This window comes from Anopheles moucheti, chromosome 3 (genome assembly GCF_943734755.1).
Source record: "Anopheles moucheti chromosome 3, idAnoMoucSN_F20_07, whole genome shotgun sequence".
NCBI lineage: Eukaryota > Metazoa > Arthropoda > Insecta > Diptera > Culicidae > Anopheles > Anopheles moucheti.
The window spans coordinates 18,671,190-18,815,368 of record NC_069141.1 but is presented as its reverse complement, the minus strand read 5'-3'; the positions used below and the strand labels follow the sequence as shown (position 1 = coordinate 18,815,368).

Sequence of the window (144,179 nt, the reverse complement as noted above, 5' to 3'; positions counted from 1 at the left end):
TTGGCCGCCATTTTGCGTGCCATATTGTCCGCCATCTTGTCCGCCATCTTGGTCGCCATCTTGTCCGCCATCTTGGCCGCCATCTTGGCCGCCATCTTGTCCGCCATCTTGTCCGCCATCTTGTCCGCCATCTTGTGTCCGCCATCTTGGCCGCCATCTTGTCCGCCATCTTGTCCGCCATCTTGTGTCCGCCATCTTGTCCGCCATCTTGTCAGCCATCTTTGTCCGCCATCTTGTCCGCCATCTTGTCCACCATCTTGGCCGCCATCTTGTCCGCCGTCTTGTCAGCCATCTTGGCCGCCATCTTGTCCGCCATCTTGGTCGCCATCTTGTCCGCCATCTTGGCCGCCATCTTGTCCGCCATCTTGTCCGCCATCTTGGCCGCCATCTTGTCCGCCATCTTGTCCGCCATCTTGGCCGCCATCTTGTCACCATCTTGGCCGCCATCTTGGCCGCCATCTTGTCACCATCTTGGCCGCCATCTTGTCCGCCATCTTGGCCGCCATCTTGTCCGCCATCATGCCGCCATCTTGGCCGCCATCTTGGCCGCCATCTTGGCCGCCATCTTGTCCGCCATCTTGGCCGCCATCTTGTCCGCCATCTTAGCCGCCATCTTGTCCGCCATCTTGGCCGCCATCTTGGCCGCCATCTTGTCCGCCATCTTTTGTCCGCCATCTTGTCCGCCATCTTGTCCGCCATCTTGTCCGCCATCGTGGCCACCATCTTGGCCGCCATCTTGTCCGCCATCTTGGCCGCCATCTTGTCCGCCATCTTAGTCGCCATCTTGTCCGCCATCTTGGCCGCCATCTTGGCCGCCATCTTGTCCGCCATCTTTTGTCCGCCATCTTGTCCGCCATCTTGTCCGCCATCTTGTCCGCCATCTTGTCCGCCATCTTGTTCGCCATCTTGTCCGCCATCTTGTCCGCCATCTTGTCCGCCATCTTGGCCGCCATCTTGTCCGCCATCTTTTGTCCGCCATCTTGTCCGCCATCTTGTCCGCCATCTTGTGTCCGCCATTTTGTCCACCATCTTGTCCGCCATTTTGTCCGCCATCTTGTCCGCCATCTTGTGTCCGCCATCTTGTCCACCATCTTGGCCGCCATCTTGGCCGCCATCTTGTCCGCCATCTTGGTCGCCATTTTGTCCACCATCTTGCCCGCCATCTTGCCCGCCATCTTGTCCGCCATCTTGGTCGCCATTTTGTCCACCATCTTGCCCGCCATCTTGCCCGCCATCTTGTCCGCCATCTTGCCCGCCATCTTGGCCGCCATCTTGTGTCCGCCATCTTGTCCGCCATCTTGTCCACCATCTTGTCCGCCATCTTGTCCGCCATCTTGTGTCCACCATCCACCATCCACCATCTTGTCCGCCATCTTGTCCGCCATCTTGTCCGCCATCTTGTCCGCCATCTTGTCCGCCATCTCTTCCACCATCTTGGCCGCCATCTTGTGTTCGCCATCTTGGCCGCCATCTTGGCCGCCATCTTGGCCGCCATCTTGTCCGCCATCTTGGCCGCCATCTTGTCCGCCATCTTGGCCGCCATCTTGTCCGCCATCATGCCGCCATCTTGGCCGCCATCTTGGCCGCCATCTTGTCCGCCATCTTGTCCGCCATCTTGGTCGCCATCTTGGCCGCCATCTTGGCCGCCATCTTGGCCGCCATCTTGTCCACCATCTTGTCCGCCATCTTGTCCGCCATCTTGTCCACCATCTTGTCCGCCATCTTGGCCGCCATCTTGTCACCATCTTGTCCGCCATCTAGGCCGCCATCTTGGCCGCCATCTTGTCCGCCATCTTGTCCACCATCTTGTGTCCGCCATCTTGGCCGCCATTTTGCGCGCCATCTTGGCCGCCATCTTGGCACCATCTTGTCCTCCATCTTGTCCGCCATCTTGGCCGCCATCTTGTCACCATCTTGTCCGCCATCTTGGCCGCCATCTTGTCCGCCATCTTTTGTCCGCCATCTTGTCCGCCATCTTGTCCGCCATCTTGTCCGCCATCGTGGCCACCATCTTGGTCGCCATCTTGTCCGCCATCTTGGCCGCCATCTTGTCCGCCATCTTAGCCGCCATCTTGTCCGCCATCTTGGCCGCCATCTTGGCCGCCATCTTGTTCGCCATCTTTTGTCCGCCATCTTGTCCGCCATCTTGTCCGCCATCTTGTCCGCCATCTTGTCCGCCATCTTGTTCGCCATCTTGTCCGCCATCTTGTCCGCCATCTTGTCCGCCATCTTGGCCGCCATCTTGTCCGCCATCTTGTCCGCCATCTTTTGTCCGCCATCTTGTCCGCCATCTTGTCCGCCATCTTGTCCGCCATCGTGGCCACCATCTTGGCCGCCATCTTGTCCGCCATCTTGGCCGCCATCTTGTCCGCCATCTTAGCCGCCATCTTGTCCGCCATCTTGGCCGCCATCTTGGCCGCCATCTTGTCCGCCATCTTTTGTCCGCCATCTTGTCCGCCATCTTGTCCGCCATCTTGTCCGCCATCTTGTCCGCCATCTTGTTCGCCATCTTGTCCGCCATCTTGTCCGCCATCTTGTCCGCCATCTTGGCCGCCATCTTGTCCGCCATCTTTTGTCCGCCATCTTGTCCGCCATCTTGTCCGCCATCTTGTGTCCGCCATTTTGTCCACCATCTTGTCCGCCATTTTGTCCGCCATCTTGTCCGCCATCTTGTGTCCGCCATCTTGTCCACCATCTTGGCCGCCATCTTGGCCGCCATCTTGTCCGCCATCTTGGTCGCCATTTTGTCCACCATCTTGCCCGCCATCTTGCCCGCCATCTTGTCCGCCATCTTGGTCGCCATTTTGTCCACCATCTTGCCCGCCATCTTGCCCGCCATCTTGTCCGCCATCTTGCCCGCCATCTTGGCCGCCATCTTGTGTCCGCCATCTTGTCCGCCATCTTGTCCACCATCTTGTCCGCCATCTTGTCCGCCATCTTGTGTCCACCATCCACCATCCACCATCTTGTCCGCCATCTTGTCCGCCATCTTGTCCGCCATCTTGTCCGCCATCTTGTCCGCCATCTCTTCCACCATCTTGGCCGCCATCTTGTGTTCGCCATCTTGGCCGCCATCTTGGCCGCCATCTTGGCCGCCATCTTGTCCGCCATCTTGGCCGCCATCTTGTCCGCCATCTTGGCCGCCATCTTGTCCGCCATCATGCCGCCATCTTGGCCGCCATCTTGGCCGCCATCTTGTCCGCCATCTTGTCCGCCATCTTGGTCGCCATCTTGGCCGCCATCTTGGCCGCCATCTTGGCCGCCATCTTGTCCACCATCTTGTCCGCCATCTTGTCCGCCATCTTGTCCACCATCTTGTCCGCCATCTTGGCCGCCATCTTGTCACCATCTTGTCCGCCATCTAGGCCGCCATCTTGGCCGCCATCTTGTCCGCCATCTTGTCCACCATCTTGTGTCCGCCATCTTGGCCGCCATTTTGCGCGCCATCTTGGCCGCCATCTTGGCACCATCTTGTCCTCCATCTTGTCCGCCATCTTGGCCGCCATCTTGTCACCATCTTGTCCGCCATCTTGGCCGCCATCTTGTCCGCCATCTTTTGTCCGCCATCTTGTCCGCCATCTTGTCCGCCATCTTGTCCGCCATCGTGGCCACCATCTTGGCCGCCATCTTGTCCGCCATCTTGGCCGCCATCTTGTCCGCCATCTTAGCCGCCATCTTGTCCGCCATCTTGGCCGCCATCTTGGCCGCCATCTTGTCCGCCATCTTTTGTCCGCCATCTTGTCCGCCATCTTGTCCGCCATCTTGTCCGCCATCTTGTCCGCCATCTTGTTCGCCATCTTGTCCGCCATCTTGTCCGCCATCTTGTCCGCCATCTTGGCCGCCATCTTGTCCGCCATCTTTTGTCCGCCATCTTGTCCGCCATCTTGTCCGCCATCTTGTGTCCGCCATCTTGGCCGCCATCTTTGTCCACCATCTTGGCCGTCATCTGGTCCGCCATCTTGGCCGCCATCTTGTCCGCCATCTTGTCCACCATCTTGTGTCCGCCATCTTGGCCGCCATTTTGCGCGCCATCTTGGCCGCCATCTTGGCCGCCATCTTGTCCGCCATATTGTCCGCCATCGTGGCCGCCATCTTGTCCGCCATCTTGGCCACCATCTTGGCCGCCATCTTGTCCGCCATTTTGGCCTCCATCTTGGAGGGGAAGGGGAGAGGGGGATGGAAGATGTCACCTCCTGAAGTACATGCTCTCCTGGTATCGGAAATCTGAAAACAGCTGGTTTGTATGAAAAGTTAGTGTATAAACATTGCATACCTTACGGCGCATTGCTTTGCAAGTTGATTGCATACCTTACGGCGCATTGCATTGCAAGTTGATTGCATACCTTCCGGCGCAATACCAGGAGCTACCTCTTCCGTGGATGCTCTCCTGGTACTATACATTCGGAAACTGGTAGTTTTCGAAGAAATTTTTCACGACCAACGGGGAAGTTAGTGTTTAAACATTGCATAACTTTCGGCGGTTTTGAGCAAAATTGCTGCAAAATTTTAGTCGACCAACGGGAAAGTTATTGTTTAAATATTGCATACTTTTCGGCGGTTTTCGACCAAAATTGCTGTACAAGGTGCTACTACTTCCGTGGATGCTTTCCTGGTATCGGATATCGGAAAACAGCTGGTTTTGTATGGAGTTTCGTACCAGCCGACGGAAAGTTTGAGCGAGATGAAGGATGCTTTCCGTTTTATTGATCTTACTTATTAGCGTTCGTTCTCTCGTTTTTGATAGTATGCAGTAGCAATTGTGATGGGCAAATTTGTCCCAAGCTGCAGATGTCACTTCTTGAAAAACATGCTCTCCTGGTATCGGAAATCTAAAAAAAATTGTGTGCGCGGCAACGGTATAGTGGTTTTCATAGTTGCCCAGCTGATTTGGTCGTTGGCAAATTTGTCAGCATTTTGTCAACTCTAGTGGCACATATTAATGTGAATTTCGATCGTTCGCTTGATTTTCGCGTATTAAGTTTGAGGCTCCAAGTTTAGATCGGTTGTCCGTGCGTCAAGAAATCCAAGAATTTCTGGGCCGATCTCTTCGCTCATTGTGAAGACACTTGCGATCATTTCGTCACATTTACATCAGTATGAAAAAGACTACGTGCTCCTCATCCACAATTTGATAGTCAGTAGCCAATTATAGGGATACAACACCACAGAGCACTCACTAATTTTTCTCAAACAAACTGAGTTTTTAATGCAAAAAAACGAGACCGCTTTCAGCACGCACGACAATGTTTTAGCAAGACTACTATGATAGGTTCTTCACTGAATATATCGTTTTTATATCAATGCATACTTGATTTCTTTAAGTATCTTTTTTCATGTTCTTTTTTTAATTTAGATCAACGATTTCGCGGCGATGATCATAAACCGTATGGATTTAGAATTGGAAATTTTGAAACAATTTCAGTCTAACAACGATGCAAATGTTACCGAGATTACAACAATGTAGTTTGAACATTATTCTACAAGGGGATATGATGAAGTGTTTGGACAGTCTGGGATGGGTGGACATAAGCTGGACCTACAATCCAGCTTCGTTAAGTAAAAATCAAGAAAAACATAAATGGTATTCCAAGAACCATGAGGTTGTAATATCAAACGGAAAGTTCAAGAAATAGAATTCATGAATAGGTTGAAGTAAAAGGGAATATAAGGGTTCACGGGGCGGCCAGATGGTGTATTGGTAGCGCAGCCGGTCTGCACAAGACAGGACCACGGAAAAATTTCATTTGGACTACCAAACCTCCGTACGCAGCACTGACTATCCTACGGGTATATAAAGTAAGAAAAAAACTAGAAATGGTAGGCTTAAGCATCCTAAAGATGTCGTGCTGATAAAGAAGAAGGAGTTTGAATACACTGCATACTTCTCTTGCGTAGCCGTGTAACCGGGCCAATATAGCTAATGAAATAGAAACAAATGTTTTATATAACCAAGAATATATAAAATCCAAGGATATTTTCAATCAGATAGTTTCCTTTTTAATTAAATTTTGTGCTAAAAATTAACTCTGCTGCTAAATTTCCAAAAATCGCACAATCGGCACAAATTGTTTGGGGCCCCCAACATTTATTTCTGACTCCCCTTGGCAACCTATAAATAAAATAAAAAAAAGGAAAAAAAATGTCCTTAAAAGAATAATTCATTTATGAAACACTAAATACAAATGAACTACTTCTACAGATTTTAAATAATCTTGTACTAAAATAAGTTATAAGTACACCGTGAAACGATAGCGATATTTAAACATTTCCAAGATGACGAAACACTGACATGGACGATCCACATAAAACAAAAGACCGTCTTTGTAGACGTTGTTATCAACTACATCTTCGCTAGCACTAACAACAGCAATTACAAAAACAACAACAACGCACAGGCCCAAGGAAATGTTTTGCAAAATTTGTAATACTGGCTCATAATACGGGAAAGAGACGTTATAACAATAACAATAATAAATAACATAAACAGTTAGTTTAAGGGTTCAAATTTGTCGAATTTCATAAATTTTCTCGTCAAATTAATATGAATGATGTTTCAGCTTTTGTATTAAATCAACTCTCATCCATTCAATTTCCAATCCCTCAATCCGTGTATAATACTAAATATTTCAGCGCACATTATTCAAATTTCTGCTATGAAGGGTACTCAATCGAAATGCTTTTGAAGAAAAACGAGCTGCTATGCAACGTTGATCCATTTCCTAACACTTCTCAAATGCCATTTCAAAGGCCACAACCCTTCAGAGCGACCGACTGCACCATAGCAGTGCACTCTGGCATTGCTCGCCCATTCGCCGAAAAAAAAATAGCATTAAACAAAAACACCAATCGCTACAATCCTTGTACAGTCACTCTTACATCTTCCCGGTTACACATTTCGTTACACGAAAGAAATGTGCAAGTGCAACGATCCCACCGTTCCCGGCCCCGATTTCGTGCGATCGGCCAACGTGCCCCGCACACCGCCTAATCATAACAACATCCACCGCCCGCGCTGTGCCCACCGCCCACCGTGGTGAACCCGTCCTGGTGTGGCCACCCTTTATGCGCGCAAAAGAGTGCAAACGCGTGCTGCAGATGCACCGTGGGGAACGGGTGAAACAACGCGGACCAAACACGTTTGCCCCATGCTGCGTACTGCCGCTCCTGCCGGGGTTGAACTTGAAAGCGAAAGTGAATTTTTATTATTTGTTGCATGCAGCTGCACCAACGGGCGGCGGTTCGTGCCAGGCGTTTTAGTTTTGGTACGGATTGGGTTGTTTTGTTGTGCTTTCTTTCTTTACGTTCGCCTGCTCCGTTTGCTTCTCTCTTCATTACCATCACAGACGCTGGTTTGCCTATTGCACTTCAATGCACCTGAATTTCCTAGCGGTTTTCGCACGGTGCATGTCCGAAAATTTGGCCGGAAAGGACATGGAAATCGAAACGACAAGCCACTGCAAACTGCAACATTTGTGTTCGTTTATTTTTCTTTCCCTGCCTCTTTGCCACCATTGGCCATCAGCCATCAGCCTTATCTACAAACGCCACGTGATTCCCCTTCCAATCGTTCCTTCGTTTGTTGCCTCTCTGCGGGAAGGCACAAAAATGGATTGCGGATGCAACGAAGCCTTGTCATGTTTGCATTTCTGTTGTGGCTGATTTGTGGCTTTGCTTTGCATTTCCTTAACGATGATTTCTGGCCTTCATGCAGAAACAATTAGGCACCGCGAAACGCGTGCAAAACTAATTAGCTTTCGTTGAAGGAAACGGGCTTCGGATGGACCGATTGATTTGTGCACAGTTTGGTGGTAGTTTGATGGAACAGTAATTTGCCTCCATTTTGCTTACGCTTGATATTATATGCATTTATTGTGTGTATGGTTCATATGTCGATATATGCCGTGATTAGTTGTAAGTACATTTGCTCACTCTGTTACATTAAAGTTCCTGCGCTTCTGGGTATGCGAGTACCGTTTAGTGGCCGATGGTGTATGCTTTGCTTCGTACAGCTGTAGCGATTTCAAAGCCATTGTAACTGATTTGTTTTATTGACATCCACAGCAGATTTGAGGGATAAGCTATTGGTGCATCTGTTTCGGTTCAGCACGTAAGCTAGATTGTAATGCAGCGTAAGCTATTATCCTTTCCTATGCTATGATTGACGTGACAGTTGTTAATGTGTAGACATTGATATAATAACTTGGGATCTGATGTATAATTATTTCCTTACCACTCTAGTGTTAGAAAACATAATAAGTATAGTAATGGGAGATTTTTTCTCACTTACAGTAACATTGAGTAAACTGTTGCATACAGAATTTTCAAGTTGAAGTTTGAATGCTTTAATCGTTTGTTGATTCTTTGCAAGTCGAAATAGGATACGTTGGAGCAGATTTGGAATTCAACTTTTCGATCATCTGCAGCACGAAATTCATCGTGAAAAAAAAAAAACATTCTCACATTTATACATACGCCATGTCCATAAGCTTTGAAAATATACCAATTGAGATTTTTTTTTTCAATAGTATTGTATTAACTTTGGATAAACTCGACATGTTTACTTCTTCATATTCCTATTCAAAGACTCGAACACATTGTAGAATTGCAAAGAATCGAAACATGGTTAAAACTTCATTACTCTATCACGAAAAGAATCCTGTAGTGTTGTTGTATTCATTCTTAACGATCCAATATTCAACGATAAAGTTATTTTCATTTGCTCGATATTATTTATCAACAACATTTATATTTCATTCTTGATGTTTAGCTGTCTAAATGTGGACACATTTCGGAAGAAGTAAATCTTTGGAACTATTTGTTGATAAAATGAATAAAATATCAACTAACACAGGACTACCTAGTTTTGGCACAAGCAAATAACATTGAAACAACGCTATCGAGGCTTCAACAGACGTTGGTAATTGTGTTGATATAGCAATCTCTCAGCCAAATTACACGCTTCACTGTTCGTACGTGCAGCTATCAACACTCGCCACCGTCTATATTATAACTTAATCCTTTGATGGCCACACTTTCGACAATGTTTCACATTTTCGTAGATAACTTCCTCACCGCGTACAGACTCCGTGCCATCAGCAACTCCACCCACTCCAGTAGATGCCAGCTCATCAAGCACCCGCTCCTCAATCGTCTCGAGACACAGTGAATCCGGCTCGGGACAGATCTGTTCGCATCGTTCCACGAAATTCTCCTCGAACCGTAGTGCGTCACGCAGTATCGCTTCATCGTCGATCGATGCAACCGGACAGGGCAGGACCGTGTCGAAATCGATACAGTGTCCCGACTCGTCCGCAATACAGTAGCGAAACGGTGGCACCAGCAATCGTGCCCGTCGCCAATCGTCGTCCGGGTCGGTAAGGTTCAGCTCGGATACGGTGGAAACCTGCCGTCGAAGCTGGCGCGCACGGGGCAGATCGTTCTGGGACAGCACACGCTTCGGCGGTGGTGGACGCGGCGGACAGAGCATCTCGAAGCCACGGTTGTAGAAGGCGCACCGAATCGCGGGTTCCGATTGGCGCTTTTCCGGATACACGTTGGGCCGGGTGAGTGAGAATAGGTGGGAATTATCCGAACAGCGTCGCTTACTGCGCGGAAAGTTCTCCGTGGGTCGGTTCTCGTCAATGCTGTCCAGATGGGAATCGCAGGAGATTTTTGGAGTGTGCCCGAGGGGAGGCGGGGTGGAAGGCTGAGTAGGTATCGGGGAGGACAGTGAGGGCTGGCTGGTGAGGGAGTCGCTGGAGTAGCACGGTTCCGAACGGGTGATGGCTTCCTCACGTTCTAGTAACCAGCCGGTGTTAGTGGCGTTAGCATGGGCACGAATAATGCCGGTGTCCACACTTTGTGACCGACCCCGGCACGGCCCTACTACAGGCAGTATCGGGAGCGGTTCTATGAAGTGTGGTTCCAGCTTCGACGGTGCTTGAGGAGAAGCAGAACGGTGGCGTTGATGGTGGAAGGTGCTGTCGTTCGGTGCGTTCTCTGACCGTGAATTAATGAAACAAAATTTATTAAGGGAACTTCCTCAACGATTCTTAACTTGCACAATATTAGAATTATTTATATAATTTTAGTATTTAAATTAATTTAAACCACTCGTTGTTATACGCACCTTGGTCCGAAAGCTCCATCTGCTCACAAGCTGCTCGAATGGCATAAGAGAACGAAATCATTAACAGTTCGAGCAATCGTGGTTGAAAATGCGCAAGCTCCAGCACCAAAAGCCTTCACCCGAGCGAGCTTTGGTTTAGGGGTGTACGGGAGCTTTCGGTAACATAAAAGCACACAGCATAAAGGCAGTCGTTTCGCATGCAATTACACCCTCACACAGCTACACACCGGGAACAAGCAAGCACGGGGAAAGCGACGGAAAAAGGAATTGAGAAAAGCCTACACTACCTTCCCTTCGTACCTTCCCAGACCTCCTCCAAGTCTTCGTTGATGGCCCCCGATTCGAGGCCGTTGCGCACCTCGCCCGGACCGAACCCGTGCACCACCAGGTCCATGCGCGAGTCGAGCGAGAACTGCTTGCCGGACATAAGGATGCCCCGGACGCGACGCCTCATAGCCGGTGAGTCCTGGTTCTGGAAGCAAAAGGGTCGAAACCACTTCGGTCCGGTCACTACGACCAGGCTGCGTGCCGCGCGATACTTACCGAGATGCGTATGCCGGCGTACACCTTGGCGAGGAACTCGTCCGCATCGAAGATGGCCGCGAACGAACCGTTCACGATCTTCGGTGACATCGGCGAGTTGGCGAGCAGAAGGCTCGATCCGAACGCTTCGTTCTTTTCGCGCGTATCTAAACGCAGAAGAGGGAAGACCGGTCAAACACGGTGTGGGCGGTATGGTGGACAATGGTATGGATGAGGTCGGGTGATGCGGGTCAATGAAACTATGGGTTGTGAGCCTGGCCAGCGCAATGGAGTAGCAGCGCTGCTACAGTCAAATGGGTGTATCGCTTTGCTCACTAGACAGCACGAGTTCGGCTAGCAATACGATGCGAAATGATCGCGAAAATGAACGGCCGATACTCACCCTTCAGCGGCACACGTGTCCGATCGACCATCTGCACGTTCAGCTCGTTGAGCAGATCGGTTGTCACGGTGCGAATTTCGTTCCAATCTGCGAGAATATCGTCGTTCGAGGTGTAGGTAGAGGTGACGGTAAACCGAATCACATAGCGACCCTTCAGCGACGCGGGAACCGCGTGCAGATGGCCGCGATGGTTGAGCCGCTTCAGCAGTTTCTCCGTCAGCTCGTTTTCACCCTTGATCCGGAACACCACCATGCCGAGATGGCGGGTGGCCGGAATCTCGAAACGATGGTCGGCCAACACGAGCGCTTCAAACTTCTGCGCCAACCGGACGCCCTCGCGAATGTGCTTCTGAAGTCCCCGCGTGCCGAAGCTACGTAGTACGAACCAGAGCTTCAACGCGCGGAACCGCTTGCTAAGCGGTATCTGCCAATGCTGTCGGAGGCACCAATACAGGGTCAAACGTCACCTCACCAAACACAAGAAGCGGCAACACTCACCATATAATCGATCGCGAGGCCCGAGTTTTCGTGCTGCAGATACAACGGTGCCACGTTGAAGGTGCGATGCAGGGCACCACTATTCTTGACCCTATCACAGAGCAGAGATGAGAAATCCATTATTCAGTCTGTTTATCAGACGACGTTTAGTTTCGAGGTTCGAGTGAACGGACACCTACCACATCGCGGTGCAGTCAAAGTGCACCATTAACCACTTGGAGGGATTAAACGCGATGGAGTCCGCTTTCTCGATGCCCTTCAGCCACACCCGAAACTCCGGACAGATAAACGCACTGCCGGCGTAGGCAGCGTCCACGTGTAGCCAGATGTTGTGGCACGCGCAGATCTCCCCTATCTCGGCCAGATGGTCGAAGGCGCAGGCCCCCGTTGTGCCGAGGGTGGCGCAAACCTATCAAGACGGTAGAGAGGAACGTTTAGTCAAATAAATGGGGAGTGAGTGTTATTTTGGGGGGATTCAGTGTAAAGTACATTTAATTTTTTTTTAATTTAGTGTTAATTTTTTTTTAATTTAATATATTTTTGATCTGATGATTAATTGATTGATTGATTAATCAATCAATTGATCAATTGATAATAATTAATTTGATGAATAAAATCTTTATCAAATCGGAGTGAGTGTTATTTTTGGAGGAATTCAGTGTAAAGTGATTTGAATTTTTTTTTATTTAATGTTAATTTTTTTTTATTTAATAGGTTTTTAATATTAAATTAAATCTTATTAAATATGTTATTTTATCAAACAATTATTTAATTAAGTGAATTATTTAAGTGTTTTAAAATAACACCTTAAATCTTTCCTCTTCACCAAAGCACATTGAGCACGGTTCACTGTCGTAAACTTTTAATATCTCATAATTGAACATAATTCGTAATGTATCGATTGTAAATCTTACAAAAAAGTGCAAAACAATAAATATTTTGAAAGATGAAGCATTTAGTAAATAACAAATTATTCAAAAGGACAATAAAAATTACTGGCATTCTTCCTAAAATCCAAATATTTCCTATTTCTTTTCGGGTAATTAAACCAGAAATCAACAAGTTCGTTTGTCGGATGTTTTTCTTTTCCACCGAAAACCATCGGGCGACAGTCGCAATCCACACGCCACAGCTGGTAATTTGAGCGTTACGAAGAATGGATCGGTTTCATTCAAACCGCTCCAGAACGAGTCGGCGGCGACCAATGAAACTCAACCAGTGCCAGAACTAAACTACCCTTCGTGACCGAGTTCCGTCTTGGCTAATGAGATCCCCGAGGACACACAGCCAACAAACTTGCTAAGCTGATTTGTCACTGTTGGTTGGCTACTACGGCCGAAAGGTTCTCAGTACGGTCGGTCGATACAGTCCACCGAAGGGCAGTCCGATCCCCACCCCCCAGCTCATACTCACCCAGAACGGTATCAGGCCCTGCTTGATGTCTTCCTCGATTGCATCGCGCAAAGCATCCCCGCGGAGGCTGAGTTGATCGTCCGACTCGATGAATCGCATCCGGACTAAGCCGATTAGGGCCGCCTTCTCCACGCTGGAGTGTGCCTGATCGGAGCAGTACGCCACCAGGCGAGCGTTGATTTCCGCATCCTGCAGCCCGGGCGTGTGCTCGTGGAAGCGTCTAATGGCCACCGTCCGGCCGGCCAACAGGCACACGAGCGTTGCCTCACTGGCCGTCGTTTGAATCACACCTCCGCCCATGCTGGTGCCGGGTAGGTGCAGAAACATATCCGGCAACCCAATCATCTTCCCGAGCCAATTCATCACAATCGATTCCAGCTCGGTACAGGCCGGAGACGATGCCTGCAGAAAAAGCGGGGTCGTAAGAAACAAACTATAAATTTACAACACGATTGCCCTCAACACGGGCCGCGTACCCATGTAAATCCGAGACAGTTAATGGCATCGGCCAGCATATCGCCGAGCAGCGAAGGGAATGAGTTTAGCGCTGGAAAGTATGCGTGCATGTGCGGACTCTGCCAGTGCGTTACGCCCGGCATGATAACGCGCTCGATGTCCGCGAAGATGTTCTCCCATCGCTCACCGTCGAGCGGGGCCGACTCCGGTATTAGGTTTCGCATATACCCCGGCTGGACGTCCGGTAGGACACGCCGTTCCCGAATGTTCTGCAGATAGTCCGCAATGTAGTCTACCATCTCCTTGCCTGCAATACAAACACCCACACGCACACGCATAGAAAAAGGGGTGTCGAAGCAAATGGTTTCATTATTGAAGGTCATAAATTGAACGAGAATGTAAGAGTGACAGGTCGGTATGGGAGAAAAAAGGGGGAAGGGGAGGGTTCCAAATTGATTCAAATTGACGATTTGTACGATTTGCATCGGCTTAAGCTTATCGCCTTGGATCTCGGATCTGTATGAAGCGATTGGAGTCTGTTTTATTGTTGGGGCTATCCGACGAAATGCACCTAAAAAGAATCGATTTGTATGCCCGAGACTTCTTTGGATTTTATGTCTGTCATTCTTACTATTGATTCAATCACGACTATCGTCACTGAATTTATTGAACCTTTTTCTGGGAGCGTTCTCGTTCAACAAAAGATCCATTTATTCAAACTATGATAAGAAAATCAAATTTTCTTAAAGGCTAAAGATAGATAAATTTGTCCAACAAGAATAAATGTAACAAACATCCGAATCTTTTTTACGTTTTACATAAGGTTGCGCAACAATTGTTCTGACTAGCTATATCAGCAGTGTAACTAACATAAAAATCACTGCTTCATGTTTGAAGTAAGCCGTTCATTGTTGCAGGAACAACTAAACCGATTGCGATTCACAGAGAGTTCCTAAACACACCATAATCTATCTAAAAGGGGTACTCAGGTGTTGGTCAGTTCTGCGTTTTTTTTTTTCCATTCCATTCCGGACGCTCGCTATTTCTCTCGCACTCCTCACCGCTGTCACAATTAATTACACTTCCATTACCCGATTACGTACCTCGCTGGCGATACTCGTCAAAATCCATCTCCAGTGCAATGCTATTCCGCGCAGATTTGATGAATAAATACCTGTTTACCTGTTTACCAACAGTTTCGCACCTCTGCAGCACCAGCAGGTGTACTACTTCACTTCAATTAGAAGCACTGGGCAGCGAACGGCATACAGCAATATGGTTTTCCTTCCGTTCGCACAGGTGAAAACTGTCACACCACAAATACAACGATTCCCTCGGGAACGTTCGATCTAGCACTGGCAGCACAGGAATGCGTAATGAAGCTGAAACCAAAAACTTTAAAGCAACGCACGAGTTACACTGGTCGAGTGCGAATGGGATTTGCTACCTTTCACAAGAACCTAAAATTTTCACAGCAACATACACTACGCTCACGGTGAAATAGTCGTAAAAGAATGCGCTCTAGGGTGATGTTAAGAATGTAACTGTATGCATGAACGCCTAGCGACTTAGTTGGGCTTCCTTCCTGTCTTGCTGCGAAGACGTTTGTTTCCTTGCTTCTTTTGCTCGGTTTGTTGACAGTTTGAACGCAACTGAAGCGCTTATAGCCGTTGACAAATCATACAATGTTTGCCATAAACTATAATTAATATTGAAATCTAGCAATCTGGGTGAACTGACAATAAAAGTATTGAAAAAATATACCTTGTCAAAATTAGTTTTTTTTTTCTACTAAACATAAGAATGAAATATACATTATCCTCTTGACCACAAATGAATCGAATCATGCAATAATTCATATTGATCGTCAGTATTATAAGATAATTCAAAAGGAGAGATATCGTTCTTGAATTTTTCTACTCTTGAACCTCCTCCTCATAAATGAAGATAACATAGAGTTAATTTATTCATGGCGCTAAATGCCATCAAAACTTCTATCCCTAGCTAGTTGGCAAGAGAAGTAATTTGATGCAGCTTGCAAATAGCTAACAAACCACATTAAGATTCCATGTTCTGCGAGACGAACTACAACCCAAGCCGGTTCTTCTTGACCGTTTAATGAGTACTGCTGTATTTTAATTGCTTAGCTTTGTATTTAAATTCCTTCTTGGCTGGAGATTCCAACAAAATGCTTGTTGAAATAACGTAGTAATCAACCCGAACGGTATGCTACTGTGGGTCATAAAACACCATGTCATTTGCATAAAGCATATAGCAAACATGCGAGATAAAATAATGCTTAGCAGGAGCTCTCGCGAGCAAATTAAGCTAAAATCATTCATACTTTGTTAGAATAAAAAATAAAAATGCTTGCGCAACACTAAACAAATCACTTTGCACCATTCGTCTCGTCAGTACTGTGGTGGACACTATTGAGGTTGATATCGCGAAAGAAACATAAAACACATCGCAGCAATCGGTTAAAGTGTCTCGGAGTCTAAAAATAGCACTGTCAGATTTTATCACCCACTGGATTAAGCATCGTTTGTTTAATTTCTGCGCAACGGTGGATTGGGTTTTCCGAAAACCAGTTGCCACCGTCAGAAGGTCGTTCTATAAATGGTAACTGGTTGATCACTGAGCCGAAACCGGTTTAAACGTCGATAGGCTCCAGTGTATCTCCCCATTTGATCACCGTTCAACACACCGCTCACATTAGGAAAAGAAATGCGCACGGAAGCTTGCAGTCACACTTGCACGCTAGTCACTAACTAAACGAAACTGATAGCATTCTTATCAGCCGCAGGTCTTTATATAGTCTCCAGCGGGAGAAAATTTTCGATCCCCGTTTTCCGCAGCCTCCGTACAAAGGACCGCTTCCCGCGCAATCTTTATTTCTTACGGTACCAATCAACAATTGTCCTTGGGAGAAATCCTCCGCCGTGATGGTTGTATAAATGGTACGCTATTTGTCCGAAAGACACTCTGGACAAGAGAAAAAAAAACGTGTCTGAATGGAAGGACAAGTCATGCGTACTAGCACGAAACACTCTTCGCATGTCCTTACATGCACTTTCTGCGCTCCTGCATGGGTTTGTGATAGTCGTCACACCGAACCATTTCCGTGCGGTAAGTTCGTCTTTTAATGATGCGTTAAAATCTTTCATGATGGGATTATGTCAGATGGAGTTAAGGGATGAGCAATGTGCATTTTAAGCTGTTTTTGTTAGAATGTAAGAGAATGGATGTTTATGGTATGAATGAACTGAGTGTGTATGCAATTGCTTCCGTTTGTGTTCAGTATTAGAGATCCTTTAATTAATTGCTTGAGTAATTCTGTCACACAACAATAAAATCAATTCAAAGGGCCTGTTCTTTCACATAAACAAACATTTGATTATATATAATTTGATTAGTTTTATTAAGTAGTTTGTATTTGGAAACAATTAATCTAGCTTTTAAATATTTTTTTGTTTCGTTAGAACGGCCTGGCCGTATCGACTTATTTTACCACGTAGCAGGATAGTCAGTCCTTGCTACGGGGGATTGGTCCGGATGGGATTTTGGTCCGGCCCGTTCGTGTGAAGACCGGATCCGCTACCATCATGCCACCGGGCCGCCCAAGCTTTTAAATAATAAACAATATAAAAATCATTTTTAAATTTTTAAATTTAAATTAAAAATTAAATTTTTATTAATTTTATTATAAAATAATAAATTTAATGTATTTTTATTATTATCATTATTATTATTATTTATTATTTATTACAATTAGAGGTTCAAAATTTGTTTTCCTTGATATTCAACTAAAAGCGGAGCGGAAACCATGCAATAAATAATTCATAATAGAAAAAATAGTTTTACACGACTATAACTAGTGTAAAAGTTATTAAGTTCAATGTGGATATTCCGAATGGAGTTTTTTCTGTGATTGACTTGCATGTTTATTTATCGTTTGTAAAGCAAAAGCAATGATTGGATTTAGCTATGGTTGTTAATTATTAATTTCATCTTTCAACACTACACTCCCAAATATTGCTCTCCATTCGTGCAATAGAGCATTCATGTTACTCGAGTTTACCGTATCAATTACACACTTACAGCCAAGAATCTGACCTACATCTGAAGCTAATAATAAAATGTTTTATTCTTTCTCCAACCGGCGGTATTTATCAGATAAAAAAAACACCCTCTGTCAACGGGTCGATCAATGAGCGAGGTCCAAGTCAAACAAAAGCATTAATTATGTGTGTTTTGGCTGTTTTGGTTCTCGCAATCTGACGCAAACACTTCCCAACGCTTGTCGACGCCATCGCCTTAGATCCTTGCTCGTGTTGCCGGGCAATCGGTATCCTTGCACCTACTCACCGGCAGGCAATCAATACGCAAAAGGGACAGAAAGTTCAACCCCAATTCAGCGGCCAAAGACCTACTTTTGCGTTCATTCAACTGTTGTGTCGCATTTTTCTTTTGCTCCTTCGATGGGCTTTACTTTCGTTTTTCTTCTCACGAGCGGGGGCAATCACATTCTTTTGGGCTACTCCCCCTAAAGCTTGCCTCATAACAACACACACGGTTCTCCAACAGTTTGTTAGAAAGCCACCAAAGAAGGATAAAAAAATGTCAACATGCTGCAGAGAATTCCCCACGAGGTCCTACCGGGCACGTTTTCTTGGTGGTTGAAAATCTCTTCATTTCTCGGTTCGGTTTTATTTGACCACCATCCCCCCGACCGATATTGAGGACAATATCCTTCAATTAGCATAACCCGACACGCAAACCACACAGGCCGCACACGAAATCATACGTGCAACACATACAAGCGAACAGGCTTGAGGTCCTGACGGTTAGGATGTGCAAAGGGGGGGTGGTCCGACGTGCACCGGCGTAGTAAAGAAAAACTATAATTTTCTCCGATTTTCACTCTCGCTTTCGTTTACGCTGCGACCGTAATGTGGAGCGCAGGGCAAGAACCAGGAACCCTCTCTCCCCCCCCCCCCCACAACCTCCATCATAAAACTCGAAACCACCCTGGCACCCCACCCCAACAAGAATCTCATACATCATGTGAGTGACCGTTGGGACCAAGCCCAAGTGAGTGGTCCGGATGGGAAATTCACCTGTCCATCAGCAACGGCAGCGTTTCGCCGAATTGTAGCCGCTGCGATGCGTCAACCCGGTCGCTCTCACATTCCAATTCCGCATGCCGATGGTACGCGCGCACGTCCGCCATTGTGACAAGTGTCGTGGGTAGCCGGTAGCCATTGCACCATCGCTCAAGCAAAATGGAGTGATGGTTGCGAAATTCTCTCACCGGGCCGATCGTCATCCGATCGTTTCGCTACTGCCACGGGGGGTAGGTGCGTGAGATCCGGCCGAGTTCTTTGCCGCTTTCCCATTCTCTCTCCCTTCGCCGAGGGTGAGCTCGCTCAAAGCTTTACGTAAACAAATCCGGCCGATCGTTCTTGGTGAGTGGTCGGGCGCGAACGTTCGTTGAACCCGAGCTCAGGTCGATCCACGGCAGCACGGGACTGGATCACGTTATAGCGGTAAATTCAAGTTATTTCGCCCGTCCGCCGTGTGCCGCTGTTCGGGCCGTCCTTCACCGGTGCCCTTCCCGCCCGATGTAACCCGATCGTCACGTACACCTTTCGCATCCTCCCTGGTTCTTCATCACGACTGCCTCGATACTCGTTTTTCAAGTTCTTGCATCTTCATCGCCATTATTCCAATGCCTGTTGCCTTCTGTTTTGTCCGGATCTCCCATTTCGTTCTCTGTTGGAAGAACTTTTTGTCCTCCATTCTTCTTTCCGCGCACCCCTACTCACACCGTCCCTCTCCCGCCCTTCCCAAGCACTATCGTTCGATGATCTTTGGCTTCATTTTTCCGACGCGCAGCAGCTACATCTTGGTGTGCGTGCGAGATTTGTTTGCTTTCATTTGGACTCGTCGCGTTCTGGGGCTCGCTGAGCTTTCCGCGCGCGATTTTGACATAAGCATGACGCACGCGGTTGCACCTTCGCTCGCGAAACACACAAATCAAGTAGCATCAGCTTGAGTGGGAACACGTTTGGACTTGTTTCAGGAAACGTTCTTTCGGTGCTTGAAACTGTAAGCTTAAAAAACATTCGCACTTTATTGAAAAATCATTGATAATACGTTAATAAGAGGGGAGTTTTCATGGCAACTATGGCAACATTGTTGATGCAAATTAAATCATCGCGAAAGAGAATTTAATGGAAAAGATTGTTGCTGGTTTTCACCATCAATCTGCTGATAAAACGCAAACCGCAATCTTCGCTCCTTGTTTGGATATTGAAAAAGGGAAGGAAAACAGTTATCTTGCAACAGCTCCACGCGTTCGGGCCCTACACGCTGCATCCATTGCATCCATGCACCGCATGCACGGTGTGCAAGCAACGTGTACGGGTATCGTACAGTTCAATAACCCCTGAACGCGCTAAAGATCGCTTTCATTCTCTACCTCAACATCACACCGATCAGATGATGCCTTTCCACGTTCGTTTGCGTTCGGTTCGTTCCGCCGGGGTTTCTTTGCTCTGCTGCATACCACTTGTGTTGTTGGTTCTTCTACGGTCAAGGTATTATCCAGTTTGTTGTTGTTTTCTTCTAAAGAGCATTATTTTTTCCTTTTATTTATCGGTTTTGTTTCTTCAGTCGATCAATCTCCTTCCCGCGTAGGGTGGCTCGGTGACAACAACCTCCGAAACCGTTAAGTCGGAGATAAATATTTGCCTTTTCGGAGTGAGCTGCGTGGCCGGTGCGTGCGCCCGTCTTGCACTGCTGCTAATCGATTGAATGCTGCTTTGTGCCAAAAATAGCTACCATTTTGTATACGACCAGGTGAGAATAAAGATGAAGCAGCTCGAAAGTGGAAAGCAACAAGCAAAAAAATAAAACTGCTAATAGAATGACTAGAGACGGCTAAAGCTTAGGCAATGGCTAAAACTCGTCGACTCGGCTGGAGATGATAATCATGGCGACGACACACGACGATTAGAAATAAGAGAGGAATGTGCCAATGTTTAAGCAGTTGGGAAGCTTTAACCAAACTCTCCGCACACACACCCACACACACACACACACACACACACACATGCTCGCGTCGGCCGTACACAGCCTTCAAGAAAACCATTTCCTCATTCCGATTCGCTCGTGTCGTTCGTAGCCGGGATAGAGAAGTGTGTGAATTTAATGCTTGCTTTTTTATACCTTTTTTGCGTACATTTGCTGTCTTTCCTTTCCCATTTGCTCTCCATTAAGCCGGTCCACTTGCAGACAAAACATTCTGCCCCCAAGCGCAAGAAGTTTTAACTTCTCGCACGTTCTCTTTCATCCCCCTGTGCGGCAACCATGTTTCAACCCTTGTTCCACAATTAACCGCCCCTTCTCGCCGGCTTCCCCCGGCAGAAGATTCTGATTTGTTCTTTCCGCCACTCTCCCTGATTGCGCCCACCGGTTTACGACCGGTTTCATCCCTTTTGCGCTGTGCACGGAACGCAAGAACGCTTCCATCCACTGGCCAACGACCATCACACACGCTTTGCAATCCTCCCTTTACTTCTCCTTCTTCTTCCGCTCCACCCCAACCAACCCCCCTTTTTCCGGGTATCGTTTCCCGCACGAACCGGCAGCGACCCACTCGCGACCGAATCTGGAGGAATGAACTCTGTGGCTCGGGTTCAAGCTCGCTGGACACACGGTGGACACACCGGGGCCCGCTGGAGTCACCGGACCCTGTACGTCTTTGTGTGCGTATTTTATTTTGCTACGGCCTTTCCAACCCCTTCCACACTCCTCCTCTTCCTCGCTTCAACCCCGGTGCGGACCGGTGGGTGGCACTCACATCGATGAGGAGGGCGATGATGCAAGAGAATGCCAAGATCGCTCGCTGAGAGTCGGTCGAGGCTGAGAGTTCCTTTAGCGTCTCCAGCACCTGGGGAGAGTGGATCAGGATTCTTGCGTTTTTCTTCCCAGCTAAAGTCACAAAGGGATTCAGGCTTCGATACCGTCGGTTTCGTCACCTGCCGCTACCTCCCGGAGGTCGTTGGGTGTTCGCTTGAGTGAAGCGAAAGACTCCACAGAAAGACCCAAAGCAATGAACCCCTTGTGCCCATAGTGGGGACGAGTTTCTCCTGCCTGCCTTTTTTTTTGTTTTGTTTTTATTATTGTGGTTGTGTTTTGTTTTCTTCTGGTGCTGCTCGTTCGTTCTCTCCCTTTTGCGGTCGCGGGCGAAGAACATCTCACCCCCAACCGGTTGGTCACCTTTTTTATCCCTCGCCCGATCACCACGACCACTGCTCACCCTAACCAAGACCGCCCATCGGATCCGGCCAGAACGATTCCTCTTGCGTTGCCTCGTGCGCGGTCCTCGGATGGGACTCTCTTTTCCGCGTTTTTGGTGCCACCTTTTCAGTAATCATCCGAGCGCTCATTGTCGAGGTCACATACCTACCGCTGCTGGCTTGCTGGCGTGCTGTCTCCGTGGAACCATCACCCGTTCGGGGGGTTTGGGTACACGATCGATCGCGAATTAAAGCGCAACCGATCGCGCACAGGACGATCGCGAGCTTTTGTTTTGATCGTGCACCGTCAGCCCTTCTGTGTTTGTGTGATCGTTCGTGTTTGTGCGTTGCTTGATCTATTTATTTAGATAGTTTTGTGCTTTGCACAGCGTGAATTGTACATGCAAATCTTTGTCGTTTTATTTATTGTATAACGTACAGTGAATTTTATGTACTTGTTTTACAGTGACAGTGACCACTTCTTCAAACGGTATTTCTGAATCTTGTAATACATTAGCGATCATTGTTTGTGCAGTTCCAGCGTCCCTCAACTGACCTTGCCGTTTGCGGTGTACATCTGCAAAATCACGGCAGGGAAGAATTTATATGACGCATAGTGTCCTAAAAAATCATGTGTATTGCTTGCTGTACTTGAATGATTCTGTATCTTGCTGTATCAAAGTGTTTCGAAAAATTCCAGTGAATACTTTACACAAAGTAATTTATCATATACCCGAGTGCATTAAACCAACCCGCTATCCCATCTAAATACAGTGGTTTCGATTTTAAAGCAAAATTATTTCACACCTCGCTTGCATGCGCAGGGGATGAAAATGATTCAAGTGGTTATAAAAATCCGTTACAAAAGGTGTAAATACTTCAAGCATTAGCACTGTGGCAGGAGCAACATATACAGGCATTGTGCAACGACCAGCATATCCGCGCTTCGCTAGAAGCGTTGCTTGACGGCAAATTTCAAACAGCTTGTGAAAAGTGCGTAAGTGAAAACAGCACGAAAAAAAAAACCAGAAGATATTGATGAATTGCGGAGCAACGGGAAATTGTAAATTAAACGTGTAGTGTAAGTGTTCGACCAGCTCGAATCCATTACAGATTGTGCGTGTTTGTGCAGGGGAAGTCAACTCGGTTTGCTGCTGAGAAAGGTTTACGGAGAAAGAAATAGAAAAAAACGTTAGAGTCCAGGGGTGCATCCCTGATCTTACAGTTCTGCATCGTGCCATCACTCTCTGGAGGTTTTTGGATACATTAAAATGCCCAGCACTATCAGAGGTGAGTAATCGTTTTGTTCCGTTGTCGAAAACAACAAATCCCTTCAGCGATATTTCATCAATAAACTGAAAATAATATGGGTCTGGCCGTATTATTTAAATAAACCATTAGTAGTACGATGCATCTTTAATCAAAATAAACATTTAATAGAATCTCAATACAATAAAATGCTAGATTATGTAAAAAAACAAAATCACTTTCTTGTAAGTTTTCCACTTTCACGGCTAAGAAAGTGAAATGTGGCGTTGGAACACGGTAGGAGAAATGCATTAGGTTCAAATACTCCCGTTATGCTTACCTTTCAGTTCCATTTTGTCTTTTTTGTTTGCATTCTGCTTGTTACTTTGATTTTTTTCCTTTTGTCCGTTAGTTTTCTGTTGTAATTTTTTTGTATCGACACTATGAGGGATACTGCTTCAAATTTGTATTAAAATATGCATCATACTTAATGTTAAAAGCTTAACTTACACTAATATAGTTCATTATATTTATGTTCGTATTTTTTAATAAACATTTTACATCAAATGAATGCAATTTGAGAAATATAGCTTATTTTAACGAAATTTTTCAATGCATTATTGAATTGTACAATTAATCTACAAATTGTGCCATTTTGCATTAAAATTGCTTTATTCATCGTACTTACCGTGCAACAAAACTCAAAATAGTCTATATGATTGTTTGACTGTTTTTTTTCAACAATTTGGATGATGTAGCTGCCATTTTAACTAGTTGTAAATTATGTGAGCTAATGACGTTTAAAAAAAAATAAATAGGAGGTAAAGAAAGATTAGGGTATGGCCAGAAACCATGATTGCTAGTTCTAATAGATGCAGGATGCTTCAAGCATGTGTAAAAAATTCGTACTTCAGGATCTCTACCTCATTGCAGGCTGAGCAGGGCTAGGATAATTAAGACATCTTTTGCAATACCTGGCTTTTTGGAATCTCAGCGTTCATCGACAAGAATAATGAAGATCTCATGATCGAGGACAGTTGGCAGTTTTTGACGTTTTTCCAAATCCATCTCCAATTTTTTTCGGAAAGAACATCCTGAGCCACCCTTGCATATGGAAACATTAAAAAAAAACACACACAAAACATAAACGATGTTGGTTTTTTTATTGAGGCTGGTTGAAATTTTTAGAAAAACTTCAAGAATAAGTAAAGAAAAGTATCTTTTCTATTCTGAGAGTAAGCTGAGAACCAAAATAAACTGCTATTCCTTGGTAACATATGGTAACATAAGGTTAATGAACCTCTTTCCAGAATTCAATTTTTTTATTCAAAAACCCCTACTATATAGTCACACATTTCAGAACCCTTCTTGTCTTACTGAAAGTTCTTAAAGATTCTTCCGTAAAATTAATTCACATCAACGACACTTTTTCCACCAAAAGTTCAAAGATAATGTTCCCCGACAGCAAATGCAAAGTTCACTGGAACGTTAAAACTCTTCCCTTTCATCACTCAAGTCTCGGCGATGATCAGCCGCGCTGGAAACGTTGGAAAAGTATCAAATTAGCGTCATTGATATCATCTCACCGAGTGTATCCTCCAGTAACCGAACACCGCAAAAGGGCATCGATCTTCCTTCGCGAATAATTTCAGCTTCGGCGGTCCTACAACTGATCGTGAAAAGTTTCTAGCTGGGCGAAGCTCGCGATCATCTAAATCTAACGTTTAGCCGGGAGTTCGGAGAGCGTATAAGAAAAAGACAACAATACTCACATCATCTTCTTTGTCCGCGGTACCTCACGCACTTTTTCGAACTTGGAGTTAGATTAGGCGCGCAGAACCAGGGCGAAGCATCGCCATGCGTTTGCTCGTTGGTTTTCTTTTCGGTTTTTGGGACTCTCCTATTTCGGTTGGCCTCACGCACTTTTTAATAGCGAGCTGGCAAGCATTTTTTTTTTGTATGCGAACTGGCAACATTGTGCGTGAGATTCATTCGGAGGTATCGCTCTCCGGCTATTCTGCGTCTTGTTCCGCAAGTGATTCGAGATTCTCTTTTGTGCGTTCGCTTGTTCGCCCATTTGGCAATCCATCTACGCACTTTTTTCCGCTCGCGAATAGACAACTCCTTTACGCCGCGACCACACCGGTTTCGCATTAGGTAGTTCTAATGCTGCTTCCTCTCAACCGCCCGGTGTTCGATGTTACGCGCGATCACTGGCAGCATTAGCGATAAAGGCTGGAACACGATTGAAGAACCACACTCCGGTAAGCAAGGGCACAGTGCTGCGTCACTATTTTCGCACCGTGTTTCCTCGCGTATACCCGCAAGAACCCTCAACGCGAACGTGCAAAACTGCGTACGGTGCGTGCAAAGCCGCGTCTTCGATCATTGGCCCCGCTGGCGGTTCTGGAGCAAAAAGCCAATGAACTTTTCGTGCTGGCTGGGCTAGCGTGGTTAGTGTGGTTTGGCTCGCTGACATCATGTGGCTTGTGTTGGTGATGGCCGTTGCCTGTATCTTTTTCGAAGCGCTTTAAGAATTTCGAACAGCCGTAGATGAAGCTCTATTATTGGTGATTTTGGAGGGAGTTGTCGAACCATTTCCCAGCCCATCCTCTTCAAGCATCATGGGAAGTGACTTTCTTAGCAATGTTCTCCAGCTTTTTTTCTATTTCCACTTCTCTAGTGTTGGAGGAATGGTATTCAGTGAATGTAATTTGTCATCTCGGCTAGGTAACGCTAATTTTCTGAGCGGTGACACATACGACACTACGTTCGTAGCGTTCAGTGAACCGAAGCAATGATGAATGAGCAGATGAGCAATATGATTGAGTTTTCTATAGCAAGCAAATTAATTTTTGAATAGTTTGAAGTCTTTTCATTGTTAAATGTTTACTTATCGTTAATCGTATGACGCATAAATCTTTCGAAATATCTTTATATGTAACTATCTCCAGACGTTCATTTTACGTCTTATTTGATTAAGATGTAAAATTGGACACCAAGAAATGCTGTTACAATCTAGACACCAAGAAATTTTGTTCTGTATTTCATATATTATCTTTAAAAGAATTAAAGATTTGCTGGGGTCTCACACGAACGAACCGGACCAAAATCCCATCCGGACCAATAACCCAATAACCAATAATAGTTTGTACCAAAATCGCTGGTGAATTAACAAAGCCAAACATCTTTATCCAAGAAACTTAAAACAGAAGGGGAAACTGCACACTCAAAACTCAAGTGCCTCTCATATCTATCTCCCTATGTTATATTCCGTGCATCTTAATGTGTAAAATTTTCAACAACACAGTTGAATTTTTAAGTTCTGTAGCATCAAAAAAGTTTCCGAGTTCGAGGCAATATAATTTGGTGGATTCAAAAAACGGTTTGATGAATACATTTTACCAAATGTCACATTACCCTCAAGATAGTTTGACAATAAGCACAAACTTTTTAACGTTGTGAAGCATCCGAACGCATGCGCCGGGTTTCATTTTCCACACAGGACATCTTTGACGTTCGAGACGTGTAGCAGGGTTCAATTATGTAGACTACACAATTTTGAAATAAAGTTCTTTTCCGCAATCCTCAATGAGGGTTAAACAATGTGATTTTAGTCTTTATAAAAGTAATTTAGACTTTTTGATGAGTAAACGAAAAAAATATTTAGCAAAACCACCTGGCCGTTCTTGAAGAAATAAAAAACAAGAAAATATATTTGTTATGAAGCATAGGAATTGTAGTCACTGATCGCTAGAGCATAAAAAACAATTCAATAGCATATTTTATTGTTTATAAAAAAACTCGTATCACGATACAACCCTGACAATTGTACATATTTGTACACAAACATTGGTTAAACCGTTTCTCTCTCAAAAACCTCATCGCCCTTACGTTATTACCCCACCAGTTCCTAACAAATCAAGCTTTCTCTCTTTCTCTGCGCTAGAACGTCTTGGTTCTCTTTGACATTTTGAGAAATGCTATGAGTAGTGCTATAGAAAATACAAACAATTCCATCGGCACACGCAACATCGCACCGAAGGGTCGGAAAAATTTCAGTGATCAGTTTGATGGAAGTAGACTAAAACTGTTTAATCAATTAGAAACATTGACCGGGAGCTGTGCAGGTGTGTTGATAAGTGCGTGTAGAAAAATGTCGCTGAAAAGCGTTTTCCCAAATTCCGATGGTGCTGTGATGTGAAACGCCATCAAGAAAAAGGACATCGCGAGGCGACCGGGTGCAGTGACGATGAGTACGTATTAATGGAGCGTTTCTCTCATCTTCTACCAAGAGCGTTGCGAAAACGCATTCAAATCAGCCTCCCAACTGCAAGAGTGAAGTGCATCGAGTGCAGCTCAGCACTGCGAGCGTGAAAAAGCGCAGTTTCAGTACAGTGCAAAGGCAAAGCCCAAAACGGCAACTTGCGACTTTTGTAATACACCGAGCAATACACCGATACACCCGTATCGCCGTTTAACGCTAGCAATTATGAATCGAGCTATAGCGAGGAAGTTGTTCGGTTTCGTACGCGTCCTCGTTCGATCCTGATAAGTCTGAAATATTGGTGGTTTATATTTACCAGCGGTTCAAAGTCGCTCCACTCGCAAAAGCGACAGTAATGGGGGACATCCTAGACGAGATGTCTATCCGATGTGCGCCGCTGTATTAGTTGCCGATGTGCGTGCATGTTTGGTCTGTGCGTTTCGATGTGACTGTGCCATATATTTGTGTGTTACTATTTAATAAACCATAAATCCACCCGGCAGTAGGTTTTCCCCCGAAGGAAATTCCCATGAGGCACTCGCAAAGCGAAGAAGAAAAAGTGTGTGGAAAAGGTTGGGGCACACAGGGAAACTACTTGAATCGAGCAGCGCACCGTGGACACACGCTGCCGTAAGCGAGCAGTTGGTTTGTGCCGTGGATAAATTCCAGCAGTTTGCATTGGGGCAGCATAAATCGAGCGTGAGTGTGTGTGCGACGCGTTGCATTCATAGCGAAACGCTGGAGTAGTCGCTGATAAAAACAAAGCGATAAACAACAAACCGCGCTGGTTTGGTCTTTGCTTCACTCTCTTGCTCTGCTCTCTCTCTCTCTCTCTCTCTCTCGCCCGCTCGTGCATCGTGCCGAGTCCGTGTGGCTCGCCATCTTGGAAAAGGCTCTTCGTACGTGTGCCGTCATCGTTGCACGCGTGTTGGTGTAAAGGGGCAGTACGCATGGGGTGGGTGGGAAAACCGACCGCGGGTGGAAAAGGATAAAATCGATCGGTGACGTTCTAACCGCGAGTTCGTGTGTGCGGTATGCGCGACCGGAAGTAAATAGTGCCCATTTCCGGTGGTTCGGAGTGGAAAAAACAAGGAAACCGTGTTAAGAAAAGCAAAGCTGAACTGTAAAATTAAAACACGAATAAAAATAAATTGAAAAGGGCTGCCAGTTTACTAGTCCGTTTGGATAAATTGATACTCCCGGCGGAGGATGAACTGTAACAGTGTGTGTGGTGTATTTCTTGGAGATAGGAAAATTGCTACGTGCGTTTAGGAAAAGGGAGGAAGGAGCTAACAGGAGCAGTAGTACGCACACGCGAGCGGCAATGACGACGAGCAAAACAGCTGTGTTTGTGTTGGGATCGATTTTTCCTACCAGTGCACTTCCACTTCTGCCGGTTTGAGTAACGAAAAATAAAAAAAAAATACCACCCCATTACACACCAAAACCGGGACGAGCCCACGCGTCCTCAGGCGCATCGCACGCACACTATACCGCGCAGGACCATCACGCACACACACTCATACACCCTCCGTCAAACCCTCAAACATTCCAATCGCTCTGTTGGGAAAAAAGGTGAAAATGCCGCATACCTGCGCTGGGCGGCTGTTGGGAAAGCGAGTGTAAAACATAAATCTCCTGATACTTGGCGAACTCCAAGGCAGAAGGAAAACCCCGAAGGCTCCCATCAGGCCCGAAAGGACCGACGACCAGCGAAAGGATTGGAATGGAAAATGCTCGAGCAGAACGTGCGTAAGAAGAACACAACACAAAGTTAAGCTCACACAGTCACTCTCTGGCACGCCGTAGGGCTCGCGTGAACTCTCGCTCTCCGGTTTTGGGTTTCCCATGCAAAAAAGTGCATCCGCAGCAGGTGCAGCAACTGTCCACACTGTGAAGGAAAACTCTTCCCGAACGGTGCAACGATGTGCTACTGCGTGAATCTTTACTAAAGATTGCTAAACGTTACCAATTAGCGTGATTGCAGCCGACTGCGAAGAAAGATATGAAGAATGTGAAGTGAAAATTCATCTTTGGTCTTTGGAGTGCGGAAAAACGAGCGATTCATCAGCGCGGTGGTTTTCAACGAACCTCGTACGTGTGTCGTACACTGGTGGAATGAAGGGAAAAGTGTTGTGAGATTGCAATCGAAAAGTTACCAATTTTTGCTGAGGCGCTGTGTGATTGTGTGCGTTCTGCGTTCGAGAGTGCATTCGAGATGAAAAATTAATGCTCGAATAAATCTCCACCCAGCGGTTGTCGAAAGCTCGAAGCAGATCTGAAAGAGGTGCTAAAGGGACGAGACGCATTTTCCCCCCATTAGGTCTGGAAGGATAGCATTAAAGGTGTTCCAACGACGATCGATAGCGTTAGTTTCAGCTCGGAACTCCCAGAGGTAGCTCCCCTTTAGGAAAAAAAAGGATTCTTCATTTCTCTTCTACCTGCAGTTACCCCCTCCGGTTCGCAGATGAACCCTTGTCAAGTTTTGTAATACAGGTCGTTTTGAGTAGGGCGAATGAAACGTTAATCAGCATTTGATACAAATTGTGTTCAGTAGTGTTAGACGGGAGACGGAAAATTGGAAATTAATCGCTAAAACAGATATTAAACACGATAGGAGTAACAGCAAGGTGAAGTCCTTTTACACATTCCAATAGGGAATCCGATATGTGAGAGAACTCCCTTTGTAGACGATAAGATAGATAGAACAATTTTTCTCTAGTACAAAACCTATCCCTCGTTTTTTAGCAATTAATTAATGTTAACTTTTGATTCCACTCTATTGGATATATAAAACATATAGCAACTATAGTTACCAGCAGACATACAGGCTCAGTAGAAGCGATAGAACAGTTACCATGTTTTACCTTGCGTTACGGTCGTTATTCGTACACTAGATGTAATTAGCAACTTTGCAGTAAGGATAGGCAGCGAACAGCGTCCGACAACAGAACGTAAGATATAGATAAGGATGCGTAGGGAAGGAATTCGAATGGTGCTAAATATTGTGCAACAACAGTGATCGAAACCACTTACGTCGACCGTGTATGTACAACACTTCTAAAACACCCTGAAACCAAATACATAACCTCCACACACACGCACTAGACACAGGACACCGCCCCACAAACAGTAGGCAAAGTGGCGTCTTCAGGTGGCGGTGAGCTGTCAACGTCATCGTCGGCAATACTGCTCACGACGTTGCGTGCCGTGGCGGCGGTGGACGGTGGCGCCGGAACGTCATCGTTGCGGGCCGTGCCGGAGGGCTCGGCCGTGCGCACCGTACCGTCATCGATAGTGCTGGATCCGAGCACGCCCGTATTGATTCTGACCGAGGCGGAAGTGCCCTGTCCACAACTGGCGGCACGTTCTCAGCCACAGCTGGGCGGTGTGGCAGCGACGGGCCCGGCAACGGGGACACGCAACGCAAGAGATATTACGTCGTCCAGCGTCATGACAGGTGAGAGGTTGGCAGATAAGCGTATCGCGTGTTGAGATGTTGTTTTCCCCGGACCATTTCTTTCGGAAACCCGAAAGAAATATCTTCAGGTGTATAGCAGTTCTCACACACAGTGACAAGGAGATAAGCATTGTGAAAAATATGTTCACGACCAAGGCGACGTCTTGACATTTCCAAAAACTACATTCACTTGTTGTTTATCTAAAGGAAATTTTGATGTTGTGATTTGTAAGCTATTCCTTTACACAGCTTATCACAATTGAAGTCTGTATGTATTCACTCTTTTTGACCAAATATCGTTACCTAAAATAAAAAAAACTCAATATTTGAGATTTTCAATATTAAAAAGAATTATTGTTATTAGTAAAATAAGCGATTGTAGTTTAATTGTAAAATGATATTGATTATATTTTTCAGTATAACACCTGCCAAACGCTTATCTTATGATCCTCCAATTGAATGAACCAAAATGACTCCGTAACAATGTTGATTTTGTAGCCATTTTTTCGCCATAAAATAGCCCTGTTTTTACGCTCGTACGGTGCATTACATCCTGTTTAAATGCAAAGTGATTTTTTCGAACAAATGTACAAACTGTTCAAGCACTGCAACAAGCGATAAAGTAAAGTGAGCATAAACTTTTGCGGACTTTCGTATGCGTATGGATGTATAGCGACAAGAAACTCGTTTGCAATATCTTTATGGCAATAAAAACTGCTGACCACTCATTTCTTACACCAACGATCGATTGTGATGTCTTTCACTTTGCAGCACGCAGAATATTGTTCCATCCTTTCTTTTTCATCCCCTGATGTCATCGCGTTCGAATTACCTAGCCCCCCCCGAAAACAAAACCTCCGCGTGCTTAAGAGAAAGGAGATACCCGAAAGCTGTAGCGCTTGTCGTGTATATTTTTATTTGCCATGTAAATAACGCCATTTCGTTACCATTCACTCACTTGCTCCCTATCCCTTCGATCGAGTATTTGCATGCGTGTGAAGTGTTGTGGCAGAAAAATGGCCCCTAAATTCCGAAGATGATTGTGGAATGCTTTTTCGTTGCGCGGTGCGCACCACACGCGGTGACCTAAAGCCGTCGCCAATGACGGGTCAAAACAGATTGATCTTTGACGTTGATGGTGACTGGGATGAGAATATATGTCGCACCAAAAACCCATCACTCTGCGCACAAATCGACACCAGATGTCAAACGCAACCCAGCGCTGTTCCACCGGGTGGTGGTTGGACCTACCTATTGTTCTGGCATGCGGTCACAAATGCATGGCGCTACTATCGATACCATTCGTTAGGCCGATGGTGGTTTGAAGGGTTTAAGATCGGGGGCCTAGACCGGGTACCTGTCTTGAAATGTTACGGCACGCACGTGATGTGATTCCCAGATAGGGCGGCCGCCTAATGCCTCCTGGTCATCCCTGTGTGAAGGGTTTGGAGTGGTTTAATATTTTTCACACGTCCTTCGCGGTTTGAAGAAATAGCTCGGTGGTCAACACTTCATCAGATCGTAGAAAATAAATAGTCCAAGCAGTGCATAATTTACCAAGAAACCGTGTGTGTTCAAACAAACATGTGTGTTTCGTATGTCCTAAGAAATTATCTAATAATCATATCATTATTGTTTTCTAGATCTATTTTTGTTACATCCTTATGGCTTAAATGTTAATTCATCGACCTATGACAAGGATGTCTTAACGAATGGAAGGCAAATTTCATTTAAAAATTGAGTGAAAGGGTGTGAATGATAAGACACATGGAGTAATGCTATATTGTCATAATAAAACTATGTTAAATAGCTCTCGATAATAAAGCAAACAAAATAACCTGCCTTACTGGTTTCTTTGTGACTACTGCGTATAGTTTCACATTTCTATTTACTTAATTTAACATAGCTTTGCAGCTGTTTACAAAACAAAGAAGCTGTTAACATTCTTTTATAAAGTTAAGTTGTATTAAGGTACTTTTCACTTATTGTCGTGTCTTGGACGTGGAGTAACAGGTTTATGTTAGCTATTTCTTCTTATGCTTTAGTTTGATTTATTTTAATTGTAACAAAGAGGAGAACATTTTAATATACCTTTAATATTAATAATACGCTGTTGAAGTTTACAGCTCGTAAATGTTGTAATAAACAACAGTGCATGGTATATGAGTTGAAAGCTCTAGGACCTTTTGAAATCGATTGGTCCGATTCCATTCATTCAGATAAATTTGTAAGGTTTAAAATATTGCACCATAGTTGATGCATAATTCTTACGTTTATAGTAAAAATCATAAAATTCATCTTCCCGAGATCTGGTTTTAATTAATTTAATTAACAATCACCAATAAAAATGCATAAAAGTCTTGGTGGTTTTACTGTATGCAACCACTCTCCGGTTTTGTTAAGACTTTCCTCTTTGTTAATGCTTTCTATTTGCTCGTGTGAACCCCCATGTACAGTGTATCCAATGGATTCGCAGCATACTTTTAACATTTTATCCACCATCGCTTATCCATTTTTATTTTATTAATTGTAAACTCATTACCATCAATGTAAAACAGCGGTTAATAACCAATCCGAGCGTATTTTGTTTCTCCTCATCTTTATAACCACAATCTGTGCCCAGCATCATTACGAGCAGGATGTAACGGCTGTATGCAACCATCCTGCAGATTGCAGATCTTCCAACTGCAGCGGGCCAGTTCCGCAAGGCGTAACCGTACAGAGCCGGAACCTGATTCCATTTCCCTTGCTCGTTTCGCCCGAACGGTTCCACCCTCCGGGGCGATGAGCTCCGGAAAGGCGAAAACCGGATCGGGAAGGGGATGCTTTCCGGGTTGCGGACAAAAAGGACCGGCATTCTTAACTGTATTATTTGTATTGCGGTTCTACTGGTTTCGAACGTTGCTTGGCTCGCTGGCTAATGGACTGTGTGCGGATCGTACGGTCGGGCGGATAAGGATGTGTGGTGTTTTTTTTTTCTTCCTTCAGCCACTTCTTGGGCCTTCCCGTGTAGAATCAGCACCCCCGGGGCAGCATGTTGCATTGCAATGTACGTACCATTACCATACTAGGCGCTAGCGTTGTTGAGCGTGGCCAAGATTGTCTAAGTTTGCTGCATCGAGTCCAATATCCGAAGTGTCATCGTGGTTAGCGGATCGAAGCAATTCCGGCCCTAACTAACGGGATAATCACGACGGACCGGGAATATCCTTTCCATACTGATGAGTGAACGCGACATAGTTGGAGCGATAAATGTTTCCCCGTTGTTCTTATCATAACTTTGCTCATTGTCATTATTTTGTCTTGATTTTAGCTTTCAACATGGTAGTCATTTTAATCTTAAAATGTGAATTTTATTGTTATTATATTTTATGCAATTAAAGTGCTGTTGTGGCGGTAACATTATTCATTACCGTCACATTCCTTAATCTCCATAGCGAAAGACTTTGGTAAAGCACATGCTACCATACAAAACACAGACACATACATACTCATAAGGCAACACGCTAATTTCGTTCCGAAAACATAGTCATTAACCCAATAAAAGGAAAGTACCCACCGGTACAATGCTGCAAATAGCTTTTAAATGACCTTCCGTTGCCTATGGATAACTGCAAAAGGGTTAGCAGTCGTTCGTCTACTAGCCTTATGTTCGTGCTGTAAAAGCTCCCTTTCGCCAAGTATTTTCTTCCCATCCCCTGCGCAATCGATGCATTTATCAGTGCCCACCCCGGGACCTGGCATATGCGAGCGGAGCGGATTCGATGCTCATCCAACCGACAAACAAACGAGCCAAACGAAGCGAACGGGATTTTTTTCCCAGATCCACTTTGTCACCGCCTGCCCACCCTCGTACTTCCTCGTGAGTGTGTGTGTGTGTGTGTGTCTGTCCTTTCCATCGGAAATCGATTTTTACCTCCACATCCATACGAGCACGATGCAGGAATGTTCTTGAAGCAGCTTGAACGGCTAATCGATGCTGGGAGAAGTGGCCACAGCGAAGCTCGATAAGGAAAGGAATTCATATGCTTTTTCTACGCTGTGTGGCTAGGCAAAATGGTGGTTGGAAGCTGCAAGCTACATATTCTAATCGCTCTTCCACTGAGCATTAAATCATCGCGAAGGAACCACACGCGAGGGTATTTATCATGCAAGCGAAACAGTGAAAAAAAACCCATCCCACGAAGCATAGCAAACAAACGAGCATGTTTTCAAGCTCTTTTTTCTTCCTATCAAAGCAGTTCTAAGAATGCATTGCGCGGAGTGGCTCTGCTTTCCCGATAGATGAAAGGAACAGAATCTTAGTGGCAGTGCAATTCACAATGCATTCACCATCGGCCTCCAGCGGGCAGCGTGTGTGGTGGAAATTGTGATAGGAAGAAAAACAGAATTGTTGGATGAAAGCAACAACAAGAGCATCATGAAAAAAAAGGCCTCGGATTGGGGTAGATTAAAAAGCTCGCACCATACACGGCAACCTCCTGCCGGTGTGTGAAACATAAAACGGGAACATGGGCCCGGCGACATTGGCGTCATTCGGAAGGGAAGAGCGAACACCGGCGCGCGAACGGAGCGCAAAGAATAATGCGAAGAAATGATCGAAGCAAAACACAGCCCCAACAAAACCCCAACTAAATATCCAGCAGAATAACGGATCTTTCCAGATACAAATAATACTGTTAGCTTGATTTTCTCCTTCCTCCCGAGCGTCCGCCAACGTTGTTTTGCGCGTCGCTTCGATCCCGTTTGAATCTCTTTCTTTTCCGCGCGTTCTCTCGGTCCACCCCCTTTTGCTCCCCGCCAGCGTCACACACTTTTCTTTAATTCTTTTTTCACCGCCCGTCCACCCCATCCCGCACGCGGCTTTTTCCTGTCGCATGATCACACTTGACTTCAGGTTGATGTTGGTCGTTAAGAATTTTAACTTCGCCCGTGTGCAGTGTGTTGTGTCTGTTGCTCGGACTCGCCATGTTGTTGCGTTCTGTGTTGCTTTCGATGTTGCCTGCGTTTGCACTGAGGCATGCAGCATGCGCATCTGTTTATCACCACTTTCGACATAGTGGCAGGTTGTTTTTTTTCCTCCTTTCGTTTCACGCAGGGGAGGTTTGTCGCTTGTGCCATGAAAGTATTGATTTTTGTTTCGTGCATTTTAACGTTTCGGGCTCTAACGGACAGTACGAGTACCGACCGGATTTGAATGTGATAAAGTTTTAATGTACATTTTATTTGATCGTTTTTGTCAACAAACAAAAAATGCGATCAATATATTTAAAAATAAATGAATTAATATAAATTACTAAGCTCCAAAGGAACATACCCCGTTGCCGTGTTCATTAAATCATATAAGTAAACAAAATGGTCGTTTGATAAGTAATTAACTTTTCTGCCTTTATGGTGTACGTTTCAACATTTTAGGTTGGCAAAGATTTTTGAAAAGAGGCCTATAGATATTACAAAGCCGAATTGTTGTTCAGTGTTTCTAATAATATATTCATGTATTTGAATATATACATATTTGAATATTTCGAGCGTACAAGTGCAAATCTCCCCTTATTCCTGTACAAGAACAGCAGGATAGTTTTTCAACAAAAGCATTAATTTTTCTTCACTGTACCTAACACAAATATCAAAAAAATATTCATCAAATTACAATGTTTTTCTCTTCTTTTCATTACAGGTAAGCAGAACAAATTCAACAAAATATTAAATCTTCCTCGTATCGGAAATATACAGTAAGTACCAAATATTGCATTCGTAATAAGACAATCTTAAATCTTCTTTAATACATATTTTATCACACCAGATTCGTATGCTACTCACAATACATGACTCATTCGTGTTTCAACTTCCCCCCCAAAAAAGAAAAACTCGCAGTAAAGTTAAACATACAAGTGACACGATGCTTTACAGCTGGATTATGAGCTTTCCATTCGCATTTACACGGGGCCACATTCCGGGACCGTGCTTTGGCCGGATGACCCGGATGTGAACCTTAATGCTCGTGACCTAAAGAGCCCGAACATGGCGGTCGCTTGAAAGTGTGAAGCCGCACGTCACTAAATGTGCCATAAATCATAATCATAACGGTCGGATCGGAGGTGTAATGCAATGTGTGTTAATCGGTTGATCGGTGATACTTTATGCTTCTGTAGCTGCCGCTTTCTGTCGACTGGATCGTAGACAAACGATACCTTTTGTTATGTACTGTAGCTCTTCTTTCATGAAACTATTTTGCGTAACAGTGTAAGTAGTGTTAAAAATGGTGGAAACAGCTAGCCCAACCTGCGTTCTGGATATGCGCCACATGCGCTCTTTAACGTCGGCACTACAGTCATGCAGCATGCACGAGTGTTCGCTCGTGAGTTTATGGTTTATTGATTTATGCAAATGCTTTAATTAAAGTTCGTCGTATGCTGTACGCGAGCACACTTTTCAGAACATGCCGTACAAGTCGATTTGGTGCTTTATAAGATTGAATTTGCATGGTTGCCGATCGCGCCACAGGAATGTGTTAAAAATTCGTGACATTAAACTGTCCCAAGGTAACATGAGTTACAACGTTTTCTTTCCGCTCTCTTGTCGAGCGATTGGCTTGATCTTGTTTTCAATGTTCAAGCTTTGACAGTTTGTTTGGATGCCGCCCGGGAACAGATAAATGGTAAATGTTACATTCGGAATTAATTTGCAACATGCATCTATTAAATTCACGACATAATACAACCATTGATAGTGGCTATTTTTGAAAACATATTGAAAATGGGAATATTTTTAACTTCAACAGCTATTGGGTTTCATTCCATTTTAATGCGTAATCGCAGCAAATATCAACCAACTGCATCACAGCGTCCACTGCATTAGCAGGACATCCACTTATCTAACATCCACGAAAGGTCATTTGGGTTCATCCCAGCTTTTTAGCATCCACCATCCACCGCGTATGATGCAATGTGGGCCAAAATAGCAAAAGATGCAACCGCAAAAAAAAATCGGTATCCCACATTCGTGCTCAAAACCTGTTCCTCGCAGCACATTGAGGAAGTGTGGAAAATATGGAAAATTCGGTGCATAATTTCGTAACCACATGCGTCGGCAATCGGTCGACGGCATACTGATGAAGAAGCAACACCAACGAAAAAAAAACCATCTTTCACCATTAGCCAATTTCCAGAGAGTATCAACTACATAAATAGCAACAGGCTCATCAACACCTTTCAATCCATTCGGATCGCAGATTCACCACTTCCCGTAGCATTAGGCACAATCAGGATGGCACGAAGAGTGGGAGAGAACACCTCGCGAGAAAAAAAGGCTCCGACGCATTTCATAATCGCATCTGAATTGATCTTTTTTGAGGTTCCTCGCTGTGTTTTCTATCACCGCGCGATGCTGTCTGCACCGTAAAGGCCGAAAATGGTCCGGATACCAATCCGCCTCCGTGGAGAGGCGTGGCATAGCCGAAAAGCCCGGTGCATAGCCGGAGCCGGCAGCCAAGAGATGATGAATCGCACACGTCACGAGGTCGTTGCCCTCCGAGTGCTCGTTTCTAGCGCATGTTTTACCGGCAGATGAGATCACCCGAAACCTCAGCGAGCTGAGCGCAACGGGAAAGAAACAAAGAAAGTATGGGATCTATCCCGAAACCCAAGCACAGACTAGACCAAGCGGAAAGGATCGATCGAATCGTAAGAAGGCATTCGGAGTGGCGCGGGGCCATTGCAGAAGGGAGCGTACAGTAACGCACCGAAGCATTAAAGGTAGAGAACAAGCATACCGAAGAACGGACGAGACGGAACGGTTCGATCTGCTGTCATGATGGTCGGGAACTCCAGAAGGCTCCAGACTGGCTGCGATCTTTTGGAACTTTCCTTGTCTTGCATGATCTTCGGGTTCGGTGCTGCTTGTTTTGACGAGCTTAAGTGCAATGGGAGAATGCAACAAGCGGGGTTGAAAATCCTACAACCAAGCAGCTTACAAAAGATGTGATTATATATGGTTCGAGCGAAAGGAATGAATAGTACTCTAACTCAATTATTAAAATAAATTGAGTGTTGAAGCCATTTGGTGGTATTTTAGAATAATTAAGAAATTTTACTTTTGAAATCATAAAAAATCTAGTAAATTAAGTTTTACGAAAACTTTTAATAAATAACGCTAGACTGATCGCAAACCTTTCCAGAATTTTAAATTAAAAAAAAGTTTAACGGCAAATCTGAACGTCATATGCAATCGTAATTAAAGTTTGTGTACAAAGCCATCTAAACATTGCAGCCAAACGCCTCCCCCATCCGCTCATAAACCGCAACAGATAAACATTCCCACTGCAGAATGTTTCTCCTTATTGTACTTTAATTGCATGGACAATCCATCATCTATGGTCTGCCGCTGGCCAGCCAACAGCGAACAAAAAAGACAATAGTCCACCCCAGCCCAGCAACGTAATGAAAGAAAACCGCGTCTCCTCGTGTCTCGTCGGTGTACGCCGATTTACCTAGAACCAAATTCGTGATCACAAGAAGGACGCCAAGAAGGTACGCGTTGCAATCGCACCGACCGTGAACGGAGGTGGCCTTTTGCATAAATCAACCGTGGTAGCCGAGAACGCAATAGAACAACATTAGACCGCTGTTTTTGTGTAAATAATCATAAATCAATAAACGCTCATTGAGTTTCCCGAAGATGCCGTGCCGTGCTATGCTGCGACGAACCGGCGGAAGATCGTACAGTGGTTTGCAGATTGTTCTTCCCCGGCTAGCGGCTCATTCTCGGCACAACAGCGTGATTTCGTACGGTGATAAACCAGCTAATGGAAGGAAACAATTGAAGCTTTCTGATGGCAAAAAGACCGGAGTGAAGCGAACGGGGCCCGGGCAAGGGAAACCCATCGATCCGCCCTGATCGATAACTCTTTGCCGTGATCTTTGCGCGTCAAATCACGATGAGGCGGACTTATGTGCAGACTGCATCGAAGCGCCCATCGATGCACAAGGATGCAACGTTGCGCGAGCCTTACCTAGCTGATGGATTGTACCTTTTTGTTCTGCTCCTCCATTAGGTGCATCTAGCGAGTGGGGCAGAAAAAAAAGAACGAATCAACGAAACAAAACAAAGATCCAAATGCGCCATTAAGACAAACACCAAATCGAATAAAACACAACAACAAAGGGCCACATTATGCGATATGCACTACCTGAAGGTGCGAATGGTCCATTCTTTGGATCGTACGTCATAGCTGTGAATGAATGGTACTGTGGCTCGACTGTGTGTCGATAGATGGTCAAGGGTTTTTGCTCAAGAAAGTGCTGTTTGCCCGACTGTCATCCACAATGCCGTGTCCGTGTTCATGGTCACGGTACTGTACAATTCGATGTGCTAAAGTGCATTTCTTGTTTAAAAGAAGTATGTTACGCACGATTTTTTTTAAATTGTACATTGAATAGCATGCAAGGGGGGAATCATTTGTTATTCTTATTTAATTTTACCATAGCTATGCTTTCGAGATAGTTTAAATGATAATATGAGTTTAGAACAAATGTCCAAAAACAGCTGTAGTTCGATTGATTTTGTTTTTCATTTTTCAAAAATTTGTTAAAGCTAAACTTATTGATTGTATTAGAAGTTTATTATGATGAATTGAGACTTAACTCTTATAGATTTTTTATTTAATCCAGACGATATGGAGTAAACGGTTACTATAAACCTGTCTACTTTTCACCTGTAATCCATTTCCTTGTCTCCCATAAAACATTTTAGATCCAGACAAGTGCTGATGGTGGTTCCCTTGCGGTTTCTTACGAATTGGATACCTTCCAAAGCACAAGCAATTCGTCGAGTCAACCACTCTGAATGATTTCTAACTTTAATAATAGCAGAGAATATCCCACTATCGTGTGAAGTACTACACTTGTCACTAGTCCGATATGTCGGTTATTTGTATTTTAATAAGTTTTAAAATGATTGGCCGAACACTTGACCTAATATTTAGCCTAAGTCATGTCATTAAAAGAACACCGGACAACCCAGTTAAAAAATTCCGGCTAGGTCGTCCGCAAGGACAGAGGAATCGGGAAATTGAGATGGAATTATGACGATGGCGCATCCGGTCAAGGGAAGTGTAAATAACTTAGTAAGATGCAGTCATGTTTCAAAGTTCCAATTCTATTTCGAACGAATGTAACACCGTCAGCTTTACTTTCTCTTCATACGAACAAAATGCAGTTCTCCTCGTACATTACCACAGAAACCACTTCAAGAAACCGTGCCAAAGAAGGTACGGCGCTCAAATAATCGTCCCCGCCTCCACACTTCAATCTTGTTCAATCGATTATCGAACCAATATGGAAAGCAGGCTAAACCTTCCCTCCGATTATCCAACGGCGGATGGCCAACTTTCTACCGGAATTTGTTTTTATTATATCATAGAATATTTAATTACTAGCGTGCTAACGCACCGACCGCTAGCGCAGCTAGTGAACACGGCTGCCTTCTGCGTTCCGCCTGTGCATGAGCTGCGGTGCAGCAGTGAGTACACAGCCGGCACTTTATGCGGTTGTTGTTGCCTACCTGATTGACTACCAGCAGGAGATATCTACCAAACCAGAAGCAGCTTCCATTAGCTCGATAAAAACAAAATTACGCACTGACAACCGTCTTTCAGTGGACATTTGTCAGCTGGAGGCAACTGGTGGCTGGTGGCTTAATGGATGTCAGGTTACACTGACGCTTGGATAATCAGAAATTACTTTAGCAGGACTGCACACAGATAAGCGCTGACACGGGTCAGAGAAGGCCAACGGCTGAAGAGGTGTTTGACTTATCTTTATAAACCTTTCGCACCGGTTTTTGCGCCGACGGACGAATACATTACGAGCCCCGGCTACGTTGGGTCCGGGGCGGACGCTTGAAAATGTGGGTCATAATTCCTCCGATCGTTTGATTGATTGCTGATCATGTTCTTTTAATTAATTAATCGGTGATCACTACTTTGACTACTGTTTTTGGAAACTTGTTTATGGCTGCTCCTAGAAATATGAGACGATTGTGAGTAATATTTTATTTAATTATAAACACATAAAACACGGTCACAACACGACCCGGAATAAGGTGTTTTCTTACTGTGTGGAGACAGAAATGTGTTCCAACAAATGCGCATTGATAAATCAAACTAGCATAAAAAATATATAAAAATATATTTAAACATTTTAGCATACATTGAACAGTCAACTAAAGGCGACATATTATTCATTAAACTTGTAAATATGGTCGATAAACTTCCCCCCCGCAAGTAGCAAGTAGTAATTGCTGTTTTACTTAATCTGCTGGACAGTGCATCGATCATTCAGCCACCTCGCTTGTTCTAAAGGCCATAGATCAAATCTGTACTCTTCTGCACAACTTCACACTCCTTTCCTCCACACTGCGTTTGCCCCCACAGACAACACGATGCACCGTTTGGATGCAAGTGTGAATGCACTTGCAGTTACGCAATCTTTGTTTACATGTGCAAACGCAAACTCTATTACCATGTTTGTACAACAGCAAACAACACTCGCACCAATCTCGCGGCGCTCTTGCGCTTGTGCTGGTGTTTGTCTGGGAGTAGCTGCAAGCCACCCGCAGAAGATGCACCCAACTCCACCATACACATGATGTGCAGTATGGACGGTGCAGTAAGACGTATCGGACCCGTACTCCCATCGCTCCCATCCTCCCTCTCGCCATTCAGAACCCGTTCCGCGAAATGAAACGAAATGAAACAAATCGAACGGATGATGCACACCCTGCACTCCAGCCGGAGTCGATGCTTTTGTTATGGTTTTATTGCATTATTCTCTTATCAGTGTTGCTGGAAAGGGGGGATTCTATTTCTGCACGCACCGGCACGGAGTGGCGCGGTTTCGCACTATTTGCGTGAGAAATGTAAACCCCAAGGTACGGTACATCACCGAGCATGGGCAGGAAAGGGCGCGAGAGCACTTGAAACACGATCCCTTTTACCGCATCTCCGGGGGTACGGGGTGGGTGAACGATAAATAACAGTACGAGTTCATTCCTCTCGTCACCGTTGGATGGGTTTGTGTGCGCGCGCGCTAAACGGTGCTGGAGATGCTGGAAGGTGCAACTGCACACGGGTCTTGTGCAATTGCAAACAAGAAAGCATAATCTTTCCCCGAGGGGAGAAGAAAAAAAAACATTACGGCGCGGTAATAAAATTTCCATTTACAGGCAATAAACTAATAACACAAATATGGTTTGCTTGTTTGTGCTGTGATCGCTCACCGCGTAAAGTAAACAGCCATTACAAAGGTTGTTAAAGAGATAATTTCAGCCAGCATAGAGGAGTCGGAGAGTTCTAACAAACTCAGATCTTATTGCAAGCATACTTTTGCATAACATGATCAAATTATTTCTAACTTTATGAACATCTTTTCAACATGTAGCTCGTTACGTGTATAGTTTTATCATATTCTTTCTACTTATTCTTTTCATTAAAATCCCATACTCGGTACACCATTGCCTGCTTAATCGCTTCTTTATTTACCCAGTGGGTGGCGTTTTCCCCCCGCGTATGTTTACGATACGATCTTCCACCTGGTAAACCTTGACAGGACGGCTAATTTCGGTCCCCCCCTAAGTACGCCGTGTGTTTCGCGAATGCAAGTGCCACCAGCTAGCAGCATGATAAATTCTACCACCATGCAGCGTGTGGTTTCTTTCCTTGATCGCGCCATTTTTCAACTGGCCCAGAAAGTTGGTTTTCGCACTAGCAAAATGGTTCGCCTTTTTGCACGGCGCCTGGCCTTGGCGATCGGATTCTTGACCAGCTTGCCAAGCCCATGGCGATGCTTCGGCAGCGTTTGCGTTCTCTCTGATTTCTAGAATTTCCACTCCACTCCGTATGGCACCAGCTAGCACCAGCTAGCAGACCAAAACGGGGTGAACCTGGTTGACCTTCGACCGCTGCTCAAGAAGCTGTTGCTGGGGAAATGTCGTGGTTCCGAAGTTGCAGTTTGCAGGTTGCACCAATGAAAATACACCGATTTGGACGAAACTGTGTGTCAGGTCTAGCAACGTCCAGAAAGACCGGAGCTTAGATTTCTTGGTCGCTCACCTAGAACGTATTGAGTTTCAAACGGTGATTTATCGTGTGCAGAAAAAAAAACGTTCTAAACGGCGACTTCCAGTTTCTAACAGCCCACCTGCTAGCTGGCCCTTCTCCCCGACGGGGAGCTATCTTTGGATAATTTCAGGTGTAATTATTCTAATAAAGCGCTGATTAGCTAATGTCGCTTCGAGGGGGAAGTGAGGTTGTCAGGTTTTTTGACGAGGGGTGGTGCCGATAGTGTGGCCGTCCTTGTCGCGTTTGATAGATCGATGAACTTCGAGCGTGTCGAGGCCACCGTCGTCTGCGTACTAAGAACGGAAAGCTATCACACACAAAAAAAAACGCACACTCCAACGGCAATGGACCACCCCTTATGCGGTACGATCACATCACGATCGGTACAAAGTTCCACCACCAAAACCGCGTCTAAGGCAAAGGTGGTGGTTCATTTGCTTGCTCCCTCCCTCTTTCTAAGTATCAAGCTCCGTACATGGGTGGAGTGGACTGAAAAAAAAACACTAATGTATAAAGGGCGTCTTTGGAGCATAGTGCTGCACACTGCAGTCGATCCAATCTCCAAAACCTACCGGATATCTATCGAACGTAAAGCATTGAGCGATGACGGTAATAACAACTTTTGATAACTGGTTGAGATGTTTACTGTTGGAATTTTTGCAACCAAGGTTAGAGAAACTTACTAAAGAACTAGGCAAAGATTTACTTGAAAATAGTTTATTAACACCTAACCAATATAATTTAAAAGATTCACATATTTACAGTTTCTTCAGTAAGTTAAATACTGAATAAAACTCAAAAACCTGTAATTCACATATGTGCGATGTACGATGCCGTCTCGGTGCCGTCCATACCCATCACCTTGTGTCTTCTGTCTTATGATTGATGGTACAAAGGTACGGAAACCATCCATCTTCCCCGAGGGGTTCGTAAAGTGAAGATGCGACGACATTTAACCCGTTCCGAAATGAACAGGAATCCTCCGGGCAAAATCTTACCACTTTGGGCTGGTATCGATGCTTTTGCACAGTGAGGAGAAAAAAAAACGGCCAAAGATCGAACGTTATGAAACCAATCGAATTGGATGCGACGGTGAATGTTCGATTTGCCGATAGAGGAGAGAGAAAACCACCAACAAATGGCACAGGTTTTTGGACATTAGCCGATCCAATCACAGTCACAACAAACCAGTGCCGGAAGGCAAACAATATGAGGTATTTAAAGTAATTTGTTGAATGTATGTACAATTTGCATACAGCGAGTGCTTCACTTATTGGTTGTGCCCAGAAAAGGAAATTTGCACGAATAGTTTGCTGCGTTCCGCACAAGGCATGCATGTGATTGATTTGCTTAATTTGCTTTTCTTTGTATTCGCTTTTTTTCTTCAACACCACAGCAAACAGTTATTACCATTAAAGATGAATTTCATTATGTACCTATTTCGGTTGGCTTCACACATTGTAGAATGTCTAATGATGTTCGAATTCCGCAGTGGTTTACTCGGTGAGAAACCATGTGAAACTTTTTGCGTTTAATGATGATCCTCAGTCGAACATAATCCATACTGAAACAGGCACTTGTATCTGATAGCATCCTGGGACCAACGTAACCCTTTCAGATTGTTTGAAGCCGTAGTGGAAAATCTGAGTCTGAGATCCTTTGAGAAAAGAACCCTTTCGCCTCATGGTTCACTGCAATCGATAAGTTTGTTTGGTTCCTCTTGATGAATGAGTACACATGCTTCTTCCATTGCTGAATACGACGATCGAATGCTCGCACAGGAAACAGCTCGGGACTCCTACAGCTTTCTCGGTCGATTTCACAACTGACGAACGGTGCACTTCCATCGTGCCACCGTTTCCGTCGATTGCGCGTTGGCGGATGTGGATAAATCGCAAAACGTTTCAAGCACTGTACCAAACCAAACCTAACGGTGCAGTCAATGCAATGGAAGGCGTATAACGCAACCCAACCTTGCCCGTGGTTCACTTCCTCACGAAGGTGCATCCTCCCGAAGGATAACCGCTGGACGAGCGAGAGAGGAAAAAAAATCCCTTCCAAGAAGAATCTTACCGTTCGTCCAAGACTTACCGTACGGGTAGAACGTTTTTGTTACTCCTCTCTATTCAATGAATCGAGAACCTCGTCGGCTGTTGCGCAACCTGCAAACCAGCATGAATAGCAATCGTCAAGAACCGAAGCGCGAAGTGTTGTAATGCGATAGCGCAACATTGCCTCGGTGCACCCACACAGCTGTTCTTTTGCTCGGCATCTGGATCCCTTGGCCCCTGAGGGCTGCAAGGTAATTTGCAGGGTTTGTGTGCTTTTTTTTGCCTCTCTCACCTCACTATTTCGTAACACTTCTTCTTTCGTCCGTTCTTCGGTGTTTCCAGGCATCCGTTTTGTCACAAGCCACACTGCTTGATGGGATGCAAGAAAGTTAAACGGTGTCTAGACGAAGGAAAAACAGATTCCGTTCGTTGGCAGCAATTGTAACCGTTAGAAATTGGCGAAATTGTTTGGGAGGACACATCGGCAGAAGAAGCAAATACATTGCGAGAGGTAAAAAACACTCCAACCACATGCCTAATGATCGACAAATGGCACACGCTTTCGGCAGATGGGCCGTTTAGCGTATATTTTTTTGTTGATTTCAGCTTACTGTTAAGATTTCAGGTTTTTATTTCCATGTTGTTGATAATAAGCATGATTTTCGGTTGGTTGCAAGTTATGTGTTGACGATTAAAATACTGGCTTCGCCTAGAATCGCATTAAGCTTTTAATTTCAGTAATATAGTATGCATTCCAGAGCATCTTGAGCAGTTGAGTTAAATTTAATTGATATTTTTAGCATTTTTTATCAACATCATCAGTTACCAGTTATCATTTTTTATTTATTTATTAAAATTATTGGACATTGTCGAGTTACGATCTCAGGCGGACCTATTTTTTCCTTTACTACTGTCAATTTTGATCATCTGGGGTGATCATACTTAAATGAGATCACAGAAGGTGGTTAATGTTATGATGTCCTTCACTAGAATTAAAAATTGTCGTTAGATTCATTAAAACAGATTTTATAGGGTGGATGAGAGCCTCCAACGTAAAATTATTAGATCCTTGATACCATGTGGAAGAATGATCCTCGTTCAGGGAGCTCGCTTTACAAGTATCTAGGGAGACATCAGGAGATATCGCTTTAAATAATTTCCCACGATCGTCCACAACCCCCAAGCACTTCCTGAATTACTGAAATTGGTGCATAAAGTAGCAGAAATTCTATGAATTTCACTCGTATTCATGAGAATGTATAAGCATTTGATAAAAAAATCACTCATGAAAACACCTGTTTAACCAATTTACTTACTTTCTCATAATAGTTAGAATAGGTAGGTATAACAGGTAATAGGTAATCAGTATTATAGATAATAACAGAATCACACTCTTACCTCAATCCATTCTAATCAGATACTCAGTTCCCATACGGAGATAAGGACTTCGTAATGATTTTGGACTGAGCAGTCGGGCTTTTCACGAGTTTTACTGTATTGAGCTCTTCGACATTACTGAGGCTGTTTTCGAAAATCAATCATTCATCTTCTGGTCTGGCACTAATCAGTTGCGATATTAAAGGTCTTTAAACTCAAACCTGGTATGATGTGAAGTAGTGAATTATTTGTGAAACTATGTGTTTGGTCTTATCATTGGTTGCGTGGTTTATTTTACTGCCCCTTTATTCTAATTTACCAAGCTTCCCTAATTTCTTCTGGGGTCTTGAAGATTAGTCAGTCTATTATTCCCAAATGAAATTAGCATAATTCCGCCCAAAAAACCCTTTACTGAGCGCACTCATTTTATAATAAAATAATCAATACAAACAAAACCAATGGATGAGCCACTGGAAATAAATCAACATACAACCCAGCCCATCGACGATCGTCCATTGATCATCACCATCTCACATCATCCGCGTTGCTCGTTTGGGATACGCTGGTGATAATTGTCGGCTTAACGGTACTCTGTGCCCCATTCGACGGCAGCCAAACATAAGCCTGCTGGGATCAAATGCGAACGCTAATAACCCGTACGGTTGTTCTGCAATTAGAAGCTTCGAAACCATTTTCCATGCTGCACAACTCCGTACAAGGGGTGTACGGGGAGGAAACGCTCGGACCGCGAAGGGGTGGCAACAGTACACGCGAGGAAGTGTTGCGGTTGTAGGGTAATCGATTTAATTGTCTGCAGCATGATCCATTTTCCGCAAGGAAAAACAGTTGCAGAAGCGGCACTAGGCGTCATCTTTCGTGTACCGTCGTACAATGGCCGGGAGTAGTTTTGAAGATTTGATGTATAACTTGTTCGTGTGCATTATTGGAACTGCTTTCTAATTGAGTGCTGTTTTTTCCGTTTCTTTATTTGCAGGTGAGTGGTGTTTTTCGACGGCGTGTGTTCGTAATTTGTTTGAAAGCTGTTTGGTTCGGTAAGAAGTTATTACGATTCATTCGCGTGTGTTTTTCTTTCCCCCGAAATGCAAACAGAAAAACAAGAACCTTTGCTTGATTGAACCACATCGATTAAATATCGATCACTTCCGTCTTCAAAGCGTAAATAAAAGGGTTTTGGGTGTTAAAATGCGCTCATTTTGTTCACACCTGTTACATGGGGTAATGGTCCAAACAATTACCATTCACGCACTCCTGAATGACCGTTTAGTGGAAAACGTTTCATCATTTCTATGATTGTTGCATAAATTTCTTCTAGAACTATTTGTAAAGTACCGAGCTATCGCCATTTACCGTACCAGCGTAGCTTGACCCAAATCTGAATTTAAACTCCCGAAACTCTGTATGTTCATAAAGCCATTAAAACATTACTACCGTACATAAAATGTGCACTAGATCCCCGCAGGTCGTTGGTTGATAAATGGAACTTATGCAACGATATGCAGAACGGTGATGTTGTGTCGTGTAAAGTTTCTAAAAGTGTGAAAGATTGAATATCCCGTTAAATGCGAGACGGTGTGTTTCACTCGCTAACGCACCGCCCTAGCAGAAGAACAACGAATTGAGAAAAAGAAAGCATGTACGAGGAAAGCGATACATTACGCTGGTGCCGCGTAACGTCGCACTTCTTAACGGTTCCCGCACGGCGACAAACAATCGAACAACAATGCGTCTGCGAGCAGCGGTGAGAAATCGCCGGCTACCGTTTTGTGTGAGGCCACACTACATCGTTGGCCAAAAACTTCTACCGTTCCCGGTCGGAGACGCACAAGCGAAGCAAGAAGAAGCTGGCGCGAAAGAAGAAATGGGTCAACCGGCCTCAGTTTCGGCCAGTTTGGGTAGAAACGAATCTTCCGTGGGATTCGGCTGGCCGGGACCGGGGCACATCAAACCGTGAGCGGAATCGGTAATGAGGCGACACGGTGGACACACTCGGTACCATACACGCCGGTTTCGGCATGCACATTCCCGCGAAATGCAATGCAGTTCGGGTCCCGGCTCATTGAAATGCAATCGGTGGCCCTTCCGATAGGCTTACGGTGTGATGATGATAATATTTGAAATTTCTCTGTCGCATTGCTGGTTCCAGCTGGGATTCGAGGGAACGCGATGGAGGGTAGAGAATGGGGGAAGGGTGAAGGAGATTTTATTAACAACTTTATTTGTAGCTCAATTAAAGATGGAGAATGGAGTGAAGGAATTTCAATCGATTTGCGGACAGAAAACGTACCATTGTTTTGAAAATGGAGAAATGTTTAAGCTTGGCAGGCACTGTGGGCGACTCATACTAGTTTTCAATTATTTCTGAAACATTTAAAGAATTGTTATCATGTCCAGATGGAAATGTGCATTAAACCTATAAAAACGTCCTAATCAAATAATCATTTTTTTTTAAATTATGTATTTCGTACTAATTTAGAAATACTTAATTGTATTACAATAATTTCAGATAATGCGTAATGTCATCCTCGATTTGACAGCTTTTAGATAATTTCTATAAATATGAACAAATTACTTTTAATGAAACTACCACAAAACATAATTGGGCATTATTTATGTTTAATATGTATTTAAAAAAATAGTTACAGTGTTAATAATGGTACAACTTTTATTAAAAATTATGGAAGCAACTGGGAACTGGGTAATTCTATAACAAAAACCGCCATCATTGTACAAGGGATGATTTTTTCCCGGTTCGCAAGTTCGCTTATCTTCATGACAGCAAAGCTCACACAAAACAATACCGTATCATGCGTCAATTACAAACCATACGGTACTCTGCGGCCACTCCCGCCAAACATAAGCTACAATACATGCACACGTGGCCTTAGCCTCCCGGTGTGGTTGGTGTGTTTTTTTTTTGTTGTTGCTGTTTTCGCTCACTCCCCACAAAGTAATGTGTAGTGGATTTATGCTCCATGCGAGGAGAAAAAAAAGAAACTGTTGTGTGTGCACAGTAGTACGTGGATAGGTAGCTGGGACGTACCGAGCATTAAACACAACGAAGAACAATCTCATAACCATAATCATGATCATAATCGTGCAGTGGAGAAGTGTTGTTGTTTTGTGCTTATGCGTGGGGAGCTATTTCTTCGGGGGAGGAGAAAAACTAGATGCAATTTCTATAGAATTTCTTGGTGGAAAAAAAACACACACACAACTATAATTGTGTCGTTGTACACAACTAACTAGAAGCTTGATATAATCATACGAAACATAGTCGGGTGTTTAGGTACGCTAGAGGGAGGGCAACAAAGAGAAACGAGCTCGAAGACGAACCAGCCAACAGTTATATGCTACACGATGCGAATGAATCACAGCACCATGTGCAGCACAGACTACAGGCATTGATTTATTCTCCAGCCGGGATCGAGTGCATATCACATTAATGCCCAAATGAGGAATGAGCTGTGCTCGACTCCCCACCATTCTTCACCCTCCAAAGCGAACACTCCTTTTCGCAACTAGATGCAAGCCTGAGCAGAATGTAGAACGCTTCGAAAGCCATAAAAACGTGGATGGATCTTGATATTGCTACCGCGGAATCGAGTCGATCGAGTCGAATTGCACTAGCTGCATCCGAAATGGGGAAGCAACGGAAAGCAGCAGCTGGATTAATATAAGAAATTGTCTAGTTTTTTGGCTTCGGGGTTGTGACGCGGGTGCATCAATGTGGGGGGGGAGGGCATAAAGAAAAAGATCAAGAAAATCCCCATCATTAGTGGCATTCGTGCACACGTGCACCAACACTAGCGTACTGCCACGTGCAGCAACGTATCGACAGTGGTAGTGTGCGGGAATACACAATGCACCGTACTGGGGCGTACTGGGTTCGCCCAGCAGCATAAAGCGAGAGCTTAGCAGCACTAAAACGTTCTGCTAGAAGGGGTGGGGAAGGAAAAGCAAAGGGTGAAGAATGAGGGGATGAGGGATAGAATAGATCCGTTAGAAAAACTCTGATCTAGCCGCTCTACGGCTAAGAAAACGCAAAGGAAAAAGCAACCCCCAAGAAGCAAACATCTCATTGAGGAGCGAAATTGCATGCAAGAGAGAGCGACTCTACAAGCGGTGTAGTGTTTTTTTTTTAAAGCAGCAACATAAATCTCTCACTCTACCGGTACTAAAATTGGTAGCAAAAACATTGAGGGCTTTTGAACATGGCGCGAGAGCTTAAAACCTTCTCTCGGCACTATGTTGCTGGCAAACGGGCGTCTAGGCGCGAAATAGTAAAACCTCCCCCCGGTCATCAAATAACTCCCTAAACACTAACATAGAGCAGCATACAGTGCTCTAACAGAGTGAGGAAACGAGGGAGAAAGAGAGAAAGCGCATAAAACGTTTGCTTGCTGAGAGAATGCACTTTTCGTAGCATAAAACTGCGCCCGCAGAGAGTGAAGAGCGACGAAAGAGATTCAAAAAACGTGCAGCTCTCGTAGCAAACAAAAGTAAAGAAGAAAAAAACCATACCAACTGTGTATGCTGCTGTTGCGTACCGTTGTTCGACGGTTGTTGGCGATGTGTAGGGGTGCGGTGCCGATAGGGATAGGGTGGCAGCGAAGGGAGAGATGTTGCACGCGAGTAACGGGTGTTACGTGCTAAACCGGGGGGGGGAGCCCAACCGGCCGGTGTGAATGGAGTAAGGCGGAGAGAGCACGCGAGCAAGGGAAACCTCTGCTTCTCCATCGGTGCGTACCACTAGGAATCCGACCGGATGGAATAAGGGGATGGTTGCGCGGTGTGGCGGATAGACCCGACGGAACGGAGAAAAACCGCCGAAGAGAGCGCGCGCGCTTGGTAGGCTGGCCTGGCTTGGTTGGGTTTGTTGCATGGTGGTGGAAATATTATGTTTTGTATTTTCTCTATGGACCAGTCTTCAGCCGTACCTCGTATCGAACGCATCGAGCGGTTTCGATCGATCGTGGCCGCCGTTCGTCGTCATCGTTTTTTTCGCCGTCACCGCCGTCTTCGTCGTCATCATCGTCATAGCCGCCCCGTTTCGTTACGTCACCGCCGTTTGTGCGCCCGTTCTGGCGAGTTTAGTGCATGCATTTCGTATGGTTTTCGACGGCGACGGCAAGAACCATTCCTGCTATAAGGAGGTTCGTTCCTTGTGACCTAGTGCGAGTTTCGCGGGAACGCGATACCTTTTTTCTCCCAGCCGTAGTGGTGGTGTAAGAAGTAAGAATTAGCATTACAACCCTTTTTGAACCTGAAGTTCCCGACGGGTGGATGGGTTTGGTGGATGGGATTTTCCTTGAAGGATTACCAGTGACAAACCAAAGCATGTGTTTATGTTTATTTGTTTTGAATTGTGTTCATGTGCTTTACTACTGAAAAGTATGTGAAACGTGGATAAAAAAGTGGTTAATAGGCAAAGAAGAATATTAAAGCGATCGAAATGGATACAACATTTTATTGTGATGTAAACATTAACAAAATTAATATTAATTTCTGCAAAAAAAAACAAGAAAAGTTGATTGAACAAAAAGCAAACTAAGACAAAGCAACACCTTATTTAAATAGCTGATTGAATGAAAACAACAAAGATAAAAAAATACAAGTAACAAGCAGTACAAAGAAGTGATAAATTGATGCATCTTAATAATAACCGGTTGAAGGGTAGCCAAGCAACCAACAAACAGAAGAAAAAAAATATGATCGAAAGATAACCAGCAACAAGTAAAAGAAAGTGTGGTGCAAACAAAGTCGAATGAAAGATATTACCAACAACAACAAAAAAAACCATCAGAAGTGCGAAGACAAACGAATGGAAAATACAGTGCGTGAACAGCAGCAACTGTGAAGCATTGTCGCCGATTGTCGCGAGTAAAACACACAAGACGCACACAAAGTTATGATGCCAAATTAAAACGCAAACCACGAAACAAAACCCAAGAAAGGAAGTTATATGAAACAAAGCAGAAAATACAACCAAAAATTAACACAAACTCACAAAACTCCCTCTGCAGAAGGGGAGTTGTGGCTGTGGAAGTTTCCGTGTAGTGCGTTACTCTCCGATTGCATCCGTTTACCCGGGACGGGGCACAAGATTTGGATACGAAACCCAGCGAAAAAACTAGCCAAATTCGTCGCCAGCCACCAGCAGATCACGATCTATCGTGGCGTACGGTGAATTCATCGTCGCGTCATTGCGTTTTCTCGCCGTGGCACGATCGTTCGAGCCGCGGCACACGATGATTGTCATTCACTCGCTGCCTCGCTGCTCGATGACGATCAAACACCGCGCTGATGATCATGGGCGCTGTGTCGGTGTTGCCCCTCGTTGGTGATCGGTCGGTGAAAAGTGAAGTGAAAGAAGCATTAAAAAATTTCACCTTACATAACGTCACATTAAGTTAACACATCGAATCGCACCCACCACCGCCCGTGGTTCCGCACGTTCCGCACTGTTTTTGGGGGGCCACGTCTCGTCGCTGCCGAGCGGGGCCCGTTCGGAACCGGACTGGACAATCCTGCCCGCCATCTCCGCGCCCGGTTTGCTTCCCCTTTCGTTTCGCGCCCCTTCCGAAACGGGGAGGCGTCTGCACGCGTCTGCCTCGCGATGTGTGTCCCCTTGCCCGTTATATGTGAGCGCGTGTGCGTGTGTGTGTCGGTGGGACCCCCGTGCGTAGGAATTGCACCCGATAGTCTATTGATACGAAATTAACATAATAACAGCGAAAATGTGATTTGAAATTTGAATCGAGAAGCTTTATACCATACCATTGCTGTTATTGTTCCGTTTCGGTCCGGAAACACAACCAACGCAAGATGATTACGCATACGCAATATGAGGTGTATCATACCCGCGCGAGTGACCGAATGCGTGAGTGGTGGTGGTGGTGGTGTGTGGCGTTTATGGCCTGTCTGTAGAGGAGCGTGGAGTGTGGAGTGCGTTTGATAATGATCGTTTTTTTGGTGCCATCTTGCTGCTATAAGACAATCTAAATAAAAACGCATATTCCCGGAAATGACCGAGTGTCCAACGATGGCAAATGTCACCTTTAGCAGGGAAGAGGTTTTGCGTGGATTGGGTGCGCTTTTCCCTCCATCCCGTGTGTGTCGTGATTTATGTACTAGCGAGCTAGGACCAGCTCAGGGAAAATGTCATGTGAAGAAAGTGATACGCGGGTCCATCTTTAAAAGGTGTAGCGAAATGGATGCTTGATTAGTTGCCGTTTCTTATGCAGATTCTCAGCGAAAGGATTTCCAATTCCATAAGTGCCGTGTGTGTGTGTCAGTGTGTTGTATTTTTTTGAACTGAACAATGTGTAAGCCTGTGGATGCTTTATCATTTGATTGACCAATAATGTATTAAATTTCTGAGTTGGCATAATCTGGTATAATAGATGCATGATTTATGACGGCTAACTCTTACATCATTTTATGAAACAATTGTATTGGATGATCACACAGAAACGACATTTGAACGATTTTTCTTTCTGTAAGAGCAATTTAATTTTCATCAAAAGAGGAAATGATTTTCATGATGTTGAAAATGTTACCCTTTGTTAAAATTATTAAAATCTTTTAAGACGGTAAATTTTTTTTAGTAAAAGAACTGAGAAATAATAACGAAGTCGGGAAGTCAATCAATATCTTCTTTCTCACCAACAAATATAACTTTGATCACAGTCGGTAATTCTTGTTCTTGTCTAATCAGATCTAATGTTTAGAGAGTTAGCAGAATCAAAAATGTATTGATGTTCTTGAGTAAATGTTTCCCAGATATTCAACAGGCATTATTCTTTTCTTTAAAACCTTTGAATATTCCTTAGACTGCATAGACTTGCTAGGTGATGTCGATAATGCACAGGTGTTCTGGGGGAGCTCAGGTTTTCTGTAGGTTTTCTGGTGTTCTGGAGGTGCTCGGGTGATGTCGGGGTGTTTTGGAATTGGAGAGTGGAACTTGAAATCCTCGGAAACAAGCCCAGACACTTTTTACTGACCGGGTTAACCGATTCGTCGTATTAAAATTTGAGAAAAGGAAGACATGAAGAAAGATACTATTTCTCATCAACTTTCTCATTCTAAAATTGACGGAAATTTTGGATCTCATTTTCCAGATGTACCCCATTGTAAAACATATATAGTGGAGTAGTATTTTAGTATTTTTATTTTAAGATCATGAACCCTATATATTAAGCAAAACTTAAATGTTTCAAAACTCAGCAAAGACATCTGAACATTATTAGCAGAAAGAAGTTCATAAAGATTCTTTATGTTTTTGTATTCAAACCTCTTATGTCTTATCCTACTGCACTAAGATGGCTCCATCGCTGCAACGTGATTGATTGAATTCATTCCGCACGCTCCACCGATTTCACGGTGGCCTCATTTCGCACATAATCCCCATTTGGGTAGGAAGCATAATTCGATCAGAAGAGAAAAAATTGCATTACCCACAGCTCTAGCTTCTCTAACCTTTCCCAGCAGGAAGTCATTCCTGCCGCTGTGATCCACAGCGGGCTAATGAATGCGAACACTGAGTGGTTGCGAACCATCGCTTCCTTCTAATAGCGAAACGTGGCCGAGCGCCCTGTGCCGAATTATTTTGCAATGACCTTTTCTGTGCAGCGTCCATTTCCGTCCGATGACGTTCAATGCTCGGTGGAAAAGCCACCCCACAGACCGGGAATGCACCACCGCGCGGGAAAGCATAAATGAATTAAGAAGTCGCTCCATCTTTCAGCTGCTTTCCCGCATGTGTTTTGGCTAAGCGTGTGAGTTTGCGTGAGGTTTTTCTTTACCCAGCGCTTTCTTAAGGCTTTTTACTCCCCACTTTTTTCCATCGCTTCCCCAAAGCAAGCGAAGGAAAAACGGTACTTTTGCCCACTTCTACGCGTAGCCATGGTGTAGGTGGCGGTGGGAGTGAATTTCCCGAAATAATAGCCTTACGCATTGGGATCAGCTGGGGATGGGTCGGATTAGGATCGGATGAAGATGGAGCGCGTGGTAGCAACCGACATGAAAACTGCCCATCATCATCTCCCGGGAAGAAACTTCACCCCCGCATCCACCAATGGGGCTGATTGAGTCAGCGGGATTGGGGTGCGGGATGAAAACCGAAAATGTAGGCCAATTAAGGCCAGCCTGCCGCCAAAAACGGCATCCTAACGGCATTCGTGAGCAATTGCTTCTCGCTTCTCGATGGGATGGAATCGGGGGTGGAAACTGCACGGCCACCCTGCTACTAGATTCGCCACTGCCACTGCCAGTGATGGGATAGAGCGGCCGCTTCTTTGGCCGATGGGCGATGGATAATGGATGATCACATCGGACGGAACGCGTTGATAGCAGAACATCCTCCTATGCAATGGGAGATGGAGTATTTCTGATACAACCATGATACGCCGCTCTATTGCGATACCGTTTTTTCCATTTCGAGAGTGTTTGACAAGACACAGAAAGTGCAAGAAGGAACATATAGTCAGCAACAGAATCGTGTCCTACGATCTATCTAAAGAATGATAACAGTCGGGAAATAAAAACAAAAAAGAATCATCAATCATAACGTCTTATCATACAAAAGATTTGATTAATCAGTTAAAGAACATGGAATGAATGATAATTTTGATAATTTTGCTGAGCGAAATTAGTGTTTTATGCGTCCCTTACTAATCTGATTAATTTTGAATCATTTTTTTGTTTCAACAATACAGAAAATCTGTGTTATTATTGTTTTGAAATTCATTACATAATTCGACAACATTAGCATTGGTTAAACTGTTTTATTGGGGTTTTTTAGGTTTACCAAAAAAGGGCCTTTTTTCAAACGGAATTTTGCTTCTGGGCAACTTTTCATTCCACCCGGTAGCACACTTCGATTTGATCACGCAAACAATAAAGGGAAATGCATTTCACGTTTTGTTTTGTTCGTCCCTTCCTTTTACGCTCGTTCACTCGCCTCTCTTTCGTCCCCCGTGCACCACCCCATGGAGGTCTGCCAAACGAACGAATGTACAGCCTTACGACGACGATCACATTCGATGCGTACGATGTGGAGCTCCTCGTCGACTTTGGAGTGTAATAGAAATGGGGGGATTTTACTGGGGGTGAAGAGAAAATGGAAGGCTGGCCCGGTGATATAACACACATAACTTTGCCACCCGTCGCGCACTATAGGCTGCCCCCCTCCCCACTCTCTCACACCCCACATGCTGGCCAAGCAGCTGTAGGAAAGAAAGAAAAACTTATCTTAACGACGAACGCTGGCCCCAAAGTGCTTCGCTGGTGCATGCGTTCCTCCAGCCCGTGGATGTTTATGTGTGGCCCCAGCGGAGCGTGACTTCACGGCTTACGGTACTGCTCATCATCGAATCATGATCATCGGAGGCCATTTCCATCTGCTTTTCTCGCAGCTCCCGCAGAACTCGGAAGCTTCCCGTTTCGGTACCGGGGAAGATGTTCTACCGAGTGCATGTTTCCAAGCATCATGCCGAGTCAAATGTACAATGCACTGTACGGGGAGTACTGGGCAGATGTTAGAAAATATTTGGACCCTAATGGGATGGTACATGGTACTACGTGGGTTTGTTCGCATTCTCGCATCCCTGTACCGTATAGCTACGAAAAAAGATGTACGTTCTACTAGTTTTTCTTCGCATCAAGTGCCCATGATGAGACTTACATGTCTGTCTTCCAAAACATCGTCCGATAGTCATCGTTTTGCATGCTCCAGCAGGACCAACACATTTTTCCCCTTACGACATCCACGTACGAAAATCCTATTATAACTTTTACACGACACCAAGTGTCCCAGTCAGCTCGTGTTTAGTATCAAATTTGACCAGATTTTATACCGACTCACCAGCTCCACAATGGTGGTGACTATGGCTGACGATGTTGTGGCGTGGAAGATGATGTTTTATCTAACTCCTTGCTAACGCTACACTGCACCGAAGCCTGTGCACGGTTTGGTGTTGTCTACGTTCTATAAATACGGGATAAAACGATGCATTCGCTGGAAATCTACACCGAAAATGCAACTGGTGGGGAGACATGGACTGAGTGTAGTGTAATGCCGCAGGGCAGAAACATATCAGAACAGGAACACATTCATTCCCGGACGACGAGAGACCTCCAGTGGAGTCCACGAATGGGAATGTTATTTTGGGCAGCTGGCGAGACATGGCTGGCGTTCAGTGCATTGAAAGGTGGTTGTTTCTAAATTTAAGACATTTTTGATAGATGGCAGCAAGAAGAAGTCAATAAGAACTGGGAAACAGAATCAAGAATGGTTTTCTTTTTAAAACATTCCTGAAAGGTTGATTTTTTGAAGGATTCTTAAACAATTACGACTGCGACGGGAGTTTGTAAATAAAGTACATCAAGTGAAAACTACTTATCCTGAGATCTTTATGATTTTAGTATTTTTTTAAAATGATGTATATGTTCAAATAGAACTAAAGGATTATATTTTCTCACAGATTAGCAGTCAATGAAAAATCTGCATTAGCAATCAATGAAAAAACTTTCCAATTCTCTGATTCTTAGCCGAAGAATGTTTATTATAATTCCGTTCCTCAAGTACTTCCATTCGGAACTAACTCTCGGGGCTTCCGTAAGCAAATTGCACAACGGGACCGAACCATATGTCGAGCTAAACGATGCATCTTCGCCAAACCTACTGACACACAGAGGCGCTTGCTCGATTGCCCGTGTGTTGGTAAAGCGTTGAATGCACATGAAATCGATGCGTTGCTTCCCAGCACCGCGGGAACTGCACCAGTACACGTCCGCACAGCCAGCTCAAAAAAACCGCAACTCACTGCACCGAGACGATGTCGTTGCCCTGCTGCACTCTCTTTATTGTGCGGCCGGTGAGAGATTTCTCTCCCTCACTCTCTCTCACTAAAGTTGTGGTTTTGCTCAACATATCCCACGAATGCATCCCCATCACACTCGGCGTTGATGAGGTAATAATCTCCCCGAAATGGATACCATGCTGCTGCTGTTCGAGTGCATACTCACAGTGCTATGCTCACATCTTCATGGAAAATTAAAGCAAAAGCACCTCTATAGAAAAACAAACTCTCTTTCTAGCCACTATCGATATGTTTGAAGCAATCTTCCTTCCAACATAAGAGGCACACGTACAGAATAATAAAACGAATCTCTCTCCTGGTGCATCCTTATGCACCGTTGTGCGAGATTCCTTTGCATGTTTCGGGTCCATTTTTGTCATTCCATCTCTGTCTCTTAAACCTGTCCTATGCGGCTGTTTCCCATTTCCTTTGCGTCGCACGGGTTTGGCGAGGAACGATGGTTGTGTGGTATTATATCATCACCCTCCATCCAACGCCGTCCTTGCGCTTTCCCTCATGGCGTCTGTGCGCGTGTGGTTGTATGCATTTTTGCATTGCACTTTTCTCTCACTCTCTTGTGTCGTTTTGCCTCCTTGTTTGCCGGTGTGCACCGTTGGCCGTACACCCGATGCAACATATGTGCGTGCACATTTTCATTTACTGTGTCAGTGGTATGTTGTTTTGATTTCGGTATTCGGCTCGGGGATGCACCAGCCCGGGGGAGGGGGAGGGAGTTCGAGGGATGCAATTGCGTGCGCCGATGTGCAGTGCACGGGGGGTTTGCGTATACGCACACGGCATGAAAATGTTGGCCATCGTTGGGCTAGGTTGTGTATCGTGCATCCCAAGCAGGATGTGCAATTGCTTATTGATTAGAATGCATTACAGTTAGACGGATGCGTTACGATTAAACAAAACGGCAACCATTGCACAACTGCTAATGGTCATTTGAATGCAATTCGATGCTGGTAATTAATTGAATTTTATTTCCAAATTATATTAAAAATGTATCTGTTTGCGCGGTTTGCCGTATTTGCATGCAATCCACACACAAAAAAAACGATCACTTTCGCAACAGAAACTCTCTCAAACCGCTCACCATTGGTCAGATGTACTAAAAATAAAATCAACCCCGTTGTATAGAGGAGAGAAATCCTCGCTGCTTTGCATTTTCCTGCACCGTACACCGAACGGAGTTTTGTTCTGAAAGTGATTTTGCTTCTTTACAGCGCATATGTGTTGTATTGCTATATGTTTATTCTTGTTCGTTCGATGCACTTCATTACGCTTTATTGCGATTGCGACGAGGGCACTGAAAGCGAAAGTCTGACCACTTCGGGTACCTCAAAAAATACAGAGCGGATTAGTTTATATTTATGTAACGTTGCATTATTCGTGCAGGAGATGCACGAACTGAACGGTCACCAATGTGTCTGATGGTACTCGTTGGCTAGCGTATTAAACACAAGACGAAATTGCACCGCAGTACGTCACTGAACTCGTTCCCGGCAACGGTGTACCGTTTTTCTAGACGTCCCTTCGGGCTGACCATAACATGCAGCACCGATTGCAATTCCACCGCAGAAATGGATGCAGTCGTCTGATTGCGTTTTTGCTCCACTGTCCCAGTGACCTCACGCGAAACGGGCCTCAATCATCTTGCCATCTGCATGCCGGGAGGCTAAAATTAGTATCATCATCTTCATGTGGCGTTGCTGGTCCATCTTTACGGAAAAGCAATAGCTTCTTCTATCACCATTCCAATTTAACTGGAAATAAACCCTGCTGAAATTCCAGTACACGGTACATTTTTCTACATAGGGCAAGGTGTATCCCGTACTATATATTGTGAGGGAGAGTGTATTAAATATTTTCTTTCCACGTTAAGTGAATTTCTATTCTTTCTGGAAGTGTATTTCCATTCACAAACAACACCATTGGTTCATGAAATCATGTGCTGATTTGCCCACAAATATCAAAATGCTTTGCGTTCAATCTTACAAATATCACCATCGACGACTCTTCGTCTATCGCTCTGGAATCCAATCCTCCAAACTTCCCATTTCCCCCCAGAAAGGAGCGGTTTGAGTGCTCACGTTTTCTCATAGCCGCTAGTGCATTAGGGGTTCCGTTTGTCATATAAAAAGGGAAAACAAAAGGGCAAGAAAATGCCTTCCCCCATGCAAGTCGCACTATATCGGACGAATATCCCGGAGGAACTTCTAAATCAAATCTACCCTTGTTGCCCCATCCATTCACACTACTCCCATATCCTGAACTGCCCCGTAGGTAGGGTGTCGAATAGGGTTTGAAGCAATAGCAGACCATCGTTTGAGCAAAGTAGGCAGCTCCTCAAGCCAAATAACGATAAACATGAAACCCACCATTAGATCTCCCGAACTAGTGAATGGAGCCGGAAGTCAAATAACACAAACTACCCGCCATCACTCCGAAAAACCACACTAGACACGCGTTTGCGTGATGAATGAATTACGATTTTTCGTGAACGCTACTACGCTCTGTGACGAACGAACGCCACGAGGGGGGTGTTTCTTGTTTGTCGGTGGGATTGACTGGTGGAAGTAAAAGAAAACTGCATTTCTTAAAGTGTGGTTAAAATCCTGCTAGAAGAAAGTGTTCTTACGTTTCCTGTAAAAGTCTGAAATGTTTTATGTTAATGTTCGGGAGTGTACTATATTGCCTTTGAGAATTTTGCAAACGATAATAAAAATATTCTGAAGAGTTCTTAAACCTTTCTTGCCATATGTAACATCATTGTCTTTAATTTATCGGAGATTTTTACGTACAAACCAGTCCATATCAATTCTACACGCAAAACCACTCGTTGACGACGCCTTCTCCAGCTGAAAACTATCCTCTTTAAAAAGCCTTTCCAATATCCTTATATTTCCCCAACAACAATGCTCGCCGTGCTTATGAGTATGTGTATGTATTTGTGTGGGACAAAAGACCGCCAAAACGGCTCGCCTGCTTGGCTCCATGCTGTCCGGCTTCAAAGAATCTCTTTCCACCCGCGCTCAAGTTTCGTCTTCCACTTGCAAACAACGCAACGCCGCCTCTTTAATGGGCGCTCTCACACACGGAAGGGATGGGGAAAACTGCAATGGAAAAATGTCTAGTTTTCCTCCAGCACGGGCAGATCCATTTGGCCTCCCCCTCCCAATAATCGATTCATTTTTATGTACTATCTTTCCTTTCACAAGCACACATACAGAGAGGAATCCACATGAGTTTCCTTTTGCCGAGGCTCGACACATGCAGCTCTGTCGTTTGTTCGTTGGCTTTTTGTGTTTGCTAGCTTGGCGGAATAATTCTCGGGAGGAGGTCTCCACTGGGGAGAGTGCACGTACAGGAGACGGAAAACATGCTGTACACGCTGGTGAGAATGTAGCTGCAGCTCGGATCCTCGTTCGAAGCCTCCAGCAAACAAAGTGCCTGCAGGCAGTAAAGAAAAAGCGCATGAACGGGCGGAAAACTTCCTACTACACCGATAACCGGCGACAGTGTCGCCTTCCTGCGTTGTCGATAAGAATGCATGTGTATGTGGTGGTGTGTGAGCGAGACAAAACAAAGGCAGGAAATGCAAGTCGCTCCAAATGGCACCGTTCCGTTTAAGGTTTTGCGCTCTCGATACTATCGTGCTGACGCTGTATCCAACCTCAACAGAAGAACTTTTTCACGTCGTTTTCCTGCACCGAGAACAAGATTTCGTGTGGCGTTCCGGTTCGCTCCGGGGCTCATTCACGTCTTGTCGAACATATTTAAGAGCAAAACTTCTCCGTTAAGGGAACGCTAACGGTGGATAAGAAAGTTAGGGATGGAGGAATTGATAGAATATGATATCTTGCCTCCCGCTAATGCTGCCACCAAGGGAACAACAGCAATGAAAGAAAATTGCATTAGACCGCAAGGCGGAAATACATGCGACATCGATGGCCGGGCTGTCGGTTGATGGAAAATTATATCTGTCCCGCTGCGATGAGTGGTAGAGATTTTTCCCTCGTTCCAAACGCTTTTCCTTGTGCTTGCTTTTGTCCGATTTTCATTCGAGAAAATACTGAGAGAAAAATTTAATGCTTTCGGATAAAACTATCACTATTGTATGTAAACATTACCATTACACGTCATCATAAATCATGAAACAAGGTATTTTTAAGAATTTTTATGGATGCATTATTCGATTCCAGGATGATGCCTGAATATTCTGCGTAAAATGAGTATGTTTTCAAAAGTTAAATTCTTGGAAACCATACTGTCAGCTTTAATTTTTTTTTTTTGACAATTTCTAGAATTTTTGAAGACTTCTGATAAGATATTCAAATCTTCACCCACAAATGGTCCCCATGGACCAAACATTAATGGAATTGAATTTTTAAATTGATATTCAGGTTTCTTGTAAACTGTAAAGCGACTCAACGAGGTGTTCTTTGCAGTATTCGCTAGTTCTCTAAGTTTTCTCTAATTTTCAAAGAAAAAGAGCGTGCTCGAATAACAATTATATTGAAACTATTTAAATTTGTTACAATCTCTGGCTTTGGTGCAAAATTACTATCTTCTTTTAAGGCTTTCAATGGTTCCTTGTTGAAACACTTGACTTCTTTTGCTCTTAACGTTTTCCAGGAAAAAAATCATTCAAAATTTTTTCTACTGTAGCGAATTCTGATATAAATATGTTATGCCATTTATTTAATGAACTCACTGAATTAAATGTGTAACTCTTATCTACTTTATGTACCAAAGTGTGGATCATATAATATTTACACCGTTTATTAAATACGAAGTTAATCACCGTGCCGCCGTATATCAGCCACTGACTACCGGATTCAAGTGATATCAATCTTACGGCGCTATGGAAATCCTTTCGCTGACCAATTACCTCCATTTCGCACCGCGTTTCGTCCTGTCGCACCCATCCGCCTCCGATTGGTGGTCGTCTTCATTACGTGCAGTGAAATAATTTATCACTCACCCCAAAAGCCGTTTTATTTTCCCGCTCATTCAGATAAACACCGTTCGCGAGTGTACAGGGGGCTGTGTCGTGTAAATGCCGTCGCTGGGAATGCAGCACCACCCGTGGACCGCCAGTGAATCCAAGTGCATCGGCGTGCGGTGGAGTGTGGTGATAAAGTAACACTACAGTGTTGCAGGGTTCGCTGCTAAATGTGATGAAACCTCCGGGCATTCGCTAGTTTGCACTTTTCTACCACCAGTGTTTTGTGTTCTTCGACCAAAAAAAAGGCAAAATAAATCATCAACAATCGTTTCGCAGTGTGTTTGTGTGTGTGTGCTTGTGCTTATGTGGTTTCCTTGCAAAGTGTGATTCTGTACGAGATCCCCGATTAAAACACGCATAGAAAAGCATCCAAATCATAACCTAACCGATCAAAGTGATCTATTGCTACGCGTGTGTGTGTGTTTATCTGAAGGAGAAAAAGAGAGAGAGAAGAGAGAAGGAGAAAGAGAGAAAAATCGAAAAAAAAAAGTTTATGTTCCGTTTTAGTCTGTACAATAGTGTTCGTGTGCGTGGCACGATCAGTCGCGTTGCATAATTCCGCCCGAAAACAGACCTATCATAATAGCAACCTTTCATTTGCTAATGAAGTGAAAGAGCACCGAAAAAAGCGGACGCAGGCGAGCGACTGCCCAACCATCAGCAACAATAACAACAACAGCAAAACGCGTTTTCGTTTGGATTCAGACTGCCAAACCGGCCACCATCGGAGGGTACCGAAATTCGTGAAAGTCCGTCAAGCCCCGGTTGAATCTTTGGGGCCGCGCGGTTGTGTGGAAGCTTGCGATTTACGTAAGAAAGCTTTCTTCGAGTGGACCAACGTTGTTTCCTTTTCGGACGGAGGAGATTTTTTCTTCGTGTTTTGAGATTCGAGATCATTCGAGGAAAAAGAAAACCACCAAGATTTGGAATAAAAACACATCGTTCAACAAGGAAATAAAACCCTGTTTGGAGATAAGAAATACATCTACGCATATTGCGCATCTTAAAGGCTAAGGCACATCACCGGGCTTAGCTGACATTTGGCGGCCGTTGGTGGATGATAAATCAAGCCCACCATCACCAGTTTTATCGTAGAGCCTGAACTGAAAAATATGCAGCTTTAATATTCGTTTTCCGGAGCTAAGACATCTTCCCGTGTAGCTCTAAAACACGAACCCTAACATTCGCGTGCCTTTCTGTAAAGAGACTGATGGACAGCGGAGTCGCGACGGCATCGAGATAGCATCCGCGTCAAAAGTTTCTGCCGACGTTCCAAAATGGCGTTCGATGGGTCGCTGAGGGAGTCGGGAAATTTCTGACCACTGTCTTACGGACCAACCCTTTCAGAGGTGCCTAATATTAGTGCCACGGGACAAAAGGAAAGAATTTACGGGAAACAAGTACCAGAGACTCCAGAGCAGAGAGAACAGAGAGTTTCAGATTCTGTGTGGTGAACGAAAGACTGTTAGCGAATCAGTGATCGTGTCGGATGTGTTATTGACAAACCGGAATCTTTTATAAACTCACGCCAGAACCTGGACCCGAGGCATCGCGTAGTGCCGCGTACGGGACACGCGGACCAATGTTTACACCGAGGATGTTTGAAATGTGGAGCAATGTTACGTCCAAGCTGGAAGCGCACATACCCATGCAAACGAATGTGCAAGCGTCCTCCGTACAGAACTCGTCTAGCGGATCGATAAAAGGTGAGAAAGGATCAAGTGATCTCTATGTATGTTCTGTTTACCGATGCTTTCCAATCAAATAATTATCTTTGCCATAAATAATGCTTGTGCTGTAATTATCCACCTTAACATTTTGAACGACTCGTGTGCTAATAAGAGTTAGCAATTGTATTTGCTCATCTTCCCATCTGGGGCTTTACCTTGCCACAGCAGCATTGAAGTCTCCATATCAGAATCCACATTTAAAGGCAATTGAAGGCGCCCAGCATCTCGACATCTTCTTGAACTGCTAGCATTCCGATCGCGATGGGAAAGTCAGCAAAGAACAGCAAAAACAGGGTTGTGCGGCCTTATAAATAAATGCCCTCCCCCCAGACACACACAACTTCGAGTCATCGTGACGCGGATTCGATGTAATGAAATAATTGAAATCAAAAGTAGCTAACGGATTCTCGCCACAGAATCCCCATTGCGTCATTGTGCGGACCGAAAAAAAGCCCCGAGTGTGCGTGAACAGTCGCGGGCTTGATCTCGCCTTCAACCGTATAACATCAGCTGCAAGTTTGTGATCTTCCTATTCTGTTTTACCTACTGCGACCTTCCCGTACGATCACTCTTTTCTCTTTCTTTTTATTTAAATCTTTCTTGCTTTCTTCTTCTTTTTCGCTTTCTCTCTCGCTCTCTTTTATCTTTCTCTCATTCTTCCGCTTCGTTATCTCGCGCGGAACAAAACGCGAAATGCTAACGGAGCCAGTCCCGTTCCCGGTCGGACACGGATTTGATGCAGACAAGCGTACCGCGCGAGCTTTTCCTTTGCACCGTTACGTTACCTCTAAAACAGGGAACCAAAGGGGTGGAATGGCGATGATGATGATGATGATGATGAAGCAGAGTAACGACAACAGAAAAACCGCGCCACATAGCGGTTGTCTGGTGCTATTAACAAATATGTTACACCTGAGAACAATTCTTGTTCTTCGTTGCCGTTCGCTTCGTTTGCTTGCGCACAGATTGTGTTTTGAATTTCCCGTTTCTTTGTATTTTCCGTTCGCTTCTTCGGCCTCCATGTACCATGTTGGCTGGTTAGATGGTTTTACTCCATTCCATTTTTCTCTTCCCATTTTATGTACCCATGGTGCTGTTGCGTTTTCCGTCTTACCTCACGCGTTCTCTTTTGCACACGATCCGTTAGCTAGCTTTTCCACCCCGGTTTCACATGATCTTCTGCAGCTTTCCTGTTCTTGTCAGAGTGGTTTTCAGCTGAAAAAAGAGTTTCCTTCACAGTGCGGTTTTTCGTTTGCTTCAGCCAAGCTAGCGTTTTATGTTCTTCCACTTTCCCTGCTGCTACAACCTCCAACTCCTCAGCGCGGTTTCCACTAGCTTCTAGCTCATTTTTAGTTGTTGGTAGTTTTCTTTCCGTTTCTCGCTTCTGTATTTGTGAATAGAATTTACCGTTGGTTGAGCGTTTGCACTGGCTACAGTTTGACTGTTTGCCGACATTTTTAATGTGCGTTTCGAGTTTTTTTTGTCTGTTTTAGCATTCCCTCAAACTTCCGACCTCACCGTAGCTACTTTTTGTGGCGCAGTGTTAGGAAGCTTTGTTTCTTTGACTTTGAGATACGTTTTTGAAGTTAAAAACTAGAAAAAATCTTGAAATTTTCAAAGGACTTTTTTATTTTAACTAAAACTAAGTACATACTTTTGGAAAAACAAACTAATCCTATCAAAAACAATATTCTGAAAAAATGTGTGTAATTCAATGAAACTAGACATTACAGTGTAAAACGTGAAGGTATAAAATAGACCATTTAAGTTTAGTTATCAATTGGTTGATTAAGTTAAAGTAAAAAACTATGAATATTTTAAAATGTAAAGAGTAGAATCGGAATCTTCATTCTTCATTCGAAGGAGCTTCAATTCGCAAAAACAAACGATTAAATTTTTAAACGTCACTCAACAAGATGCAGTAAAATGTATAAGGAACATCAGATGAAAAAAATAATCTAACCGATTAGCAAATTTAAATGAAATTTAAAGCAGCACTTTTGTGAAGTTGAATCAAGTTTAAGCATTAAACGTTACCATTGTAGTAAAGAAAGAGATTTGTTTAGTTTTTATTATTATTTGAAAGTTTCAATCACATTATCACATAACCATTACCTTCAACAAAATTCAAAAGTAACTTTCGTTTTAGATATTCATGTTTTCTCATTCATCTTTTGAGCTCGAATCACAATTTTCCGTTATAACACATGTACTCATACATAAATGCATACCAGCATGTACCCTCATACACGCATGTATTTACACGCATGTTGTACAGAAAAATTACACATTGAAACGATGAATGACATCATCAATTGTGTAGCTTTGAATGAGACATTTGTAATCTAAAATCATTTATTTATTTTATTGGAATGACTCAAACAAATGAAAAAGACATTTGGAAGCTCATTAAAACACTCGAAGCAGTAAAATGTAAAGCCGTTTACCATCGCCAACCACACGCCAAACTCATTCATTCAAACACAAATTAAAGTAGCGTTAATCCACCGTTTCGTTGAAGCGCTTTCTTGCCCTATCTACTCATAGAAGCTTAGATTGAAGCAATTATCTTATGAAACATAATTACGAGAACTGGGCATCCCGGTTCTAGATTGATTCTTTTTTTCACCTGCTATTCCTACTCTGGCTCATCCGCGAATTTCCCTCCCGTGGTGTATACATTACATGAAGCAGCATAATTATGCTTAGCCTTTTTAATTCAACACCATTCATCCCACCTGCACTAAACCGAGCGTTTTCGCTCCGTTGGCCACAACCACAGCACCCGCGTGTCGCATCCCTCGACAGAGAAAAAATGACAAACCCCTCGCAAAAGAAAAGGCCCGCGGATAGTAAAAACCCTGGCTGTGGATGTCGCTATTTTTTATACATTAACATACGCTTCTATTGATATTCTCGTGGGTGAGGCACAGTTTTGCATTTCCCAAGCGTGCTGGTGTTGTTGTTTTTCTTTTGCTTATTTCTCCCCCCCCCCCCCCCCCCTCCTTGCTGCCACTAATGCAAAAGCGTCAATTTTGAACGATGGAGAAAATGAAATGACGAAAGAAAGGCCGCTCGAAACACGGGGAACGGGGTGTCGAGAATGATGAGTTTTTTTTCCTTCTACCTATTCACTTCTCAATTCAACCACCCCACGGGTACGGGTGGCATTCGTCATCAGCATAAATGTGTGCACGAATGTGGGATGCAACCTGCCCGGTGTCTATTGACGGATGGGAAAAGCTTGCCAACGTCGAGGTGTCAAAGTATGCTAGAACACTATGGCGAAGAGGTTCGATGTAGGGGTGTGATGGTGGTGTTGGGAGCAGGGAGGAGGATGGGGGCGTAGGCATGAATATTCTAAATGGAAATATGAAAAGAACTTCCACCCGCTTATCCCATTCCGGAACATTCCTTCTTCACACCATTCTGCCCATTTCGTGCCCAGGTAGACGAGGGAATGATTATTTTCTCGCGTGTATGTGAGGGTTTGTGCCGTTAGCACTGTGGAACCACCCCATAACGGAAGGTGGGAAATGAAACGCACGGAAGCGATGGAGACGCACGGCACGCTCGCTCGAACACATGCCCAGCGAAATATAGGTCAGTCGGGAAAAAGTGCAAAGCCCGCCAACCCAACCCAGTCGCCTGCCGTGTGTAATCAAATGGCGTTTGTCGGTCGTTTCGTTTGTTTTCGCTGCAGCTTTTCCAACCCCAACCGCACCTTCTGCTTTGGTTCCTCGTGTTTGTCTCCTCCCCATCCCCTGGTACCCCCCAGTCGTTACCCCGCCTTTCGTTCGAAAAGGGGTGAAGCGCATCCCTGGAGCTGGAAATAAGTTTGCCAATTGGCATTTTGTTATTTTTGTTACCAACGCGCACCGATCACCCGGTTCATTTCGTCACCTATTCGCTGCCGTACCGAAACCGTTCTGCCAACGTTGCGAAATGTGGCTGACGAACCATATTTCACCTGTCTATCCATCCAGTCAGCATTCGCGACTAGCCCCGGGGGCCGATTGGGAAATCCGAGCGGATTTGATTCGATTTGTTCTAACACTATCCAGACGCTTGGGCATTGATTTTGGGTTTTGTGTTTTGTTTTTCAAACTGTTTGATATTTTTTCTTCCTTCCTATCCACATTTGTTGTACCAGTTGAACAAACAAACACTGCAAAGGAATCGAGTTTAAACAGATGATTTCCCGGGGCAGGGTTAGTTTTCGGTGGAATGTTATTGTTTTCGTGCTGGTGCCCTGTCGCCTGGCCGGGAGGGCATTGACTTTAAGCTGGCTGGTAGGCCAAAAGCTTTTTGGAAGGCATACTCTAGCAGAAACACAAATATGTGTTTGGGTGCATTTTTCCATCGGTGTTTGGCTAGCTGTTACTTGCCTATGAAATAAATTTATCGCTGCGACAGAAACACAGACACGAGCTATCACGCAGGATATGCTAGTAAAACTTATAAATAAATTGATGCCATGTTAGATAAATATAAACTAACCCTAAGGAAGCATTAACACTATTTGGCAGTCAAAATACCGTCAACGATCGAAGTTTTGAAGCATTGTTAATTTAGGAAGGGAATAAAAATAACATCTTTTGGTAAATCATCTCTCGGTCATATATAGCAATACAAAATATTATCATTTATATTAGATTTATATCAGTTGATGAAGACGTATTTGTTTTTCAAACATCCAACAAAACATCCTTTTGAATAGAACCAAAACTTTTCCTTTTAAATAAAACGTACTCAAAGGTGCATACAAAAATCTTTTGTATGAAGCGTGCTCCAACAGCACAGCTGTCCCATGACCACCGAAATGCTGTTGAAGTACGCGTGGGAAAAGCAACTAATTGCCGTCTATTCTTCTACGGTCATTTGAAAACACCAGCCAAACCGTGGCAAAAGAACTCGGTGGCAATTAAAACCTGGATAAACTTTTATTTTGTGTTTGTGTTCTTCCTTGCTTACCTCCGGGAGCGTTAAGGGCTCTTGATGTTTCACTGTCGTTTGGCTTAAATTTGAATAAAAACTCTCATAAAGTCTTGATGACTTACGGTTCTTGAAAAGAACGCAAAAAAGCTGGGAATACCAAAACATAAAGCGCTCCAGACGTTACTGCTACAGAGGACAAGGGAATTTTTTATTGATTTAAATATATTATATGGATGCTTGAAGAATTCTTCCAACTTCTACGTCACTTCATTTACTACTGCTATTATTTAGGGAGAAACTACTGCTTCAGGACACTGTGGCTTTCTATCAATTCCGAATAATAATTTAACGTTGTGCGTATAAAATCTTTTCCTTCTTTACCTAACCTTATTATCCTTTGTACTTAAGCCGTTAAACAATTTTAACAAAGAAATATGAAGAATGCTCCTTATGTGCTATTGATACACCTTCATGACACCACAACTAGGTGATTGGTTTCTTGTATGACTTGAACAATCCCTACCGTGTAGTCCTTACGAACTGTGTTGATATCAATCTATACAAATCTGCCGTGATTGGCGCATTCTACGCCCCATTCATCATTTCATCGATAAAATAAATTATCTGAAGGGACAGCTAAATTGCTCGATTCGCAATTCGAATCAGCGTTACCTAAACTGACAAATGTTCTAATTGTCACTGATGAAGTATAGTCACCAGAGCCAGTATCTGTAAAACTCACAAAGAACCCACATGTGGCAAAATGCTCGCAAAGCAATTCACTCTTGGACAGCAACAAATAATGTTCTATTGTATGACTCATTCTCCAGTATCCTGCTGATACTAGACCAATTCTCGAATGGCAATTCTAGCCCACAAACGGGCGGACCGTACCGTACGAATGATTACGGGAATCAATTTCGCAAAATTAGTCATTCGTTTCGGGTTGGTACCGGCCGAACACCAAATGCCGCCAGCGGTGCAGCGCGGCATGGAAAAATCACGACTTCTACTTCAAGATCATGATATTGGGTGGGTTCACCGCCTCCCATCGGAACGCGTCGGTTCTTGCTTAAGAACTCTGGCCAAGCCGAGTAAAATCATGGGCTAAGAAGAGATGAAGAAAAAGAAACGCGCAATCGTTAGCGAAAATCGCCCCTTGCTAATCCAATCAAATTTGAAACGGACCGGTCCAGTGATCGTCGGCCCTCCAAGTTGCCCGCGAGCGATCGTCTGTCACGAACTTCATTCTCAATAAATCAGCCCGGTTGAGGGATGCAGGGTTCAACCCAGCCGTGCCGAAACCATGCACAGCGATCGCGGTCCCATTTCGGGGTGATGGTGTGCACTGCATTCGCTGTAGGTTTTGGTCTATCGAACCCACCTACATCGCCCACCCTCGAGCCGACGGTGAATATTTGCCATAGCAGCGATCTATTTCGTGTGGTAATGAATGAAAATTTGCTTCTCATTTGCATTACATTAGAAGGGACCGGATGAAGGGAGCAAATTATGTTGTAGGCTGTGCCGGGCTATTTTTCTTCCTTCAGCGCGACGCCAAAATCAACGCCTTCCGACAGGGAAAATGTGTCGAAATAGATGGCTTTCTTCATGGTGTTCAACGAGCGACATCACTAACCGCAAGCAACAAACCCTCCATGGGAAACCGAACCATGAGCTTTCTGTATGCAAATGGTGCTCGATACGGCTACCGATAGATGTTGCAGCTGGGATGAAAATGGATTCTTGCTTAGCTAATCGTCTCGAGCGCTAGATGCACCAAACAAAATTGTTCAATGCGCAACGATCGATTCGAACCTTTGCTCAAGACGAAATAATTATGATCGGCAGCCGAATGGTTTCAAGACGATCGAAGGAAACACTGAAACGATTGCACCAGGACATAATCGTTCAATTGTTGGCTGAAGTAAAACTCCTCCCTTTTCCCATTGAACTTCACCACATCCCCAGGCGCTGTGCTTACGGCGAAGGGCTTTTCCAATTATTTTTCTAACGATTTCTTTTCTTTTACTTTCTTTACAGGTACGATTAACTTTATCTTGATGCAGCGAAGATGAAGCATTCTTGAGGGATTCTTTACTGCGGGACTATTTCTTATCGTGAGTAATCCATCAGTGCCGTGTCAGACAGCAATTTGTAAGCATCGGTCGATTGAAGTTTAGGTGCATCTCCGATGAACTTTGTACCTTACGGTTGCCACCAGCAAGTTATTATGCAGTTATTATGCTTGCGATGATGAAGAAGCGTTGATGCAATCTGAATGTTAATAGACAATTTATGATACGCTTCAATGTAGTTTAGCATACCATAAGCTATAAAGGTTTTATAGCTTCAAGCAGCCATGTTTGATTGTCAATAAGAGAGATTAATTGAAACGATTTTAGTATTTGACGAAGTCTTCCCGAACTATTGAAGGTTCGTCATTATGAACCAATCTTCACCAACGTCTTCTCTATCAGCTGCTTCACAGCACTTCTTCGGAGCTTTCCAAAGCGTTAGCGTACAGCCACTCATCCACGAAACTGCTCGAGTGTGCTTGAAATGTTTAAAGAACCCCTTTACAGTCCGTCATTAGAAACGTAGTACATCTGCTCTCAGAACCCGCCGCTTCTGTTTCCCATAAATCTACCCTCCCCGTTCAAATGCCATGCCTTCTACGCAGCTTTACGCCAATCGGCCGAAATCAAGCGATCCCGTCGATGCGCGTACATCATAAGTTATGTACAGTTACCTAACTGTTTTCCTCGTCTCGCGGCATCGCACACATTCACTCCGTCTGGTTTGGCCATACATCTACACACACTTTTTCCCCAACTTTCTGTTGGGGCCCTTCTCTCTACCCCTTCACGGTAAAGCGCGTGTAAACTGGTAAGCCGTGCCATAAACCGCGTAGTAACTTGCTTTTCTACCGCTACTTTTTCTCCATTTTCGTTGCGTTTCAGCTGGTTAAACCGTCCCCCGGTGCCTCCCTCTTCGATTGCTCTATCACCTGCCTGCTTCCTACCGTTCGTTTCTACCCCAGTACTCCACGCGGCAACATTTCATTAATTCGCCTCCACTTCATTTATAGTTTAGTGGGCTTTTGGCTGCTGAGACGGCGTGTGGTGACTTTGTCTTCTTTTTGTGTGTGTGTGTGGGTTTTGCTGTCCTTTGAATGAGCCATGTCCCATCATTAGCATACGTCATCATTTGTGCGTTCTTTGTCTTTCTTTTTCTCTAATTGATTGGTTAGAAACAAGCAACAAAAGCTTTATTTCTGAAGTTTTTGTTTGCTAGAGACTTCTTGAATCGTTGTTTTAGAGTGATGAAGCTTAGATAATTTCCAAGCAACCCTGGAATACTAGAGATAAAACGTAAATATTCGAAACCCATCCACAAGTTCGTTTATCTACGTGTTGCAGATTTGGTACTTTTCGGTAATTATTAATTAACTTACTCAATACAGTTAATGTAATTTTAATTTCCAGTATGGCAATGTTTGCCTCACAATAACAATTTCAATATTTGAAAAAATACAATTTAGGGTTTCAAAAATATGTCCTCGTTTCTTCAAACGAGGATCAACGCAAAATTCTCCTCCATCATTTAACCAACTCTTGCTCTTACCAGGTCTTGCAACTTGTTCATTCTCTACCATAACTACCCACCCTGTATGCAAATGAACGAGATATTAATAAATCCCTTCCATCGCACAGCCAAAGCACGGGATGGAAAGAAGAAACCCCGTAGATTACAATCAGTCTGAACCGATCGTAAAACAAACGAAATAATTGTCCAAAAGTCCAACGTTCGGACGTAAACCTTCCGCTCAAACTTCGTCGTCCCGGTGGCCGCTTGATCATTTCGCCGGATCCGGCTTTTACGATTCGACCGAAACCGGAATCTCACACGCCCGCGGTTCTGCACAAAACGCAAACGAAACGCCGCCGTTTTTCGCTTCGCGCCGGTTTGACCTACTTTGCGAATGTTACCATCGTCACCATATCGACTAGCGCGTCGTCAAAGTCGCCAAAGTCGACGACGCAAACAGAACACCCGCAACCAACCAACTGCTCCCCCTCTGGAGAATACGACCCGCTCGAAGCTTTTTACGAAATTTGCGTAAAAATTTTCGGTTCCCTTGGTGGACGGTTTGTGCGATTTGTTTACCTTCCCGCGTGTTTTCGAAAAATGTTTCGCTTTTTTTCCTATTGTTGTGCCTCAACACCTGCAAATGCTTCTAACTTTTAGATAAAACCCGGATCGAGAACGGTATTGGACGATGTTGTCCCCAATACACCCACATTCTTTTACTTTCTAGCTAACGCAAAATCGAAAGTAAGAACCTCCGTTGCAAAATCATTTTATGGCAACGCGTTTCAAACGAACCTCACATCATGTTGTCGTTACGGTACCAGTCGGTATGGCCCAACCCATAGAAGTATACGACTGTACACACTGCGGCAGGCCAAACGACGCATTGGTGACACATTTGGTACCGAAAAATAGGCAACCACACAGTGCAGATAGAGATTTTCAAGAAAGCAGTTTTGCCACAAGTTTTTATTGGCCAAAAGCCATTCGTATTTGCTCGGTTCGATTGGGTGGCGTTATCTAATTAGAACGGAAACGGTGCTAATAACTTCACGCGATGATTTATAAACAGATGGCCTACGATTATTGGTCTCAAAGACCTACAGATGGATACAGTACTTTTTTTAAATTTGTTTACAGAAGTGAATTATTGTACTATGAGAAATACTTTTAAAAAAATTTAAAATTATTCTTTAAATATTATAGAAGCAAATTCTTAACTCTAGTGACTATATTTTGCGATTTTCATATTAAGTTATTTTACAGGAAAGCTTATTGAAACTGAAAATTTGTCAATCTGTTGCTTAAGTCAATCTACCCAAAGAGAAATCAATAAATAAAAGGTGATCCTATTCAAGTAACTGCAATTTGAGTAAGGAATTACTATAAACCCGTTAGGGACTATATCGGGTTACAAGATATCTAAGTGCTCTGGGAACTGACTTAAAGAATTTATTTTAATAAAAACACTCTATACATTGAACATATGCGCTTTTAGATCGCGAGGAAGTTACATCCTCGGGTAATATCTCCTTTATTTGATAGATTATTCGAATGATTTTTTATCTAATATTAATTGGACCTTTGACCATTGGTTACTATGCTTTTGGCAGTCATAGATCTTTTCTTAAATGAACCTTAATTACTTGTCATTTAATTGGTTACATGAAATCATAAAGTTTTTGAGTTTATAGCGTCATATTCAAATTAAGATGCTTAAACGTTGAATGCGCATTTTTCGATTAAATCGATCATCAATTATATTAAAATCAATTTTATTAATACTGTTGGTTTTTTTCTCTATCAAACTAATATTAAGTACGCTACCCTACGTATATAAGAAAATTACCCCGATTAGCTACCATGGACGATGATTGTCAGCTTCCCGCCTACCGCCAACAAACAGCATAAACCTGAAGCAATAAATCTCGCCCCTGCCCAGACCAGACCCAGAGTACGCTTCTCGCGCGTAAACGATCAAATCACTCATACCTTATCAAACACTGCTAATCAGAGGATTTTTATGCAACACCTCGATTATACAATTTCAATCATACACCGCCACCGTCAACAAAACCACCACCTGTCGCAACTCGGAAAGCTTAAGTGCGCCGCAAACTTTACGATTCCCCGCACGCATCAGTGTCTACACTTATGCAAATCTTTCTTTCTAAGCCCTACACGCGCGCGCGCGCGCTCGCTCGAGAAAGCAACAAAGCGTTAGGGACGGACGATGGCCATGGGAAAGGTGCGGTCTTATGGATTTATTGAGCGAATATCAGTAAGCACCCGATCGACGGGGTTTGTTTCGTTTTATTTTATCCCTCCCACATTCACCGTCCCATTTTGTACCATACGCCCTTCTAGTCACCTTTTCTCCGGTGCGCAATTAATAGTTCGTTTTGCGGCGTTGTCACGCAAGAGAAATGGTGTCTTGTTGTGACTGTGGTGCCCCTTTTTAACGGCAACGCTGACAACAAGTTCCTCCAACAAGTGTAAGGAGGCGAAAAGGGATCAACTACGCACGCGGGCACAGTATTACGCAAGCTTATGGATATACCCACCGAGTGCGTGTGTGAACCATCCTGTCTTGGTCTTTTCGTCGCGGTGAAGAGTTCCGGGGACACTGGGGCCCGATTCGCCCTTGCTCACTTACTAACCCATTGGCCCGACATAACGGTGGTCTAAACCAGTTCTTCGGGCGCGATGAGTTAATCAGTCATAGCTGCCAACATCCACCTCCGGTGTCCTCCGCCGAGACCGGCGAGTTGGAATGGTAAAAACACGAAAAACCTGAAACAAATACCGAACCGATCGATCGGAATCGCACAGGAAGTGAAACACCGTTAGCATTAGTGCAGTTGTGTTGTTTCTTTCTTCGCCAAAAGAAGCGTCAGAGAATGACCCACTTTCCGCTTCCGAGCTTCCGGTCTTTTTACGTCGGTTGCTCTTCACTACGCTACATTAGGCGAAAAGCGCGAAAATTGCTCCGGCCAATCAGCGATAATGGCGATGCACTTCTGCCTTTCTGCCGAATCAAACAGATCCACCTCGCTCGGTATAGGTTCCGATGAAGCAATTAACACCGACAGCAGCACTGTCTGTCATTGTTTTAACCTCTTCCACGCAGATCCACACTGCTGCCACTGCTTGTTCCTGCAGCATGTTCTGTGATTCTTTCTTTTCCTCGGATCCGGATCCACTGTGCCGTAACGGGCGAGTGTTCAGCGTTAGCTTTTACCGTTCGCTTGCCGAACTCGCTAATCAATTTCATAACGGCTGCTGCAATTAATTTCCACCGTAATAACTACGCCTGAAACGAACCAAGCAGCCGAACCGCAGTTTGCTCCGGCTGTTTGCTTTGTGCAATCGAGCGTTCGATTATGACGCTGGTTCGCTTGGATCTTTTATCCAAGCTCCTTTCCGTCGTGATTCTATTTCTATTTGTTTTACCTTTGTCCAACTCCATTTGCAAGCTGCAGCTGCTGCACGGAATAGAACTTTGATAGGGTTAGTTCCACCCTTTCTTGTGTTTGATGACCGTGAGGATGCAACTGTTCCAAAGACTTATGACGAAGAGTTATTATGAGCACACACAAATGCGAACTTGGTTGCATAACTTAATTGGCATGTTAATGACGAAAGAATAAGCAATTGGTTTGCGCAACATTTTCTCTCTATTCTAGTATATTTTCTCTTTTATTTAGAGCTATCAGAGAATACGGGGACACTATGACAAGGACGACAAATTGCGAGGATTTTTAATTACGGAGCTATTAAAATTTGAACAAAAACATATTAAAGTTGAACTCCTCCAGCAGATTTAAGAGCATCCTGGAGCTAACGACAGATAAAAGTAGGCACTAAGGTACTAGCAGTAATTTAACGCGTCTATTATAAAAAATTAAACATGCAATAGTATCAAATCTTCTCTAATTCATAAATAATACATTTGATGTTTAAAATTCTCGTCCGACAAGCCGGACTCCCGACTTAACATCATTTTAAAATCGTTCATAAAAAATGAATTAATAATTGTTAGCCTGTAATTTGTCCGAACATTCGATCCTGCCTCGAAATTATGCTCAATTTTATGTTATGCTATAATCAGCAACAAAAAATACACCCAGAAGTATACAAATGTAAAAGCTTTTCAAAGCGTGTCTCTAATCTCTTCATAATCTCATCATTGACAAGCCCCTCTCGAACGACTCTTACGTTACGCTAGACGGTAACATAAAAACCCCCCTACAGCGTTTTCGAGTGTCTATTATTAAACATCAAGCTTCCAGCAGTTTTTTTTCTGTTCAAAAAGGAAAAAAAAAGATGAGTTATGAACCAAGATAAAAAGCACTAAAACAACGCCTAATCGAACGACACAATACACCCATTAACCATTCCGATAGTGATCGTTTCGATCGACGCCTCATTGCCGGAAACACAATGGGCACTGCTAGCGGTGCGAAGCGTTGCTCTCCGTTTTTCCAGCGCATTGATCCACCCGGGTAGCATCCTGCGAAAACAGAAACGACAGCCAAATTGTTGACCCAAGTCTAAGAATTTGCGGGTGATCGAACGCGCCACATCACGCGATCATCTGAACGTTGCGCAATCGGACAGTGCTCTAAAGATTGCGTTTTAACTCATCCTTACGGGTTGACGATGGGTGGGAACTCATCGTACACTGAGGCACATGAAGCAAGCTGTATAATGCTGAAACGGCTTGAGGCTCATTGCATTTTGCACGATCACGTGTCGTTAGGTATTCACTGGAAATAACCATCAAGGAGCACTCTCTTATATTGTCTGAATGGAAAATATGTTTTCGAGAACTTTTCGTATCGTTATTTAGTTTCGGATTGGTAATAGATGTTTTTGTGGAGTGAGAAATATTACTCTACTGTTTATGTAATGGCTTAAAAAATTAAATTATTTCATATCTTTCGATACAGTATTCTCTGAGAAAATATGAGGCAAGTTTAATCTGTTACAGAAAATTGATTTAAAAGAATACTTTCCTTAACTTCAATGTGATTGAAGCTTTTCATCCAAGTTCGGGATCCATTTATTTTTGCATCAGAACTCACCGTGAACGTGATCATCTGCCATTTTGTTTCCCCCTGGCAACGATCGCGTGCCCATTGGTTTGAAATTATGCAAAAATTGTACCCAAGTCACACAAGCCAGACAGACATTCATGCGATCCCACATTAGATGACCCCGCGGGAGATCTACCGCACCGGATGAGAGATGGCCAACTGCGCTCCCTTCCGTCTTCAGCCGAAAGAATGAAGGCACATCGTACCCAAGAAGGGTTGAACGATGTGCAAAAACACGGCACAAAAAACATGAAAAAAAAACCTTCCAACAACGACGACGACAACAACAACGACCGGGTGGGTTTAGTAGCGAAGCCTCTGCTGGAGTCACACACGTTGCAAACGTTGTGATGCGGTAATTGGAGGTGGAAGCGGCCACGAAGAACGTGCACTCGGACATGGCACACACCAACACAGGCCCACCGTCCTTGGTACGGTCTATTCAACTTTGTTCCACTTCCATTCGCAAATCGCTGGTTCTTCGCTTGGGTTCGTGCAGCACCATCACAACGGTTCACAAATCAACCCGCTACCGTCTACCCACCACCCCACCAAGGGGTGATGTTTCCTTCCGTCCCGCCCCCCCCTTAGCAACCCCTTGCGCTTCTCTTACCAACCATGACAGGCCGTTGCGATGCATTGCGTTGTGATGGTGGCTCTTCGATGACGATGATGACGCTGAAGTTTTCCACCCCGCTGCTCATCCCTCCTGCCCCCTCGTGTCCGATGGGTTGGCCTGTCTTTCAAAGTCATGGTGGTGCGGAGAAGGCGCCAGGCCAGGCGACGTCTTTTCGCAAAACTATGTTAGTAGTACCGGTTTGGTCGGTCTCGCTCATTCCTTTAAGTGTGCCATGTTTTGCTCACTATTTCTCTCCCTTTCTTCTTTCTCGTTTTTTGTTAGTAGTTTTTGCGTGTTTGTGTCTTTGCTACTCACGTACCATCCAATATGGAGGAACACTAACACTATGCTTCTCGTAATCACAATTACACTCGGGAATGCATATTGTTTCTTACAATTATGTACCCTGCAAATGGAGAATTGTTATCTAAAGGGTCATACTTGCCTTATGAGTTTGATTTTGGTCACTTGTGCATACCTACGCTGTTCTCTACAAAAAGAATCTGACGTCATTGAATATTATTTTAAACATTCAGAAAATTTTTGATACTTCTCAGAACTTCATACAATTTTTATAACCAATGGAGAAATCTAATGTTTTTAATGATTGAATTTATATCAAACGGTAAAAATGCCATATTTGTGTGTACTCAGAAAGATCAAACTTGTTTCTTGTCATTCAAATTTACATTTTGAAATAAACCATATCTATCAGTTATTTTGTGATTTTTTTGTGAATTCTATTTAAACCAAGAATCTGTTGAAGCCAATTAATGTATTATTTTGAGATTTTATTTCTGAAACCATTCATAAGCTCTAAATCACTACGATTCTACCTCCATTTTGAAATATTGTTCCTTTATTTTTATATAATTTGAAATGGTAATATTACTTGAATGCCAAGTTTATACTGTCAATTCTGATGCGTAGTTTCAGTTTCAGTTTTGAAAGCTTTAGATACTTTTATTAAACTTAAATAAATTTTAGTAGCTTTATATAGCTCTCTATAATAATAACCTGAGCAATTTGCACCGCTCTCAATGCTTTAAACCATACCAAAACAAACATAATCGAAAAACGTTACCATTCCTTATTACCTGCAGCCCACGCAGATTCAACGCGCGTGTTTATCCTGCGGCAAGTCGTCCGGCCACCGGCCGTCCTCCTAATCCTGCTTCAATCCACCAATTTATGACATCGTTAATCATGTCCGTACCCTCCATACCTGCAGTGCCGTGAGTGAAAACAACACTGAAACCACTTACGCTCGCCGCGTAACGAGCAAGGGCTCGGACAAATTTTTATTTTCGCCGACGCGCCATTTGCCAAATACAGTGTGACCCAAACACGCCGGGCTCACTTTCGCTTTTCGTCCCCAACATTTCGCGTCAAACGGATCCACCGAATTGCGGTGCGCTGGCTCAATGGTGACGATGCTTTCACATATTCCTTCCCCGCCCGCCAAACAGTTATCCCCGGGTGTCGCATCAACCCAACGGCTCGTTAAAAAGCTCACCCGCGAAACCGCTTCCCCGAAGATGTCAACCCTAGATGGAGCGATGGAGTTGATCACCGGACTGACATACGGCGAACATGCGAGACAATAAAAGAAAGACTTTAAACCCAACACGTCAAAACTACGATAAGAGGTGGCGTGGTTGTTTTAGCGGTTACGAATGGGAAAACGGAGCGGTATGTCTAAAATTAAAATACGTCAATCAGACTTAACGAACGAATTCGTTCGTACTGTGGTTGCTCACACCATCGAACTCGATGAACTCATGCAAACACCGTGTGCCAAATGTTGAGATTTATGTTTTTATTTACCTCAACACACACACACACAAATAAATGTACCTTTGATTCAAGGGATCAACTCTCACCACAAGATATGCCATGCGGGGTACGCCACACATGTACGTAAGCATATATGCGCAAAAACATTGTAAAAGCGTTCGACTGGATACAAGCCAGCTTACAAATGGGTCTGTGAAGAAAACGATTAAGAACGCACTGGGACAATGCGACGCGTTTACTACGCAGGTGGTCCAAGTGTAGGGCCTGAGCCCGACCATCTGGGCAGTGTGGCTTCAAGTTGTTTGCCTACTGTCAATTCAAACACTTCACCACGGTGGCCATGTTACAAAACGCACCACGATCGTGTACAATGTTTCTTTCAATGGAATGATATTATTCAATAAAATGAATAACTGTACAAGAAAACCACCTTAACGAAAGCCATGACTTTATAGTAAGTAATAAATATTATGGAAAAATTATAGTAAACATGGAAGAAATCTATATTGCTATAATACAGCACGTAGTATTTGTTTTCATTATTTAATAATTAATAATACACAACAATGTTGTTCTAAACACTCATTTGTTAATTTGCATACCAATCGATAATTTATGAGATAAATAATACAACAATTCAATACAAATCTTATGTCTCAACATCCTAATCTCCTACTAATAATCAATTTTACTACAAACCACCATGCGCCTCCACTATATACCATCGAATCGATCAAAGAACGATAATCGAAAGATATTGACAGCGCATAGCTAGTTGAGCGATGTCTATGCTCTTAGCTCACGTAGACACTTTGTTCAGACTCTACCTTCGCGACAAATTCAAGGTCTTGCTTATGGTCTTTTTCAACAACACACGGGGAAAATACGAACTCGTCTAACCCTGCGGTAGAGTGCGAACATGCGGCATTCAATCGTATGCTTCCATACATGCATGCATTCAACCGTACGATCAACGATCATACACTATAGGCTGTATGCCGCTCATGTGTACACTAGCCAAGTAGCTCCTAAGAATTGAAAACTTTCGACCAACGCTAGAAGCACCATGGGTAAAAGAAAATCAAGCGTCACGGTGCCTCTATCCCTCCGTTCTCACAAATCAAGGCCACCTTCGTTTAATTAAGCGCCACTGTGTTCATGCATCGCATGCAACTGGGCCCTTTCTCAAATGCACTCTTGTGCAGCACGGGTCGCAAAGAGCTGTGGGGTCAAAACGAGCTGACCATGTTTATCTATGCGCACCGTACCGAACAACCGAAACCTTAGCCACCGTTGAAGGATGCAAATGAACGGTGCATTTCTGCACAATGTACCAGCAGATCGCAGTGTCATTCTTCATCGTGTCTCTTCCAAAATGGTCCGTCGGATTGTCATTAACAATGGACGAACTAAGGGATGGTGGGCCATGTAGCGCCCCCTCATACGCAAATCTTCGCAAAGTGGCTTGAGTGACTTGAGTAGCAAAGAACAGCAAGACACGAACCCTGAGCTTTCGAGGTAGGCTTTTTGTTATTATTTTAGCAGCACAACAAAAAAAAACAACAAACGATGTGGTTCCATGTACCACACCGGTGCTAATCGAATTCAAAGACCATACCAAGCGCGATCGTTTGGCGAACGTCGTCACCAAACACGGTAGCACCCGGTGCGTCCGTTTCGCTCCTCTCCCTACCGAAACCGCGTATCGTTTGAGGCTGCAATTGCTGCATGCAACCTGCCCATTCGTAGGCAACAGCACCTACCTACCGAGAAGGGGACAGATTTTGTCCATACACCGGTGTAGGCTGGTGCTTTTTGGTTTGTTTTGCTTCGCCTGCTTCTTCTTCTTCCTTTTTCTCTTTCGCACTTGAGCTAGGTTGTGTTTCTTGCGCAACGCAACCTTGGTCACACATGAAAAGTTGACTTAGTAGCCGATCGTGATCTGATGGATTGACTAGCCATGGTACTAGCGTGCCCTTACCCACTCTATACTTTGTGTGTGATACTTCATGGTGTACTGTTTTTCTCTTTCGTTTTATCTTTTTTCCCCTCTTGGTAACTTTAGGTTTTGCGGTGGTTTTGCGTTTCACTTATGCGTCCCCTCTGCGAAAATTACTTCTTTGCTTTCCATGCAACGACAAAACTGCAGCAAACAAATCGTCAATCATGACGATTATTTTACAGCACCAATGGACAAAACAATTTCCACCCTGAGCTTCCGGTGCGCTTCCGTGGCGTTCGGCTCGTGCCGATAGAGTTATTGAATCTTAATTTGCTACACCACCGCAAAATTCGTGTTTGTAGAGAAACGCAGATTGTAATGCTGGTTGTCACACTCGTCAAGATTAATGGCAATGGTTTCATCGCTACATGGGCGACAAGGCTAACGGCTAAACGGTTTCCTTGCAATTATGCACAATGTTTGCGTTCATGCGGCTTGGCGTGGTAGTGGAAGAAGTGTATTTGTCATCTAGTAGAATCAGGTTGTGGTCAGATTTCAATATATTTACTAAAAGGAGCACATGTCCTCATAAATGTGTTCAATGTTTCATGATTTAGCTTGTGACATTGAATATTTTGAAACATAAGTAACGTTATCCGCATATATGTTGGGAAATATGTTACATCTCTACATGATGTTGTTGGGGTGAATTTGGGATCGAAGTAAAATTGATTTCTCACGTTAAAAACTTGTTAAGTCCAGGATTGAAGATATATAGTAAATGTAGTTATTTAGTTTTAATAGGGATATCCACACTGAGTGCTTAAAGTCGTAACAGCTGCAATAATATTTAAACTTTATTGGAGCTACCAGAAAAATGATAATTGGAACTTATTTAAACCATATTTTAAATAAATGTTTATATAACAATCACTTTATATTGCCCAAAAACGATAATCACAAAACAGACCCCACATGGATATAATGCTTCTCACTGCATACGGTATTCAATTCCCACCAAAAGCGACAAGTGCAACACATGTGCCGACTACGCCCCACAGACAAGGATGCTGTCAAATAAAAGGGCATAAATAAATAAATATATCACTTTCACCGCGGCATAAGCGCACCCTTATGCATCTCCATCACACTGCTCTTGTGCAATACTAATAAAGATACTGCGAAAGAGAGAAAACGAGAGAACAGACACGCCTTACTTCCGACTCTTTATTTCGTGGTATAAAAAAGTGCATTTCAAGATTCCGCGCGTTCCTCTCGGCTTTCTCGGGCCGCGGCGGTGCACGCATCGGTTGGTGTTAAGAGTGTAATGAAGTCATTCGTACGCGTGCTTGGCTGCGACTTTTAATTGGCTTTTGTAACATGTGTTATATCATCCAACGGCGGGGCAAACGGTGCAGCCAGCGGTTGCAGCTCCAGTTTGTCCGCTCATATCGCGCATTCAACCATATGGTTGTGTTATGATTTGTTTTTTATACACACAGCGCATACACAACATGACAATGGGGAAGGAACAAGCAGTGACAGCAAGACGCAGGCGAGTAGGAGCGGGAGAGTGAGAAAGACAAATACCCTACAGGGCTGCTGTGGGCTATAAAAAGCAAAAGGGATATGCAGTGAGAGCGTCGGTTGATGGTGCTCGCATGAAAAGAGTGCTTTATTTCTACTGTTGAACGCGCTTTAGTAACACCACTGAGCGAGCCAAGTGCAATCGAAAGCAAAGCATGCACTGCAACTCACTAAGTACATGCAGTAAAACCATCCCATTTACACCTTGTTATCTGATCCATCGGCCAGACTGGCCAAAGGGAATAAAATGTCGTATGGTCAACGCAGCGAGTCGGATGTGTGTATCTTTGTGGGTTTTGTTTTAATAAAAACCTGAATATTTTCTAAATCTACATATTTTCTATTTGTATGCAAACATTGTTCGTTATCTGTGCTATCCTCACTTAATCGATACCTACGTAACGTGTCGCTTTCTGCTCAGATCGAATCAAATAACAACATTTTGTGATGGTGAACAAAATATTCATCTGTTTCGCAATTTGCACCCTTCGAGCACGCTATCAAGATCATGGCCCAGCGATATTAGCAATCGTATCAATCGATTTCCGAAAGCAGCTGTCAGACTTTGACATATTTCATTTTCAACTCGAGCGCTTGACAGCTTGCCCAAAAAACCCCACCCGAGCTGCTATTGGCAGCGGTGTACAATTCGTGAATGATTTGCATACCGCCGCATTCGCTCCCAGTCAGATTCGGTTACCAATGAACTCGGTCGGTGGAGCTCAAGGATAACTGGGATGGGATGAGATATGAGATAAGTGGTGACCACTGCTGCGCGGAGAATGACATTCCTCTACCGAAGAAGGAGTGCTTGGGTTTGTGGAGCCAGTTGCAATAAATAGCAGCATTTCCTACAGACATTGTACGCACTCCGGTTTATGTTTCCAAGAAGCATCACCAAGGAAAGGATTTCTTTTGTACGCGAACACGAACTGGGCAGAGTGGAGGATTGAATTGAATTTTTTTAACCCAAAATCGTTGTAAATGCACTTCATTGTTCGCGACGTAAAGGTCAATTTTATTTATTTCGTTGGCTGCCGTCTTTTTTTTAGGGGAAAACCCACCGTGGCTGATAATAAAACATGTACAATTTAATTTGGATAACAAATTTCGTAGTGTGGCACACCTGGTTCGTGCTATGGTTATTTTTGTTATCTTGTTTACTATTATCATGATAATATTTTTTTTTTATTTCCTTTCGGCTGGCAGTTTTTGTATCTCAATACTGTTATAAAAATATTAGATACTTAAAAATTATTAAGAAAAGTTCAATATTTAATTAATTCATTCAATATTTAGAACATTGCATTTTACAACAGACATAATATTTATTTTGATTCCTATTCATGAATTCATAAATATTTATATCATATTGGTTTTTAACCAAGTCATACTTCTATTTAAAACTCGATACAATATAAATTATCTTTTATTTTAATGCATCGTTCAAATACATTTAAATGTATTGCAAACCTATTATGCTTCATCTTTCCCATTTAACTTATCGTCCAGCAACAGACACGCGTACGGTCTCCCGGCCGTATTGCTACTGCCCGGGGAATTGTAGCGTCCGTGCTACTCTCCGTATCCTTGATTATTGCTACTACTTCATTTGAATCGAATTACGATGGCACGTGATTCTTCGTGATTTCTTGTCCGCCGGTCCATGCCGGCCCGTATGCGTGTCAGTAAAACCATTGAATGGTGCAGCATTTGAAATTAATGCTCCCACTGTCCCCGCTGCGAGTATTCCCATTCTCTAAACAGCCGCATGCACAGCAGCAGAGGAAGAGAACAGGGTTCTATGGCGACTGCCGATAGCGCTGACGTCGTGAAGCGCCTGTTTCTCCACCAAATAAAACACGCACACCACCACAACTTCAATCGATTCGATGACGATGGTTCAACCCCCCCCTTTGAACGACACACGTACACATTCACCACCAAGCACCACCCCTAATAGGGGGGTTGAGAGCGAAACGCGAAAAAGAACGAAGATGCATACCGCGTTTCGCTTCGTAAGTGGGTCATCGTCATGCTGGGTCAATGCACTTACAGTCATTCTCACAAGTTATCGTACGACGCTGATTTGCTAGCATTTAGTAAATAATTTTATACTATCTTCGCAATCGACGCAGCAGCAGTGTTTTCCGGCGGTTTGAATGAACTCAAAATTCCTAAATCATTTATTTTTAAACATTTCTAGAAGCAAGTCTTCTCAAATTTCAAACTAAATAATAGAGTTATGATAAAAAAAAAATTACTTTCAACCGTGAAGTTGTTTTGTAACAATCAAGAGGAAAATTTAGCTTTTCTTGAAACAGATTGTGATAACATTGTTAAATGATTCCCAAACAAACAACTATACTTAATAAAAGAGTTTTTTAATAGTGTATAAGTGTACGTAGTTTATTAAATGTGTATCGTTTGATAGTTCATGAGCATAACTACATACATTTCATGTTATTTTTGAAAAAGCATGCGTATGTCATTTTTACATGAATTTCATTTTTTGTGAAAATATGTGCGAAATGCTTTATGATCAGTTTGGGAAAGATTACAATACTTGTAATTGTTTCAAGAATAAGTAATAGGCCTTTATGCTATTCATAGTAATATTCACCTTTCCCATACAACTTTTCAAATTTCAAAATAAATACTAGAGTTTTAATAATACACCCCAAATAGCAACGAACTATGATATCTACCCCTGTACGAAGACTTTCGAAGGTAACTGTGCGTGGAAACGAACCCGTTGCTCGATGTTATTCTTTTCTCTTACTCACGCCTATTGAACATTCCGCTTGCTTCTCGCTCACACCTCAGAATGCTCACGCAAGAGCGATTCGTCTTCGCTTCAAGCCATGTTTTACTCGCGAGCTCTCACCCCGGGGAGAAACAGCACAATAATGTTCTATGTTTATGCTGGGAGTGTACTTTTCCACCAGCAGCGGTGTTTCTCAGCTGCTTGTGTGGAACGGTTTTCCTCTAATTTATTTTGTTTTGTTTTCTTTCTTGTTATCCCTATTTATCATCGTTCCACCAACATTCCACCGGCCCTTTAATATGAAGCCCGTTAGAATCGGGAATTAAATCCGATCGAAAGATGAGAGAGAATGTTCGATGAAAAATAGCCATTATCATATCAAAACTTCTTTCGGTTGGACGCTTTTCGATAATAATGCAACGAAAGAAAAAAATATTTTTAAAAATAGCGCCTCTATTGATAGCATCGATAGCTATCACTCGTATCCGGCGTGAAACAACGCAAAACTTGCATCATCTTAACACAATTACCGGTCACTTCTCACAACCGAGTCCAACATATTGCTGCTAGCAATCTTTTTCTTCTCAAAAAAAAAAAAAAAAATCCAACAACGACACATTACAAAAATCCTATCTAAGCTTAATGATCGTACCCTACCTTGCGTATGGCTCTAGTCCACGCCACGGAGCAATCAGACCATCATCATCACGCCAAATCGTGAGTTTCAACAAAATCATACACTTCCACCAGCATCCGGACCGATCGGGAGACGTATCGAACGGCTTCGATCAAAGTGTGGGAAAAGGAAATCGTCTTCGCGTTGCATTGCGTGGCACATCTTTCGCGAAACCCGGTGCGTTCGCGAGCAGGAGATGTAAGATGACGTGAAAACAAAAATCTTCATCGACACATACATAGAGGGTAGTGTTGCATAATTGCCGCAATAGATGGTCAGTGGGTACGGGTGCCATCGAATGACGGTACATTCCTTGAGAGTCTCTATTGTAGAATCAATCGACGATCATCATCTACGATCGATGTGCATGTAATCCACGATGTAGACGTTAAGTTGCGCGAAGACGTTTTGAGGAGTGTAATGTTGTTCTATGATAAAACGAACTGCGTTATATTAACATAAAATTTTAGAAACCTTGAATATTACCTATCAGAAAATTTCTTGAATTTCAAAATCAGTAAGTCACAAAATGGCAGGCCGTCAGAAAAAAAACCGCAAAAGGGGTTGTCTCACCCTTGTAAATAAAATCAATTCATCATAAATGTTGCTAGACATGATCATCATAAAAAGTAAGCTAATCACATTCAAAACCAGATCCCTGTTCTTAGCTGATTCAACAGAATCGCTACACACATTTATACAACCATAGTGACACAGAGCGTCATTCGCCTTCAGTATCTTCCTCTGCGTGCAATAAAAAAACCGCCACGTTGCGTCTTTAAAGCGCAATAAAAAACGATACTAACCACCATCGAGTCATCTAATCGACAGCTACCATCAATTCGCTTGTAACCACCACCATCATCAGCGCGACGAAAGTGTCCACGAAGGGCAAACGGAGGGTTGAGGGTCTGCGATGGGAAACTAAATTGATACTAATTATCCGTTACTAAGCATGCTGCTGGCTGCGCTCAACCTCACATTTGAGCGTTGGTTTTTACTGCATTTGTTAACGCGTGTTGCTGTTGCTGTTGTTTTTTTCTTCGCACCATTGCGTAACGCATTTTGCACCCATGTGGCGATGCAAGTTTCTAAAGTTGTCCATAGGGTGTGCTGATGGGTAAGGAGCTCCCATCTCCACCACCTCTTCCCCGAAGGGGGGCAGTTAAGAACGGAAGGTATAAAGGTAAGGGTCTAGCTAGACTTAGAACTTCGCGATCGGTGCTGATGAGGCACGCGTTTCTTTTTTCCACCCCTGCCATATCGGCACGCTAGAAGCGATGCTACCGGGTGGACTGGTGGAGTGTCGGTTGCGAATCCATAGGGGCATAAACATGGTACCGCAACACCTTGAACTACAAAAGTGTCAATGTACCATGGAACCACGCTGAAAGCGCGCAACTATTCTAGCCAAGGTACACGGTCTGCCAATCCGCCCATGATCGGTACCAGTACCAGTAGCCATGATTCCGGTGCATCGCCCAGTCTGCACGACACGCAACTGCGACTTTGACTAATGTCCTTCGGCACTGTGTGCCGGTTGTCATCGGGTGCGTTTCGTTCGTCCAGGTAAGGCTCGAGGGCTGAATGGTTACAGTTAAAAAATATACAACGGAGTTGTCATAAATTGTGGAAATATTGTTGTAATTGAGGATTTTTTTAAATTTTTCCTATTTTATGATTCTTTTGCAGAGAGCTCCCCAAAGAAATTCACATACATCTTCTGAAATTATGACCCAAGTAGTCAATGAAATTAGAAACAACGAATATCTTCAATATTTAAAACTCTTTTGTTGTAAAAAAGTTAGAATTTATTGAAGTCACGAATTGAACTGACGAAGAATCGACGAATGCGTCGAATTGACCTCACATTTTTATCAGAAACTTTTTAACATCATTAAGTAATGCTTGGCGGTAGTTTATATTTAATTACTTTTCGGTTTGCTATACAAACAAAATCTTTACAAATTGTTACTCAGTTATCATGTTCAGCTAAGATTTGAAGTTTTACATTTTTTTAAAGGATTTTCTTCTATAGCTTACACATTAAACGTCCATCTTTGTATGTTTCATTCCATCATATTGAATGTTCATACATTTACATGGTTAAATCCTCTAATTGTCCTAGTTGTCCTTGTAACAAATAACGAAAATGAATTTATTGTTCGATTTTCTAATATCGGACCGGTTAGAGTCATCGCCGCTAACGGCTCTATACTACTTTAAAACTTTCTTTAAATAATTGTTTTCTGTTCATAATTATCAATTGTTTCAGTTCACTCATTTTTTGAAACAAAGGTTGTAGTCATTAAATACATACCAAAACTTGATTCAAGAAATCATAATTTTCATTAAGCTATCCTTAATCCTGTCTCGATCTTGTCGAACGAAGAGTGAAATTTAGCACTGACCGTGAAGCAACTTCCATGGCCACTGCTCCACGATCGTCAAGTACTGGCCTTGTAAGGGTGCAATTGCCCAACATCGCGACCCGGCCGGGTAAAAAGCGCTACAAAGTGCAACCGACCGAAATATGCTACAAATTGGAAACTTTGTTCTTAACGGCCCCGGTGCACGTCCACACCCCCGTACAGGCACGTTCTGCTTTCAACCCACCGCATGGCAATGTGTGCTGTGTTCTTTAACATCCGTTTAATGCTTTGTGTTTGTTTGCTCACGTGAATTGTGGTTTCACTTGACCGGATCCACCGATCGGAAGGCGTGAACAAAAACACCCAACGGCTTTTCATTGCATTGCTGTCGTGCCCTTACCCTTTTCACGCCAAAGCGCATCCGTTCTGATATGTTTTCACTGTCCGCCGAAGGTGACCATGTCCGCCTTGAACAAACAGCTGTGCGGGTAATCGATGATGGAGCATAAATTATATGCGGCTGGGTGTAGCTGCATCGCACCAGACGCATTCCGTGGCTGATCGATTACCTTTTTTTTGTTTGTCTCGATCAGAGAGATCAAAGGGCTGTGTACTCAATGCCATGAAGCGTTCGTTAGTTTCACTTTCGAAACTTTTAGAACCATGCCATCGCCCCGGGGGGGGGGGGTTGCCGAGTGCCTTGGGGACGCTGACTTAACCGTGCACAGCATTGACCTGCATTTGTATGCGATTATTATTTTACTTTTTGCATAACTTACCAGCCAACCAGCCCCGATAACGGGTCGCAATCATATCATACGCGAATGTGGAAGCGATTGTTCCGCAGTGCCGCTGTCGTGTTTCGGAGCTCTGCCGGAATAAAACTATTAGGCACCCTCGTTTTGAAGCAGCCAACCAACTTTTGGTGATTTATGGCAGGTTCCGCGTATCATCAATAAATTTCATTATTAAGATTTACATTGCCACACTGCTGTAGCGGCCCACGTTCAAATGCATACAATTAGCCTACTTCCGTGGTGGACGCGAACGGTAGCTCAAGTACGTTTTGTTTTCCCATGCTAAAAACGTTCCGAAACGTACGGCGGCATTGTGGAACTTGAGGAAACCTGCTCGAAGGGTGCCGGAATTGTTTTTTGTCACGCAAAATGTGTGGGGAAGAGTGTATTTTAATGCTCCCTTATCGAATACTTGTGCCGTGAAGGCATTCCTAAAACTACGCAACAAGACGGATTATTTGACAATTTATTGCCGGGAATAGTAAGAACTTAGAGAGATACCGATTGGAGCAAGAACTTTATACTACGAAGTATTTTTTGTGTCAAAATGTTATAAAACATAACTCCAAAATTTAATCAAAATGTGAGTTCGCAAGGAATTTTTAACATCTTTAATATTCGAAGTATTCTCTATTTTCTAAACACACATCATGATGTTGGGAACTTTTGTGAAGAACTTCCCACCAGCCGAATGTAAACCGAACGCGAAGGTGAAAGTGAAACGTGCTGTCACAAATAAATGCATAAACCGTGGAGGAAAGACAACGAAATAAATGCCCGAAAAAATGGAAACATGTTCCAGTGGGTGATGAAAAATTTTCGTCTCCAAATCTACCCAACCCCACTCTCAATCACGACTGCTTGGCTTATTAACCCAAGCCCGAGAACGTTGTGTGTTTTGTCTTGTCCCATGCTGGCTTGGTTAAGACGCTTGGCGCTTTTATCTAAATTAAATCATTGTATCCAAAAATCCGGCATGTCGTGCCAGCGTGTTTGAGTGATGTGCATTGCTGAAACCGTGGGAGACGCTGATCCCCCTACGGCAAGAAGCTAGGGCTGCCGCACTCCCGAAAGTCGATTAATTACGGACGATTTATTGGGAAGCAAGGCTTAACGCACCATCAATGGGGCTTTGAGTTGTATGTTGCGGGGGTTTGGGGGTATGTTGGAAAAACGTGTCGCTAAAGCAACGTCGGTTGCTACTGGAAATATTTATTTTGGGTGATTTCGTGCACGTGTGTGCATGGTTTTTTTTTTTTGGTCTCCTTGTCTCCTCTGCCGCTTGTTCCGGAGTAAGTACGACCGTGCAACATAAATCATGCAGCAGTGCAGCAGTGCCTCAATTGCACTCGTTTGGACTAAGCTCACTGTCTGGAGATGGCTCTTGCGACGTAGTTTGATTTACAGTTTGGCGTATCCTTAAACTTCACCTTTCGGAACTGTAACTATTTAAAACACAGATTTAAATAGTTTCCCAATATAACAACCAAATATCTACTTTTGAAACACGATTTTTAACACAGCAAACATAGTATTTTATAACGTTGTTATAATGTTAAAGTTAACAATAATAGCTCTGTGTTTTAAAATGTTTAGTTAAATATCTTTTATCAAATTAATTTTCCATTGATTGATAAGTGCAATATTTATAAACCAAAAAAGTCATACCAATTGACTATTTCTGTATACAGTCGCTTCAAAACAACGGTTATAAGAATATTTAAAACATTAAATTACTTAAGCAACGTCAATAGTTCATCAAATTAAATACTGAACACACTGGTTGTTGGCTACAATATGTGAAACTTTCTAAAAGGAAAATTTAATTTTCTATTATTTTTTTCAATTCAATTTACCATTATCTTTGTTCCTATTCCTACTAAATTCCTTCACTACCCATGTGCGTAGGAACGGTAATGCGCTAGCCGTGATGTTTTCCCTACGACGTCCGGCGAAGAATGAGCTGAGTGCTTTCAACCCCGTACGAAGATCTCACGCACTCAAACCACTCACCTTCCCCTATTTTATGCGTGCAGTCACGCTGAGAGCGCAGGTGTCCGCTCGCGAGTGCCACAATCCTCCCCGTTCCCGAGTGAGAGCCCTCGCGTGCCGACTTACGCTCACAGCTGACCGAAAGGGGTCAACGACCGACCGCGCGACAAAGATAACAATACAATTATTATCAAACAAATTTTTTCTGCCCCACTCTCGCGCCAGCGCACACACAAACGCACACAGCAACGCGCGCGCGTCTTTTCTTGTTCTATCCGTGCGGTCTGTACGCGTCTTCTTGCGTCTTGCGTATGTCACTCCGCCTGAGCTGGGAGGGTAGTTTTTGGTGCGCGTTACGCCAAGCCGGCAAGCGCGAACGGTCTAGGCGTCTGTATGTGTGTACGGCGGCGGCGGCGGCGGCGTTTGCGTACAACCGAACGCTGTGTGTGCGTACATCCCTTTTTTACTTCCTTCAGTCTTCGAGATCGCTTTGCTAGACGGGGCACACAGCTTCGTACGGGACGGGGCAAGAGAGCTCATCGATGCCGACCGTGTGGCAATGTCGGTTTTGAATGATTCCGCCAAAAGTCTCACACATCCACACGCACACACATCTTAGCGCGTCACTCTGTTGCGGACGCGATTTATTCGACGAAAACCGCGGTACGTGCGTGTACATTCGCTTGCGCGAAATATTCGTCCAAAATGCGCACTCATCCCTTGCGTCCCAGGCAGGTAATACTCGCACGCACGCACACACAAACACCGTTGCGAAAAATCAATCCAAAAATTAAAAGAAAAAAATACCCTCCCCCCTTCCAAGAGCCCGTCCGGACGTCAACGACACCGGACGCATTGTGCCGGAGTGGGTTTTGGGTTGCTTGGTGACGATGATTTAAAGCTGGCCACCCTTTGCCCCCCACTCGATAGCGTTGCCCCCATTCAAAGGGTTTGATTTTGACGTGTTTACTTATCCTGTTGCTTCCGCGGACAGCAATTTTTCTCGCCAACCGCAGCAAAACGAACCCCGGCCATTGTGGTTCCCTCGCCCTGCCCTGCTCCTGTGTAGCCCTTTTTGTGTGCAGTGTTGAACAGCACTCAAAGTCAAAGTCGAAAGCCGTTGTCTTATCAGGCAGACTCTCGGTGCGGCTACGGGTACATCGACTTTTACTTAACCCCACTCAGGCTCGGTTACGGTTTGCTCTTTCTCTATCATACATTCTTGCCATACACACCGAAAAGTTCTTTTGCTTCTGCCATTCGCATTTTTATAAAATTTAAAACGGCTGCCAACAAACTAGCAAAGGACTTCTTCGGAAATTAAAATTAAAATGGTTATAATTGAAAATGTGATTCTATTATCCGGTTCAAACTTTCAAAATTATAACTTTTTAAGCATCATAGGAATTTGAATATTTTATTGATTCCTTTTTCACGAACAATCCTCTAGATGTATCTAAATAAGAAGTAAACAAAAATAAGAATTGTAGGAATTGAGCTATTAATTTGAATCTCCCGTGAAGAATTATTTGGCTCGCCATTTATCAAACCGTGAAGAGTCTTTCGACGAAGTTCAATGTCCTTGAAGATTCGTCCTAAACGTAATTGAGAGTCATTTGTTATGGTTAATAATTGATTCATAAATCTGAATTAAATTGGTCGGTCGGTGGACGGTCTTCATTATTGTATTATAGTAGAAAAAAATGCTAGATCTTTACGATTTGTGAAGTACTTTCTGATGTGCTTTCATTAAGTAATGACAAAATTATTAAAAAATCCTATTTAATTAATCACGTGTCAAACGATTGATTAATAATTTCAAATATCCATATCCTTTCGTTGCAGGTACGATAACATCAGCTGTATAACAATAAGTCATCGTGAAGGTGTTAATTAAGTATGGAATTCAAACAAATGAAATCAAGCGATAATCGTTTAAGCGGTATGTAGTCAATTTAGCAAAAGCAATATTATTGTACAAAATAATTTGCATTATGATGGGTGTTTTCTAAAATTATTCCAATCTGCGATAAATTTGCATAGTAATGTGTGAGATACCATTGAATATTCTGTTTCTTATGGTAACTATCTTAACAGATGGACAATTACTCTAAAACAGTCCAAAGCTCCAAGAGCACTTTTGTGCAAGAAATCATTCTGTCACATGCAACCAGTGCGCCAGTGACGGTTTTCGGCTTTTCGTGTGGAAGTGCGAAATATTGTACCCCGGGTACTGCAAGCCCCACGAGGACAATGACCGCAAGCGGCGGTGTCGATGTGTGCTTAAAGATGAACGTGTCGCTGAAGTTCCCGTGCACAGCAAAAGGGCTTCCCAATACGACGATACATTGACGCGGATCCGTCCGATTGATTCGTTTCGTTTGTAACGCTTTTTCCCTCCCCCTTCTAAAGCGACAGTTGCGTTGGGATTTTCCAATTTTCCTGTGCGAAATATATTGCGAAACCCCCGGCATCAAGTTCGCGACGCACATTTAACTTCTCTCCGATGGGATGGTTCTGCTGGAGGCGAATAGTATTCGGCGATTCGGCGTGGCTTCTGGCGTTCCACCACACGAGATGACATTCCACCAGTCAGCTGGTGTCGTTTATCGAAACGGGAGATGATTCTTCCTGGTTGTTTTTTTCATTGTTTGGCTTAAAGAACACGCACACAATCACGCAACAGCGGGGTGGTTGAAAAGAGTGGTTAGAATTGATACGCAATGTTATTGCCATTACGCCGCATCCACGCGGGTCGACAGCGTTCATTGACAGCGCCAGCCCACTCGTGATGCCGCGTGAGCGTTTGCCGTGAGTGCACCGAGCGGTCCCGAGCGCGCGTGAGTGCCGAGCGCGAAACGCATTGCATGCCGCGGGAACGGCCGAGAGATCCCGCATCCCGCATTCCGTGCGCTAGTGTGAAGCGGTTCTGTTGAGTTTTTGCCTCGCTCGACGTGCTCGACGACGAACGCCACGAAAAACGGAAGAAAAGCGGAAAATTTTCGGGACGATTCAAAACGTGAACAGTTGCCGGCCGTCGTCGTCCGTGGCTTGTGACAATTCTGTCCATCGTGTTCCACTTTTTTGTTTGCGATCGTGTCGCTTTTGTTGTTGGTGTCGTTTCTGAAAAATTCCACCACGTTTTACGCGGTGGCCATTCGCCCAGACGAAGTTTCGGCACTGCCGAAGCAGCAAAAGTGCCCTTCCAGCACGTTTCAAAAAGGGTGGCTTGGGTGGAGAGCAGTGACAGTGCGATTCAGTGACACGATCGTGCGATCCTCACCGTCGGCGAGGATGAAAAAAGGGAGAGCGAGAGAGAGCTAATATGTGTGTGTGAGTGTGTGTGTGTTTGGAAGCGTTCGTGCGTGCGTGCGTGCGTGCGTGTGCATGTGTGTGCGTTTGTGGGGGAGAGAGAAAACCGGCCACCCTGGCAAGATCCTCACGAAGATGTGAATTTTCTGGCGCTACGGTCGATGTGTCGCGACGAAACATATTTCTGTAAAGTGGCGTTTGTTGATACGAATAACAACAGCCGACGACGTGCCGGTGTTTGGTGCTGTTCTTGCTATTATTAATCGGTGACCGGTTGTGTGGTGCATTTGTCGATGCAGTCGAGTGCATAAAGCAACAACAGCAAAAGGGCCGACAGTTCGATACACTCCGCACGTCGGGCCAGCTCTGGATGCGTTCTGTTGCAAATGCGTACCGTGTGTCACACAGAGCCGAGAATGAAACGTGTCGTTCTACGTTTGTATTGAAAGTTTTCCATCCACATTCTTATGCTTTATGCTGCATTATGTTTCATTGTTACCCCAAGATAATCAAAATCCGCACCAGTTCCGTTTGATTAATCGATTCCGGTCCACCCCGCTGAGGGTGGGGGGTGGGTAGGCGATGATGCACATTTGTCAATTGCATTTCGATTTTTACCCCCAATTTTTCCAATCAGTGAGTGAGCGTGCACTTGTGTGTGTTTGTGGTGTGTGAGTGAGTTAAAGTGTGCGTTGTTGCGTTTATTCCTCACGATGATGAAGTTGTTTTTAAAGTTTCATCAATTCTTTTGTTTCACCTTGTCACCTGCTAGTGCGCGTCACCATATGTGTATGAGTGCGGGTGTGTTTGTGTGTGTGTATGTGTGTATGTGTGTGTGTGTGTGTGAGAAAAAGATACCGTATGCGTTGTACGTTGCTATCCCGGTAAAGCCAATGGATACCAAACGCGGCTACCGATGATTGTACCGAAAAAGGGCACTGCGCGATGTTTTGTTATCATTTGCCAATATCAATTTTCCCTCAATGCACCGCGCATAGCATTTGAGTGCATTTCACTGTTCACCCTTCTTCGCCTATTAGTGTAAGTGGCGTTTTGTTTGTTTGCGCGCGAGTGGATGCTAGTGTACGTGTGCGCCTCTGATTGATCGGTCGATTACGGTCGCGAACGGGCGAAGGAAGTTAAATCGCCACCCCAACCGGAGAATCACGCTGCAACGTGTGACAAATATGTCAAATAAATTAAACAAAAAAAACTACCCAATCCCGCCTGATCGAGAGTGAGCAGACAGGCAGCCGGTGGTGAATTATGTGACAGACCGGGGCGATACAGAGAGCAAGAGAGAGAGAGAGAGTGAAAATCGGGTAGTTACGAGCAGGCAGACCAAACATTCCTCTCCCGGTTTGGGGGGGTGATGATAGTGTTTTGCGGAAAATCCACCTACTGCCACCATTAAAACCCACCACCTTCCCGTTCACGAGAACCAATCCTAAAAACCGGCGGCGGCGTGATTTGACACTTGAGCCTCCCACAATCTGGCCTGTATGTGTGTGTGTGTGCGTGTGTATGTGTGGATCCCTTTCTTGTTACATGAAAAATGGATAGGTTCAATGACACGGTACCTCGCACGGAGTGAGCGAGCGAGCGGCGCGTTCTTGCGTGAGAGAGCGAGAGAACCAATAGGGGATGATAGTGCACGAGACGCGTGTTCCGGTACCGTATGTGTAGTATGAATCAGCATTGAAATCTCTTCCCACCACCACCCCAAAATAAGAAAGAGAGAGAGAGAGAGAGCGAGAGAGAGAGTGAAGCCAAATGACCGGTGCGAGATAAAGGCAGACAAAGTGTGTTAGAAAGAGAAGGAAATGTAGAAAGAGAGCAACCGAAATTTGAGTGAGCGAGATGATCGAAAATACAGTTCAATCACATGGACAACTCCAACACTCCAACGCGTTCCCATGGCGGAATGTCAAACGCCAAATATTCGAGAGCAATAGAATTGTAGATAGATTGAGAGCGAGAGATCTAGAGAGATAGAGAGAGAGAGATAAACGTCATTCCGCTTTCATCCCTTCTAAGCCACCCCTATGGTCAACAGCGGATTGCTAGATCACAAACAAAACTCCAACCGTTACACTTTCCAAACGGACACATTGACATTTTCTAACACCTTGGTGTCATCCGTCTGCTTCGTGCACTACCATAATCCACCATTTCCCCCAGGACGGGGCTCTTTAACAATTATCACCTCCGCTCGCACCGGTAGTTGTGGTCAGCACGCTAAAACTCTAGCGTGTGTTGGTAAACTCTAGGCCTCACTGCCACTTTGATAACTGCAGTTGAGACCCAGCACACACTCACACACGTCCACCACCTGACGTCCATGCGGTACGGGTTGTCAATGCGGGGGATTGATAATGGCTGTAGCTAGAAAACAGCATTATCAGGTGTGTCGTCGCTTTTGCGCGGGCACCTGCTCTTCTTATCGGTTTGATATCGGGATCGTATGTCGATTAGGGCAAACGGGTTGAAACGTTGCACACGTTGCTCACACACAAACACATTCCGAAGCGTTACGCATAAACACTGGTTAGGGAAAAGCATTTGGGATTTGAAGCACCTGTAAACCACTTGTTTGCGGGTGGCACGATGTTACCGATGTCGTTAGTACACTGAAACTTTCCTTTGCATGGAAAAGTTTGTAACGACTTTTGGTAACGCATTGCAATGATTTTTGGTGCGGATTGTAACAGCTAATCAATGGCTTTAACTTAGTGATCGGTAAACTTCTAACGAAGGAATCAAGAAGTAACACACAAAACCGATTGCTTTCATTCTTGTTTTCGTGGAAAATTGAGTGGCTTTTCCTTTTTTTTCCTCCAAACCCTTTACATCCTAGCATAAATCGAAAGCCACCATTTGTCCGCATTGTTCGTCCATTGTTGGGGTTTCAGTGCCCTCCCTTCCTTCCACCCTCTCGAGCGGTCCTTTTTGCGCGTTTTTGTTGCTGAATTTTTACAGGAATTTTCTATGCCTCCGCACTCCACTAGGATGCACGCGCGCGCGGTGTCAATGAACTCGGGGCTCGCGCCGTATGCTTCCCCAAGTTGGCTGGTTCGTAACACGCGGTACGCCTTCGCCCGCTTAGCCGGGCCAAACCTCCCACTCTTTCTCTACGCTCTCAGTCTATCCCGCATCACGAGTCACGCACTGTCTCCGTTTCTCTCGTCTCTTGTTCTCTTCCCGTTTTGCACGGTTCCTCACCCCGCCGGTCCGGTTACGGTTTGATCTTGGTTCCGGCGATCCTTCCGCCACCGGTTACGCAGATCCTGAACATCATCGGCACGCTTGTGCATGAATTCTGGGAGTGACGCATGAAGTGTAGTGGGTCTCGGCGCTCTAATCTGGAACCCTGAGAAGTGATGCTTAAAAGAAAAGTAGAACCAAGTGCGATTGAAACGTTAATTGTGCATCTGTGCGGGCTTCAAGAAAAATTCCCTTTTTGCGGGGAAAAAAACGCATCCAAGTAGAGCCAGAAGCTGAACAAACCGTGTACAGTGAACCATAAACAATTGTGTCAACATCGAACAGCTGCAAATCGATGCAAATGAAAACCATCGGCAAACGATTGCGGAACTGATTTACCAAATTGCATAATTTCACAGGTACCCGAAAAAAAAACCGAGGCCATGCCAGGGGGATGGTTTTACCGAAAGGGAGCGTACCAATCGAATCACATTATCACAACACCGAAATGACCCGATTGCCAATTGCCACACGAATGCCACCAAAGTTCATACACATCCACACGGGGTTCCCTTTTAATCGTTGACAATTATTCAACCGTTCGAGTGCATTTTTGATTTGTGAAACAGTGTCTATCCGTATTTACTGTGTGTGTGCGTTTTTGTCACCGTTCACACGTTGCAACTCAAAATATGCATTTTTAATTCACAAGCGGTGCATTATTGTTTCATACGGTTGCGATTATGTTAAGCGCACGCGGCCTTGAATGGATTTTGTCGCGAGGAGTTATGCCGCACATAATTGCTTCGCGTGTTTGTTTGTACATCATTAGGCATTCGTGATGGATGTTTTATTTACATTATATTTTACCTCACGTTGGTTCAACTTCATGCAGACACCTTATTTTTATATTAAAACATCCATTTCCTGATTTCAATTGCAAAACAGAAGGCAAAAAATAACAAACAAAAAATGGCAGCGAAAAATCGCTTTTGCTATATCGATCCGTAGGTGTGATTAATAACAATGAATATTTCATTTTATGTTGTTCACGGCGCAAAGCAATAATTTCAGCTTCATTGTGCCCGGTACGAGCTTGCTGTGGAAAAACAAAAAAGAGAAAAAGAAATGTTTTTAAATCCTTAATTGTGCATTCAGGCACAATAAGCGGACGCCTGGTGTTTCATAAATGCATGACGTACCAGGCGTCTCCACGGATGCTGCACGTGCATGAGTGTCCTTTTAATATTTTTTTTTATTTGTATCAAACATTCAAAATTGTAGTTAAACGAGCAGAAATTGAATTGTGCGACATGCAAAGCAGTTGTTCCACATTTTTCTTCTCTTTTTGAATGCCTTAATTTATCCGTAATTAGGCACATTTGTTTGAATTTAAAAGAAAGACAATGTCAATGGACCGTAATTACAATCGTGGCGTGCGTGGCAGTATTCCCCGCTCAAGAATAACATAAATCTTAAAATAATCTCGTGTGTTTTTCCATAGCACAAAAAAAAAACACTACAACACTGCCAACATGCAGATGGTTTATTTCACTCTTAATTTTTATGTTTTTACACCTTGCACCCTCTTGCCACTCAGAAATGGGAAGAAGGATCATCCGAATGGGCGAGGAAAAAAAAGGACGAAAAATATGCGAACAAAACTTTTGCAAGACAAATTGCGCCATCTCACGCCGTGTGTCGCCCGTAGGCCGTTGACACGAGCGGATGACCAACAAGGGAACTCCCCCTCCCACTAGGGGGTGGGTGGCGTACAGAACAAGCGGATGCTGAAGCTCCAACGCTTCACGTTGGAAGATGACAAAATTAATGAAAAAAGACACACGCGCAAGAAAAAAAGAAACATTGAATTCTGTCTTAAAAGCATCAGATCGCAAAAGAAACAAACTACCAACAAGAAATGTGGTGCCCTTTCCACGTACAGCTTATCTTGGCATGCGTTTGCCTTCCCCGCGGTACACTAGTGCGCGGAAGATTGCTTTAACACAATCGTCCGCAAAACAACATCGGCCTGATCGGCTACAGCATCAGTCGTTGCCGTTTTTTTTTTTTGCGAAAGTAGGGTACCGTGTGATTGCGTCTTTGAGTCGCAGGAAGAAAAAAAGTGATACCTAACGATGATTAATGGTGCAGTTTTACCGGATTCATCTTCTAGTTCACACATAAATTTGCCTTTCCTTCAACCTTCGCTGCTAAACGCGTTGAGGTTTCGCCAGATGCAAACGCAAACCAAAACAAAAAAATGTGGAACATCACCGTCCTAGCGTGACAATAGTGCAAATCGATGTTTGATTATGTCTTCCGTCCAACTGCCAGTGGAAAGCAGCGTTGATCTTGGGTGTGTGTGAGCGTTTTTTTTTTTTCACCATATCTCAAGAAGTTCAACTTGCTTCTCGATGGGTAGGAAGGAAATCAATGACCCGTCTGATCGTGCCGATCACTGGCGCCTTCTTAGCCGACGTTCCATTCCATCTCATTTCAGCTTTTCCTTTGGCAAGAAATGACACTTGAACGCCTAGCGCCTAGTGTGTGCGAGTGCGTTGATAAGACGAGTGTTTGCGGTCATTGAACCTGCCACATGGGTAATGGGTGCTGGCCACGGCTATCCCGGTAGCTCGGTACTCCGAACAGCTTAATTAATGGGAATCGATATTAACACCGCGTACTTCGAGGGGGGCAGCATTATTTATTTCACACTTCACACTGAAAGTCCCATAAATCGCATACAATCAGGTGTCAATTGCGTGCAAATGCGTTCCCAGCTTACCCCCGTGGGACAATATGATTGTCACACTGGCCAACAGGCTCTAATGGCAATGTGAGAGTATAGTTTTTGTTTGCTTGTGGGCAGATCAAAATTGATACGCACGATTTATGGGTGCTAATTCCGAGGCCGGATTCAATTCTAACAAGTTCCTTACCTTTCTGAGATGCCATTAACACGAACAGATCAACATGGTTGAAAATTTTTAAATCAAGTAAATATTGAGTTCGATTTGAAATGAAAATTTTTGAAACATTTGGTTAAACAAACAAAACTTTTTGAATTTTTAATGAATTTCAACCGTCAGTAAATGCTAAACGTGAACATAAAAAGATCGTTCAACTGTATGCTGCATAATGACACTCATTCGCAAGGACATTGAACCAAACAGTACAGTTTTCCCTTCGAAAGATCATCAAAGCACACATTTATGACAGGAAAAAATGGAGGGAAAATGTAATCACGCTGACACAAAAGGCAATAAAAGTTGAAAATGTCTAAATTATATTACCTTTTACCTGTGGAGCACATGGGAATACTCTCCCTAAAGAACGCGTATAAAACCCTATTCTGTTTTGGACACATTCGGAAGGCCCAATCGTTATGTGAAAAATCATTAACCAAGTTTAAGCAAAGTCCAAAATATAGACACAAATAAAAACTGCAATGCCAAAAGTAATGTGCTGCTAACATTACAAAAAAAAAAACATAAAAATCGCCGCACGTAGAACGAGCCATCCTCTGCTTGAAACGCACACCGCCAAGAATGGTTGTGGTCTGTGGGTGGTGGAAGCATGGTGAGTGCCGAGTACGGGTTGCGGGTTTGAAATCATCGAACCCGCCATCGGAACCGGGGTTTGCGGCTGTTTGTTGTGTGTTTTGCCCGCTCTTTTAGCGCGCAGGTTATGAAAACGGAACGAAAGGGAACGGGTCCGAGTGCGAGTGCGGAAAAAGGGGTGGTGAAGGAGAACGAGCTGGCGGGGAGGGGGTGTGTAGTCTAAGAGCGCGCGAGACATTGTGCTCCCGGTGCTGCGCCTCCCTAGCGGCCAGTGTTTTGCTTTAGTTCAATAACCTAAAGATTGAGACGCCACGAGAGAGCGAACGAAAAGGATGAGAGTGTGTGTCTGCGTGTGAGTGGCGCGAGCGAAATAGAGAGTGGGGTAGTTTTGTCTTTTTTTTTAAGGGAGAGAATGAGAACCCTGTGTGAGTACCCAAAACAGAGCGAAAACGGGGAAAACCGTGTGCGGTTCGTTCACACCCTTTGCATGCGTGAGGGATGATGCATTCCTCTCATGCCGAGATCGCGTCTCGATCGCCTGTAACACACACGCGCGCTAACAAGTGTTAGTTTCTGTTGGGTGTTTTTGGGCGTTATAATTGACACTTGGCCACAAATCGATTAATTCCCTCGCAGGAGGAATTGGACGGTTCTCGATTATTTTTAAAATGTTTCCTGCCCCTTCCGCAGCGCCTCCGCCGACGCACCTGTTCGGCACTCCACGCAAACCAGCACAACGCAACCGTCCCCTTGCGTGCAAGCGGAACTCACCAGTGTACCGCTACGCCAAGAAACCCATCGAACTCACGCCACCCCGCAGGAACCCCACACGTCCCTTGCCGAACCGTTTGCCAAACCCACCCCAAAACAGACCGACAAAGTCAGCGCACCTTGAGGTTAATGATCCTTCTGGTGTCGTCGGAATCGCGCAGATGGTTTTATTTTTATTGTTACCGTTCTTGTTCGTCCCGTTCGTTCTCTGTGCCGGGCGACGTAGTTTTGCTTGCGTAGTTGTTGGTTGCGCCCTCTTCGAACGCTTCTTCGCCACCGCGTTGCCTGTGGCGATGCCACACAGCCCCACCGTTGGCGAATGTGACGTAATTTTCGGTGTCTTCGCTACGCTGCATTTACTTTTGCTTGATTTTTCCGCTTTGCTTTCTCGATCTGTTTTTATTTGCTGCCACCGGCGGGGCTATCGCTTCTTCTAGGGGTTGGGGTGTTTACCCCCTCCCTCGACCGGAGGGCGTCCTTCAGGTGGTGCATTCTTTCCGTTGTTTGTACTTCCTTTTTTGTGCGATTCATTTCGCACAAACACCCTGCCTAGCATAAACGCACCTCAAAACGATAGTTGCTGGGCTGGGATGAATCAAAACTGCAATGGTCTAAAACGGTACAGTGGAGCAACTGTTTGGATAATAAAAGACCGAAAAAAGACGGCAAAAGGTCATGTGGAAATGTGCATTTCAGGCTTGTATTTTTTAAATCCCGTTGTTTACACACTCGCAGCGATGTGGGAATGCGAAAATGGACAGAGCCATTCCATATGGTGCAGGTTAATAAACTTTACCGAACAAACAGTTGCATCGATTGTGAAACGCAAACATCTCTCTCTCTACATTTGTTATGCACATTGTTAATTGTTGCTATAGAAATGTTCTTATTGTCGAAACAGTGCAAAAACCAAAAATTTATGCTCACCGATCCAGTTGGCGCAACTGAAAAGCTCATTCTGTTTCGATGCATCTCCAGACAAAACGTACATTGCTGGTGCTTTGCATAATTTCACACTACCGATGCGCATCGTTTCACTACCACCATCACCACCACCACCACCACGAATACACGAAACGTTCTTAGCCCGTTGCATTGTGAGTTCCGATTCGCTTCGGGGTGGTTTTACAGCAAAACCAAATCGACAACCCTGCAGCAGAGAAGGTGAACGAACTATGCTGATTCACACTAGAGCACAAACTCCCGTTGCTGATAAGGGTGACGCATTGGTGCTGCGACACCATGCAATGGTGCATCATGATGCAATTTACCATTCTTATGGCCGGTCCGTAAGGGGTGGACTGGTTCATTGACACTTGTGGGGAGGGGGGTATTGTTTCAAGTATTTGCAAAAAATTGCTTGAAGAAATTGAACATCTTACAACAGCTTTGGCTAGAACTTTTTAGAATGCTTACTGAGATGCCCAAGGTCAAGGTCACTCCATGGACGCTTATTTGTGTTTATCTCTGCAGAAGGGACGCCATATGCATGATACATTCTCCATTCTTTTGCGCATGCTACGGCACGGTGTTCTGCTGCTACAGCCTGTAAATGAAGTGAAGTGCAAAATGTCGTATCCAACATACAAATACCAATACCACAGTATCGTTGCGAGCAAATTTCAATAATCAATTTTGCAAAAAAGACCACTGTTCACGTACAGTAAACTTACACGCTGTTCGATCATGTGCGATCGACAGTTCATCGCGTACGTGATGCGAGTGGTGTTGTGCAAAAATGAGCATAAAACAGCCACACACAGCGATGCCCGCCAAAGGAAAACGAAAACTTTAAGCGTGACCGTCGACGATGCCGATCGACATGACGACAGCGGCAGCGTCGCGTCTTGGGGTTAATAGTCTTAGGGTGAGCGAGAAAGCAGCGGCATACAAGAAAAAAAGAAACACAAAACCGCAACAACAACAACAACCACTACGAGCACTAGTTGCAGCGTCTGTGCTTTTTAAAACGTTTCGGCTACTGTGGACGTGCCGATTGTCTGTGTCGGAAAGGTTCTAAAGCGGAACGATTTCGTTTTGCACACTTTTCTGCTATTGGTTTTAAATGTTCACGTCCGTTAGGGGGGGGGGGGGGGGGGGGGGGGGGGTGTAGGTAGGCTACATTTTGGGGGATACAGTGTTTTTTTTTCTGCAAGCAATTCGGGAGTCAAATTTAGCAGGTGCACTTTGCACCCCAGAAAGCAGCGTCATCATCACAGTTTGCCTGGGACGGTAGCGCAAGGTAGCGCGAGTTGCAGCACCAGTAAATATTCGTTGTTCGCTCCGGAATGTAAGGGATACGCCGGCCGGTTGTGTTTTATGGAGTGTGTTTTGGGGTAGATTAACGAGCGAATGGAAATCACCGGGCGTGGAGCGTTTGTTGGAGCGCTATGGGCAGATTTTTTAAAAACGTTTTCCCTCAGTCACGTACCGCGGGACAGAGAGCGAGCTAATCATACTATTCTCTCAGACGATCTGAGGCACGATGAGCTCATGATGGGGTAATAACTGAAATAGCTGGTCGTAGTTAAATAGCTACTTTACAGTTGTGCACGATGGCAAGAGAAGTCAATTCAATTTATCCATCGACGCAGTCGTGTAAGAAGGTAAAAGAATGTAATAAACATAACGACAGCTATCAGATTGCTTTAAATAGTTCTTTGTTGTCTAAAGCAAAATAACAAGTAACCGTGGGAACTACTTTTTGTGTAATTAAATGAAAAATTATTTACGTTTTTCGTCCTTTCAAAAGTGTTGCTACGCAGAAACGGATCTTCCGAAAGGCAGACTTAGCGGTCGGATTTAAAGATCCACTTTTTAATCTTAATGTCCAAATCAAGCTCAAAATGGCGAACTACATCTGGGTTATGCATTGACGTGTATCCTATGTAGATTTTGGTCTGAAACTTACTATTCTTGACTAAAGGACCGAGTAAGTCATGCTTATCTTATGACTTCCTAAATTATGAGTGATGATTTCGTTACTGAACAATGCAAGCAGATGTTTGAATGTTTCCAGAACTTAAAATTTATGAGAGTATTTTTTTCAATTTTAAATTTGTAACTCAACTATACAGAAATGCCAATATCACGTCTAAAACATAAAACCATTGCTTGATTCTCCTTAAATTGAAGTTAAAAATGTATTCGTATATGTAGGATATGGAACAAATATTGGAAAAGTTTCAAAAATGCCACAGATTGCTCTAACTTGACTACTTATGTTCGAAACCCCTGTATACGGCATTTAAACTAGAGAAATATTTAATACACCAGATCCCTAGCATTGAGCCTCGATGCCATATAGAAAAATGATCCAGTACATGGGAAAAAATCCACTTGCATCTCGCTAAATTACAGTTCAACTTGTAAGAATTCAAGATACTGTTATAACTTATCATCTAAACTCGAAAATTTACAACACAGACATTTAAACGATAGAAATATCTTATACAGCAGAAATAAAAAGTTTCATCGGATGAGATGTATTAATCTCATCAAACTTTAACAAACAAAAATTTAATTAATCCCCTCTTGGCATCAACCCCCATGAAACTCTCACTGTCTAAGAACTCCCGGGAGAATAAACCGTATTGCGCCAAACCGCCCAGTGCGATGTACCTTGCTTATCACACATTAGCGCCATCATTATGACGTTCACTTGTGTGGATTCATGAGCACGGAGCCAATTGATGCTGCACACTAGTCAGCAGTAAGCTGGCCGTCTGATCCCATCATCCGTTGATATTGTTGTTGTTGTTGTTTGCTTTACATTAAATTCAGCTTAGCTGGTGATTCTATTTATATGCAACTATCAGTCGCACTTCTGCCACAGCCCCACCACCCTTGCTGCGGGCGTGGAATCATTAGGAATCAAACGGCAGACATCAACAGAGGCAACAGCAACAGACCCATCCTTGGCGGCCCGTGCATCAGAATGCATGGTGTCGTGTAATTGCACTTTCGCTTTCGCACCAGATAACGGGGCGGAATGCGTAACGTTTTACGTGTGCTGTAGCGGGTGAATCAACTGAGTGCGATGTTTTGCTTCTTGATGGAGTTATTACTCGTTGGGGGCCATTTTGCATGACGTTTTAATTGCATTTGAATGTGTAATATTATTTTACGTACTTGGGATTTCACTTAGATCAAATTAAAATACAGTTCTCATAAATCACTGAGCACGACGTTCATTTCAAACCAGAATTACCTAATATTATGCCTTTATGGTGAAGATTATATGAGAACTCAGTATCCGTACTGTACTATAGCAATCGTTGCAATATGCAAGAACTTCCAATATGCTCTAATAAAGTTGATTTATATCTACTTCTCAAACACAAAATCCAATCTCGCACGGTGATAAATTCATTCTCATCGTTTCTTATCGAGGTTTTGTATGGCAAACGATACCAACGAATAACGGACCTTCCCCTGGGTACATTATTTATCATAAAGTTACAGCGACAAAGCCATTAGAATGATTGAATCCTTCATACCAAACCGATAAAACCGTTCGCCCGAAGTAGAAATTGCATGCAGACCAATAGACGTCTCTTTAACTCACCGTTACCGCTCTGTTATTCTCTTCGTTTGCAACTTTATATCATTACACCCGCTTGGAACACCCCGCCAACCCGGATATTGTGACGATGGATTGTGTATCCACCGTGACCACAAAACTCCGTTTGATCGAAACTTTACCAGCGTGGCGAATGGCGACACGGGTGGGGTTGCGGTTCGTCATAGGGTGGGGCGAGAGCCGGGGTGGGTCAAAAGGGTAGATCAGAACGAACGGCGCACACTCGCTTCCCACCGTTCGCGTCTCGTCCGCATGCACACACATTCGCCCGGCCCGTTTCGCATGTTTTGTGCAAACGCAACGTTTGCCCCCGTCCTGATGCCGATTCTGCTGCCGTAATCTCATTTTAAATAGATTTCCGTTTCTTGACCTATCCCACTGTGGTTCGTGGTGTGCGTGTGGTAATGGTGAGGCGTTGCTGTTTTTTTTTTTTTTTTGCTTCTTCTCTTCTCTCCCGCTTTGCCGCTGCTACTGCCGCGATGCAGTTGGCACAGTCTCTGCAGAAGCACGGCGTGCGACCGGCCATTGCCTCGCCATTTTCACGCACGCAGTGCAAAGGACGCGCGTGCACCGTGGATTGGGTTGGCGGGTAATTTTGCGAGGATAGAACACGGTGCGATGTACGAGTACGAGCGTCAATACGTGTATATGTGTGTTTATTCGCTGCCATGCACTTACATCCCGCATCTTGAACCGTGCTGCTTTCTTGTGAAAACTGCTTCTATTTTATCATCGCCATATGCCTGTTTTTTTTCTCGCTTCGCTATGTATTCAAGATTCCTTTGCTTTAAATTCTGAACGGTCCGTTAATGATGTCGTTCTGCTTTGAAGATTATGTGCCGGTAGCGTCATCAAATTAGTGCTAATTTTCCCCAAGCAGGCTGTGAAAGTGTTTCTTCATTTTTTTTTCACCATATGAGTTTCACTTATTTTTTTTTATGAATCGTATATTTTATATATCTCTAGATTTTAAAAAGCACAAATAATTGCTTGCAGAAATCAGTTTATTGCATTAATTCATTTTTTGGTTATTGATTTCCTACTCAATTACACAATTTGTTATGTTGCAATGACCAATTGAGAAAGAATAATTAACTGACTGTTAATAAGTCAACAAAATTACAATCGTTAAAGTTTTGAAACATTTTTTAAATAAATTCATTTATTTAAAAATTTAAATTTTATATTCATTGAAAAAGATAAATCAATTGAAAATTTCTTAAAGAATTTAAACAAAACATGTGAAGTTGCTTATACGACTCAGTATTCCGGAACTAATAATTTATAACACATAATATCGGAGGTGTAATTCCAAGTATTGCTTTCCAGCCCTGCTAAATTTGTCATTCCCATATCGATACAGGCTACATTCGTTTGTTTTTTCTTCATGAAAAGCAACAAACTCTTATCAGTTTCGCTTGCAACTGCACCGAAATTACGAAAAAAAAAACGGCCACCCCTTAAACCTTCCTGTTCGCACCCTTCGCACAATGAATTTCTTTCCCAACACATGTGCAAATTCCGATGCAGGTACGGGCGCGTGTGTGGGTTTTGCATCTATCTTTGTATTTTGATTGTAGCGGGAGGTCGTAATAATAACAACAACAAAAAATGGTAGCAAATGGCCAAGGCAAACATACGAAGATATCGGGGCACTATACCTGGGGTTGGGATGCGCATTTTTAGGTCAGTCCGTCTGTGCTGATTAAGGTCGACGGTTCCGGAGTCTTTTGCACGGTACGGGCGTGAAAGTTAGCTGGTACACGATTTCGCACCGTGACACACACCGGGCAAAAGTGTCTTCCGGGGTATTTCTGGGGGACGCTTATCAATTGTTTATAGGAGGATTTATGCTGTGGCTTCGGTGATTTCGAAATGGTTTTAATGTGATCTCGATTGTGTGTTGTGATCTCCCAAGTGGTACTGATACTGAGTGGGTGGTGAAATTAGTGAGGCAAATGTACCATAAGGCCGATCGTTTCTCTTCTTTTAATAATTTATCAAAACAATAGTACAGCTCTTCCCAGTGACAGTGTGATAAACATTTAAGGGCAAAGTGTTGAGGAGTGCAAACAAAGGACCATAAATCTTGTGCGTGTTTATCGGTTTTCTCAACTACAGTACGAAGTGATTGATTTGTTTTCCTGCTTGGAAACCGCCTAAAGACTGTTAGTCGGTCGCGAGAACGAACAAATCTTTGTAACCAGAAACTCTTCTTCAATCAGAATTCAGCGGCAGGGAGTTAACAAACCCGCTGCAAGGATGACTGTCGAATGCATTGAGGATTTGTATCCAACCTAAACCCTTCCCGCTGGTTTCGGCCAGCCAAGGGTACGTGAACAGTGCGTGAAGTAGAGTGCTTGTGACGAACGCAAAGATTCTGTTACGGTGCGTAAGGCAAAACATTAAACAAAGCAAAGCATAAGGGCCAAGCCCTTGCCCGGGCCTTCGGGATCGGTACTAAACCGCTCCGTACTACAACATTCGACTACCTCAGCAACGACTTACAAACTTCGCTCACTCGGAAAGGGTAGGACAAACTCCCACAAACCACTCGCTCCCAGAGCACCGTTCGCCAGCGCTTAGGACAAAAGGTTTCGGCAAATGGATGACGGAGAATTTTTGGACCTGTTCAGTCAATCCTGGAATGGCAAGTACCATGCGGCGGCCAATCGTGCGGGTGCCGGCGACGAACCGCCGACCGGTGGTGGATACACAAATACGGCGGCGGTGGCGGCCGCCGCGACGGCTGCAGCGACGGCTGCCGCCATGGCAGTCGCACCCAAGCTTACCTCGCGGCTCATGCAGCCGCAGCAGGGTTCTACGGCCGGTGCAGCAGCGCAGGGCCTGTACGCGGGCACCAAGCACTTTCTGGCTCACCTACCCCCGAACCACAAACCCGCCACCACCACCACCACCGCCACCAGCAACAGCACGACGAATCCCGGCAACAGCGCCGTGGGAAACCGTCATGCGGCGCCACCGTACAACGTGTCGGCAGGTGCCCCAACGACTGATTTACGTGATACAAACCTAGGGCCTTTAAGAAATACCAGTAGCAGTAGTACCAGCAGCAACGCAACCAACACCAGCAGCAGCAGTACGGCGAGCAGCAACGGTGGCAGCCACCACACGAACACCACCAACGGTGCGCAGCATCTGATGGGTGGTGCCGGCGCTGGCAGCAACTTTTCCCGCGAAACCCGCGAGTTTCCAAAGCTAAGCCATCGGCTGTTGCAGCCACTAAATGCACACGACCAGCCACCGCCGGGCGGTGGTTCCGGCACGTCCGGCCCTTCAATGGTACGGGGCGGCCAGGAAGAGCAGGACTACAATGCGTTCTGTTCCACCCTGTCGGCCGTTGCTTCGATGGCGGCTGCATCGCTCGCAATGGAGGAGGAAGATCTGGCAGACAGTACAACACCACCACCGCCACCGTTTTCGTCGAGTGCTCTGCTTGCCGCTGGACTCACCGGGAACGGTACCGGTGGTACCAGTGACGGTGGCGTGGAAAGTGATCTCGGCCCAAACGGGGAACTGTTGGGTTTGAATGGTCACCAGCATGAGAAAAAGACTCCCAACTCAATTAGAGGTAAGTTTTTCCACCCGTGATCCTAATGTCCGGAAAACAAAAATGGCGTTTTGTTGGGAGTGTATCGAGTGCAACTCCAGTTCTGATGATATTAGAAGCTAAGAATGTTTTAATGTTTTACGCGAGCGAATACTCAACATCAAAGATTTTATCTGGCGGTGTATTCTATCTGTAAAAGCCATTCAAATACTATGGACATATCCTTTCCAACACACGAATCTCTCGTAAGAAGAATCGAACTTCCGCTTATCGATCGGAACCTCAATTTGCAAATTAAACTCTTCCCGCTCGCTACCATTTGGCATCTCAAACTCAACCCATTCCACCACTAGCAGTGCATCATCATCTCGGTTCCATTTCCTACCCCGTACTTCCATCCCCCTCACACCAAACAAGATGGCCACATCAAGTGGTTCCGATGGCGTCATTGGCATGATCTTTTCACCCCACATTCGGTACATGACCTATGCAACGTTGTTTTCCGTTGATATTGTCTCGTACCGTACGGACAGAAACGGCAACACACGACACACAGCCCGAACCGATGGGAGGGAGGAAAGAATTGCATTTGCTGCGTAGTAGGACAACGAAAGGTCAATGGCACCGAATGTTGTTTGTGTTGGTTTCGCCATCCTATCTATGCCGGATTTTGTGGTGCGGGTGCGGGTCATTGATTTGTTTTATCTTTTCCCAACCTGGTGCTGTGGTGCCATAAATATAGATGCGTGAAGAAAAAAAAAACCCCTAACGACGAGCGGGTTTGAATTTCAAGCACTTGAAACTGCTTGTTCTGTGGGTGTGTGTGTCTGTTCATCCATCTGATTCAGCATAAATATACCCATTTTTTTCGATGGCAGTGCGGGTGCGTAGTGGGTGTGAAAATGGAATAGCAATCGCTAATAATTTCAATATCGCAATCGACGTAAGGGTTTTTTTTTTATTTCTCCCCAGCAGTGTTGAGAGATTTGTAGAAAATGTATTATAATAAATATAAATTCCAGCAAAACCATACTTTCCAATAATCCTCACTAAACATCCGGAGTAGCTCAATCAACTCGGCATTATTATAGGCAGTAAATTAAAATTAAACACCCACAAAGTATTGATTTGCTCACTCCCTGCTTTTGCTATCTTCGTACTGTAAACTTTACTGCATGCGAAAAAAAACAGCCGAAGCCCCCAGCGGAATCGTGGCTGCGCAAATGACGCACCGTGTTTTGCATATACGCCCGTCAAAGTGTGTCATAAATGCACTTGAGTTCGTTGACTTTGGCCAACCAGCGTGCGCAATTTCTCTTCCGCGTTTCGTTATTCAATCGCAAAGGTACGCACCAAACCTAAAGCTCAATCAAAAGCAATTTAAGTCCAGTGGGAAAGGTGTGGCAGTGGGATTCCGTTAGCTGATTAAGCTTATTTCGATTGGAATTTAAAACAAGAGCATGACATGATAGCTTAATTTGATTCGAAAGCTACAACAAAAAATATTAAATGTTTATAAAGACACACAAAGTTTGTTTTCACATATTTGTGTATAATATTCTCCAAGGCCACTGTGCGGACAGTTTGTGAAATATAAGAAATATTCCCTGTATATTTGCACTGGAAACTGGAAACACTCCGTCCTAATTGAGCTGCCATTTAGGTGATGGCGGCACCATTACCATAAGTGGTCACATCATGCTGCAGCGATGGTGCGCGTGCAAGGTGAATTGGGTGATTGTACGGTATATTGCCTGGATGTTCCGAACGCGCGACTGTAGGCAACAACACGGTGACAAAAAATATGGCTAGCGTGGCCAGGGACAGGGTAAAATTTGTAAATTTAAAAACAACAGCGAACAGGGAAGTAGGCAAAGAAAGATGATTGCATTCACTGCAGCGGCACGTCGCATCAACATTAATTTGCATGAAATGCACATCGGTGGTGGTGGAAAGTATGGCTTTGGTCGGGACGTGGACGTAACTCTTGTGTTTCTGGTTACTGAAATGTCCTCCAGGAATCTGACCGGCGGAACGGTACAATATGGGTTAGCATTGATGAAAATATTGCCCGTTTGAAGGTGCAGGACCAAAAGGAACTATCACGGATTAGATTTATGGAATAGAAATGTAAGCGTTGGGAAGTATAAAACGCCAACCTGGTGGAATCCTATCGAGACATTTAACACGTTGCGACCGGGACCGATTGGCGTGTGCGCCCCACTAGAATGCTTTGGCACGATTATTGCTATTATGGGAATGCATTAGTCGCCCATCTGCAAACCTCCCGCGGTTGGTCATACGAGGAAGTGCTGGAAATGCTAATGGGGCACACGATGCAGTGCAGGCCACTCAACCGGGAAGTGTTCGTACTGACCCTCCAGAGGCTAAGAGAGCCGTTGGTGTTATGGTTTCCTCGATTTAGGTGACCAGTCCGCTATTTGGAGCATTGTTTTAGTGTATGTTTTAGCACTTGTCTTGGATATTAATTATTAGGGCTGTTTGTGAGCAACATTTTTTCACTCTAAGCGATGTTCAGATTCAATGGCCAAGAGAGATGATTCAATTTCTGCAATTCATGTTATGAGTTTTATTCATTATTCATGACAATATTCCTCGTGTTGCTCGTAATTTAATCATCGTGTCTCCTTGAGGATATTGGCTTGAAAGACCTCTAATATAATTCGTGTATTATGAGAGACAATCTCACTGATTCAAGCTTTATTGCTTGTGATTCGGGGCGGCCCGGTGGGCCATTGGTAGCGTCGTTGGTCTTCACACGACAGGACTGGTCCAAAATCCCTTCCGGATTAATCCACCGTACTATCCAGCTACGGGTAAATAAAGTCACGGAAAGCCAGAAATGGCAGGTCTAAACCTCTGGAAGTGGTTGTGCCGAAATAAAAAGTTTTGTTTGTTATTACAACAACTTGTGTTGTTATATATTTGAAGATATTCGAACGTATCTGCAATGTATATTTTGCTAATGATAGGAAATAAATAAAAAAAAACCCAACATCCTACGAACGAAATTGACTTTCTCTCTGCTCTCTACATTACCAAGAAATGTTGTTTTCTGAGCGTTTTTTTTATCACTTAGAAACAATTTCTGCCCTACCGAGAACAGCATCTGATGTTGGATGTGGCTGATTACCGGCAACCCAGCAACTTGCCAGCCGCCAGCTGGTTGTGGCCGAGGTTATTGACTTTGGCAGTTTGGCAAATATTTACTTTGATTCTCTTATGCATGGAAAGATGGACGGCGTGTCGACGGGGCACGCGTCAGCTCGAACGGACATACTGTCAGTCAGCCATTCAGCACACGGGGCAGGGCATGCGGGAGTCAAGGCGGCTAAAAGCAACGTCCCAAATGATGGACACAACGAGCGTACACCAATGCGCGTATGAGGATTCTTGGGTGTGATGTCTTTTTTTTTCTCTCGTTTCCCATAAAGAGTTTCCTTTTTTGTACGCCGTGATTGATGTAGTTGATGGAGGATGAATAATTTTGTGGTATGAGAGAGATTGTGGGATCAAACAGATACTGCGGATACAAAGGGGGAATATTCTGGGAGAGTATTTTTTTTTCACACAATTTTTAATTTGGGCATGTTTTAAGGGATCGCGAATGGATGATATCAATCATTAACTACTAACGCTCTTTTTTCATATAGCGAGAGAAATTTCAGCATCTCTTCGATTATTTAATTATTTCATGTCTCAGCAAAATAGTAACGATTTGGGAATTCTCTCCACTTCCAGCTCAAATCGAGATCATACCGTGCAAGGTGTGCGGCGACAAGTCGTCCGGGGTGCATTACGGTGTGATCACCTGCGAGGGCTGCAAGGGCTTCTTCCGAAGGTCACAGAGCTCCGTCGTCAACTATCAGTGCCCGCGAAATAAGCAGTGCGTGGTCGATCGGGTTAACCGAAATCGATGCCAGTACTGTCGACTGCAAAAGTGCCTAAAGCTGGGAATGAGTCGTGACGGTAAGTGTTTGTTTGAGTTGATTATATTACCATGGACATCCAATGGAAGTTAAATTTATTTCTAATATGAGTTACTTTTTGTAATTCAATTATAAATGTACCGGCCAAACTTTTATTGATGCCAAGCTCTGAAATTATAGTATCGGTTCTTAAAGAGTTAATGCGTACAACTATGAACATAAAATATGGAGGTAAACTATACCTTAAACATCCTGATTGATTTGCTTCGTGCAAGCCAAGTCATGGAAAGTGTGGTGACTAAGCGAACCGGCCCAACACAAAGGACATTTAGAACTTCGGCACGAAGGAAGGCTGACTTCCTGGGCCGAACGAGTAAAGGTCCGTTTCGTGCCGGAAGAGGAAAAACATAATAAGGGTAATGGCACCGTCCGGAAAGGGTGTCCAAAGACGGAAGCCACGCTCTAAGCGCAAGAAACCGAAATAATCGATAACGTGAGAAGAACTAGAAACCCGTTTGTCGTGATAGCGAACAAGAGCTAGCCCGGGAAGCCGGATTGGACTGTAGTTGTGGCTATCGGGAATAGACTTTTGTACTTGTGTGCAGCCACTAGCCATAAATATGCTAAGAGAACAATGAACGAACCCATCAGTTGAACCGGCTTTAATGTAAATGTAACTTTTCGCTTACAAGTACTGCATTGCAACAAAACGTGTTGGGCTCTGTTTTCCTCTACGTTAAACGCTTCGACGCACTTCTTTGTTCAGCGGTACAATTAATATGGAAAACATAGCTGGACGCAAGTGCATTTGGCTTATCAAATATTTGTTTCCCGTTCCCAAAAGCCGAACCCGAAACTCACGCACCAGGGCACGCTGGGGCAAAAGAACGAAACCGTAGAACCGTAGATGTGGAAGCCGAATCGGACTCGTAATAGCGCGTGTGTCCGATTCCGTCCCCGCCCCCGGAATAGGTAGGCCTGATAGAACAAACAACCATTATGCTCGTCAGTTTTGAAGTTAACGAATGTAAATATTTAACAATCTAGCTCCACACTCAAATGTGGCAAATGTGTTGCGGCGAAGCTTTTGTTGGTCGCGGAGTGCGCGTAGAAAGAAACCGTACCGAAGAAACGTGCCGGCGGTTGCTAGACCATTCGGGCCACATGCTGCTAGCTTGTGAAAGCCCACGGTATAATTACATTTTACCAGATGCTCCAACGCTCTCTTGGTAACATTATTAGGAAGAAGGTGACGGGTAATGTACGTTCGTAGTCTGGAGTGAGTTGTTTTTAAAAGATGTTAACAATAATGTAATAGCAATCATTATTCTAGAAATTTGCTCACGTCAGTCACTTATTTCGCTCGTGCCTCACAGCGTGCCACTCACCGGCACAATAGTTGCCGATAGTTGGCTGAGCGACCATAGTTTGGTGAGTGACTCTCTAGCATGGAGTAGCATAATGGGAAGTAGCACGCACGCTCGCACGTGTCGCCAGCATAGAGCGCATAGTGCCGCGCCAGAGTTTATTCACCTTATCCGGTTGCTCACATACACCTAAGCATGCACACATGCATACTGCCACTAAGAATTGAGTGTGTGCGTGTGCGTTTGTGTGTGTGTCTACACGTGGCTACGGGTCGGTGATGATGAAAACGGGTGGCCAGTGGTACGGGTTCTCGCGGGACGGACAGTTCTTGGTGGTAAAAAAAAGGGCGCGTAACATCGCTAGCATAGCGATAGTGCTCGCGGGAGGCCCAACACCGTTTATGCTTCCAGCTTCATTCTGCGCGGGTGGAACTATGGAGGTCCGCGAAGGGCCAGTTTTATTTTTGGGGCTGAAGAATAAGCCGGGAACGGTGCGTCACGCCGAGCGATACCTTGCGTGAGGCGTAATATTAAAGAGGCAAAAAAACAAGCGAGGGCTACGCACCGGAACGCATTCGCGTAATTCGGGGAATTCGGTTACGATGGGCCCCGATCCCTTCGGACACACATTGAGCTGACAAAATATTAGATTTTTACTCTATTCTTGGGGGGTGGGGGATTTTTATGAGGTGTGTGTGTGTGTGTGGTGAAAAATTTGCATAAAGCGTTACAGCAATGGCGTAGATGAAACATTGTGATCGCTATTGTTCCATTCTGGCATTACTTCATCGGCACTACTGGAACGGTCTGATTGAAACTTGAAAAGAAGCAAACAAAAAAAGTTTTACAATGGACTCATGCAACATGATGTTTAAGGCAGATAAGAAATTTGGTTTGGAATAATTAGAGACTTGAGTGTTTTAGCCATAATGTAGATATTCCAAAACTTCACTTCCGTTTCCGTTTGAAAGTACCCAGAGAGTTTTCATCTTTAATGATTGGCTTTTGGAAGTTTTTGTTAGTTTTAACATTAAAATTGTTTAAGAAACCCTGAATGTGGCATTTAGTAAACGTTTTTGATCAATAGTAAACATTCTGGCGAGCAAGGTTCCCAAATAAAACGAGCAGTAATTAAAACTAACGCGGATTTTTTAATGTAGACACTATTTAACAGCGCCATCTATGAGCGAGTAGCAAGAGCAAAACATGTTTAGAATTTTGGCCATATCGGAATGTCGTTAATTCTTTGTGAAAATAGTTGACAATTAATGTTAAGAATATTATTATTAAGGTATATAAATGGAAGAAAATATTCATATGTTGCTAAACTATTGAAATGAAGAGAAATCTTCACCATTCCCCTATCGATCAAAGAACAAACAAAGTCAACACAGGCAAAAACAAATCTAAAATATTAACAAGAACTCATAAGGGAAAGTGTCACATCATTAACCAACCGTGAAAAAAACTCCCAACGGCAAGCAAACGATTAGCCGAATGATTTACGGTCAATTCATCCGGAAGCAATGCTCGGGTAGCATCCAGTTTCATCCAGTTTTTTTAGACGAGGGATAACACCGCCGCGCCATCTTGCTGCCAGCATTCCTTTTAATAGCTTCCTGCTTCACAAATACCGGAATAAAGAAACCTCCCCAAACAGCTACTTTGTAGAGCGTACCGTTAACGAGGTAGAATGAAAACGTTGTGGCTTCCTGCCTGCAAACGAGTCGCAGGTCGTGGCGCATCCAGAGCGAAAGAACGCAACGCGAATCTGTCGTCCGTTCGGTTGCATTCCCATTGCCAAAGGGGCCGCATGGCACGGGGACCGTAATGAAGACGCACTTAATTACGACAACCATGGTACCGTGGTGATGTCATTTAGATCAAAGGATGCACTAACTGCCATCCTGGGAAGTGGCATTCAACTCGCGCTTGCAATGAGTGTTGTTTGCGAAGTGGATGCTTGTGGATTTTTTTTTTTGCTCTCTTGTTTTTGCGAATGTTGTGTTTTAATGTTGTCACTAATTAATTCACCGGTACAATAACAACAAGTGTTTCGGTAAAGGAAAAACCGAGAAGTGTTTGAGTGTTTTGTACGTAGTGCGGAAGCAATGTGCCGGCTATGCATGATGGAAGTACATGAAAGTAAACAACCACTACCGATGCACAAGGCGTCAATCAGTAGTGTAATGGTACCGGCGAGATACGAATTGTAATTTGGCTGATTTATCATTTTGCACCATTTGCAGCACTCCAGAACGGAAGGCACAGTAAATGGTGAAAAGTGAGAGACGCCGCCATACCAACGTTCGCACAAACAATCGGCAAACATCCGTTCCGTTTGATGAATCTTTACAATTAAAACCATGAAAATTGCATTTATTTGCATAACATAGCAATAAATTAATTCGCTTCTCTTGCATTCGCCTCCCCCCCGGGGGTCTCTCCCGGTGGGATGGTTGCTTCGATGCATACTGGATGCATTACGCCCCATTATGGCAGGATGTTCCCGGCTGGTTCTTGCACCGTTTTACACACCCGAGATGAGGGCTGGATTCTGTAAAGTTTTACAACCTTCCACCGTCCACCTACTGCCCCGTTTTCCCTCCCTTCACTCGTCCGTACAATGAAGGATGTTAGTGCTTCTTCCGCTAACCCGATCCCCGAATCGGTTGCATTTGCGCTTTTAATTTGCAAATCATTTCTCCCGCTCTGCCTTTCAATACCACCGCCCGCAAGGTGAGTGACCTCGTGGCGTAAAGATGGTGGAGTTTGTGGGTGGAGGGCCGAGAGGGAGGAAAACCCATCCGAAGCAAGGGTATCGTCACTCGTCGTCTCTAAACGATGGCGTAATGTTTGTGAATGTTAACTGATGCCCTTACTGCTTCAGCTGCTGCTGCTGCTGCCAGCAGGGTATCGAGTGTAGCTGCAAAAGGCAAATCTATCCCTCCTTTTAACAACTTCCAACCACAACGGACGCGTGGGAGGAACCAAACAGCTCTCTCACCGCCGTAATGAAGTGGTTTGCAACACCAGCTATGAAATTTCGCACCGTGGGTTGACGGGTCTTTTACCAACTGCGCGCCGGCTGTGGCTGTGTTGGGTGGGTCGGAAATGTCACACTTTCGCATTTTGCATTGCAAATGCCGCACCGCCGGCCTAATGCCGTATGACAAATCGTGGCACGTACGCATCAGCTGTAATCGCAGGTGTCGTTGCTTACCTGCCTCCACGATCGGGTTGACCTCATGCGTGAGTGAAATCGGTAGAAATTGAATAGCGCAGGGAGGGAGATAAAAAATTATCATAACGGTGCGTCATATTGGATATTAAATTTTTACCAAATATTCCTGTAAACTTTACCTTTTCTAAAATGAAATAGTGTTCTCCGAATATTTATCTACTGTCTATAAGCTTGGCCGAATGTATTTTCACTCTTAAGTGTGCATGATCACTCTTTCGCGAGATCATCTACAGCTGCCTCACTTCATCTACATATTGTTTGACATATCGTTCTTGTCGTTTGCAATTGCTTCCCTCGTCATCATTGTTCGCTTGTATCTCGCCTCTTCGGACTCATCACGTTACATGACGTCAGCGCAAGGTGTACATCAGCAAGATGGCCACACGCACTACGCAGCGGTGTCTACATGAGTTCCATCTCGTTCACTCCAATATGGGATGATGGGTGGGTGGGGAGGGTGTATTTATAGAAGTTCCAAACTGTATAATGCAAACGATTCGATTCGGGTGGGTGCCCCCTGTGCGACCACCCTGGAGAAAAAGCCCGTCTGCGGGGAGGTCCTCGGCGATTCGATATGATTGATGGTCCGCCGGAGAAGAAACACACCCCTTGTGATTTATTTCCCCATGATGGAAAACATGCACTAGCGAGCCACTTATGCCGGTTACGGTGAAGGAGTGTCGTTCGATAAATTGCTTTTGTAATAGGAGTGTTTTACCTAATTAAATTAACTCTATTCAAATAAATAAAGGGAAGTAATAATCAGTTCCATATCATACTAAATTTATTGCTAATTACACCTTCAATTTTGTCCTCAAATACCTACTGTGTTCAATCATTGTTCTTATCAACACTTACAACAATCACACACGTATTTATCTAACCCACAAACGGCATTTCATCGTCAAAGCTGATAAATATCGCTACCAGCTACGAGGAACACAAACACGAAGACTACTCGTACGCATTCACACAGTGGCGTTTGATGCCCTCATGCCGTCTATTTGCAAGCCGTACCAATTTCGCAATCGAGTTCTGCAGGCAATGTGGCGGACGTTCGCCTGTTTCTCGCCATTCCTGACCTAAGTCAACGTTTATTGAAGTGCGCATCAGCCAGCAGAAGCAATGGCCCCGCATTATCTTGCTTGCTTCTTCTGTCTGCCTGTCTGTTATTTGTTTCGTTTCATTAAGCTCACTGTGATGGTTGTTGCTATTACTACAAACCTGTTTAGAAGCATGTATTTGTCTTGAATTTTAGAGTTTTATGTTTCAAATCTTGAGTAAAATGTTGATATTAGTATTTTATGGATTTTCCAGAACAATTATATTTAATAATCCTTAAAATCTATAAAATTATCACAGTGGAGTGCTTGTAGAACTAAAATTAAATGTGGATAAACCAAATACCAATACAAAAATCTTGTTAAATAAGAGTTTTAAATAAATAGAATTCATTGTTCCTAAGTAATTCTACGTTTGGTTTTCCCTGCACAAAATTACATACAATCAATGTTCAAATTTTACCCGCCAAGCATCACGTCACACTCGTTATCGTTTGATTGAACCGGCAAACGACAACGAATGTGTAGCAGCAAGCCAATATTGCCCATGATCATTACCGGCTTGTGGTGGTGATGCCGGTCGGTGGTACAACATTTTATCACCTAAACAAACACCAACTCCAGCAGCTATCATTCGCGATTTCGCACGGCCAGACTACAACCAAGACGAATTCTCCCTGCCCCCGCCAAAGGCAGAGTGACTCGCGCACTTGCGTTTCGGTACGTAATTGCACACCCTGCAACAAGATTATTGTTTATTTTTCGTACATTTTTGCCTCCCTCTCCTGGTGCCCGGCTTGTCTACCCGGTACCCCCCTATCTTGTCGCGTCATTTGACCTAAATTCGGCCCAATTCTTGCAATACCTCTGGACGCCGATGACGGGTTCGAACGTATGTGGGATGGAGGTGGATGGGGTTCCTATCTATCCGCTGCTCCGTCTAGACATTGTGATGAAGTTCCGCGTTGAGGTAGGTTTGGAAATTGGACTCCCTGTCTCCAAAGCCACCCTCCCGAACCCCGAAATTGATGCATTGAAGAAGAATCGCTTCCTCGCAAAACATTTCTGATAACAGAGCACCACCGGTTGGTACATCTCCCTGCCGGTCGAAACAAAAACTGCATAAACATAAGCGCGCCGTGTGTAAAATAGGTCACCGCGGCGCAGTGGAAGTTATTTGTTTTACGCCCGGCTGTTTCCCACGGCGCGCAATGTTGTTCCTCCTAATGGAAAGCGAAAGTTTACCCGCGTTGATGCGTCTGTGGCCGCCTTTTGCGAAGGGCACAGACATCGTTGCGTTGATGGAATGATAGCATTCGCGGATAGCCGACCTGACCGACCGGGCCTATTATCTGGAGCAAAAGTGGTAAAGCAAAGCAAAATAATCGATCGTAATTAGGAACGAATTGATCGTGAACACAGGGGTGTGTAAGAAACCGGTCCGGGAGCCCGGCTGCACTGTGTTACGGTTTTTTTTTTTGATGTCATATGAATCCCATCAGAAGTCCTTCCAGAAGATTGCTCGAGGAATACACAAAAAAAAAACCCCCAAAACAAACTCATTATCATAATTATCATTTTTTGTTTTAATCACGATCTTGCTTTCACGGTGGTCGATGGAGGCGCCAAGTGATTTTCGTGCATTTTTCTTATACCATTTTTGGTCTCATCAAAAGTATCGTCTTATTGCTGTTTTCTAATTGTAAACATTCGCTCCATAAAGTAAACCGTCGTCTGTCATGGTATCGTTGAAGTACGCCATCGTTTCGCGAAGACCACTTTCTGTGGCTACCGTTAGTCTAGCGACTCTAGAATAAACATTCCATCCACTGGCTCGTCTTATTCTATCACTTGGCAGACAAGAAGAGTCATAAGGCACAACGCTAAATAACGATGAGATCGCATCACTTCCACCATCTTTATCCATCCAGTTGTGGGTGTGTGTGTGTGTATGCGGGATGCACGAGATGTCAATTTCTAAAGCATTCCATCTGCTAAATCCCAATGCAATGAGAACGACAAAAAGGGGTCGATGTACGATGCTCCAGGCCTCAGGCCCATGTCTTCCCATTTGTCGTTGGGGGCTCATCATGAACGATGTCAATGTACAGCACCGTCACAGGCCAGCGTTAGTGCAACGATTATGCAACGCGTGCGCATAAAACCGTAACATTACCCTGCCCTTTAATTCCAGCTATCCGCCATCCGTCTAATGCACTTTTTACATGCAACGAACGGCGCACGACCCTCAGCAGCGCCAGTATAGGAGACAACGAAAGGAAGGAAAAAACACAAAACACACACCAACACATCGAACGACAAAAGCTACAGCGCAAAATTAAAACAGTCCATCAACGGAACGTCAAGCTTGGTAGGCGCACACGAACACACACGGTTCGGCGTTTTGCCGGCGTGGCACAATGAAGCGCTGGGATGCACTTCTAATGAATGGGAGTGTATGTTTATCGAACATACCTGACCTATCCCAAAATGGTTGCCCGCATGTTCTATGCGCGTACATACACCCATATCGTCGGGCGTGTACTCACATGCACACGCGACCAGGCAGGGTGACTTTCCGCCACGGAACTCCATACCGAGCCACAGCCTCCGCATATCCGGATGCGATTTCCTACCACATTCCACGCCATATTGCGCTCATCCGTTGCTCATCTCTCTGTTATCTTTCGTTGTTGGGCGTCTGGCTAGCGTACAAAAGCAATAGTGAGAAGCGCGACCAAGAAGTCGGAATGGAGAAGTGGTTGAAAAATATTCATTCCTCGCCCAGAGCGCTTGTAGAAAAACGGAAATGGATAGAATAGACGCATTCTGGCGGGTACATCGATCCTGCTTCTCTATGGAATGTGCTCTTGGAGACACGTTTAGCGAGCGTTTTGTTGCTCGCCAGTATGTAATCCTGCTTTTTTTTTTTTTTTTGCTTGCTATCCCTATCCGGAACTCATGGGCTCTTGTGTGAGTTACGCGTTCGATACTGCCAGACGAATATCTCACGGTGGTTTTTTTTTTTTGTTCGTGGTATTCTCCAGGGTGGGGAAAGCGTCGACCATGGTTGCATATCCATGCCTCGCTGGGATGCTTTTTTAATCGATAATCTCCTGGACCTGGGCCAACATTTGTTGCCAACATATGAGCCCGGAACCGGGATGTCTGCCAACCCGTCTGGAGATAGGATGTGTCCGTGTTGGGAACGAATGTCCACTGGTCGATAATGGTCCATTCGTTGGCGAATACCAGCATCTGGACGATGCGGTGTAGAACAAACATCAGGGCAAGCATTTTTGTGCCAGCTGTCTAGCCGATCGTTATCACAGATTCAGTTCAATTAACAAACGGATTGGATTGGTTGCGTTTGTATCCCATTTACTAGCGAGCTCCAATAGTTGATAAGCAAACACATTGGATGTCCAATACTCCCGCCTGTAGCTGTAGCTGGCCAAAGATACCAGAGACATTGAATGTTTAATTTACTCGTTTCAGCTGTCAAATTTGGACGCATGTCAAAGAAGCAACGGGAGAAGGTCGAGGACGAGGTACGGTTTCATCGGGCTCAGATGCGCGCACAAAACGATGCAGCCCCGGACAGTTCCGTGTTCGACACGCAGACACCTTCCAGCAGCGATCAGTTGCATCACGGTTACAATGGGTAAGCTATCAAAGCTCAATGTGACAGAGTCCTCAATAATCGCCCACTAACTGGCCCACTGTTTTATCCCAACTCCTCTACGCAGCTACACATATTCGAACGAGGTGGGCTACAGCAGCCCGTACGGATACTCAACCTCGGTGACGCCACAGCAGACGATGGGCTACGACATCTCGGCCGACTACGTGGATAGTACAACAACTTATGAACCAAGAAGTACGATGATAGACTCAGATTTCATAAGTGGACACAGTGAGTATCATATCATCGCAATCCCCCAAACCACCACTCATAAGTCGAAAGAAAGAAGAACCCACGGCCTCCTAAGGTTCCAATCCCTGCTACGACATTCGTACATAAAATCCCTTGTGAGCGGAATGCATTGTGGTGGTTATGGTTTAATGAAGTATTCTTCACTAATTATCACCGTCCTTCCATACGAGACCTAACCATTACTCACATAACAGGCATGTCGACTAACTTGTAGAGCACTATATCAGCATTACTATCTTCCCTTCAGTGTGCGTTGTTTCCTTCCCATACCCACACACATACAAACTCACTCTCACATGCGAACTAAACCCCTCTGTGACAGGCGATGTAAATAACCCATAATCGTACTTCCCCGTCTTCTTCTGCTACTAACACCTCGCCTTCTAGACAAGGATGGTTCGCCGGATCAGAACCGGGCGATCACGCTGAACGATATCCGTTTGGCGCGTGTACAGCAAACGACCGCCACGACTACCACCAACGTTGGAACCGATGTGATCGCCGGCTCGGACGGGGGCGGTGTTAACGACGGTGGTGGAGGTCCCCGTGGTCTTGCACCCCAGCAGCAAACTGGTCAAGTAACCACAGCGCAGCACACGATCCCGCAACAACCACAGCAGCAGCAGCAACAGCAGCAGTCGTCTGCTGTGACGGCGCTGGCCAACCATCAAACCACCGGCAACAACGGCAACAGCAATGGCACTACCAATAATAGTACAATTATAACCATCAAGCAGGAGCAACTAACCAATGTCGATAGCATTGTCGGTAGCTTTGTCGATTCGACCACCTTCTTGCCATCGCCGCCCACCAGCCAGCAGCAGCAGCAGCAGCATCCACACCACCATCAGCACCAGATGGGTAACGCCACGATGGTTACGACCAACGGCATCGGTGGTATGGGAACGGTGGCGGCAACGGCGGCAGTGGTCGCAGTGGCAGCCACAACAGTCCCAACGTCCGTCTCCGGATCAGGTGCGCGGTTTGTGGCCCGAACATGCTTTCCTTCCGAAACCGCTAAAAGCCCATCCCATTCATCATCATCAATCCTTCGGCTGGCGGCTGATGCTTGTACCCACTGTAGATGCTATCCACCACGCGTTACTAACCGTTACCGAATTGTATTTCTTTTCTTTTTCTCTCTCTCTCTCTTTTTCTCTCTCTCCTTTCCCTTCACTACCGCATCTAACAAAACTATCTGGATGTGATATTTAAACAACCTCGCACACACACACACTTTCCACAAAACACGTATTCGTAACGCTAACTCGTAACGCTCCCGTAAATCATCTGGAAAATAATGCTCTCGTCCCCCACCGTTACTACTAATGCGACACAATGTTTGTTATGCACGCCCACGCTCCTAAACCGCCCTCTAGATGTCACTGGTAGTAACCTAAGACGGAATGACTGCTGCCAGAATCCGATCCCGGCCGGTGGCCCCGGTTCGGATGGTATTCCGCACTCACAGGCTCACCATCACCATCACCAGAACACACCGGTATCGTTTGGCGAGGATGATAGTTCCTGCGATTCGCATACTCGATGGGGTAATGGGACACTAACCGCTCTTAGTATGTACAGTAATAAGCCCAGTAGCTCACTAACCCACCCACTTAGTTAGCATTAATACGAACACGTCCGCTAGAGAACCGCTCTATTTCCAAATATCATTGCAAAATGCTCAGAGTTCAGAAGTTGTTGTCCATTGTTGGATACCCGTTGCTTCAGAACGCCCTACTATATGATACCTCTTTTCTACTTGCAGCCGAAGGTGATATCAACGATGTGCTGATAAAGACCCTTGCTGAAGCGCACGCCAACACCAACCACAAGCTAGAGATAGTGCACGACATGTTCAGAAAACCACAGGTACGAACTCAGCATCCACATCGTCCAATTCTCAGCAACTCAATAACCTCCCGTGCTGTGTTCTTGACTATTCCATTTTTAGGATGTTTCCCGCTTACTCTACTACAAGAACATGACCCAAGAGGAGCTATGGTTGGACTGTGCGGAGAAGCTAACGGCCATGATACAGCAGATCATTGAGTTCGCCAAGCTGATACCGGGCTTTATGCGATTGAGTCAAGACGATCAGGTAAGTAGATCGTATCTTTTTGCAGTACGCGCTACCGCGGTGTAGTGCTGAATTTTGCAGAAGTTAATGATCGCTAGATAAACAAACAAACATATCACTAACCATCCGGATCCACGTTAGATTTCAATCAGTAGTGAAGGTAGTAGCAGTGCGATGTATACCTGTTACAACTAATTGCTCTAACCAAAACATGGAACAGCAAGGTGCGTTCTACAAACTTCATGCTAATTGCTTGTGATCATTCCATTGCGACAGATCTTACTTCTCAAAACGGGCTCGTTCGAGCTGGCGATCGTGCGCATGTCTCGACTGATGGATCTCTCAACCAACTCCGTGCTGTACGGTGACATTATGCTACCGCAGGAAGCCTTCTACACGTCCGATTCGTTCGAGATGAAGTTGGTGGCGTGTATATTCGAGACGGCGAAAAGTATTACGGAGTTGAAGCTGACAGAAACGGAGCTGGCGCTCTATCAAAGTCTGGTGCTACTGTGGCCTGGTAAGAATGTCCAATTATTTTGCGACCCTGTTCCATGCCCTCCTGCATTCAGGTAGTTCCCTCCAAACTATACGCTTGATTTGGTTGTTTCATTGTAGAACGAAATGGTGTGCGAGGTAACACGGAAATACAGCGACTGTTCAACATGAGTATGTCCGCTATCCGGCAGGAGATAGAAGCGAACCATGCACCGCTCAAAGGTGACGTGACGGTGCTCGATACGTTGCTCAACAAAATCCCCACTTTCCGGTAAGTTGCGCATCTTTCGTTCCACCGTTCCAAAGCACATATTCTAATGAATTTCTTCGCTCCGTTATTTGGCACACAGTGAGCTCTCCATCATGCATATGGAAGCGTTACAGAAGTTCAAACAGGACCACCCGCAATACGTTTTCCCGGCGCTGTACAAGGAACTTTTCTCGATCGACTCGCAGCAAGACCTAATGACATAACAGGATGATCATGGCTACCAGCAGCCGTCCCAGCACCACCACCTTCACCAACACCATCAACAGCAGCAGTCGCCCCAGCAGGCACATTATCAGCAGCAGCAGCAGCAGACAACAATCGGCACGATATCTCACGATTCCACCCAGCAGCAGTATCAACATTCCTCTTCGGCCTCGTCCGGTTCGTCGTCGTCGTTGTCATCGTGCGGACGGAGAGAGGACTCGATCGTTGCTAGCGAGCTGGACGAAGCAATAGGACCACCGTCGGTAACGGATAGCAATACAAACAATGGCAACAATACGTTTATCATCATCATCCAGAACGATGGTGGCGTCGGTGAGGCCCACCTAACGGCGGCGACCGGCGTCAACCCTTAAGTTGTTAACTGCTCAAATACATACATAACCATGTACGGTGGGTCGCGGAGGCTTAGGGCGCAGTAGGGCGATCGTGAAGAAAAAACATCCCGAGGTGGCGCAAATACAAACCATACATTGGAGAAGAAAAAGCATGAAAACAAACAAAAAAATCACACACACGACCACACACAACCACACATACATACGCGGAACGGCGCGGAAGGAGTGGAGCGCAACGTCAGTTTGAGACGGGGGAAAAAAAACTAGTATGCACCTTTAGCAATTGTTGATGTAAATGAATTTACAAGATTTGTTATATTATTTTAATAACTCGTAAGTCGATAACACTGACGATAGCATAGGAAATCGAGGAAGCATGGCTAGAGGGAATCGAATACCGTATAGGTAGCGAAATGGACGGCAAAGGCGACGGGAAAGGAAATGTATTTTAAATTATTTTCCTTTCTTTTTTTATATATATATTCATATATTCGTGCCTCGATCATGGATCATATACTGATCGTTGTTTTCTATTGTCTATTTTTAAACAAGATTTATTTCTTTTTACGTTTTAACAAACAAACACACACAAAAACAATGGATTAGACTGTTCGTTCCACGCGTGTTTGTGTAGTTTAGCGAAAGGGAGTAGAACTCACCCCCAAAATCGGGAATCCGTCGATACCGATTAGGGGGTGAACGATACAAGGAAACACACAGAATCACCCTCTCTCTCACACACACACACACACAAACAAACAAACACACACACAAGAGAGAAGACACATTAAAAAGTGCAATGATCAGTCGATCTAGGAGCGAGACGGAGCAAAGCATAGGATAGAGTATCGATCGTTCGAGTGTTTAGCATCCGAGCAGATTCCAACCGGACACCAAGTTTTATCTTGGAGCATTGTACACGATTGTTCTAGCAGTTTCGGAATAGATTAAGACGCATCGCGCTGCAGTGCGGTTTACTGTTTATTGCTTTCGTTCTAGGGATTTTTTCTCTTATTTCTTCGCAAGCGGCTAACGTACAAAAAAAAAAAGGAGTATGCATTGTATTGTTTTGTTTGTTTCGTTTTTCGTTTTTCGTTTGGACAACTTATTTTGTATCGAATGGACGGGGATGAACGGCGATGTGCCCGAGATGTGCGCGGTTATGGTAGGAAAAATTGGGACCGAAGCGTTAACCGAGAGCGTGGTTTTGGTCTTTTTGCAACTGAATAGTCTGATTTCTTTAGTTAATACCTTCCGATGGAAAGAGAGAAGCTTTGATACCGAAGTCGAAGATACATGAAAATGCGATCAAGCTGTTACACAAACCGACAGAACAGAATCTCTCCCCTTTCTCTCTTTCGCTTAGGGTCGCTTAATTTGTACGTGTGTGTGTGCTTTTTTTTGTTGTTTTATTTCTTATTTAGTGTAAGTGACTTAGGTATATCCTTTATCTTACATTTACTGGAAATGGTTTAGACGAAACTATTATGGAACAGAAGAGCGTGCAGGTGGCAAAATTATAGCTTCAGTCTTCAGAAAATTCAACTACTCGATATCCACAAACTCCCAACTTCACCTTTTCATACTCTGAGTGGCACTTTGCTCGACACTATTCTGGAAATAATGGTTATTCTTTTCGCTCAGTATTAGATCACGAACGAAAAGGAAGTGGCACATGGAAATTCCAATCCCAAAACGACCCAATGAACCGAAATAGACTTGTTACTAACTCGATTACGCTAAATACCTCTCATTCGTCTCGCACAACCAAGCTTTTCTTTCTTACGCTTTTGAACTATAGCGAAATAATCGACCCTTTTTGGCATCCGAAAAGATTCGATTCGATTCACAGCTTGCTGGGCGCTTTTCTAGCTCTTTGTAAGAGGAAACTGTTGTTGAGTTTGAAAATCATTGCAATTCACAGATGAAATGGAATTCGCACAATGCAACCACCGTAGCTTTATCGCTTCCATTTTCCCAGTGGAAGCCTGTTAGGCATATTAGTAGGTGTCGTGGCTTAATCCTTCTGTTGCGCCTTCTTTACTCTGCACCGAACTGTGGTACCCCTTTGCCGGCTTGTTCATCATTGTTCTGTTGTTTGATTGCTTTGTTATTCCATTTGTCCTGTGTCATAGCGATAGGGATCGAGCACGTGTTCGATAGGTTAGATAAATGTGTGCGCACGTTCACAGCTAAATTGCGTTCTGTTTCAACTTCGTAAAAAGCAAAAGTACATTGTAACGAAACTTGACACCAGGACTGAGAGAACGCTTAAGAGGTGGGAAAAGAAATTCAAAAATCGTACTGAAATTATTAATAAGATATTGTAGGACAATTTTGCGCTTAGCACACTCACACTCAACACACACACACACACACACACATAAACCCCATCTAACGATGTATAATTCATCCTTGCAAGCACGTAACGTTTGCGAGATAGGAGCGGATGGTTTCGTTCGACATTTTCTACTCGTTCGAAATGGCTGCAGTGCGTATACAAATATGTAAAAGCAGGAAAATACAAATTCTAGCTCCAATATTAAACCAATATTTTACGTTGGGTTGGTTTGTTTCAGACAAGATTGCTTTAAGTTTTATGGCTAGGTTCTTACAAAGTGATTAAGTGTTGTTTAATTATAATCAGAAGAAAAATCGCACACTTCCAAATAATACATAGTTAAATCAAAATGGATTTTAAGGTCGATGGATCTGGGTTGATAATTTTCTTCTGGATTGTGTACAAAATAAAAGGTATCTAAAAGGTTGACCAAACCTCATTTGGCCCATGATCTTTCTTCAAGCTAACTTCAACGCAAGATAAACATCAAAACATTCAACATACACACATTCTGATTACGAATTCTGCAAAAAAACGATATGAAAGTAGTAAAACACAATAGATCAAAAGGAAACTGGCTCGAATTGAGAATGTTAGGCACAGGACACACACACACACAAAACGGTCAAAACAACAAATTCGAACCGAAAATGAAATGAGAACTTATAATTGTATGGGTGCTTCTATATGAAAATATATATATAGGTATATATATAGAGAGAGAAAGATAGAGATGAGGTTAAGAAACAAAGCAGAATGATATACATATATATACATCTATATTTAAAAACAAAACTAAAGCGAATCGAAGAAATAAGAGAAAGAATATGGAAAGTATAACAAAAACAAAACAAAAAAAACCAGATGCAAAATGGGGGAAGAGGGAAAAAGAGTATAACAACACGCTAGGAATGACTGTGAAAATGGATGTAGTTTGGTAATTGTGTAAAGTTTAGACAGGAAGCTGGAAAGTCCTCGAGGATGAAACTCGGTACAACAACGTCAAGCAAAACCGCACACAAAGACACACAACAAAACTTACACTTGAGAGATAATGAAACTGTTATACAACCGCCATCCTGGCGGAGCATGTATATGGATCCAACTCAATGAGACTCAATGAAATGCAAACTGAAAAAAATAGCGAACAATTAAAACTAAACACAGCGTGACTGTAGCATAGCGTGTGGTTTGTACAATGGACAAAGGACAAAACGGAACACAGTTACAGTTTGAAATCAGACTCCTTAACTCGCCTGATCATCTTCACTTTTTCATGAATGTAATGAATTAATTGCCTTAAATGATATATACAAAACAAAACATATATAAATTGCATAAAAATATACAATAAAAATATATTTAAAAAAAACTGGAAGGAAAAAATACACAAGTGAAAACCAGTAAAAATCGTGCAGAACTGTTATTGGTTAGGGAAAACAACCGGAGACTACACAGAAATGATACACACGGAACGGAACACACGTACATACATGCAAGCCGAGTAATACACAAACACTAGAACATAACAGGCAGGACGAGTTCCTACAAAAGAAACACAAAATGGGACTCTGTTGTATGCGCAGACAAAAAAAACTGTAGCGATTAGACAAAAATGTTACGGTGTGGTGCAACAACGCTCAGCTGTGTTGCACACGGCACCGGTTGGAAATAATGGTAATGAATTAGCGTTTAGTGATTGACTCCATTTTGTATGCGGTGCGTGTATTATGATGACGATGATACAAATACAAGCATAAATAAATACACTCACACAGCACGGTACGGCAGGAGACAAAAACAAAACAGACAAAAAACACACACGTGAAACATACAAAGTAAAACGATGATTAAATGGTTATCTATAATTCTATACATATAGACTATTATATACATAGTGATGATAGTAGAGAGGGAAAGAAAGTAACAATAGCATGTAAGCAGAGTGCAAGAATGATGCAGTTATGCGAAAGCAGCAGTGGATGGAAGGAAAACAAAACGTTTAAGCACGGATAAGACGGATAGGGAAGGCACACTATCCGGGTGTGACACACATAGACATAGGCAAAGTTGATGAAATCTAATATAATTTAAATTAATTTAAATGAGCGATGTGAGAGAAATCTTTAGATACGAATAATTTTTGACTAGTGAAAGCGAAGAGAAGGGGAAGAAATGCGAAGCGTGGCGTTCTTTCGCTCATCAGGGTAATCGTAAATCAGGTATACACACAACCAAGCTACAAAAAACAACCGACAAACACACACTTTGTGATGTGACTGATAGGGGACAAACAAAAACAAAAAACAAACAAAACACCGAAGATAAGCGGAAGAAACGCGAACGCAGTAAAAACAAGTTGATATACATGATAGTACATAAACTCACAATAGCAAAATTCGGGTAGCTCTTAAGTTCACTGAACATTTATTCTATAATCATCAAAAGATCAAGTTAGGACAAAATGTTAGGCAAAGCAAGAAAAACAAGGGTGAAAATAAAAACACACACAAACCGAAAAAGGAGATATGAACACTCCCATTCAAAGATAAAAACACAAGAAAACATACATACAAACACACACACACACAAACACACGGAAAACACATACAAAACACACACGTTTAATGAGAATATTGCATAATGATTCACTGAGCGGACGGAAAGCCTTTTTGAAATAAACTGATTAATCCTTATTATGATTATTGTGTTGATTTTGTTTCATTCGTTCACTTTAGGAGTTGTAACACACGCGTGTAGTGTCGGGGTTTCATGTCGTAAATACATTTTGCTATTCTAAATCGATCGAAATAAAGCTACAACATGTACAATCTGCAACAAAAAATGAACATTTTTTATATTAAAATGGTTTGAGATAAACAATGTTTGTTTGGAATTGGTGATTGTTTCCTTTCTTGGTGCAATTAGAAGCAATAAATACTGCTCTATTGTGGTGAACTACTCCCTGCAAATCGTTCTAATCTGATCAGAAAGGCTAATGCGAAACCAATCTTTCTTATTACGTCGAGTGGAACTGTTACAGGCTGAATTCAAACAAACAAAAGTAAACAAACAAACAAACAATCTCAAACAAAACGCATGTTTCTAGCGCACAAAGTATGCAATCATTGCAAACACATGTTACATGACGGAACAACGTCACGTGACAATACGAAAAGCAAACAAAACAAGGAATCAACCAAACAAACAGTTGAAGTAAATCGAAGTAAATCTATTCTTCACAATTTTCTACTTTATTTGTAAATGCTAAGAAAGCAGTCGAAAATAATAAACAGAGAAACAAAAATCAGTAACGTGCAAGGAAGGCACAACAGCTCCTGTAGAAAGAAAGTAAATTAATTGTAATTAGCCGCTTGTGGTGGTAACTAAAAACCAAGCAAAGTTTGAACGTTTGTTCTGTTATGTTGAGACATTTGTACGTTAGTATAAGAACACAACGGGGATGGATGAAGGCGCAGGTGAATGTTCACTATTCGGACTAAATTTGAAAAAAAAACAAGCAAGAACTGATCCTTTTGGAAAAATTTATACTACAACACAACACACATAGACACACTAATACAGTTGCATTTAGTACCAAAACGATACAGAAGAACTGATTGGTGTAAAACGATGGGAAGGCGTAAATTCCATTTCACCGTAATTCTTTGTACTGATCCTGTGTTTTTATTTCTAAGTTTTGATGTAGTAAGCCTGTCTGTTTATCGGAACAAGTAAAAATTTAAGGTACACCTAGCAGAAACAACCCTGAAACCCCTGTAACGTAAGCTGTAAAATGTTCCCAATAGTGTTTTGAAACTTTTGATCATACTATACAAGGTTTTCTTCCGTTTGGGCGTTTAGCATGATGTACAACGGTACAATGGATGTAATACTTGAACAATTCTACACTTTCCGATTCATTCTTCAAATGTGTTTAATTGCACTTTGGCGTAAGTACCGATTCGCAACAAAGAAGATAAAAGACTTAACAAACCCCATACGAGAGCTCTTACTGTAAACCGAACGAGATGCTGAAACTACATTCAGGCAAACAGGTTGCAGCAGGGATTAGTAAAAACGAAATCCAACCTCGAATCTGCACACTGTTGGTTTACATGATTTCCCTTTCTTTATCAACTACATTTCTAAACAAAAAAACAACACAAGAAATTAAATTAAAACAGAGAAAACCCCCTGATTGGCACTGATGGCACAACACTGTGTGTGAGTGTATTGATTATAATCTACTGCAGATGACACGTACTGTAAAGTGTTATGCGCTACCCGTGTGGGTTAAAACAGACAAGGGAAAACATTACAAGTGATGATATTAGAAACAAAGCGGACATTGAACGTTTGATGCAACAAAACGAATCAACAACAAAAAATACCACAAACTACAAAACATTCAGAATTCTGTATCGCAGACAAGTAACCCACAGCAAGTGAAACATAAAATCGAACCTAGTAAAAATACAAAGAAAAAGAAACATAATTAGTCAAATTCAAACGGAACGGTTAATGTTGCGTCGGTTGATTGACACAAATGATGACAGAAGACAGAGTAGTTATTAAATTTAATTGAGTTTGCGGGTTTTAATGGGTTCATAGTCTATTGGTTAGTAGGTGATGTTGTATGTTGGATGAGGAAACGGTCGAAGTAACAGCAAGCGGATTATTTTAAACACCGGAACTTATACGAAATACGAAAGAAACTTTAACTAATTAAATAAGTTACGATGAATTATCTTGGCATGCATAAGTCCGTAAAACATTTACGTGTCTTTTTTCATCAATAAACTTGATAATGACAAATCTTGGAGGAAACATATGAAAAGTATAAAAAGTTGAACGAGAAACTTTAACCGTTGCTTCTATTTACATTATGGAAGCTCGCACAAACTAGTAACTTTTAAAACATTTCAACAAAAGTCAATCTTCTATAAAACTGCAAATTTATTACCACAGAATAATTCTTTCCTATATTTTTTTTTATTCTTGTTTCATTCTCTTCCTACAAGAAAGCATATTTAAAGGGTTTGAATAATGTTGAATAAATGCAAATCGTAAGTAACTTCAAGCTTTGCAGGTTTGTAAATTTCCCACTTGCGAGAGAATGGAAAAACTACGCATTGCAGTCTTTGTGTTTCCTCAACTAGACTTTTTATTACAATAACAAAAGAAAAATACACGAACAATAAGTTCAACGATCTTATTAACATGCCTTACCGATAGATGGGGAAGCACCTTTATCAGATCCACCTATTATCCAAATCTGCAAACCGTAAAACCGACCCGCCCGGTAACAAAAGGGATGGTCATCCATGTTTCCGTGCGAACCAGCCCAAGAAGGCTTTGTTTCCCGTTAAGAATAATTATTTTGGAGCACTTTTTGCTGCTTTTTGGCTTGCTCTTGTTTGCAGGAGAGCGTCTTATTTTGGGTCGGGGAAATAATTACTGGCTTAAGCCAGTATCGGGTTGGGCTTGCTGTAGGTACAATTGGAATTTATTTGCCGAAAATTAACCACTTCTTTATTGTGGGGTGAATTTCTCTACCGTGCCTTGATGGTTCGTACTTTTGACGCTTCCGTTTTCCGGAAAGCACAGAACCACCGGTTACTGATGTACGATGTTTGCTTTCCAGGAACGAACGAATCTTTGTAACCTTGACACAACGGGCACGCCACAGTTTCCGACCGCGTTACCCTACGTAACCTACGGTAAGCGTTCAAATCATCATAAAACATTATGATGCTCTAATGGGTGGTACCTGTGCGACCGAGCTGTACGGGTGACAAACGTCAAGTCTCGTATAATGCAAACAAAAAGCCCTAAATACAACAAAAACGATTGGTTGCTGAGAACGCACGCTTTAGCAAAACAATAGTCAATAGGGAAGCTTTGTACCACACCGAAATGGTGTTGTTGTTTTAGCAGATGATTAATAATGCTCGGAGCTGTGAATTTCAATTAGCTACCGGAGAGGACGGTTGTAATTATTTAAAAGGGCATTAGCTTACGGGGTCTTTGGTCGGTAATGTGATCGACATCAAATTAGTAAGAAGATTAGTATAATCGTTATTTAAATAAGCATAAATTGATTATGTAAACTTGGAATTCCTGCTTGTACGAAAAATCCATAATCTCTGCTTGCAGTATGAAAGACTTCAACTACCGACCAAACAACGAACCCGTTTTATAGTGCGACCAAGTCAAAAGAAAATGTTACAAAACATATACACATGTTAATCGCTGCCAAGCATGACAACATATCTATTTTCGAATCTGATCTCAGTCTAACGTTTCTCTAATGTGTTCAATTTTTTTCTTCACTACCGCCCGAGATTGATACGATTTACAAATAAGTGGTCAAACTACAGCATGCGAGAAGAGCTTAGAGAAGAAGCATAGCGACCAATAATATAGCCAGCAATGGCTTAATTACAGGCACGCAAACACCATCCAGTTTCCAGTGTCGTGCGGTTTGTTGACCGCTGAGTCATCGCGCGTCAGATGCCGTCCTGGGACGAGCGTACGAGCGATGTGTAGCTCGCTCGCAGGACCGGACCCTATCAGACGCGCGGTTTTATAGACGGTTTTTAGCAGGCGAATGAGTCTTAATTGGGTAAGCACAATTATTGATGAGGGTGAATTTAAAAGCGATGGTGAGTGATTTTCCTAATCGTGTCCAGCCACGGTAAGCGAATGTGGAAAATAAATCTTTTAATGGTGTAGAATAATTTGAATAAAGTGTACAAATGGAATAAATGGAATAGAAGTTGCATTATTATTATTATTAATACTTGTGCGAGTAATTTTTCAATCAACCCTTCACAAGCGAATCTCGACACAATTTGGACAAGCTTATTAGCATGACGGTGAATACGATCGCTTCGCAAAGTTAAATCCCCACATAAGCTCGTCCACCGTCTTGTCTTTCTCTCGTTTTTCCCACTCAACAGAACCGGAAGGAAAGACAGCCGAAAACACCGAGTCCCGCTGTTGCTGCTGGGTGTGTTCGCGGGCCCTTCAAAAGTATTTGCGGTGAGATGTGTTTTAGCCTTCCTTTTTAACGTACACGCTCTCATCTTTTACATACCGAAAAACTGGTTTACTGGATGGTTTAGCGAGCAACTCAATCGAGACATACGAGTACTTTTGTTTCGATCTTCCTTACTACAGCTCACATTTTCGATATCAGAAGCTTCTTGTAGCGTTGTTTCCTTTTTTTTATTACCTTTCTGTTGTTGTTTCCTTCATGTGTTCTTCACATGAAATCATGCAGCATACTGGAAGCTTAATTAATTATCAAGTTTTTCGGTTGTCCAAATTGGCGCGATTGCTGCTGATTGTTCGCTGTTCGCATGTGAGCATGTGAAGCTGATTTCACACATTTCTGGGACTTGCAGGGATGGTTTCCTGCAGACAGGATGTGCCAGAGATTAAGCCACTTTTCGGGGTTTTTTTGTTAACAACCGTACAAAATGAACATTTAAGTTTGCACCATGGCAAAACAGCAATAACAATATATTATTTTTGTTTGCAAGCACAGTGATGATTTAATTTATATACATTAGTATTGTTTATTTATATATTTTATATATTGACAGTATTGTTTCTAGATTTGTAAGAAAAATTGTTTCATAAATCAAATTTAAATCTTCGTATATCTTACGGTTTTAGATAATTTTATGATATGCGTTTTTAAAACGTCAATATTGAATTGGTACTCATTTGATTCTTTTGTTATAAGAATAGAAATGAAATAATTTAGAAAGAAACAAGCTTTATCTTTATAAGAAGCTCTTCTTGTGTCTTCAATCCAAGCAACACTCCTCGTCCAACCGTCACATTCCACCGCACGCGAATAACCACACCAGAATACGCGCGCATTTCCAAGTACACACGGTAGACTTTTTCGCGCGCACACGAAACGAAACACAGCTCCAAAGCAGAAGGGAAGCAAAAATGGGAAGTGCCACCGAGTGATGGCGCGCGGAGAAAAATATGTTAAAATATAAAAATAAAATCACCCCGGACGGCGTCCGAATAATTCAGTCGTTTTCGTCATTCGCTAGCGTACGGACGCACCGGTTTGCGAGACACGAGTTTAGCTGCTGGACGTGTTAGATGTGTCTTTTTTAATCTGCTCTCAGCAGTGTGGCAGCAGTACGGACAGTGCAGTACAGTGCGGTTCAGTGAACAGAGAGTAAGCATTGGCTGTGTGTAGTACACCGCACTTGGGGGTGACACCTACGGTGTAGTAGCAATTCATATTATTATGTGTTGCAACCGTGGGAAAATAGTCCCGAAATTAGTGATCTCCCGCGGGAACTAATGTGGATACATATGTTTTTTTTATGTTTCTGTAGCAAACAGAATAAAAGAAAAATCGGGTGCACATTTGAATAACAATTTTTGCTGGATAGGACCTGAAGGTTAGTGTATGTGTGATTGTTTCTACTAGCTAATGAGTGATCAAACTTCATATTTTGTAAAACTTTACTTAAAGCGAAGTGGTTTAACGACAACTAGTGGTTTAAGAGTGGATTGATTTTGTGACATGGTGACATGGATTTTGTGACTTTTCGTCCTTCATTTGTGCTCTTATGCTTGCGCAATTAATGCTTATTTTTTGCGGTGGTATTACTATTTATAACAGTGGTATTACTTACAAGAAATGCTTAACAAATAAAGGAACATTTTTTTAAATAATTATCTTTAGCAAAGCTAACGCTAGTCCTGCTTGCATTTAAAAACATCAATCAGATACTTTTTACAGTGCCTCTCGTTATAGTGTCGCGAAAATATGATCGAAAAATATGCAAACATTTCGAACACGCATTTGACGTTGCGATCGGTTGGATGTTCTGGATGCTGGAGCCAGTGCTGTGATGCAGCTTAAAAAATGTGCTTTGAAATGTAAAACAATATCTACCAGCGAGCGGACGGATTTGAATGAGAATACCTGCCCGTTGGTCGTTATCCGCACTGGTGCTAGAACGATCCGATCGCCCATACGAGATGGGAAGGTTTTATTGACCTTGCCTGCATACGCGCCCATCACATACATGGTGCATGGTGAGGGCGATTGCATGGCAGAACATCACCGCAACACCCATTTCAAATTTAACGACAATTATTCACATGATAATTAGAAGCAGCAGCCCGCAGAGCGCCCGTTTCCAACCCAGAACCACCAACACAGTGCTTGGGCAGGCTGGACAAAGCTGCTGGATGGATGCAAGAGTGGTTGGGATATGGTTTTGTGTTTGTGGAACATGGGACATGGAATTCTAACTTCTCGTTTTCTGTTCCCGCCGGTTCGCGTTCGATGCGCATTTGTGTACGAATGTGTGTTGTTTTATTTTTTACGAGATTCGGAAGAATTAAGACAGCATTTCGTAATGCTTGGCAGTGAAAATGTTTTGGACATTCGCATTCGGTTTTGGAAGAGTTGAGAAATTCTTCCCCATTGGGGTCAATGCTGATGTGGGATGCCTAGATCGCATAGAATAACCTTGACAGGATTGGGAAATTCTATAAATTATAGCAACTGTTTTGACACAATGTTTTTGTGGGAATGGGAACATTTCTAGTGAAATAGAGTCATGGTTTGAGGTTAAAGCGAGTAGATATTTTCTTGAGGGATTTACTATTGGAGCACGTACAAGGTTTAAGAGGATCACAGAAGCGATTTCATTGTCGTGCACAGAGCTTGTAGGCCCAAGTATGACAAATTTCACGCAAGTATCCTGTAAATAATCCTCCAAATAGCTCAGTTCAACAATTCAGATCGTACAAATAAAATACATTGCTGAATTTCTTGGCTCCTTCGTCTCATTTCAATCTCATTTCAAACGTAAAACTCAAAAACATAAAAAAACAGTAATATTCAACTTTAAGACTACAAATTCTGCACAGGAAGCTTAATTCAATATTTATTATTTAGAAATTATCAAAACAGGTTCCTTGTGTATCGTATTTTTAATTCGTATCAATGCCATGACAGGCTTGCTATGTTGAACTGGAACGTAATTCCATCGTTAATCCATCAATACGGATACGGACTCTCGTGCGCAAATCGGAACAATGCTCCCGGGACTGCCCTTCAGTACACTAATTCTATTCCATAATCGACCACCAGACCAACCTGTCATAATGAATTCGTAATCCTATCCGTAACACCGAACGCAGTAAAACAACGAAAATGTGGTCACCTCTTTCCCGGGACAGAGAGCCGAAACAGACAGCAAACAAACAAATACTATCCATCAAATTTTAACATATCAAAAGAGATGTCTGACCTCCAAATGTTTCCTCGTTCGATGGCACCCCAAGCCGATGTGTTTTTGTGCTGGTTGTATCGCTATGTTTCGTTTTGCGTTATATGACCATCAGCGCTTATTGCGCTGGACAAGGGGGAAATGTATTCCGGCAAGCCCTACAACCGCGTTGACCAAAATCCGTTCAGCCCTAGTACTTTGTGTCAGCGACACCGAACCATCTTTCCTGGCCTCATTTCGGCAAGTTGATTTATAACTTATCACCAACGGCATGGCATCATTCGTCATGGGATACGATCGACACGAATTCGCACGATAACCCCATTTGCAAACAATTCTTTAGGGCCCGGGCGGAATTTGGTAAACTGAGCTTATCCGTACGCATTCCTGGTTCTCACCGCCTACCGCGACACACTCAGGGAAACATTTAACAATGGCTGTTTAAAGTTCTACAAAAAAAGGACAACCATTTAAATTAAAACATCAAATTACATGTGTTTCGTTGAGAAAGGTCCTTTACCCTCAATTTAGCTCTTTTGTTTCACAAGTTCTTTCACTCTTAAACGCAGGCGCGTTAATTGAAACCGAACCTACTTCCCCACTACATTACAGCCCCATTTTTTCCTTCTCTTTCCGCAGCTCTGCCAACGGTTTTGTGATTGAAGCAAACGAACTGCGACCGGGACAGGCGTAATGCCGACGACAGGAACGGGTTCGTCTTCTATCGCCCGGTGACATCGTTCGAATCCGACCACCTAACGTCTTCGTGCTCTGGCGACAAAAGCAACACAAATAGTTGAACCACCGTAGATAGAGAGTAAATTAAAATCATAATTACCACCCATTCACCGCCCCCCCTCAAGAGCACACTGTGATGGACCCAATGTCACTGTCGGTTTCCCAAGCTAGAAGAGCGTAAAGTTGGCAATCTTGAAATGTGATCACTGCAGCATATAACGGGAATTAGGCAGTGCTAACACTGTGCGCATCGTCACAAGAGAAACATCCGTATCGTTTTCGAGCAGATTGGGTGCCAGAGATTTGAGTAGAAATCGCACACTCGACCGGACACCGCACAACCGGACCGGGGACCCAGGCACGCCGGGCGGTTCCTCGCCCTAAACATAGTAATATCCGGAATAGTTTCTACCGCACGAAACTGACCTTGATCGAGTATGAACCACGGGGTCGTGTGCGAAAGTTGTCTGAAAGTGCGGAAAACATAAAGAAGCGGTCGACATAAAAAAAACGGCCGATTTTTCTCCACCCATTCCTACGGCGACCAAATTGCCAAAAAGGCCCACAACCAAAAAAAAAAAAACAATCAGCACACTATTTTACCATTTTTTATTTCGCTTCAAAAGAAAGCCTTCCGTGGACAGTTTTCACGTGCGAGTAGCATCTCGATAGCAAGATTAATGGGACTGGAACCGATTGGCAACACGCAGCAGGGAAGGAAACGTTCCGCACCGAAAGGAAGCAATTAAACCCCCGTTTACATCGAAAAAGGGCCTCGCGGACAGGA

General features: G+C 43.8%; 2 protein-coding genes across 2 annotated transcripts; one reads left to right on the top strand and one right to left on the bottom strand.

The window, feature by feature from the left end:
• Positions 1–9,004: 9,004 nt before the first annotated feature.
• Positions 9,005–14,552, bottom strand: LOC128305569 (histidine decarboxylase). Its single transcript, XM_053043077.1, has 10 exons — positions 14,525–14,552; positions 13,442–13,728; positions 12,966–13,367; positions 11,732–11,961; positions 11,553–11,643; positions 11,055–11,487; positions 10,673–10,818; positions 10,430–10,601; positions 10,130–10,159; positions 9,005–9,999 (listed from the first exon to the last, which is right to left on the bottom strand). Exons 1-10 carry the CDS (start codon positions 14,550–14,552, stop codon positions 9,005–9,007), a joined length of 2,814 nt encoding a protein of 937 aa, XP_052899037.1.
• Positions 14,553–65,725: 51,173 nt separating this feature from the next.
• Positions 65,726–129,884, top strand: LOC128305750 (probable nuclear hormone receptor HR3). The gene is made up of 9 exons (XM_053043344.1): positions 65,726–65,849; positions 116,819–117,046; positions 126,177–126,342; positions 126,428–126,594; positions 128,384–128,487; positions 128,570–128,716; positions 128,972–129,215; positions 129,314–129,464; positions 129,544–129,884. The coding sequence occupies exons 1-9, from the start codon at positions 65,726–65,728 to the stop codon at positions 129,665–129,667; spliced, it is 1,455 nt and encodes a 484-aa protein (XP_052899304.1). The 3' UTR covers positions 129,668–129,884.
• Positions 129,885–144,179: the final 14,295 nt, after the last annotated feature.

What these genes read in the sequence shown, in the direction of transcription:
- LOC128305569 (XM_053043077.1), bottom strand. Translation starts at nt 14,552, where the DNA reads ATGGATTTTGACGAGTATCGCCAGCGAG. An exon ending in TGACGAGTATCGCCAGCGAG is followed by an intron (nt 13,729 to 14,524) that starts GTACGTAATCGG and finishes TTTGTATTGCAG; the next exon opens with GCAAGGAGATGGTAGACTAC. An exon ending in CTTGGAGGAGGTCTGGGAAG is followed by an intron (nt 10,160 to 10,429) that starts GTACGAAGGGAA and finishes CCATTCGAGCAG; the next exon opens with CTTGTGAGCAGATGGAGCTT.
- LOC128305750 (XM_053043344.1), top strand. Translation starts at nt 65,726, where the DNA reads ATGTTTACACCGAGGATGTTTGAAATGTGGAGCAATGTTACGTCCAAG. An exon ending in ACATGTTCAGAAAACCACAG is followed by an intron (nt 128,488 to 128,569) that starts GTACGAACTCAG and finishes TTCCATTTTTAG; the next exon opens with GATGTTTCCCGCTTACTCTA. An exon ending in GATTGAGTCAAGACGATCAG is followed by an intron (nt 128,717 to 128,971) that starts GTAAGTAGATCG and finishes CCATTGCGACAG; the next exon opens with ATCTTACTTCTCAAAACGGG.